At 40.8% G+C, this 114,649-nt stretch overlaps 3 protein-coding genes across 7 annotated transcripts; 2 read left to right on the forward strand and 1 right to left on the reverse strand.

Annotated features, from left to right (window-relative positions):
* Positions 1–5,639: 5,639 nt before the first annotated feature.
* On the forward strand, positions 5,640–14,862 carry si:dkey-3h3.3 (uncharacterized protein LOC100144568 homolog). The gene is made up of 4 exons (XM_041936214.1): positions 5,640–5,722; positions 7,961–8,941; positions 12,143–12,360; positions 12,799–14,862. Exons 1-4 carry the CDS (start codon positions 5,717–5,719, stop codon positions 12,866–12,868), a joined length of 1,275 nt encoding a protein of 424 aa, XP_041792148.1. The 5' UTR covers positions 5,640–5,716; the 3' UTR covers positions 12,869–14,862.
* A 21-nt stretch (positions 14,863–14,883) lies between these two features.
* On the reverse strand, positions 14,884–38,627 carry golph3a (golgi phosphoprotein 3a). 3 transcript variants are annotated; one of them, XR_006006833.1, is made up of 6 exons: positions 38,214–38,627; positions 28,026–28,157; positions 26,553–26,667; positions 19,179–19,661; positions 18,408–18,518; positions 14,888–16,341 (listed from the first exon to the last, which is right to left on the reverse strand). XR_006006833.1 is itself a non-coding variant. In XM_041936215.1 (4 exons), the coding sequence occupies exons 1-4, from the start codon at positions 38,421–38,423 to the stop codon at positions 19,237–19,239; spliced, it is 882 nt and encodes a 293-aa protein (XP_041792149.1). In that variant the 5' UTR covers positions 38,424–38,627; the 3' UTR covers positions 18,741–19,236. The 3 variants fall into 3 exon arrangements, 1 of the variants encoding a protein (XP_041792149.1); XR_006006832.1 differs by having other exon boundaries at positions 14,884–18,518; XM_041936215.1 differs by lacking the exons at positions 14,888–16,341; positions 18,408–18,518 and having other exon boundaries at positions 18,741–19,661.
* Positions 38,628–46,277: 7,650 nt separating this feature from the next.
* On the forward strand, positions 46,278–104,076 carry pdzd2 (PDZ domain containing 2). Of its 3 annotated transcripts, none has more exons than XM_041937960.1 (26): positions 46,278–46,373; positions 61,275–61,503; positions 62,041–62,513; positions 66,082–66,571; positions 75,939–76,084; positions 76,713–76,845; positions 80,278–80,427; positions 81,077–81,176; positions 82,117–82,265; positions 84,280–84,399; positions 85,718–85,832; positions 85,976–86,049; positions 86,369–86,591; positions 86,940–87,057; positions 87,279–87,411; positions 87,778–87,859; positions 88,102–88,205; positions 88,689–88,854; positions 89,259–90,142; positions 90,314–90,458; positions 92,764–95,389; positions 96,242–96,359; positions 96,497–96,598; positions 98,481–98,751; positions 99,486–99,620; positions 102,273–104,076. In XM_041937960.1, the coding sequence occupies exons 2-26, from the start codon at positions 61,384–61,386 to the stop codon at positions 102,437–102,439; spliced, it is 7,344 nt and encodes a 2,447-aa protein (XP_041793894.1). In that variant the 5' UTR covers positions 46,278–46,373; positions 61,275–61,383; the 3' UTR covers positions 102,440–104,076. The 3 variants fall into 3 exon arrangements, with proteins under 3 accessions (XP_041793894.1, XP_041793896.1, XP_041793897.1); XM_041937962.1 differs by having other exon boundaries at positions 89,262–90,142; XM_041937963.1 differs by having other exon boundaries at positions 88,692–88,854.
* Positions 104,077–114,649: the final 10,573 nt, after the last annotated feature.

Genomic DNA, 114,649 nt, shown 5'->3' on the forward strand with positions numbered 1-114,649 from the left:
CAGGCAGAAAGCCTCACCTGACCCTCTGTTTTAAATCACCCAGGGCATTCAGAGGATGTCTCTGTCCCAGTCAGGGATCCATTGCCCCTCGTCCCCTTCTTCATCACATCCAGGGACCCAGCCTCCACAACAATCCCCATTCAAGGAGTCAATTAAAGCTGCCACACTGAATGTCAGTCAGATTGGTGAACTACGTATTAAACAACAATACCCCCAGCCATCATCACTCAGGTGTCTATCACACACATGCCACTTCTTTAAACATACCAGCAGTCTTCAGCAGCTGGTGGCCTGGTCAAACACATCATAGCAATCACAGACCATCTGGTCCTTGTCTCAGTAATCTTAAATTTGTCAATGTCAAATCCTTTTTTGTTAATGATCTGATAAGTGAAAATAATTTGCATTTTATGTTTTTAGTTGAGACCTGGATAAACAGCACTACTGGTGTGGCAACACAAGAAACACTCCAAATCACTCAGTCAGACAAGACAGGAGAGGAGGAGGAGTCAGTGTGTAATGACATTTGACCTTGGTGAACTTACATCATTTGACTATCTTGCTCTTGAGCTCAGGGCAGAATTATCAGTACTCATCATTACACTGTATTGGCCACCAAAATAATCCTCGCTGTTTATGCAGGAATTGTTAAAGGTAATTGCACTTCATATCACTGGATATGACAGATTCATCTTAAACGCTCCAAAGCTGTGGAGCTTATGAATTTACTGGACAACTTTGAACTTACACAACATGTAAATAAAGCCCCCAAGTTCCCATTGTGATTATAGTTGTACTATTGATTATAGTGGGAATCTTGAGCACCTCCGCTCTTTGCACTTATATCAAGAGGAATAAGGAGATGCAGCACCAAGTGCTACAAACGTTGCACCAGACAGTCACCTCTTTTTGCAAACAGGTAAAACACACCACTGTTCATGCTATAGCAAAGGTTGGGGGCATTGGCAAAAAAGTATTAGACATTTCGCTTGTTACAGTAGTTCAGATAATAAAGAAAGTGACACTCCTGAAAGAAGGAGTTACAGAGCAAATTTCTAACATAAACCCTAACAGTACACTGACGAGCATACTTGACTGTATATATACTTGACAAGTATGGGGACCTCTGAGACCTGAGTTTATAATAGACAAGAGAAACAAAATCACTATGGACCCCACCTCCCTCAGATAACATTGGAGCTAAATATTGCAGAGATGCTATGTATTCCACTGAAGCCAGTGGAATGAAAGGACCTGAAAATGAATTTTGGCAGAAATGGGGTGAGCCCAATTGCTGGTGGGGCATAGTAGTAACAGTTTGCTTAGGAGATGATATGAGATTCTCTCTTCCATAAATGTAACAATTTTCTTAGCTATTCGAGACATAATGTTTAGTGGTTGGACAAGTACTCTGGCTGCTTGAGTCAGGGTAAGTCCTATAGATTATAATGAAATTCCTACACCTGTCTGATGGAAGGTGGGCCCGCTCTTTTGCAAACTGCTCCATTTCTTTCAAATAAGGATGACATCTTCCAAATTCAGTTTTAATTTTTCTCCACAGACCTGGACTGGACAAGACCCGGACTCATTGCAGGCCACTTTAAAAAAGTCCAGTGTTTCCTTTTGAGGTATTTCATGGCTGCTTTTTGATGTGTGTTTTGGGACATTGTCCTGCTGGAGAACCCCTCGACTTGGACACAACTATGTGACACCGGCTGGAGAGTGTTGCTCAGCAGTGAGGTCCTCCTGGGTCTCTTATCATAGAACCTCCTTTCATTCAGTTGCTGATGGATGGTGAGTTGTACTTCGATACTTTGTGTCTGAAGGTCATCTTAAATCTGTTGTGCAGTTGCACACAGTGGACACAGGAACATCAAGGTCTCTGGAGATAGACTTGTAGCCATGAGACTGAGACAGCTCTTTTTTTCTTTTCTTTTCTCCATGCTAAGTTAGTACATGTAGTGACACAAAACAGCAGATTGAGTATTTGCTTCATTTAAACTGGTTGAATGAGTGATTATCATATTGCAGGCACCTGTGACTGACCACAGGCGAGTTTTAAGGTCACCTGCATGAAATCCAATTATTCCTTGCAACTTTTTTGTTTTGTTCCTCTGCAAACCAAATAAATACATGTGTGGATTTTCATTTGACAGTTAACTGGAAGAAATGGTGTGTTATTTGAAAAACAGGAAGGGTGTCAATATTTTTTTTGCCATGGCTGTATGTAATAGACTATAGATATGTATATGGTAAAAACAAAAATTAATATCTTTAGGTCATACAGAAAATTACAAAATGCACCACCTATACGTAAGTTCAAGTACACACCAAACAATATGCTCAAACAAATTACTTTTACTGCGACGTGCAGCTGCCTCTGCCTCAGTGATCGACCTTACCCTGAGTATGGCCTGAATCAACACTCGATCCCTGTCAAATAAGACATTCCTGCTGAAGGATTTCTTCTCCTCTCATGGTTTGGATTTTATGTTTTTAACAGAGACCTGGCTGCCTCCTGGTGAGTCCATGCAGTTCTCCGAGCTTCTTCCTCCCGACTGTACTTATTTTAGCTCTCCTCGAACTACAGGCAGAGGTGGAGGCCTTGCCTGTGTTTTTTAATCCAGCTTTAACTGTCGACAGATTTCCCCTGTCTCTTACTCCAGCTTTGAACTGCAGCTCTTTGAGCTGAACTCCTCTCCTCCTTTGCTGTGTGCAGTAGTGTACTGTCCACCAAAATACAGCACAGATTTTATTCATGACTTTGAAAACTTTTCATCTGGAACTGTGGTTGATTTCGACCATTTTCTTATTGTTGGTGATTTGAATATCCATGTGTGTTGTGAAGAAGAATTGTCTTATGTGTTTTATTTGTTTTATGTCATGTCCTTTTATCATGTACAGCACTTTGGTCAACTGTGGTTGTTTTGAAATGTGCTTTAGAAATAAATTTTGATTTGATTTGATTTGATTTGATACTAAAGTTGTGTCAATGTGGGGTTGCCCCATGGAGATTCATCGAGGTTCATCTGAACCATACTGGCAAAGTCCTAATTAACCAAAACATTGTAGCAGAAAATTACATTGTCAAGCACCATTCTGAATGCTGAGTGTTTAATACCTTATTGTCTCTTGTGTCCAATTGTCTTTGAACACCTACCTGCGCAATAGCGAGGGTAACATAATGGTACACCATTATTGGACAGATGAAATTGTAATGTTAAAACACGTAATGATGGTGGACAGTGGCAAACTGATAGAAATTAGTAGTTGTTAATTCGAAAGTTATCTAACCCTATAACATTAGTGTCTAGTGTCAAATTTAAGTTACCAACTTTGTTATCCAATATTATAGTGTGATGGTATGTTGGTATGTTTCTAGTTTGTGTGCTGTTATAGAAGTAGTTTGTATGAGATCACATTGTCAACACAAAACAGCTGGTGTAATTCACTGCTCCTCATCCTCCAACTTATCCCACCTTTCAGAAGGATGTGGCAAACACTATTTTCCACCTACCAAGGATTAGGCTCTTTCAGATGGTGCGACTTTATAATGTTAGTAGCACATAAAGTCAATCCCGACCTAGAAATTACGATCACACTAGGCTAGTTTGAACTTGTGCATAGCTGGTGCAACCCACTACTACTTCCAGTGAATACAGACAACACAAACCTCTCTGTGTTTGCTCATAGGCTTTAAATTCCAGCAGACCCAAAGTTTTTACTGAATACATCTGCTTTATGATATTCCACTCTTCACCTCAACTCAATTAAACAGAGCAAAGCAAAATTAGTCACAATAACGTATTAAATAAGTGCACATACCATTACTGACAAACATTTGCAAACTAGTGTAAAACTATGAGGCCCAGTGCAGTGTAACAGGTTGGTGTGGGAGATAAAGGAGGATAAGGTGAGCCACACACAAGTGAAGTGGTTTGTGGTAGAAATGCAGAAATATGCAACAAAGCAGAGTGAGATCCATTCATCCAGCTGTTCTGTATTCACACAGGAAAGGGACTGCTAATTTGGACATATTGCACATATTCTGGTATTGTTATTATCATCTCATGCGTTATAATTATACTTCTTATACTATTATATTATTGTACTATTCACAACTTCACAACTTATTCACGATTTTATTTATTATTTTTATTTTATAATTTTTCTATATACTGTACTACTCTTTATACTACATATACAATTTTATCGCACTCAATCTAATATGTTTTTATTAGATGACTGCAATAACGATATACTCCAGGCACACATTATTGTATATACAGGTTATTAATAATATGCTTTACTGTTGTGCAGTACCATGTATTGTTGTGTTACTACATCTCACTTTATATAAAATTGCACTTACATTCCATACTTGTTATACTGTGCTATTGTTTTACAATTTTTACCATGTCATGTAAATAGGAATTATTATCCACCATGTTAGGAATTCAGTTCAAGTAAGCCTGTGGTTGTTACACATGCCTCTCTTGAGCATCTAACAGCAATTATAGCCTATCGAGATTCTAAGGAACTGGAGACAAAACTTTTTCTTCTTCTTCTGCATTATTGAAATTGGATCACATACTATCATCTTACCATACTGTGGATTGACAAATCACAGTTTAAAAGTATTCAGTCTAGCCACTGAGTATACTTGAGAGAGGCCAAAGAAAAACAGGTTCCCAAATTATTTAGAGCCCAGTTTCATCATTGAGGTTTAGTAATGATCTGGTGTCATGTACGCCTTGCTGGACTGGAAAGCAAACTCAAAATTTATAGGTATTTGGGGGAAAAATTTGTATTCTCCCTTGGCATGCAACATTGTGGGGACATCGACTAAATTGAAGTTTTAATAATTGAATTCTTCTTTTGGTGCCACAACTTTTTCAAATGTAAATAATACATCAGTGTTAAAATACCGACTATCCAAAGGAAAGATGAAAAACATCAATATAACAGATGGTTCTAAACTTTTGAACGGTGATGTACATAATAATAAATATTGCAAATCAAATCGCCACACTGCCATCTGGGGTTAATATATCCTTTGGTGTTCATTCCCTCAAGTCTGCAGAGTAGTGTAGGCCCACATGAATTACTGTGTGCATAAAAATAAATAAATGTATTAAAAATACAAAGAAAGGCAAGGGGAGAAAAGGGAGGATGGAAAATTGGTGCCTACTATATGATGTGCATGTCAACAAAACATAGCATGTCTATTGCTTTAACTGAATTAATTCAGCAATATAATCATTGTACTTGCAACACTTTGTTGTTCTTCAGTACTCATTTTTAGGTGTTATTGTCACATTATGTCATGTCTCAGGGAAACTGTAATTTGTACTAACGTACAAATGCCACACGATGGCAGTAGTTACCATATCACAACCTTTTATCAAAAATAAATAAAGTGGAGTAAAGAACATGTTTCTCTCTGAAATATAGGAGTATAAATTATCACAAAATGGTAAAGCAGAGGTAGGGTACATCTGTACAGAAGACAGAGGAGCGTTTGTGGTAAAGCTTCCAGCTGAATTCTTCACTCGTGTTGTTTTATGTTATTTAGTGGGTCGCCGACAGGGGTCGCTAAAAGGCAAGTTATAAACACTGAAGACACCGTGAAACTGAAATCGAAACTACGAAGACGTCCTCCCTGTGTTCAGAGAAACAACAAAGTGTTGCTACAGTTTTCGAAGAGCCCTGCAGTATGGAGGTAGGTTCAACGTATTTGGGCTACATTTAAAACAGCAAAAGCAGACTATAATAATGAGACACGAGAGCAGGGATAGATATTATAGTGGTCGGTGTAGGCTGGGTGTGACCCAGCTGATAGTTAATAACTGTTGGTATTCTGACGGGGAGAAATGTGTTAAATTGGACAGAGAATCATGAAGACTTGCAGAGAAAGTGTGCATCAAAGGACAAAGCACAAAGGACGCTAAACCGTAATGAAACACCTGCTGGGACAGAGGCAGAGCATAAAGCCAAACGATGTGACGCTTATTTTCCAGTTTCCATGTTAGACCAGTGCAGTGATGTAAGCATGTAATTAATCTGACCAACTGTTTGCAATCTTAAACAAGTTTGCTTACAATGAGGCAGTGTGGGGGGCAGAATAATTGGAGCTCATCGAGGTTTATAGCAGGAGGGCACCAAGTTAAAGGCAAGTGGCAATGTAGTGTTGTATAATGAAAGTGAAACCAGTCGGTGGCATGAGCCCCACCAGAGAATTTTAGGAAAGAAAAATATCACAAAAATAGTGCATTACTCATCACTTTACCATTAACCTGACTAAAAACACAAGGAGAAATGACTTGGTGTAAATCACAAAGAAATACCCGTTTTTTTTGTTTTAGTCAAAACTCACAGAAGGTCACTAGTACTAGTGACTTACTAGTTCAATGGTGAAATCAGTTTTCTTGTGTGACAGAGGACATCAGTAGAGTAGGTGGTCTTCAGTGTGACCCCGGCACATTCTTTCACACACTGCTAATAGAACGTGGCCATTAGCGTCGCAGAGCACTCCCCCCTCATGCCCCTGTAATACATGGAAATCTTATTTGGACTTATGTGTGTTGCTTCATTGTATGCCTTGTTTTGTTTGCTCACTGCATTCTAGCACATAGTGAGCCTACATGAGAGAGGTTCATTGATACTTGTAAGGTTGTTTATGCTTACTATTTTTGTGTTTCCCACTGTTAAAGTCCGCCTCCAGTGAAAATTAAAATTTTAACTTTGTTAATGTCTCCATATAGTGCTTTTTTTATATGCCACATGACATATGACTTACGTTGAAGTTTATATGGAATCCCACGTGGTTTTCCATCTAGTATGAGCCAACATCGTGATCAGCTGGTTTGTTCGTCTTGTGTTTTATCCATTGACTGTATCCAAACAAATTTGCTGCAATGCTGTGACAAAAAGGACATTTTATATGGCTTAGGGGCACTGACAAAGAAAGTTATGGTAAACATTAGTGAAAACAGTTGCAGCTAAACTGCTGATGAGGTTTGTTCATGTGATGGGCAGAGTCGAAGCTACAGGCAAGTGGCGGAGGGGTGGGTGGACATGGACGCAGGGACTGCTTAGATGTGCACATACCACATCCAGACAGAGGTATAGAGTTACATCTATGCCAATGGAAGGCACGAACAGAACTTTTTAATGGAAAAAAAAAATCTAAATGCATTTTGTAATTTTGATTAACAAATATGAGGTTTTAGGTGTTTAATCAGTAACTGGAGGGGGAAGTAAAGTTTTATACGGTTTGTAAGGGACCCCACAATTTATTTGTGAATCAAATTTATTTACAATTCAGTTAAGCTCTGCTAACAGTCAATTTTGAATTGTATTCTAATTTCTTTATGTTTATATTCCAAATTTAATGTTGTAATCTGTTTTTCTAAACTGCAATACTAATAATTGAGTATGTTTGAATGCACTGCATGGCTTCCGCCATCAGATGGTGTCTTTTAGTAGCCTTCGTCTCGCAAGTTTTGAAGCTGAAGTTGTAGAAGAATAATTCCTTTTCAGTGGTTATTCATTGCAGTTTGTGGACGTATGATAATAGTTTTTCAGTAGCAGAGAAAATGTGCTGGGGAACTACAGAGAATGAATGTAAGCTCTTTTTTGTTGTAAAGTATAAACAGTATAATTTTATCATACACTATATGTGTCAAATGGAGAAAAAAAATCCTCTCCAAAACGTAAACAAAAGGTTGGGCTTCATTTATGGAGATTACCAGGGTTTGCACCTCTGATTGGGCTATTTGTTGTCTGTCAACATCATTGGTTGGAGGCCGCTTTCAATAGTTTCAATAGTGCAACATTTTCAGTCCTATTATAATACCCCAGTGTACCAAGTATCACATGGCTGCCTCATAAAACATCATATTGTATTGAGATGTAGCTATGCAGCTAACAACTAAATTCATGTCATTTCTTGTTCCAGTTTATCACAGACGTCACCATCATCATCGATGAAGCTGATTACAAAGACCCAGTAAGATTCATGAAGTTTCTTCAGTCTCACAGTCGTGAGAAAACAGGTTCCTGCTACAAAGTGAGAGGAACCTATGAGGAACTGGAGGAACTTTCAATCAAACTGTCAACAGTGCGGCATCGCTCCAGTTCTGCCGCAGGAGATCAGGTCTGTCACGAAGATGATCAGGCGTCAAGTCGTGTCAAATCTGTGGATGTATCTTGCATTGTTATGGCCTACATTGAGCAAAAGTGTGCAAATGAACTGAACAAAATTGGAGGTAACACTTTTGTCATTGAAACAAAGCCTGATCTCAGAACAGTATACAGTAAACCGAGTAGCACAGTACAAGTGACTTTCAGACCACACCGTGTCTCCATATATCCCGTTCATGTTGACTTTGTCAGAAAGCGATTCATCACATTCTACCAGAGAACTGCCTCTGACCTGCAGGTCACATCTGTCCCTGTGAGTCCACATGACCACAAAGAACTGCAAAACAGATTTCCACAACTCCTTTTTAAACCCAGCCACAACAAACATGAAGTAACAGTGACTGGCCCTTTTGTGCACATTGCTAAATTGGAAGAGTTCCTTTTAAAAAATATGCAAAGCTCAAGCAAGAGTCCCGTAAACAAAGGTCCAGCAGACACCCCAAGCAGCGGAACTATGGGTCCTGAAGATGAATCATGTCCAATCTGTATGGAACCAATAGTAACAGCAGAGAAAGAGACTCTACAGTGCAAGCATGCTTTCTGCAGAAACTGTCTGAAAAAAGCTTTTTCCTACAAGCCTGTATGCCCAACATGTGGAGAGTTATACGGCATCTTGACAGGGACACAACCTGATGGAGGCAAAATGAATGTCACCAAAAGCTCCTCGTCTTTGCCTGGATATGAGAAATATGGAACAATAATCATCCATTATTACATTCCAAGCGGCATCCAAAAGGTAAGAATACAGATACAACACTGAGCAATTTAAATTTTTCTTTCAACCTTGGAAAACAGTATTTGACAAAATAATCTCAACTCAGGGTTGACTCACCAACTTTTCCTGGAGCTGTCAACTGTATCTCACAGTTTATCTGCAAATTGAATCTCTTTAGTTCTCATCACTGAAAAAGGGAACCTTGCTTACATGATAACGGGAAACATCAAGGATCTACTGGGACCACCAGAAACATCCCAGTGAGACTCTTACATGGCTGGACTGTGTTGGGAACTGGCAGGAGCAAGTTTTGTTACAAACAAATATGAGAGATAATGATTGCTATTGATAAGAAAATTGTTAAGAGGAAATAATAATTATGGAGCATCACACTGAGATCAGGGACTAAGAGCCATGGATACAGTGTCAAAAAGCAAGGTTTATTTGAAATGTCAATATTTGAGCACTATTTTCCATTTATGGTTGATATCACCAGAAAGAATCAAAAACATTTTGTGTGAAGATTATTTTGTCAAAACAGTGAACAATGCTAGCTTTGGAGTTCAACGTGTTACTTTAGTCTCTACGCACTGAACCTTCAAACAGCAAGATAGAACTTTTTTAACCTCCCTCTTGTGTGTTTTGACTTCATATATAGTTTGGTTTATGTTGAAACTCACAGATACACAGTGTGGAGCCAGTGTTTCACAACCCTTTTTTTTCTGTCTTCCAGACAAGCTAAAACATGGTAAAGGGGGTCTTCTGTCCATATTCTATGCTGTATTCTAAGTAGGTACTGGACTGGTATCTTTATTAATCCCCAGATGGGGAAATTTTATTTAAAAAAACACTTTACATTGTAGAAACAATCTCAAAGTGCTACAATTTGGAACTAAAACCATAAAAACAAGTAAAAACACAACAGCCAAAAGACATTGACATTTCAAAGATTAAAATGTCTCCTAAAAAGAAAGGTTATCAGTCCCTTTTTAAAACTTTCAACAGTCTGTGGAGCCCTCAGGTTGTCAAGGAGGGCGTTCCACAGACGTGGAGCGGCAGAACAGAATGCCCTGTCCCCAATTGTGTGGATCTTGGTCCTTGGGGGGAGGAGTCGGTAGGTGTTGGAGGAGCGAAGGGATCGTACCACCATGTTTTACAGAAGATGTGGTGTGCTTTGGATCATGAGCTGTTAGCCACACTTTCTTCTTCCCATCATTCTGGTACAGGTTGACCTTACTCTCATCTGTCCAAGGAATGCTGTTTCAGAACTGGACTGGCTTCTTCAGGTGCTTCAATTCCGGCCTTTCTATTTTTGAGGCTGATTAATGGTTTGCACATTGTGGTGAATCCTTTGTATTTACTCTCAAGAAGTCTTCCCTTTATGGTCTACTTAGATACTGATACACATAGTTCCTGGAGAGTGTCCTTCACTTGAATGGACGTTGTGAAGGGGTTTTTCTTCACCATGGAAATGATTCTGTTTGAGTTATTTGTGTATGTTTATATAGTATTTAAGGAAAAAAGAATGTAATATTGCACAGTTTTTGCATGTACGAAGTAAAAGGATTTTTTACAGTAGTGCAAAGAAAAACAGTATGTGTGCTACATTATATGCCTGAGTTGAATAACCTGACAGCTGTTGAAATGAAGGACCTGCGGTAGCGTTCCTTCTTACACAGTGGATGCAGCAGTCTGTTGCTGAAGGAGCTGCTGAGGGCCCCCTCCCCCCTACAGAGGGCAGTCCAGGTCAGCTCTCAAGACTAGTTGGTTCACTCTTTTTCTGTCTCTTTCAGAGCTTCCACAGCCCCAGCAGACCACTGCATAGAAAATTGCAGATGCCACCACAGCGGCATAAAATGTTCTTAATAGTGTCCTGCACACTCTGAAGGACCTCAGTTTTCTCAGCTAATGAGACAATTTTGGCCCTTCTTGCACAGGACATCTGGGCTGTTGGTCCAGTCCAGTTTATGGTTGAGGTGAACACCTGGGCATCTATACTCGCCTACAATCTCAATGTCGGATTCCTGAATGTTCACCGGTGTAGTTTGTGGTACCTTCCTGTGGAAGTGTATCACCATCTCCGTTGTTGGTGCTGTTTATATGCAGGTGTAGTGTATGAAAAAATAAGGCTGGACATATATGAGGGGGCCAGACCACTGAAAGCCTTATAGGTAAGAAGGACGATGATTTTGAAGTCAGTGCCTGGTGTGAACCAGTGCTGAGACATCAGTACTGTTGTTGTATGACTCAACTTCTTAGATCATGCAAGGACTCTGGCAGTTGCTGTCTTAGGTCAGCCAGAGAAAAGTGTATACAGTAGTCTGCTCTCAATGTTAACAACACATATAGTAGGATTGTCTGATTTTGATAAAATTGGGCATATTTGGGCTATTTTATGAAGGTGGAAGAAGGTTGTTTATGTTATATTCCTGATGTGGAGCTAAAATGTGAGCGTGTGATCAAATACAAATCCCAGATTCGTAACTGTATGGGTCTAAGAAATTGTGTAGCCATCAAGGTTAATGGAAAAATCTGTAAAAAGCAATGTGAATGTAGATGGACCAACTAACAACATTTTGGTCTTGAGTGCATTCAAAATATTTTTCTCACATCCATTGATGACTTCTAACAAGCATCTCTAATTTAACCAGCTGGGAGGGATCATTGACTGTTACAAGAAAATACACTGTGTGTCATCAGCGTAGTAATAATACTATATGTTGTCTTTTTTAAGATGTGAACCAGGACCAGCAAGCACAAAACAAGAGTGGCCCAGGTATTGATACCTGTGGAAGACATGTTTTATGCTACGTGTTGTGTTCTATTACTAAGGTATGAGTGGAACCTCAGAAAGCCTGTTGAGACCAGTGTGATTCTCAAGCCGTTGTAGGAGGATGTCATGATCCACAGTTTCAAAGGCAGCACCTAAATCTAGTAAGAGCAAGAAAGATGAAAAATTATTCCATTGCAATTAATATGTCATTAGCTACTGTACTGCAGTTTCAGTGTGTTTGGGTCTGAAACTGAACTGAAACTTGTCCAGACAGTTATTGCTGGATAGATGGGCAATGACTTGGCCGGCAACCAGCTTTTATAACATTTTGGGCGTGCAGGGTTTAATTGATGTCATGTCCTCTCTAATGTTTCTAAGAGCTGTGGACCCACAGGCACTTGCATATGGGCACATCATTAACCAGTGAATCCTTTACTTTGTGTCTTCAGGAGGAGCATCCTAACCCCGGTCAGCCATATGAAGGTGTATCCCGTACAGCCTATCTCCCTGACTTCTCAGAGGGCAGAAGGATCCTGAAACTGCTGAGGCGAGCCTTCGATCAGAGACTCATCTTCACTGTTGGCCAGTCCACCACCAGTGGCAGGAACAATACGGTCACATGGAATGATATTCACCACAAAACCTCAACACATGGAGGACCAACTCAGTAAGGACTATTGTTTGGCAATATTCCATTTTATTGATGTGCGTTACATATCAATAAATGTACCTAATTATTTCCACATTTAAGGCTGTAGTGATGATTGTGTTCAAGCCAGTGACATAAACCATTATGCCACTTACCAAGTAAGTCACTGAGCAGGATGTACGTGTGAGCCCAAAGCAGCACCTGTGAATAGGACAGAATCAGGCACAGACGATCAGTTTGACATATTAATATCCTACTGCTTCATTCATTCCTTTTATTCACATCTGTATTTATCCGAAGAGAAGGTTATTTATGTGACCTAAATGTAATCACCAGTACAGAAGTGTGATATCACAGGACCTGCACTACAAGGCCGATGCATACTGTAACTATGGACTTTCACTGTGACCATGAAACTGTCTATATGAAGTAAACTGCATTTCTGTGTGTTTACAGCCATGGATACCCAGATCCTGATTACCTCAGTCGAATTCGAGATGAACTGACAGTCAAAGGAATTGAATGAGTTATTTAAGGTTTGTCAACACACAAATATAGAGCATCATACAAACATTCACAGTTTAAAATGCACACATACAAGTAAACTTAAGGTGTTGTGGAACAGAGGACTACAATCCAGGAGGGATAATTAATGTCATTTTAATGTAATTTGATATTTCATAAATAATGATACCATCCCACATTTGTAAACCATGCCTTCAACTGTCTTTTTTTGGTTCAATGTCAATTAGTCTGTAGTGTTTTTTTTTAACATGTTTGAAATGACCTTGTTTTAAATCACTAAATATGAAAAAAATTAGAAAACGAAATGTTAATTTTCATTGGTCTGGTGAATGTTCTTAGACTTCATGATGTGTTTTCAATCTGATCGATCTTAATATTTGGAATTTCTATTTACATTAGCCTGTGTATCCTATGTTTTCATTGCATTTATTCTGTCAGAGCACAGGTAGCACTGCTAGAATTATTTGTTGTTTGGTTAGGAAGATTTTATTACCACAAAGCCTAGTGTAGGCATTCAGTGCATGTTGAAGCAAGACTTCAACGTGCACTGAATGCCTTGACAAGAGGGCAGCAGGTAAGGATGCAGGCCTTATCTGAATCCAGCTTAGCTTGACTGACTTTCTCCAGTCATTCAACTTGTCTCGCTCTGCCATGTGGTTGGTTCTTTTCTGTGCAATAACCTTGAGGAAGATCATATAAGACCCGCCTTCTAGAAGCATGGCAACCAATCAAAAATGACAGCCTGTGACCATGACAATTCCCAAATGTTGTTTTTTTTTTTTTATGTCATTGAAGACATTTGACAGAAAAAAATGTTGTCAGAAGTTATTGAGATCTGTCTGTATATGGCTTCTTTCAGCCTAGCTCTTCTCAGTCCAAAACATGGACAACATTGTTGTCCTCAGAGTGAGCGATTGTGGTCCTTTACATGTACAGTAGGTAGACAGCTAAGTGTTGGCTAAAGGAGTAAGGACTTGTTTGTTGCATGATTTATGTCTTCATTGTGTTCCTGGTTGGACTGCATTTGCAACATCATTGCTACATCACTGCACTCATTTAATTTAAATTGGAGGGACTGTCACTCTTAACATGAACTATGGCTGGGGAGAAACTCTGGGACTCTGGCGGAGAGTGCAGCAATTGCAGTATGACACCATTTCACCCACAGTTGCCACATTTTCACCAAAGTGTACTGCAAAACTTCGAAATGAATAACTTTCCACATATCAAAAATTGCTTGGCTGGCAAGATTGAAACCTTTATTGTGTCAAACAATTAGTTTAATGCTTGTTGGGATGGGGGGTTCTGACTAATTTAATTTGTTTGTGCCCTGTTTGGATTGCATGTCAGAAAATCCACCTTTCCTTTGCTTTTGTCAAATTAATCTTAGATAGACGATATACATGTATGATGTGCAAAACATTCAACCCCCATGGACGTCACTCTCAATCTGTGTAACAGTGAATCACAGCAGATGAAATAATTGTTGAAATTGTTGAAAATGATTAACAGAAAATACTTTACCTCGTCATCGATCTACATCCATTACGAATTAAAAATACAAAATATTTGGCTGGCATTGGCATAACTAAGTAGTGGAAACTTGGGCAGAAATTACAGCCTTCAGCCTGTTTGGATTTCTATTAGCTTTGCACATCTGGGTACCTTCACCATTCGTCTTTGTAAAACAGCTCAAACTTTACCCCAAGCTGCTTGGTGGAAGAATTACCAGAAGTTAACAAATAGCAACTACAGTTTGGCCACAGGGCGATACTGTGATTATAACAAATAAACTATGGTCAAGGTGAAAGCTGAGACCTGTTGCATAGAACAAGCTGGGATCCTAAGTGTGACAGACATCACATTGGTTTCATCTGTCTGCTGGTTACACCTCCATGTGAAATTCAGTGTCATGACTCCTAATATGGGTGGTTCATTGACATGAAAGGATCAGCTCACCCAATTAATAAAATCATAATTCTCTCTTCCCTCTGATGGTATGTTCATGCGTATAGCCTTGATTATATTTTTCCAGCTTTTGATATTTGAAAAATTACATTTAATGTCTTTCCACTAAATGAGTCCCTTTTACTATGGATAATCCACAGACTCCACACACTTAACTTTTCATTTGTAGTTATATTTATAGAAACATAAGGAAAATCGGTGATATCTAATAAATTGTCTGCATGGCTAGATACCACTAGGGGAAGGAAATGCTAATGTTAATCTTAAATTTTTCTTTTGCAATTATTCACACAGCCAGCCAAGTCTAGGCAGATTCACTGCTGCAGCATTTTTATTTCTACATTTTTAAAACAATTGACCTTACTGTACTTCTTGACATTTTTGAGTGAACATGTATCAGAAGATTTTGGAATGTGTAGTTTTACTTTGTTAGAATTTTTTAGTCTCCTGTGAAGTTATTTAAACCAGCTGTTTGACCAAATGACTTGTTACACCATAGCAAACATGAATTCCATTTGACTTAATGTGTCATCACTTATCTTGTTTTATATTTGTAATTAAACTAATTAAACGGTTAATTTGTACAGATTTGTTTCCAGAATGTTTCTTACATTCACTGAAATTCAGTGGGTTAACACAAAAGCAGAATTAGAAACCATGATAAGTGTGGAGTGACAGAAAAAACACAAGACATGGCAGGGTGAGTGTGGTTTCTCACAGGGTCCAATTACTGTCAGAGTATAGCCTGATTTGTTCTCCCAAATGAAATCTCTGTCTCTCTCTCTCTCTCTCACACACACACACACACACACAGAGAGAGAGAGAGAGAGAGAGAGAGAGAGAAAACTCAAAATCAGTAAATTAGCATGTGCTAAATCTGAGTCCTTACATGGGACGAGGAGGTTGTGTCCACAAGCTTCAAATTCAAAACATTAAACTCAGTTGTATGATTAGGCACTTACAAGATCTTGGTTTATTTTCCATGGTCAAAGAAAGCACACAGACTAGAGGTCCCTTTATTTAGATAACATATATAATCTGTCATATTCACTCTGTACACTCAATTTGAGGTGACTTTGTGATGAATAAACCCTTTGGTCACCTCCTCTCTTCTCCCACCATCACAGACGAACCACTCTCAGCCCTTTGCTACATACTACACCAGAAGGAGGCTATCTGTAACAAAGCAATGTCTTTCACAAGATCCATGAGGTTGAATAGGAAATGTGTTGAAACAAAGAACAGTTAAGCAAGTTTAACACAACTTAAGACCAGAAGGGATGGACTGTTGGGCAGCACTATGGATCAGTGGCTAGTGCTGTCACAAGAAAATCCTCAGTTTGAATCCAGCACGAAGCTTGGGCCTTTTTCTTTGAAGTTTCCATTTTTCCCAAGCGCCTGCGAGGGTGTTGTCACACAGTCCAAAGATATGCAGGCCAGGTGACATGAACTGCCTGCAGGTGTGGTGGTCTGGTTGTCTGTCTCTGTGTCAGCCCTGTGATACAACTGTCGACATGTAGGAGGATGAGTAGTTGTGTTAAAACAGAACACAGTTAAACATATGCAAAAATGAAATTAAGGGCAAGGTATGGCTCATAATGAAAAGGCTTTGTTGAATGTTTTAGAGCAAAATGTCTATTATTTTGAAAAACTGCAACTGAACCATGACAGATTTTGGAAAGCTAACAAGGCAATAGTGATTAAATGTCCTTTGAATTTGTGCCTGATACAAACAGTTTAGGTATATACATTAACACCTGGAATGTTACCCCATCTTTTGATTTTTCTTTAATTAGGCTTTGGTGAGCATGTTAGATAATCATATCTAATCATAATAATAATGTTTTGTACACACAATGGATTTATTTTGAGAGCACTCACTCACCAGAAACTACAAAGTAAGGCTGTCTGCACATTAAAGCATCGCTGACAGTTTAGGAAATGCACTTGTTGCACGCTCACATGCTAAAGTCAATATATACATTTGAGATCTGTGCATCCTATACAGTGATAGGTCTGGAATATGATTTGCCTACCTTAGCACAAAGACAGGAAGCAGGGGGAAGTGCGAGCCTAGGCCCACACAAAGTGAAAAATGCACTTTCCAACAACTCTGAAGCAAGCACATATTAGTTTATATTGTGAGCAAGATGGTCAACCAGCTGACTCAACGATTGGGTTTTTTGATACTGTGAGGACAGGACTTTTGAAATACTGTCTGGTATCACTGCACGGCTGGGTGTTGGTCAAGAAATAGTTCCAGTGTTCTCTAAAAATGTATCTTGTTTTCTGTATGTTCACATAAAGAATGTATCATATCAAATATAATAAGATAAATGGAGCTATGGCAGCAGTTTCTGTCAGATCCAGTCTTTTAAATCAATTTAACACATCTTGGACCTTTCACTATACTGGAGAAGACTTGGAATTACATTCATCTTCACATAAGCATATTTCCACTAAATGCTAGTGAATAACTTGAAAGTGTTGTATTGTTACTAAATCAAGTCCTGGTGGCATACACAAACTGAAAAGCTGAGGATAAGATCATCACTGTAATTGCATTTAGCCTATATTAAGCCCTGTGTTACTACATTTGAGAGTATATTTGAACTCAGTACTAAGTGAAAACTATGTCTATTTGAATTTTGCTAACAAAGGTAGCTGGCATTGATTGGATCTGCATTCCTGAGTTTTTCCCACCACTAAAGTGTTATAGTTGGTTCCTCAATAGCCACTCATGCAAAGAGCTGTTTTACTCTAGTCAGTATCATTTGGCGCAAGTGGAATAATTACACATTTATAGAGCCATCTGTGTTGCCAAGGACATATAAGCAAAAATTGAAAACCATGACATTAGACCCACATCAAGATATGTTTGTTAGCATTCAGATATTACAGATGGAAATGCTGAATGCCACCTGGTTTATATTAGACATGCACACATTTTGACAGTGCATCTAGATAACAAACAGTGTAATCTCAGTCCTTCACCAAAATTAATTTTTCATTACATTAAAAAACTACTAACCAAAGGATATCGAGCACAATATGCCCTGTATTCACTTATGTCAGAAAGGCTCATTAATATTTAGTGTATTTATTTTCCCTTGCATCATCATACCTTGGTATATTAGCCCCATCAATTCTTAAGAATTTGTATTATTCTATTCTAACACAATGCCCTACGCAAGTCTGTCATCATGTTTTGGCTTTTCATTAAAAAAAAATATTCCAAAATATTCAATGGGGCTGACTTTGAAGTTACTGATAAGGAAAGTCATACAAGTCAGCGCTCTACCTTGGACTGTTTATAGCTCCATGCATGCCTAGGCTTGTTGTCCTGTTGACAAACGAATGCTCTCCCACACAACTTTAGGCCAGAAAGAGCAGAATGTCAGGGAGAATGGTGGTTCAGAGGGTAGTGCTGTTGCCTCACAGCAAGAAAATTCTGTGTTAGAATCCAGAAGGCAGCTGGGGCCTTTCTGCAGGGAGTCTGGATTTTCTCCAAGTGCCTGCAAGGCATTTCTCACTCATTCCAAAGACATGCAGGTCAGGAAACTTTGAATTACCTGTATGTGTGAATGGTTGTCCGTCTCTATGAGTCACCCTGTGATATACTGGCGACATGTGCAGTGTGTACCTCCCTCACTGGCCACTGAGAGCCGGAACAGTCTCCAGACCTGTGTCCCAGCACAGGATGAGCAGGTATAATAGATGAATCAGGTTGGTTGAGAGACATCAACTTTGGGAATTAGTTTGTAATGTTGACAGCATTCGGTGCTAGGTAGTGGACTCTGCTCTATTTCTGATCTTACATTACTTAACTTTCAGTACCATACCAATACCATGACAAGTACATCATGTCCATACACTTCAATCAAACATTTGTCAGAAGATAGCCATTTTAAGTCTTGGCAGGATCATCAGCTAACCTTTTATTCCATATAGCATTGCTGCCCTGTACATGGGTATTGTGTTCTCAGGTGTGTCAGGATGGTGAGCTGTGCCATACATACTGTACCCCTAAGATACAGTTTTAAGATATACCCAATAGAAAAGAAAGAGGATAGAAATTGACATCTTGATTTCCCCCTCACACACATCATCACCAAGCACTTCATTCAAGGTTCCATGAAAGTTGCTATTTTAGCAAAATTGAACACACAAATGACACATGAGGGTAATCAGGGCCATGAAAAATCAACGAGGACACTTAGCTGGAAAGAAAAGAAAATGCGGGTCGAGATGAGAAAAAAGGGCAGCCCATTCCGAAAGGCCAGGCAGGGCTAAACTGTAATTCGGTCAAGTCACCATGCTGAGGTCAGTACTCTGATTCCTACCTCAACATACAATGCCACTTGAATGTCACAACTGCTTTCTGTCCACTTTGTGGTTGCCTCATTTGGTGAAGGCAGCCACCACAGCCCATAACAGCTCGTTGGTGTTAGCCTTCGTGCTCTCCCCCTCAGGCTCCAGTTCCAGCAGCTGCCGCACTCTCTTCATGGCCAGGTCGTATTGGTCATCTAGCAGTGGGGCAAAGGCATTTTCCAGAACATCAGAGGAATGGGCTAAAAAGATGAGTGCAAGCAGCCGCTTGTCCATTCGATGAGGGTCATTCACCCACTTGTCCAGTACGGCCTCCTGGACCTTTTTGATGAGGCGCTGCTTGATGTTGTTGTTTGTCAGAGGATGTGTGGTCATATCAAAAAGCAGAAAGTTCTGCTTCTCGGTAGTGAGGACGCCCTTTTCCACCAAGTTCTTAGCCAGCCGTTCACGGACATTCCGCAGTTGATAGTGAAGCTTCAGGGGATTCCATGTCTCTCCTAAAGACGAGCCAATAAAACAAAAGACAATTAATAAAGACACAAAAACATATACTTGCTGTGACAAATACAATGGAAAGAACAGAGTCGGTACCGGTATCTCAGTCTCTGCACATACTACAGCGGCTGGTCTGGACTAACATGTTGTACCATATGGAGAGTATTCATTGGTGTCACTTTTTCATGTATCCCCCATGTCATATTTATATAATCCCCATGATCTAAGAGTTTCCTGGCATGTTAAAGATAAGAACTGAACAAGAATTTCAATGTGCTTTTGTCCTAAAGCAGAAATAGCTAACCATTGACTACTCAGCTGGCATTCTGGCATTTTCTCTCCCTTTCCACCTCTGTCTCTGTATGTCTCATTCACAATTTTTATTTAAACAATACAATAAACTATACAATAAACTACATAAAACAATGACTCTATTGTTTTGAAATTGCATGTCAAACAGAGCTGCTGTCTTAATATTTTACCAGACTATTTGACTATACAAACGCTCGAGCAGTGAAAAAGCTGACATGCTATAAAACTGAAGTCAAGTAGAAGGTTCCAGGGGCAGTCTCCACTTGAAGAAAGTTTTAGCGATTTTAATATGCAAATGAAGCCTTCTGGAGCATTTTAGGATCACGGTATATGTGTTATTCCAAATCACGCAACAGGTATACACCACAGTATAGTCATCTTTCTGTAAATTCAATTAATTACGAAATGGTTGAAAATATTCATACCGTACCATAATTGACAACATTTGATTATTTTCTTCTTTTATCTGGAACTTAATACAAATACAATACAATACAAACAAAAATAACTGCCTCACATGAGACAACACTGAAGTTTAAAATCAAAAGACTCATAACTGTAAAACTAACTTTCTTTCAAACAGGGGCTTTAAGGTTCCAATGAGACAGCAGAGATGCATAATCACCACCAACTGTTGCTCCCAAGAGAACGTGGTAAGCAGTCCTGCTGCCTAAATCATATAACCTCTCAATTGAAAAAATAAAATAAAATAATATATATATATACATTTAAATATACTCAAAATACTCTATTAAGATGACTGCTGTCAAATACTTTTCTAGTATATTTTCAGTAAGTGTGTTAAAACACAAAGTATATATTTTTTTATTGCTGTTTTATTACACTTAATTTAAAACTGAAATATAGTGTACTTTTAATAAATACACTACTGTGAGATATATTTGTGACATTTCATCTAAATATTTAAAGTGCACTTTTTTTTCTTTTAAAATTAACTTATACAGATCAAAGTAGATTAATTTTATATTACTTTTATGCTGCCATCACATACTCAAAGTATATTTTTAGTTGCTAATCTGTATATATCTATTTGCCATTCAGTGTAGCATATACAGCATGTACACACCAGGCATACTTAATTTACTTCACACTTCTGTCACACCAACAGACAAAGTAAGTAAGTGTCACATTTTTAAAGTTGCTTTATTATCATCTTACGATCAAACATCTAGAATGCTGTATCATGCTGTCAATCACAGGAAAAAAAGAGACCAACATTTTTCAAGGATCAGACAATAAGAGGTGCCGAATATTTCAAGGATAGACAGACAATAATGTGTATTGAATGCATAATACATCTGAGGACATATATGTACAGTACATCCTGTTCATCCATGCATTAAGGTATTAGCATTAGATTTACTGTACACTCAAAGAACAACTTAATTACATTCAAAATATATTTCAGTTGTACTTTAAATCGAAGAATAGAGTGAGCGTATGCATAAGTATACTAAAAATATTTCCATTTTAGCACAGTCAAGTATACTTCATACAACTTAAGTACAAGTTACATTCTATTTAAGTGTAATAAGTACAAAATTAGTTGTTTAAATTGAGCACACTGTAATTACACTATTTAATAGTCTGGATGCAAGTACACCTTGGTATGATCAGTATGCTAATATTTATTATATTGTAGTGTATTTTTTTTAGGACTTGCAAGGTATTATCATTATGCAGAATGAATTATTGGATTAAATTACTGATGCATTAATGTGCTCATTGCGTTAAAGTTGTAGTTGACAAAAGTGGAGCTCATTTTAATTTATAATTTATTTAATTTATAATTTATATAATATAATTTATATATATATTTTATCTATGACTTTACATACTGCTGGGTAGCTTTGAATTCCCACTGGGGACCATAAAGCCTCATTGATACAATAATATCAGAGTTTATTTACTGATTATTTTGTGTTGTTAATCCAAATCCAAAGTATCCAAAGGACTGTCACATAAACAGAGTGGAGTGAAACTCTTTGCAATCTCACACTTTGTAGCTTCTATTTCATTATCATTAAAAAATGATGAAGCAAAAAAAAAAAGAAAAAAAAGGCGGCTTATATTGACCTATTTCCTCATTAAATGCAGATGCTAATGTTTTAGCAAAGGTTTTTGCTCGCCGCTTTGCTTGCATGGAACCTGCCACGTGCCCTTCCCCATATAATTTCAAAGGACCAAATTGGGTTAACTGGGGGCCAGCAGTCCTTTTACAATGTTCGTAAACTCCATTATATGATTTATTCTACATCCTTTTTAAATTCCCTTGAAGTAGTTGTCTATTTAGACCCCAAAAAAGGTGTTTGATAGGGTAGAGTGGAATGATCTATTCTTTACGTGAGAACATTTTTTTTTTTTTTTTTCAAATTAAGGCCATGAATTCGTTATTTATATGCTGTGCCCCAGGCATGTGTTTCTACAAATGACTTTTGTTCCAAGATTTTCCTTCGCTCATGGGACACGTCAAGGGTGCACTTTGTCACCCCTACTTTTCGCGCTCTCAACTGTGCTGCTATCAATAGATTTGAAGTCTTCAGAGTCATTCATGGGAATCAGGCATTGGGGAGTAGAGAATAGAGTATCTATTGCGCAGATAACCTGCTATTGTATGTTACAGATCCTGTAGTGTCTGTGTCATTAACATAAATATTCAGTTCTTTCTCAGGGCAGAAATTAAAATCTTTTAATTTTTTTCAAGGTATTTTTAATTAGTTTTTTGACAAAATACAATATGAAAAAACAGTTTGATACATTTTAACAAAATCCCATCCCTCAAGTAACCCTTGCCTATAGCACCATTACAAATTTACAGTGTGATGTATCAAAACATATGTTCAATGTTAAGTATGATAAACAAGTTAAAAACACACAAAGAACACAAATGAGTGAGGATGGGGGGGTTGAGGGCAAAGCCTCTTGTAGCATAACAAATTTACTCTATGGTTAGATGATGCATAGGATCTCTAATCCATAGACTGAAAGTTGGAGGAAATCTTTCTTTCCATTGAAGCAGAATAAGTCTCCAGGAGCCAGGAGCATAGCAAAGGCTATCATGTTTTAGCTGTACTGGTTGAGATGGAGATCCCCTGGTACCGTGCCAAATATACTATTATGGCAAGATGTTCTATGGATATTTTTTGCATGTCATCTGTTAATTTTGGACAGGGCCAAAACATATATGTGATATGGTGGCTGGTGTTGTTCCACAGCGATCACATGTGGGGTCGATACTTGGTGTAAATTTAGCCTGGCTTTAGACCAATGCACAATGTACAAAACTTAAACTGTATTACTTTATGTTTTAAACAAATTGAGGATGAGTGTATCTTATCTAATGCCAGATAAGATACACTCACATCAAAAAGTTCGATATCTAATTCCTCCTGCCATTGTCTTTTTAAATGTGTCAGGGGTTCTAAATTGTAAGAGTTGAGTAGCAAGGAATTTACTATCTACATTCAATGCAAATGGGTCGAAATGAGCCGCATTCTAGGGGAGCTTTATCTTTTTTAGGAATTAATGATATGACCGCTTGTCTCAATGTTTCAGATAGTGAGCCAGAGATAAATGATTCCTCATAGACTGAGAGTAGGATAGGAGCAAGTGGCAATTTTTTAAAGAACTCACACGGATACCTCTCCCGTCCAGGGGATTTCCCGTTTTGCGCCCCGCCACCCTGCGGAGGAAACTCATTTCAGCCACTTGTATCCGAGATCTCATTCTTTCGGTCATGACCCAAAGTTCATGACCATAGGTGAGGGGTAGGAACGTAGATTAACTGGTAAATCAAGAGCTTTGCCTTTCGGCTCAGCTCCTTCTTCACCACGACGGACCGGTACAACGACCGTATTACTGCTGCCGCCGCACCAATCCGCCTGTCAATCTCACGCTCCATCTTCCCTCACTCGTGAACAAGACCCCAAGATATTTGAACTCCTCCACTTGAGGCAGGAGCTCTCCTCCAACCCAAAGGGGGCAAGCCACCCTTTTCCGGTCGAGAACCATGGCCTCGGACTTGGAGGTGCTGATTCTCATCCCAGCCGCTTCGCACTTGGCTGCAAACTGCCCCGACACATGCTGGAGGTCCTGGTTCGAAGAAGCCAACAGGACAACATAATTCGCAAAAAGCCGAGATAAGTCCTGTGGTCCCCAAACCAGACTCCCTCTGGCCCTTGGCTGCGCCTAGAAATTCTGTCCATAAAAATAATGAACAGAACCGGTGACAAAGGGCAGCCCTGCCAGAGTCCAACATGCACTGGGTACAAGTCTGACTTACTGCCAGCAATGCGAACCAAGCTCCTGCTCCGGTCATACAGAGACCGGACGGCCCGTCATGGGTGATGGGTCAGACTAAGAGCGGTTTCACAGCCCCTATGAAAGAAAAGACAACAAGGACCATTACGTCGCCCAGACTGGCGTTACCGGGGCCCCACCCTGGAGTCAGGCCTGGGGTTGGGGCTCACAGGCGAGCGCATGGTGTCCAGGTCTTCACCCACGGGGCCCAGCCGGGCATGGCCCAAAGGAGCAACGTAGGCCCGCCCTCCAGTAGGCCTATCACCTGCAGGAGGGATCAGAAGGGGCCGATGCTGTGGGATTTGGGCAGCAGTCGTGGGCGGGGGCCCCGACGGCCCAATCCCTGGACTCGGAATCTGGCAATGGGGACATGGAATGTCACCTCGCTGGGGGGGAAGGAGCCCGAGGTAGTGCGGGAGGTTGAGCGGTACCGGCTAGAGATAGTCGGCAACCCAACTCCTCCATAATGCCAATATTGCGTCACTAGCTGGCGACACAAGAGCGACACTTAGTGAAATAAAATATATTTTATCATGCACCCATCATGTCTTTTTCAAAGAAAGGTTGGTGAGGAGCAATGACAATTTCAGGAAAAATGGGAGATGCAGTCCTTCTTTGTTGAGCACAGGGGCATCCCGACATGTCTTACTTGAGAAAGTTGTGGTGCACAAGGAGCATTCATGTTCAGGACACATCATTAAAACTGTTAACCAAAAACAACAAACGCTGATTGTCACGAATTTGCATCATACCGCTTTAATCCACATTGCAGCCAAATCACGCATGCATTCCTCTAATACCAGTTTGTGCATATTCAACACACACCTAGGAACCTTTTGTAAGCACTGGTTTCTCGTCGGACCGGTCAAAGTGAAAACTATCGTTGTGTTGTTGTTACAATTAAATGGTTGTAAGCCAATTTTGTGGCTGTTTTGATGAAATAAATGAATTCTGAATGGCTTTTATGATGCATTTATGAATTTAAAAAAATGTATTTTTATTTCATTTAAGCATTAACGCCTGTTGTGGCTAATTTGCATCATACCTAAATTTATATCTATTGTATGTGCTACAGAAAAACTGACAAACCCCTCTTAATTTAGGAGCAATTTGAAAGCAAAAACACAAAGAATTAATTTTTTAATATAATTCTAAATAAATTCAGGCATCAAGGGGTTAATAATGACGTTTGAGGATTTTTTTTGTGTTTTTTTTTGTGGAATCCCCTATGCAGCCCAGCCTCACCCAGACAGGTAAATTGATTTTGAGACCCCTGCTCAAAGGGGTCTGTAACTTTGATGCCCATCTCGTTGTTTACTGCAACTACAGACAGATCTGCATTCTTTTGACGTTAGCTGGTGAGAGGAGTAATGTATTGAGACGCCATGGGTGGTAACTAGAGTGTGTAGTTGGTATGCATAGGGTCATCAATAATGGAGCTTGATCTGGTATTACTATTGCCTGATATTCACATTCTCTAATTAGTGGAAGTAATCTGCTATTTAGAAAAAAAACAATCTATGCGTGAATATGTTACCCATTTATCCCAGCTCGAACAGATTCTGGTGCTTTAGGGATCTCTTTGTTGATGGTCTTTTCTGTAATTTTAACAATCTAAAAAACAAGTTTGAGTTAGAGAACTTACACCGTTTTTTTTTTTTTTTTTCAGATTACGATTAATTACGTAACAGCACAAGCAAAATCAGCATTTGGGTTATTTTCATTTGACGACTGTAGTAATGTATGCTAAGGCTGACATCTAAGTCGACCACACTGTTGTGACTTTTTTTGTTTGTTTTGTTTTTTCTTTCCAAAGCAGAGATCGGAAGGGTGGGGATGGGAGAGTTAAAATGGAAAGCTGAATCACTGTAAAACTGTTTCTATTGTGTATGTAATTGAACCGTCTATTTCAAGCACCAACCTACCAACATACACTAACCCACTTGATTTTAATTAACACTGGTTGGAGAACTAATGAGTGGAATCAGCTGGTTTAGTGCTTTTCTTGTTAATGCATTCAATACTTTTTTAACTTTCTTTTTTTATTTGTTGGAATGAAACGATTTCTTTAGTAGCTTTATTGCGTTAATATAAATGTCAAGATTCAGGAGTCAAGATTCAAGAGCTATGCTCAGTGACAATAAAGACGACCTGTCTGGTCTAAATTTCATGTTTGCACGAAAATACAGTATGTTTAATGAAAAAAATGTTGACATGTTGACTAGCGTGGGGCTGTGGGCCCATGAAGCAGCTGAACTCACCACTGAGAAGTTCAATCCAGCTCTGTACAGTCTCCGGTGGTTGGGTGTCTTTGATGTGTTTTAGAGCCTCATCCAAGAGCACATCACCTGTTGGAGCATCTGACTTACAAATCACCTGTGAATTTCATTTAGAATGGCAGCCAGTTACAAGGTGCAGTTACCAGAGGACAGTCACTAAAATAGATGCAAAATTACCCTTTTTTTCATAATTCATCAATGGCTGAGTTCATCAAACTCACATTGTTAACCCGTGTTCACTATCAAATTAGACAGTGAAACTGTTGACAGCTAATTTGGCTATTGTGTGCTTTGCAGTTCACTCACTCAATTAAGAGTGTAACTAAAAATAAGTTTCGTTATTGATAAATTTGTCATTTACTTTTCCAACCAAATTTCCAAAACCCCCAGATATTCAGTTTACAATGACATAAAACAGAGCAAAGCAGCAAATCCTCATATTGCAGAAGTGGGAAAAATGTGAATGTGGGCCTTTTTTGCTTGATTCAAATAGAAAACCTGTTGATCAGTTAATTTTGATGGTATAACCTGGCAACCATTAATGAGTTACCAACCAGTTAATTTTGCGCTGAGGAGCATACTGGATTGCATCTCCCTTTCAGTTATGTCCTGGGAGAGTTCAATATCTCAGACAAAAGGGCGAAATTGCAGTCAAATACTATCTTTATTTACAGGGCCTACTTTGTCATGTTTTTTGGGGTGTACATCAGGTGTCCCCAACCTTTTTATCACTGCAGACCAGTCAACACTTGACAATTTTACCACGGCCCAGGAAGGGAGGGGGTGTAAATATAAAAATAAATGTAAATCTACTGTGTACTAGTATGCAACTTTATTAGCAGCTTCCTCGTAACACTGTGCCAACAACATTGTCTTTTAATCCAGGGTGCTTGGTCTCCAAGTTGCGAAGCTGTTTTGAAGGCTTCATCGCCTCATTAGAGAGCCGGTCGCTGCATATTATGCAGAGCAGATTCGGTGTATGGGAATCACCTGTTGCGACAAATCAGCGAGAGCAGCGAGAGGTTGGGCATCAGAGAAACACTGGGGGGAAACAGCACGGAGAGCCGGAATATTATCATATCTAGCTCAGGAATTATTTTCAACAGAGATTATGAAAGGTGACGATGTATTTGTACATAACAGTAATAATCAGGTCGTGGAAACCCTGCTCCTAGTCAGCATTTATGAAGTGACAGGCATTTGTGATGTAGCTTTTGTTTGTCAGAGCTGTCCAGCAGTCAGAGCTAGCTTGTCTGCCCAGGCTATCTTTACTTTTAGTCACAGTAGCTCTCGACTGCATAATGTACTCAGGGTCGAGGAACTAAACTAACTCTTTGAATCCCTTGTCCTCTTTCACACCAATTGGCAGGATTTGTGTCTAGACTAGATGATGGCCTCAGACTGGAGTGCATCAAACTATGTGTGTGTCTATAGACTGACTAACATGTGTCTTACCTTTCTGGCCAGCAGACCTTTCCTCCTCATGCCACAAGCCTCCAGCTGAAGGCGTCCTCGCAGGGCCAGTTCAATCAGCATGCACCCTCGCAGGCCTGATGAAATGCAGTCATTCCAGAACGAGGTGTAGCCCTACATAATAGAAACACATATCAGAATCCTAGTTTTTCAAAAAGTTAACATGCAATGACAGTCCAGTATATATTTATATGTGGGCGCACTGTGTCCTAATTGACTATCAGGAGTACCAGGAGAATATCTGATGGTCAAACTGACTGGCCCAGCAACAGGTTAAACAAAAACACTTACTGGTTAAGTCCAATATTAACCTTTTGGTCTATTGGCCAATGGCTGGTAAAAAAAAAAAAAAAAAAGTATTGGCCAAACTACTTTTCAACAGGCCATATAACTACATAAGATACAATGTCAAATAAACACAAACCACAAAACAAGCTTTTTGGTTTATTACCTGCGGCAAACACTGCAGCTGAATATACCGACGTGCCTGTCATAAAGAAGCCAATTTCCTCTTGTCTCTGTGTACCTTCTCTGTAAATTTTCTTTTTACCATACACCATGCTCCTCATTTTTCCTTTCAGGCTGATCTACTCTGGCAATGTGCCGCTTCATTCTTGCAGACTTTCTTCGTGGTTCTCTGCTTTGTGGTAGCTGGCCTGATTATCAGTAGCTTACTAGATAAAGCAAATGTAACAATAGTGATGGTAGACAGCGAGGAACATTCAAGGAACTGCACTACAATTATTTATGGTCATGCGTTGCATGCTGCCACCAGAGATTGCAGAGCTGATGCAAAACAAAATGTGGTCAATTGTCAGTTGTAGTGATGAGGGTTTAGTGTAGTAGTGACTAGCACCCTCAGATGAAATTATGGTAACGCGTTTTGGAATCAGAAATGTCAGTGGCCCAAACACTACAGCTGGCATTATTTTCTGACATCCCTTTTTGTATATGTGTGTGTGTGTTTTCCTTTAGTCATCTGACCATGGACTGAATATAAATGAAGAGAGACTACTGCAAGTAAGTTGTCACTCATCGCAATTAGTAACTGGCTGACAAGTGGCACCGCTTTTCTTGTTTTAGTGTTTTCTTGTGTTTTTTCCATCACTAGTCTCGGTCAGTCGTGCAAGAGGAAGGGTGGGGGGCATAGCGATGCTTGTGAACAACAGATGGTGTCACGCAGGACACATCAGTATTAAGGAGCAGCACTGCACAAGAGACATAGTTCTGCTAGCTGTTAGCATTCGACCACAGTTCTCGCATGTCATCGCGCTAACGGTAGGTGTATATCCCCCCTTGGCCAGTGCTGCAGCAGCAGCATGCAAGCTCCCACACACTGTAGTCTCACAGCTGCAGACATCGCACCCCCAGGCCCTCCTCGTCATTGAGATTCCAATCATGCTGTCATGCCCTGTCTTCAACTCTACCCACTAAGGATGCTTACATCTCTTCATCCCTCCATGGCACTGAGGGGCTGTTTTGACACAACCCACTGGGAAGTGTTGTGCAGTCCACACAGGAAGGACATTGACAGTCTGACAACATGTATCACAGACTACATTAACTTCTGTGTGGACAACACTGTGCCTACCAGGAAGATGCTGTGTTTCTCAAAGAACCACTGAACTGAAAACCACATTGAATGAGAAGAAGAGGGTTTTTAAATCTGGGAACAAAACTGAGTTGAAGCGGGTGCAGAAGGAGCTGAAAAGGTAGGTTAAGAGAGGCAAGGAGAGCCACAGGAGGAAGCTGGAGGGCTGCAGGGGAACAACGCCAGAGAGGTTTGGAGGGACCTGAAAACCATCTCAGGCCACAGTAGTGACAGCGGTAAGGGACAAGAATCTAAAGACCGGGAATTGGTAAATGACCTGAACCTGTTTGAACCAGTTTGACTCCGGGGCTCTGCAGGGTACTGTTCTCTCTCCTTTTCTCTTCTTCCTGTACACATCAGACTTCAGACATAACACGGACAGCTGCCACATCCAGAAGTTCTCCGTTGATAAAGCCACTATTGGACAGGGGAATAAAATGGAATACAGGGAAGTCGTCACCAACTTCGTCGACTGATGTGGACTGATCCACCTGCACATCAGCACCATCAAGACCAAGAAGATGGTGATGGACTTCGCAGGAAAGCACCACAGACTACAACGGTGAACATCCAGGGTTTGGACATTGAGATCGTAGGGGAGTACAGATACCTGGGTGTGCACCTCAACAACAAACTGGATTGGGCCAACAACACATTTGCCCTGTACAGGAAGGGCCAAAGTCTTCTCCATCTGCTGAGAAGACTGAGGTCCTTTGGAGTGTGTGGGCATCTACAATCTTCTACGCAGTGGTCTGCTGGGGCTGTGGAAGCTCTGAAGGGGACAGAAAGAGACTGAACAGACTGGTCAGGAGAGCTGGTTCTGTTCTGGACTGCCCTCTGGACACCATTGAGGACATTGACAACCCCTCGCACCCCGTGCATGACACTGTGGTGACCCTCAGCAGCTATTTCAGCAACAGACTGCTGCACCCACTGTGTAAGAAAGAACGCTACCGCAGGTCCTTCATTCAAACAGCCGTCAGGTTATTCAACTCAGGCATTGTATAATGTAGCACTGTGTCCACACATTGATTTTTCTCTGCATTACTGTATAACATCCATCTGTCTCTTTGCTGTGAGAGATGCCATTATTCGAACGTGGCTTTCTCCATCTGTCAACCTAATCATCCCCCTGTGTAATTGGCTATATGTTTCCCTCCTTCTTGACCACAAGCTAATGTGGACAGTGTGGACAGCATTAGCATACAGAGATAAATGGCAAATTTTTAGTTCTTACCTCTTTCAAGTTTATTTTTCTATGCGATTAAGTGGATTAATAAACCCTTTTGCAGAGGAGTCAGTGTGCACTGTGTGGATATACACTCCCCTCCAAAAGTATTGGAACAGTGAGGCCAATTCCTTTATTTTTGCTGTAGACTGAAAACATTTGGGTTTGACATCAAAAGATGAATATGAGACAAAAGATCAACATTTCAGCTTTTATTTCCAGGTATTTACACCTGGATCTCACGCAAAACTTAGACGATAGCATTATTTGCAACGAAGCACCAAATTTTTAGGTGAGCAAAAGTATTGGACTTAAAATACATTAAAGTGAATATGAAGTCATATTTAGTTGCAAATCCTTTGCTTGCTATAACTGCATCAAGCCTGTGCCCCATTGCCATCACCAAACGTTTGTATTCTTCTTTTGTGATGCTTTTCCAGGCTTTCACTGCAGCCTCTTTCAGCTGTTTGTTTTGGGGAGTTCTCCCTTCAGTCTCCTCTTAAGCAGGTAAAATGCATGCTCTATAGGGTTTAAGTCTGGAGACTGACTTGGCCAGTCTAAAACCTTCTACTTCTTGCTGCACCATGAAGGATCTCCCAATCAGTTTGGTTGCATCTTTCTTTAAACTGGCAGACAAAATGTTGATGAGTTCATTTTGCTGCTGCCATCATGTGTTGCATCATCAATGAAGATTAATGAGCCCGTCCCAGAAGAAGCTGTGCATGCCCAAGCCATGACATTACCTCTGAGCTTGTATGTTTGGGATCATGAGCAGATTCTTTATTTCTCCAAACTTTAGCCTTTCCATCCCTTTGGTAAAGGTTAATCTTTTTCATTCTTCTTCATTCTTCATCAGTCCATAAAACTTTTACCCAGAATTTTTGAGGCTTGTCTCTCTACCTTTTGTGGTTTGCATCTTCTGGTGTAACCTCTGTACTTTTGTTCATGAAGTCTTCTACGAACAGCAGACTGTGATACCTTCAGTCCTGCCCTCTGGAAGTTGTTGCGGATGTCAGCAACAATTGTTATAGGATCTTTCTTAACAGCTCTCACAATGTTTGTCGTCAACTGCTGCTGTTTTCCTTAGTCTACCCGTTTGACTTAGTACACCAGTGGTTTCTTTCTTCTTCAGGACATTCCAAATGGTTGTCCTGGCTATGGCCAGTGCAGTGGCTCTGACTGATTTTCCATCTTCTCTCAGCTTCACAATTGCTTGTTTTTCACCCACAGACAGCTCTGGGTGGGTAATCCAAGATGGCGGCGCGTGCACACGCAGCGGCTTCTCTCTCTCTCATTGTGACAGAGTTTTTGTGTTTTTCGTCGTGCGAGTCACAGTGTCTTTGTTCGTCTTCGTCGCGTCTACCTGTCTACAAGCACACGTACAGATGGTAGTTTTTACTAAATGTCGACAGGACCAGTTTTCACAAGCTAAACCAAGAGGAAGAGGAAGAGCTACGAGACTGCGGTCTGCTCCGGAGGCCTACTACAACACCGTCCCCCAGTCCTGCACCTCGCCCACAGTGGAGGCGACACAAGCGGCGTCAGAGGAAGCAGAAGCGGGGTAAGCGCGGAGGTATCCGAGCCAGGCTAGCAGCTAGCCCACACAAGCCGGCTATCCCCACCATCATGCTGGCCAACGTACGCTCTTTGGACAATAAACTGGACTACCTACGCCTTCTACGGACAACCCAGAAGTCTGCGGGAGAGTGCTGTGTGTATGTTTTCACGGAAACTTGGCTCAACAACAGCGTAACGGACCACGCCATTCAGCTCGAGCGGCTAACCTGCTATCGAGCAGACAGAGCTCTCGCGGAGGGAGGTAAGACACACGGCAGGGGACTCTGTGTTTACATCAACAATGACTGGTGTCGTGACGCTGTTGTGATCTGCAAGCACTGCTCACTACTGGTGGAGTTTATGGTCATAAAATGCCGACCCTTTTACCTCCCGAGGGAGTTTACAGCCATACTGCTTGTGGCTGTTTACATCCCTCCGAGCTCCAATGAAAACAACAGGAGCGAGGCATTGAATGAACTGTACCAACACGTCAGTGAGCAGCAGACTGCCCACCCAGATGCCTTCCTCATCCTGGCTGGGGATTTCAACCATGCAGACCCAAAGAGGATGTTTCCGAAGCTATACAAACACATAGACTTTCCAACACGTGGACATAACACACTGGACCAGGTTTACACCACCCAGAGAGGAGCTTTCCCCTCCCCCACCTCGGCACCTCTGACCACATCACTGTTATGCTAATGCCAGCATACAGACCACTGGTTAAAGTCACCAAACCAGTTCTGAAAGAGGTGCAAGTGTGGCCTGAAGGGTCTTTGGAGGAACTTCAGGACTGTTTTAACACCACAAACTGTGACGTGTTTAAACAGGGTGCCACCTACAACAACACCACCGGCCTCCAGGAGTACACAGACGTCGTCACTGCTTACATCACCAAATGCATCGATGATGTAACAGTAACAAAGACCATCACTGTCCGGGCCAATCAAAAGCCATGCCTGACAGGAGAGGTCCACAGGCTGCTGAAGGCCCGTAACACAGCCTTTAGAGAAGAATACGAGGAGGGCCTGGGGACAGCCAGAGCCAACCTGTCACGCGGCATCAGAGAGGCCAAGAAGGTGTACTCCAGGAGGATAGCTCATCGCTTCAGCGACAGCAGGGATACGCAGAGCCTGTGGCGAGGGATACAGACCATCACAGACTGCAAACCCCCACCGCAGACTTGTGACAGCTCCACCTCCCTGCTAAATGAGCTAAATGACTTCTCTGCTCGCTTCGAAGCACACAACAGCACACCTGCACAAAAATCCCCATCCCCTCCCGGCGAACAGGTGCTGTCGCTGTCCCCTGACAGTGTGAGGAGGACACTCAGCAGGATCAACGCTCGCAAAGCTTCTGGTCCTGACAACATTCCTGGTCGCGTGCTGAGGGACTGTGCCGGAGAGCTCACTGATGTCTTCACAGACATCTTCAACATCTCGCTGAGCCAAGCTGTTGTCCCCACATGCTTCAAAACCACCACCATCATCCCTGTCCCGAAGAAGTCGTCGCCCTCCTGTTTCAACGACTACCGTCCGGTAGCACTCACCCCCATCCTCATGAAGTGCTTCGAACGGCTAGTGTTGAAACACATCAAGACTGTCCTCCCACCCTCCCTGGACCCCTTCCAGTTTGCTTATCGGCCCAACCGCTCGACCGATGACGCCATCTCCACTGCCCTCCACTCAGCCCTCACACATCTGGACAAAAAAGACTCTTACGTCAGAATGCTGTTCATAGACTTCAGCTCAGCATTCAACACAATCATCCCACAACAGCTCATCACAAAACTGGACCAGCTGGGATTAAACACCTCTCTGTGCAACTTGCTGCTGGACTTCCTGACTGGGAGACCTCAGGCAGTTCGGGTCGGCAGGAACACATCCAGCACCACCACACTGAACACGGGGGCCCCCCAAGGATGTGTGCTGAGCCCCCTCCTCTTCACTCTGCTGACCCACGACTGCACACCGTCCCACAGCTCCAACCTCCTCGTCAAGTTCGCCGATGACACAACTGTGGTGGGTCTAATCAGCAACGACGACGAGGCGGACTACAGGAGCGAGGTGAGCCGCCTGGCCTCGTGGTGTGAACACAACAATCTCTCTCTGAATGTGGAGAAGACGAAGGAGATTGTTGTGGACTTCAGGAGAAGACGCCCCCAGTATGCCCCCCTTACCATCAATGGTGCTACGGTGGAGAGGGTAAGCAGCACCAAATTCCTGGGTGTGCACGTCACTGAGGACTTCTCCTGGACCACCAACACCACATCGCTGGCCAAGAAAGCGAACCAGCGCCTCTACTTCCTCCGCAATCTGAGGAAAGCTAGAGCCCCGACCCCCTTCATGCACACCTTCTACAGAGGCACCATCGAGAGCATCCTGACCAGCAGCATCACCGTGTGGTATGGCGCCTGCTCCACGTCCTGCAGGAAGAGCCTCCAGCGCATCGTGAGAGCAGCTGAGAAGATCATCGGTGCTTCTCTCCCCTCCCTCCACGACCTCTACACCTCCCGCCTCACTCGCAAAGCCCTCTGCATTGCAAGAGACCCCACCCACCCGTCACACAGCCTCTTCAGCCTGCTGCCATCAGGGAGGAGACTGCAGAGTCTGCGGGCCAAGACCAGCAGACTGCGGGACAGCTTCGTCCACCAGGCTGTCAGGATGCTGAACTCTCTCCCTGCCCTCCCCCTCCTCCACACAAACACTCAACCTGGACTATAACCCCCCCCCCCCCCCCCCCACCAACACCACCACCACCACCACACACACACACACCCTGGACTCTAAAATGCCCCCCACCACACACACACACACACTGGACTCTGAAATGCCCCCACCACACACACACACACACACGTATACACCCTGGACTCTACAGGAAAACAACACATAGTCACTTTATTCACCACCAGTTGTTAAGCTAATTCTTTTTGCACTACCGTTTACATTTGCACTATTACATTCTCAATGTTTCATTGTTTAGATTGTACAGTTTTTACTTACTTAGTTTGTACAGTTTTTATTTAGATTGTACAGTTTTTATTTATCTCTCTTTTTTTAATATATGTCCTGTCACAAAGGGTTGAAGAGTAACGTAATTTCGATTCTCTGTTTGTCCTGTACATACTGCAGAATTGACAATAAAGCTGACTTTGACTTTGACTCTCTGGTTTTCATGTCGTTACACCTCTAACTATAAATGCAGTCTGCACAGGCAAAACCCAAATCTGAAACTGAGTGTAGACATTCAGCGCTATTTATTGTTTGAATAACAGGACACACCAGGGCAACAAAAAACACATGGCAGTCACATGTTCCACTCCGTACTTTTGCTCACATGAAAAATGGGTTCAAACAAAAGGTGCTATCTTCTAAGTTTTGCACCAGATGTAAATACCTGGAAATAAAAGCTGAAATGTTGATCTTTTGTCTCATATTCATCTTTTGATGTCAAACCCAAATGTTTTCAGTCTACAGCAAAAATAAAGGAATTGGCCTCACTGTTCCAATACTTTTGGAGGGGAGTGTATATCAACATAGTGCAGACTGACTCCTCTGCAAAAGGGTTTATTAATCCACTTAATCGCATACAAAAATAAACTTGGAAGAGGTGAGAACTAAAAATGTATAGCAAAAGAAATAAGGGTCGACCTAAGATTTACAAGTTTTGGATTCTGCCAATTCAAAACCAGATACAATAATCCAAAACAAATACAATGGAAACCTGCTGAAAATGACAAAAAAACATGCTGTTGAATGCCAAAACAAAGAGATTAACAGCAAACATGGTGCAAATAAAGAAACGATACAAAGTCTGAAACACCCAAACCGCAAAACAAATGCAACATTGCATATCCACTCAACAACGAAAGTGCGAAATGTGAAAAAGATGACGTACCTACAAACAATCTCTTGTCTGGTCTCTCTCTCTGGTCAAAAATGAAGCTGTCCCACTTCGCACCCCCTAAGACACCCAGAAAACTTCCGTTGTGTGCTGGATATGTTGTGTTTTTCTGTTGCATTTGTTTTCTGACTTTGTGTGTTTTCGGCTTTGCATTGTTTCTGTATTTGCAGCGTGTTTGTTGTAATGGATTTGTGTTTTATGAATTTATGTGGAGTATCCCTTTTATTTTGGTAATGCTTCGATATAATACTGTCACGATTAAAAAAAAAAAACCTATGGTAAGAATTTTAGGTCATACCACCCAGCCCTACTCTAGGCATTACTGCTACTGGACATCTTATTTTGTTTCAGCTGAAATGAGGCCATATTTGTTGCTTTCAGATGTAGGATGATCCCAGAGAGGTGCCAATAACGGTTCTCTTGATTTATAGCAAAAAGTCTCCCCTATGGGTGCTGAAGTGACGGCTCTGGGGAACGTTATGCTAGAGGTCATTTAAAGACAGCTTTTTGCTGCTTAATGTCAGTCTGTTTAAACCCAGTTTACAATTATTATGCAACTTAATTGGACCAATTTGATAATCTGCATAAAGATGCTTGCAAGGAAGTATGGCTTTGTATTTACCTGTTGCATTTTAAGTTTTGAAAATAAAATCAAGAATCCGTCGACATAAACTGTTTTGAAGTTTTTGTCGCATTAGGTCAATCGACACTACAGTTTTAAAACAAAGGTGAAACATTCCATCAGAATCTCAAGATTAATTAATGCTCCTTTGCCAGTGATTGCATAATTTTGATGAGCTGCGATTGAAAGCAACATGGACATGGAATGTGGGAAAACACAACAGCACTGCTGTGTGGCCTTAAATGAAGAGAAAAAGACAATTGAATCATTAATCACGATCATCTGTAAGTCTTAATCTTAAACTAACATTTCATGATTGTGACAGCCCAACCCCCTATTCGTGATTAGTAGTAAATTTGTCGTAGATATGTTTTGAGGATTTGTCTTCAAGATGTAGTTTCTGATTTGTTTTTGTTTTTTTTTTGTTTTTTTGTTTTGCTTTTTTACAGTTTTCAAAAGGTTAAGGCCCAGGCACCAGTTGAAACTTCCAGATGCACATACAACTTAGAATCACTCGTCACCGTGGTTAGACACAGATGAAATCCAGTCAAGTTACAATGCAATAGAGCTTCAATAAATAAATGGGTGTAACAATGATTTTTGAATCTTATATTTGACTTAACTTAGATTAGTTTTTAAAAAAATTATTTATTTGGCATTTACTAGTGTATTTATTTTAATCAGCATCAACAAATCCTAATTTCCTTCTCTGAGATTTCGTGGATCAAATAAACTAAGACAGGAAACATTGCAGTTGGGTGCCAATACTTTTAATTTGGCTGTACCCCTTAATGACAAGGTCAGAATGAACCTCTTCAATAGTTCTACGGTTCGACATGATTCCAAGAAACTTACATTTATACCTACAGATCATTTACCCATTATTGCCATTATTATGGGCCACTGTTAGAAACCGCTTTCTGTGTATCCTGTTGTCGTATCTAGTGTCCCGAGAAGCACAAACGTCACACAATATCTAACGTTAATTCAGTGACCAGTAATTCAGATGGCTTAATGGAAAAGGTCGCATCTGGACATAACCGTGTTTCGCAAAAGAACATTTTCCAGCTTAGCGTGCAGCGACGAGGCCCATCGTTGTTGTTAGCTACCGCTCGTGTTATACCAGATAAGGATGCTAACACTGACTAAAGCTATGTCGCTAGGAAAATATAGCTAACGTTAGCTTGGATAACATCCATCGACTGGTATTAAGGATTAACGTTACCTTATTTTTACAATTACAGACCAGGATTTATGTGCTATTACCTCTCTGTCCTTCAGTCCTAACAACAGTACTTCTTCCATCAAGGTGAGACGTGTTTCTTTGGAGTCTCCGGTATCGTCATCGTTCTGCTTGTCTCCTCGCCGGGGCTCATGTTCCTCTTGGCCGGATGGACGGTCTTTGTCAGCGGCGTTGCGCGAGGCTTCAGTCCGTCTCTGCACTAGGCCCGAACTCCGCAGAGTCAAGGAAGTCATGTTTGCGGGCTAGCTAAACCACGACGAAAACAAAACGCCTCGGACTACACTGCCCGAGATGTTTGACTCTGTTACTTGTTGTCAACCATATAGCAGTTACCACGAGTGTATTGCTAACTAACTACTGTGGCCTGAGTGCCCTTGTCATCTGGAGTACTGTTCCCGTTTCTTCACTTCGTCTGAAGCAATGTAATATCTAATATGGCGCCGTGTGGTTAATGTGGTACCGAAGTTATCCAGCAGGTAGAGGCCGAGATAACCTGAATACCCCAAACAGTATCTAAGTGAATTTAAGTTAGTTTGAATGCCACATCAGCTAATTTCATAAACAAATAACTACACTGACATTATATTTAAGCCATTTTCATCATGTTCACATTTGAGTATTAAACTACTGAATTCCTCTGTAAGCTTGCCTACTCCTGAAATGAGCAATTCATTTAACAAGGAAATTTATCTTAGAATTTAACATAGAACAGTTATTTCCAGAGATCAGCCAAAAACCCCCAAAAGCTTTTGTGGGTTTGAGAATGTTTGCCATTACCATCATTACCCGCCCACATATTTTCAGTTGAATGGGTTTTTTGTTTGTTTGTTTTTGTGCTCCCAGGATTTCAAAATTGCATTTCTAGAAAGTTTAGACTGTATAGCCAGAATTATTTTTTGAATTAATACTATGAATCTTACCACAATGTGTGCAGCCGTAGCCTATGCAAATTTGCCCAGCCCACCCTGCGATATGCTTTGTGCTCTTCTGTCATAGCCTCTGTCCTGTCAGTACCAGTTTACCCAACATTGTATGTTCTATGTCCATGTGTATGTCTGGAGAGTAGTGTTGCCAAGCTGGTTTCTGCCTTCACCCACAAAGCCTATTCATATTATCATGTTACTTTCCTAGAGAGTGTCAAACATAATACCAGTATTTCTAATGTGAATGTACAGTATCAATCACAGCTATTATTACTAACAACAACAACAGCAGTGTGTGTAATGATAACAGCATGTCTGTCTGGCCACGTCCTAGTAAAACTCGGGGCCTCCTGATGTGTAAGCAGTAGTAGCACAAGGCTCTCTCACACCTGGCGAAGGGAAGCAGTCAGTCATTTTCTTTGACTTCTCCAGTGCTTAACGCCATTCAACCCTGCCTTCTAAGGGAAAAACTGATGCAACTGCACCCTGACTACCTTGCTGGCTGGACACAGTATGTCAGTAAATGGCAGTGCCATTCCTCTGCACTCTCTACACCTCAGACTTCCATTTCAAATCTCATCTATGTCATGATGATTTCTCTGTTGTTGGATGCATCAGCAAAGACAATGTGAAGGAGGCGTACATAGGACTGATAGAGAGCATTGTCACATGGTGTAACAACAGTCACCTGAAGCTCAACATCAGCAAGACCAAAGGACTGCTGGTAAACTACCAAAAGAACAGGATGCCCTGGACTTCATTTGTCATCCAGCATTTCAAGCTCAACTCATAGGTGCCAAAAATACCAAAAACATGCACCTCAAAATCCAGTTGACAGAATGTCACTTTAGGTGTGCATGTTCTGGTGGCAAGTAATAACCAAATAATAACCTTGAGTGCCATATTGATTGGTGCAATTAGGTGTGGCCTATCACATATTTACACAGAACTCTTTATTATACTTTATTTTCTACACACTGCCATTTGCTGTAGATATTCTTTTTTGTGCAATACTTTTCATTACTACTGTTTACTATTCTATTATTATGCATATTATTTTTTTACTGCTTGCTATTATGATATTTTATTATGTATAGCTCTATATATATCTCAAGCTGCTTATGAGCGATGTTGATTAAACTAACTGGAGACATCCTGTGCCACCTCTTAAATATTCCCATCAAGTTTTGTTAAAAATCCGATGACAGGGGGACAATTGGCAGATATGTTGTAGACTTTCTGATGATGAAATAACTGTGTGATTCCTTAAACATGTCAACCATGCCTCACATTTCTTGGGTAAGGACTTGCACATTTTTGCCCAGTTTCATGCACAAACACAATCGGGATCTGCCCCTTATAATAATAAATAATAATAATAATCATCCAGCAAGGAATGGTCCTGCACCTTTGGGGCTTAAACCATAATTACAGAATCATGAAATATTCTGGTGGACACGATTGTAGCTGAGGGTATATTACCCTCACATATATTATTGTCATGACCCGTGCCTTGCACGCCAGTTTTTGTTAAGTGTTCTCTTGTTGATTTTGCCTCATTCAGTTTGAAAGTGTTCATTGTAGTGTCTTCTTTGTTCATGTTTGTTTCTCTGTTCAAGTCTGTGTTATCCATATTGTCCTCATAGTCATGCCATGTTTTATGTTAGAGTTATGTATTGTCTTATTTCTCTACCCTTGCCCTGTCTTGGTATTTTTGTTAAGTTTCCCATTGTGTCTTGTCTTTGCCTGGTTTTGGTTACGTCCTGTTTTATTTTGAAGGTTCATGTTATGTGTATTTGGTTTACTTTACTTCCTGTGTTTTCCCTCCTGTGTGATTGTCTGATGTGTTTCACCTGTGTGTCATTAGTGTTCCTCCCTAGTGTATTTAAGTCTGTGTCTTCCCTTTGTCCTTGTCGGGTCGTCGTCAGCGTTACCTTACCTTGTCCCCTTGCCACAGTTATTGCCCTTGCTTTAGCACCCATAGTAAGTGTTTGTCGTGTGATTCCTTGTCATGTCCGCATCGTGTTCCATGTAAGTTTGGTTCTAGTTTTGTCATTGTCTCTTGTTGTTCTTATAGTCTGAGTATGCATGTTTCTTTAGTGTTGTCTGTGTAACCTTGCTGTCTACGTTCTCACAGTCATAGTTCAAGCCATAGTCCCTTAGTAAGTGTCATGTTTCATGTAAGTGTTTCTTGTTGCGTTTCCTTTGTTCATGTCCGTGCTTCTGTTCAGGTCTGAGTTGTTCCTTGTATCATCTTTGTCTTATTGTCCACCGTTCTAATAAGTTTTTTGCCTTGTTCTTGTCTTGATTTATGTAGGGTCCCTGTCTTTAGTGTTGTCTGCGTTTCTCTCATTAGTTTATGTTCCATGCCCTGTTCCTTCCATAGTGTTATTTGTTTGTAACGTTATAATTTGGTTTCGGTTTTCTTGTCATAGTTATAGCGTAGCCGATTTATTCTCCTTGTTTAAGAGCGATTTTCTGTTTGATCTCTTTTGTTATTTAGATTCCTATTCCTCCGTTTCATAGCCCTTTGAGTTTTCCTCCTTCAGGAGCGTTTTTGGTTTGCTAGTTTTGTAACCGTAGTGTTGTCGTTGTGCCATGTTTCATGTATGTGTGTCTCTTGCATTGTCTTAGTCCTGCCCTGTTTTATGTTAACATCAGTTGCTAGTCTCGTCAGTGTCCTAAGTTGTCTTGTTCCAAGTTAGTTCTTGTGTTTTCCCAGAGATTTGGGTTTTGTTGAATTAGCTTTGTGTTAATAAATTTATTTAATTTGAATCCAGCGTATTCCTTGGTTTGTCTGTGTTCTTGTCCTGATTGAGTTTTCCCTTTTATTGTATTGTCCATAGTCTTGCCTTGTGTGTTAGTGAGTTTCTTATGTTGCCTTAGTCTTGTCCCCAGCTCCATTGTGTCTTGTGTACATGTGTGTTCGTTCCCGGTGTTGCGTGTTAGTCTATGTTCCCGGTTGTGTCTGCATCTGGGTTCAACCCATAGTTTCCTTCATAGTTCCCCTCATAGTTTCCCTAAGTCCCCACTCCCTGACAATTATACTTTGTCAAGTACAACACTAGTTGTGGGTACTGTGTATTGCTATTGCCTGTAATTTAGAATTAGAATTTGATTTTGTTCTTGTATTGTTTCTTTTATTCCATTCTTATTTTTACTTTGCACACTTTCATTTTGTGAAGATTTTAACAAGTGAATAACAATGAATGCTAGCAACTGCTCAATTTAAGCCAAGTAAGATGTTTGGTCAACAGTACTAAATAAACAAGGCAACCAATTGCATTCAACAAACCATTCTATTATGATATATCCAGGGCAAGAGTAGGTAAGTTTTTTTTTTTCTTGAATAGGCATTCTTCAAAGAAACTCATTTGACCTGCCGCAGGGAGAGAAAGGAAATGCAATGCAAGTGTTCAAAATAGCTATTCTTTCACCGTAACAGTAGGAAGAACAGGACATCTGTGGCCCACTGCAACAATTATACATAAGTTCTCCACGATAAACTACATTAAAACTAGTTAGTTTGATACTATATCTGTATGTATGGTTCCACCACAGAGATGTAAGATTCATCTTGACAAAAATATTGTCAGTTTGACTTCCTGTGGCCAATCAGTGAAAAGCACCATTCTTAAAGCAGTGTTTACCGTATTGTCTGTCATGCCCAGTCATCTTTGAACACTTAGCAATAGTGGTGGCTAATGGCTAAAAATAACCAATGTTAAACATACCAAAAAAAACGTAAACCAGAACAAAGCATTATTAGGCGATAACTATACAACCTTAAGCTACACCTAGTGCAAAATAGCAGACAATCTGACAGACTGCCAATTTTAGACAACCACAAGTTATTAGAAAAATTATAAACCCACATTTAAATGCTCACATTTGGTACTTGGTTGCAGATTGTTTGAATTTGATGACCAAATAAATACCCTCATACTAAAGCTGAACTCCTGCCCTTTAGACTCCTAATCATTGTTTCATTTCAAATCCAATGTGCTGAAGGACCAGAACCAAGAAAACCAAAAAAATGTGTCATTGTGCAAATATATATTGACCTGTATATATCCCAAACCAGCCTTATACCTGTAGGCTCACCCCACCCTTAAAGCTCTCCTTCCAGTTATAAAGACATTGTGTAATTGGCATGTGTTCCTCACTGTGATGGCTGCACCTGCTGCTACACAGCTTGCATAAATGTTGTTGACCCTCCTACACCATTCATCCATCCATCTTCTTCCGCTTATCCGGGGCAGGGTCGCGGGGCAGCAGGAAGGTGTCCAGGAGGCATCCGAAATAGATGTCCGAGCCACCTCAGCTGGCTCCTCTCGATGTGGAGGAGCAGCGGCTCTACTCTGAGCTCCCCCGGCTTTGCCTTTTCGGCTCAGCTCCCTCCTACACTTACCTTGGTTTTCTTTACATTTAATGATTCATTTCGTTGACCTTTTGACCTCATGACATCCACATGGCACTTGCAGACAGCAAACACAAATGATGACACCTAGCTTTTGTTTTCATACTTCACATACATATTTATTTAGCATAAGTTGACAGCGCATTAGTTTCTAATTGTGGCACACACATTTAGATATATTCTGTATAGTCACATTGCAGTTTGTCTGTTTAGTTTGCCTCAAGTTGCAATGGTTTGTCCTTTGAGTTATGAGTGTTGAGGGTCTGGCTGCTGCTGGAGGTACATCTGGTCAGACCTGAGAAAAAGATACAAATACACTGAGCAGAGCTGCTAAATACAGGAAGTAGCCAATTGGACAGTACCAACTGCCTGCAGCATTAGGGGGGATTTAGAATGTTTGGGTTAGGATTTTGTTTATCTCTTCAAATTACAGGAGCGTTTTTGGTGATTTTGTTTAGGTTAATTATTGGAATATTCCTACTGACAGACTAGATGTCCCGTTTTGTTTTATTTGTGGTCTAGTTGGTTATGTTTGTTTTTGTTTTTGTTATCCCTTTTGTCTCACAAATGGTCTGATCAGCCAGTATATACATTTGGAGGCAGGTTGTTAGGTCAGTTCAGTTGGATTCAGTTTAAGTTATAAAGGCATGAGTTAAGTTTAGTACATCACCACTGTTATCTCTGACCTCAGTAAGAAGCATATAATTGAATGTACATAATTTCAACTGTCAACAAAATTGAACATTATAAACTTCAATAAAAGTAGAATTCATGATGGAGCTGTTATACACACTTTTCTAAAAGATAAAAAATTGTGTTGTTTGAACTAATATAAAATTAAATGTAATCAAAAAAAAAAAAGATTGTATGCTGAGATGTCGGGCCAACAGGCACACTGTGATGTTCTCTTTAGGCTGCACTCAACAAAATCATTATGTACACAGATAACTGTTACATTAGTTTAATCAGAGCTCCAATACCTCCACGGTTAAGTTGGGCTACTTACCAAGAGATATTCTAGTTTCATGTGCATACATTTCTTAACACACAAGGGAATGATGGGTGAGAGGAAGATCTCACACTGAAAAATTCCAACTTTCTTAGGGAAGACTTTGAATGTTTAAAGTGTCACCAAGAAGTAGTCTATATGTGCTTCTTTCTGAGCAAGTTGGAATCACCAGTATTATGTATTTATTTTTTGTCTGTGACATTTTCGCAAGTCTAAAAGCCATGTTTTTTGGGAAATAAAATAACAACTTCCACTATTATTAGTCACAGGAAGCCAGAAACATGAGGAGTTGTGTTGTGCAGCTCAACTTCATTACTGTATTCTACACACACACACACACACACACACACACACACACACATACACTGTGTAAATGCCTTTGTAGCTCAAATCAATCGTATGTCCCATGTACACTGTTTACATATTTGCCAAAATGTTTAAGAGAGCTTGTCTGGATTGTTGTTGGTGGGATATGGTATTTATATACATAAGCACTTATACAGTTGCCAGTATATGTGGTATAACGAACTAAAACTAATACAGTGTAACAGTCCTGCAATAAACCCTCCATTCATGATGGCTATAATGCTCAATTTTTGTTGAGGTTTTGATTGAACTCTATTTATTTTGTATGCAACAGACAGCTCTTCTGACAATTGCATGTCTTGTTGCTTTTTAGATTTTTTGAGGACTATTCAAGATTCAAGATTTCTTTATTGTCATTGAGCATGACATGTCAAAGAATAGATAAGTGTTCAGAACTGAAACAAATCATAAGATAAGATAAGATAAGATAAGATAAGACTTTATTAATCTCACAATGAAGAAATTAACTTTTACAGAAACTCTACAGAACACACAAGGGGTGGGGGGGGGGGGGTGCAAACAGCAAATGAAGGTGCAAATAAAAATAATATAGAATAATAACTAAAGATGAACTCTGTATGTGAACAACTCCAATTAATTTGAGGTAAATGTAGGCCAACTGACATCTGGTTATATAGTAGCGTTAGTTAGTGAAGAGTTACTAACGCTCGGTAACTACGATTATTATCTAAATAGCTGTAAAAATTACTAAAGCTGGCTAAATAAAATACAACTATTGACTCAGCTCATGAGAGGTCAGCTATTGCATTAAAATGCCCCAGTAACGTCAGTAATTTTATCAATAGCTTTGGACTGACAATGAATCGGGGTCAGGGATGGAACTGCTGGGTGTCAGGAACTATGGGTTGCCCCAAGACACGCGTTACTTCCGCATTCTACAAGCCCATCACAAGTGTATGAGGGGGAACTTTGAGAGGGGGGGCTTTACTCTGGTCCAGCAGCCACATCGCTTTTCATGGGGGCCTGGCTGTGCAGCAGCATACAGTTTGGGAGGAAGTGGTGCCTTGGAGGCGGAGTTCAGGGCAAACAGCCCCCGCCAATCTGTGGACATTTTGACTCCGCCCTCGTCCTGCAGCCGACGGCACAGTGGCTGAATGAAAGCTCATCAACTCCTTAAATCATGTAATCCATACCCGGGGAGAAAAATAAACGCAGTCCGTTAGTGACTCAAATTCAAGAACACTTGTTTTGCTTCTTCTATGGTTTTCCTGCAGTGGATATCTGTTGAATGGAGTTTCGAAGTCCGATGCCACTTTTTTCAAGATGAGCGTAAATGCAGCTTTGCGCTACTTTATTATTGCACGGATTTAATCCATACAGCGTTTTTATGAATTGTGAATGTGGACTAGCTAACGTCAGATATAGTTCATTAAAAACATGGGATATTCTACCATTTTGAACTGGAATTGGAAGCTTTCGGACTACATGATCATGTAACCCAAAGGTAAGTACAGCGCACTATGCATTATATTTTAATGGCCTGTCTGAGACTTTGTGATACCGTCTGAACATTATGGGAAAAGGGATAACAACTAGTGCAGCTCACTGTTTTCCTATCAGAATGTGAGAAAACATGGTAACGTTAGGATACAGTGTAATTGTAGTAACGACGTAGAAGAAACGAGTTTAGACCCAAAACACAAAAGTCTGGTTGGATCCAGCTAACTTTGGAGCCGCTGGTCTTTTCCTAACCAGACATTTGAATGTGTCTGGACTCGGTTTTGTCATTCTCTAAAACACTTTGAGCGAAAAGCAGCCCCGCTGATTCCTCTTGCTTCATTTAAAATGCCAGCTATCAAACGAACCCATCACCGTGATCGTAATATTTCAAGAGAAACTGCTTTGTATGAATTAATTCACTTAAATACGACTCCATTAACAGGAGATAAAACGAGGCATTACACTATCACCGTGTTTGAATTTTTTTTTATAAATGAAACTGAATAATCGTCAACCAATTTGACAGACGTTTAAGAAGAGAAAGGACATCAGACAAAAAATGGATTTTTTTTCTCCCTCCTCTGTGGTGACTGTATGGTGATATTTCTGTCACACTGTTGTCCACCTGATTATCTTCTGTCAGTGTCCTCATTCAAATGAGATGAATTGCTTCTACACTGGTACAGCTTTTGCATTCCAGCTGAAGAAATATCTGATCTCTGCTGTCATGCTCTTTTGGCTACACCTTCGAAATGACTTAAATATGAAATATTGTGATAGCTTTTGCCTCTCGAGGCTATCTTCCAGGCTGCACTGCTTATTCCCACCTACAGGAGCCAGACATATGTAATTTATAGTTGAGCAGAAGTTCTGCATAAACAGCACAGCGTTAAGCATACTGTATACAGATCAATCATTTAAACATTCATAAATGTGTTACTCAAGTCTTTGCATGCCACGCACTGTATAGCCTACGTAAAGCATCTCAAAGGATTGAGTGAATTATGGCCTTCAATAGGAAATAGTTTTGCTGATCTGACCCTGTTGAATAAATGACAAATTGGACAATGGTAAATGTTGAAGGGTCAGGACATTCAAATGACAAAAAACACATTTTGTTACTTAGATCTAGCAGTATCTATTTGTTTCGCAGGCTTGGATCTGCCATCACAAGGGATTGGTATATGTTCATTAAAAAATTCAGTTTATTGGAATTGAAAATACAATCTATCATAGAAATAATATCATAATATTATGCTAATGGTATAATTTCAGGCCTTACCAACAGTAAGTGTTGTCATTTATTAGAATATTTTTGGTGAAATAATTTTCACTTTCCACCACTATAAGTAATTATCTTTTCCTTTTATGTGCAGTCCACACAGAAAGTGTTTTCAATGATCAAATGTATCAGTCCACACTGACTCTGAGACATGCATGTAATGCATGTTACTACAGGAACCCCTCATTTTCACGTCTAAGTTTTCCATCCTATTTTTATTTCTCTGCTGCACTTAGTTAAGCCTAATTTCCACAGACTGCTGTTAAACTTACACAAATCTCCTGTTTATATGGTGTATTTTTATCAATCTCGCATTCGTCTCTACTGATTCTTCAAGCGCCTCAGTGTTCCTTTAGCCTGGCAGTTTCACAATTGGCAGATTAAAATCAATGAATCAATAAATAAACATAAGATTTTGTCCTGTAAAGTTCTGAGTCGGCCTCGAAAAAACAGTTTGGCTGGCTGGCCAGTTTAGCTCTGGTCTGGTCTCCACCAACTCCTGAGAAAACTCTCTTCTGAGCTGTTAAATGCTTCACTATGTCCACCAGCTGGTCTTGAACTGTGTCAAACAAGGTTGATGAGAGCAGAGGTTTCAGACCACTAAAACAAAACCATGAAGCAAAACGATCTGAAAAGTTCTGTGGGGCTCATAGTTTGTAATTCTCTTTTAGTTGATCACAGTGAGTGACTGTTTTGAGTCGTAGTCTTTTCATTCAATATTGATGCAGATATATTTGAGATTCAAGTAAATTGTGCATGGGGCTAAGGCAACTTCAGAATGATCAGAAAAAACACAATAATATTAAGTACTGTATTAAGTGAGAAGATAGCTTGTTCTCACTTTAGTATGTTTTGGTGTAGATCAGCACAAGTCTTACTGCACTGAATGGGTTACTGTTTTCAGGCTTTGGTTGGTCTACCCTCAGGGTTTATGTGTGTGTATGTGTTTGTGTGTGTGTGTGTATGTGTGTGTGTGTGTGTGTGTGTGTGTTTGTGCGTGAGAGAGAGAGAGAGAAATGGAAAGGGTGGGAGGAGTGTCAGATATTAAGACATCAACTTCAAGTTGGGTTCTGCTGAAAACCTTGGGCTATCAGGACCAGTCTGGGCCTGGATTACTTGGCCTGTGTTCAGTGTGGGTTTAAAGGATAGATGTTTGTCTTAAAACAGTAATCAAGTGGCTATATGAACACTGAAACCGGTTTTGCTTGCTGTAATCTTCCCCCCAGTTCTTATTGGCCATTAGTTAGACAAATCTGGTAAGTATCTTAGTTATAATCTTTGTAGAATGAAATCTACTTTATGTCTTACTTCCCCTCCCCTGCAGCTCAGCAATGAAGCACTGTCAGATTTCATATTGTGACTAAAACAGTCATCAGTTTTTTAAGATGAATGGACACTGATGAAGCAGTGTATTGGTTTCAGATAAACTTTGGGAAGTATTTTTGCAGAGAAGGAGGACACACAGCACAATGTTGTGAGTACATCTGTTAATTATATTTTAAACCCAAGCCAAACCAAGCCTTAATCCTCATACAGCCCTTTGAAGGTCTGTCTGAACGTGAGGACCAGCCAAAATGTCCTCATTTTCCAAAAATGTTCACACTCCCAGACACTCACACACACACAGTATGGCAACATGGGCTGTTTGTGGCACACTACAAAAATGTGGTCACATTTGAATGAATACAATGAGGTGAGAATTCACGACCCCAGTTCAAGACAGAATCTGCTCCCTCCGCACATCGCTCACATAAACTGCTGACAGCAGCTCGCCACGGCCTGAACAATAAATATCTCTAATCCCTGGCATGTTCCATTGCCCCTGTCCAGCCTCAGAGCCCTGAATCAGTTTCACCTCCAAACAAACAAAACCCCTATTACAAGCCATGTCCTGTTGTACACGATTTATGATAATGATAAAAATATGTAAAAGAGAAGACCTTCATCCTGACAGAAACTCTCCTGGGTTAACCGTGATAGACTAACTTCACTTTGTTTCTGACCTGCAGCACTGCTTGTGCTTCTCTTCGTCCTCCACCTTACCTCTCCCAACAGTTTACAATTTGTAGTGCTTTGTTATAATTCCCTGACACTGAGATTTGATTGATCAGTCACTGTCACTGTGATCAGGCAGATCCTGATGCATCTCATTTTGTGGCCAGTGTGGCTATGAGATGATGTAATAATGTATATGGCCTTTTCTTTGTGAAGTTGGACTTTTTCCCTCTGAGGTTTAAAGTTACAGTTATATTTCTTACTTTACAAACTTTTAATTTATCCTGATGATTGTGGTGGTGCTCTTTAGTTCGAGAGGCAGAGAAAAATAATTTTTGAGGCAGACAATTTGAAGGTAGCAGTACCTTCATCCACATCCGTTTCCTGGTTATTAGCCGGACAGACTGACCTCTGGATGTTACAGAAGTGCTCCCGTACTGAACTTTTATGCTAAAAGTACAATTAACTGTATGTTGGAAAATAACACAAAATAGCTCAGGAATTACATCAGAAAAGCCTCTGAGTCAGTTATTCATGGCAATAATTTACTGCTGGGAATGATATACTTCCAGCGGTTGTTATAAAAAGGAGATCATCCTGTTATGGTGGATTTAAAATGGTTCAAAACAAGTTAGTCAATGACAAATCAGTGTCACCAGCTGATTGCAGTGTCCAGACTACAGTGGACCACATTGGTATCGTTTCGTTCTTGATCCTGTAACAAAGTAACATTTCAGATGTACTGAAATGCGGCTTTTTCTAATCTTTGGCCATATGCCGTCAAGAAGATGAGCAGGGTAGAGGGGGAGGGGTGCGATGAGACATGTAGGTCAGCCTGAAACATGGAATGGGGGTGGGACGTGGGGGGTGGGGGGTGAATCCTTGTTGTCAAAATGCAAGGTAAAGAAATTTGTTCACCCAGCGGTAAAGCACCGTCTGACTGTGCACATGTCAGGAATCATTATGAACCATTGAAGTCCATGGATAAGTGTCTAATACGACAGGCCTGGAATTAAGTCATTTTTAGGGCAAGGCCACTTTGGACAAATACAAATTTATTGGGGAATCGTGGCCAAAATGTAGGAAACATAATGGTGCAATAACAATAAGTGATACTAACAGTATATATTATAAAGCATACAGAGAAATAATATACAATCAACAATTCCGAGTCAGAGTATTGAAAGACAGTATTGAGCTTAAACTCTAATCTGAATGTTTGTCTTTCCCACAAAATGCTCTCTGACTTACAATATTTAACAAAACTAAAATGGTGTATTTAATTCTGTTTATATTCCAAACATGAAACCATCACCCTTTAACCACTGTGACAATCTCTGAATGAGTGCTAAAAACATTTTAAGTTAAAATGACTTATTTAAAGTCTGTCTTAATTACCCATACACCTTTATCCTTATGTTCACCTCTTTGAAAAAAACACACAGTCCACACATCTTCAATACTTGTACACTGTACCAATATATCTGCCCTTGAGAACAACAGAAGTGCATGTAATAATGTTAGTACAGCAGTAAGTTAATAGTCTTGCAGCCAAAACACACAAACATGAAACTCTTCAAAGCTACGCTTGAATGCAGCCCACTGCTCCTGTGTGTCTCACTGCATGGTGCATGTGTGTGTTGAATGAAATATCCGTATTTTAATGTTCGACAGACACTCTTATGCCATGCTAAAACCACTTCTCGTCTACTGTGCACCTTTTTCCTTTTTTTCTTTCTTGTGCTGACTCCTTCAAAATGAAAGCCTCCAAATTAAATATCGAAAAAAAAAAACTATAACACATTTTTGTAACATTTGGGACCCTAGCTGATAATTAGCCAGATAATTAGCCAGATCAACCACTGTCAGTAATCAATACCAACACCCATTAATAGACTGTAAACCATTAATCAAACCAATATCTGACAGCAGTCAATGAACGTCTGACAGCCTCATCATACTTAAGCAGTTACCTAGTGCTTAGTGATAGTAGTGATAGTGATATACAGACACCATTTGAACTCAGTGGAAGCTCCCAGTGCTCTCCTGAAAAAATATTATGCCAAACTCTATTTAAGAAATTTGACATATTAACCATTCCTTATGTGTCTGCAAAAACACATTAGTCAAGAAACCCAAGATAAAATGAATCATATGTCAGCAGTGTTGTGCCAGTTCAAGAAAGGACATGCAAAACTGGCATGTGATAGAAGAGGCATTACAGCCACAAAACGGGGCATCCATTACACTACCTGCTTTTGCTAGACTCAGATCCCATTTAGTTCCTCTGCCCCTGGTAATCTACCATCAGACATTGGTTGATAATGGTTCAGCTTCATCTACAATTAAATGTATACTGCAGCCATTTCATCCTGCCATAAAGGCTCTGAATAGAGGTCGGTTTTCACACATCGTTTAAAGGACGACTGAAACCTGTTGTTTGCTCTCAAGCAAAACAATGGGATTTAACCCTGGTGCTGTGTGCTCTGAGGGTCACCCTTTCAAGCCGTTAGCCAAGTCTCTCTCAAGATATTTTCCATTAAAACAGCAATACTCCTAGGCCTATAGTCAGCTAGGAAAGTGAGTGATCTGGGAGGCAGCTCTTAGAGGGCTACATCATGATGTAGTTATTAGGAGAGATGTTAGAGTGATAGGGCTGCCACGCTTCAGGCACCCTGGACAGTTCGGGGTTCAGTGCCTTGCTCAAGGGACAATGGCACCCCAGCTGTGCCCAGAAGGTGAACTGTCACCTCTGCAGCTACCACTCCACACAGTGCTGGACTTAACTCTTAATTCTGTTACACACAGTGAGCCATAGATTATGTGCAGATGGGGGAGGCCTCTATTTAGAGGGATTTAGGTCATTACTGGAAATGTCATGTTAATGCTGTTGTTTAACCGATGTGTGTCAACAGTTGAACTAATTCTGTTTCACTAGCTGCGTTTCCATTGCCCCTAGAAATGCGCAAATCCTAAATATCGCAATAAAAAAACGGTAATGGAAACACCTATATTTCGAAAATCCTCTCAAATATCACAAAAACATTTTTACGCTCTCATGAGGTGGTTTTACAGAAGTGTCGATATTAAAGTGTTTCGCAAAAGTATTTACACGGCACCGAGGTCAGCGGACTCCCCGTTTCGAGCCGTCCGCATGCAGTCAGATATAACGTCTTGTCAATTTTGTAGTGTATTTTGTATTGAATTATAATTGTTTAATTATTGTTTTCTGGATCTCAATAAGTAGCAGACAAAAACACTACAGCTGTTCCAGCTGTCATGCTGGCTGACCTGTTAAAGACAATCTGACAGCTGTGATCTCGTCCTGTGTCACTTTGCAAAATCTAATCATTCCGTTTTCATTAATAGTGAGATGAACTTTAAAGACACACGTGCGCACAGTTGTACAGCACGGTGTTTGCGATTGTGATGAGTTTGTGCATCTCAGCTGTGTGGGAGACACGCATGCACGCCATTAACTTTAATATTTACACATAATTGCTGATAGAAAATATGTTCAAAGTACACTTCAATTAATTCACAGTCCTGTATTCTGCTGCTGCTCCGCCGGCGCGAGCTGACGCTGTCAGAGCGAGCTGACGCTGTCAGAGCGAGCCTCGCGTAATAACAAAGTGATAAATAATAGGCCATTAAAATCAGTGATCACTCTAAGTTAACAGATCATTTCTTTATTTCATCTTTAGCATTTGTGCATTCAAGTATGCGCAATCCTACAAGGCCAGGAGCATGCATATGCTTTTTAATTAAAAGTACCTATTTGTGTGTGTTACGTTTTACCGACGCGCAGCACGCACACACATCTTGCAGGACGTCCGAGAATTTACGAGAATTTCAACTGGTTCGCAAAACACTGTTCAATGGAAACACCTACAAGTAGCATTTGAACTTTGCCGAAATTTCAGAAATATCGCTTTTATTTTGCGAACAGCTGTAATGGAAACACAGCCTGTGTCTCTCTTTCTCTGTCTGCAGATTATTATTTAATGTCTTCATGAAAAGGAGTCATTTACATATGTTCGCTGTCATTTGAAACATGTCATATCTTCAAGTTCAGATGCCATTTCAGGCCAGAGAATGTACAAAAAATTTTGGTAACAGCCACACAACACAACATTTAATGAAAAAAATTCAAAATTCACATGGAATCAGTGTTAGGTTCAAGTGTTACAAAGTATGTTGCATATGTTGCAGAAATATATTACTTTTAGCAGTGAAAAGGTAATTTAACGTGTTACTAGTAGGATTTTGGTAAAATCACATTTAATACATCAAGTAACACATTAACACCTGAAAGTAAGAGCACTAATGGTTAAAACCATAACCTAGCAAAAAAAGGACAATTACCAGCATATCAACCACCATTTTCTGAACAGACACGTTTCAAACAGAAAGTAACATTTACATTTTGGAACATGAAAAAGCAAATTTAGCACACTACTCAGTCCAGCACAGCATGATTGGAAATGTGGGCCATCGCTAAAGCTCCAGCTTTCAGCAAACTTTTTGATCAAACACCTGTACTACAACTACACACAAGCCAAAAGAAAATGTTTTGCATGTCCCAGTTCATAAAATGTCAAATTCAGTAGGCCAAAATTTATTTTTCTGGCTGTTTTAATCCACAATGATTTGGGCATCAGAAAATAAGTCACATCGACTGAGCCGCAGAGACAGTTTCACACCTTTTCTTTTCACTTAAAATTTCACGCAATGGTCCTGTGACAGATGTTTGAGTAAGAGGGTAGAAGTTCACCCCTCTGTCAGAGGGGCTTTCAGCTCACACCTCCGGGAGAGCTTTGACCAGATCCAGAGGTTGGAGACATTGAGTCCGAATGGACCATGTTCTGTAGGGCTGCCTTGGCTGTAACGCCTCTGCAACATCGCGTGGCAGTTGGGGACAGTGCGCCTGGACTGGCAGACCGGGATGGTTGTCCCTCTATTTAAGAAGGGGGGGTGTGCTCAAACTACAGGGGGATCACACTCCTCAGCCTCCCTGGTAAAGTTTATTCCAGGGTACTGGAGAGGAGAATTCGGCCGATAGTCAAACCTCGGATTCAGGGTTCGTGGGAGTTTGCCCAACCAGTCCACATGTGTTTTGTGGACTTGGAGAAGGCATTCGACCGTGTCCCTCGTGGCAGTCTGTGTGCTTCGGGAGTATGGAGTCCGGGGCCCTTTACTATGGGCCGTCCGGTCTCTGTATGACCGGAGCAGGAACTTGGTTCGCATTGCCGGCAGTAAGTCAGACTTGTTCCCAGTGCATGTTGGACTCCGGCAGGGCTGCCCTTTGTCACTGGTTCTGTTCATTATTTTTATGGGCAGAATTTCTAGGCGCAGCCAAGGGCCGGAGGGAGTCTGGTTTGGGGATCACAGGATCTCATCTCTGCTTTTTGCGGATGATGTTGTCCTGTTGGCTTCTTCGAACCAGGACCTCCAGCATGTGTTGGGGCGGCTTGCAGCCCAGTGTGAAGCAGCTGGGATAAGAATCAGCACCTCCAAGTCCGAGGCCATGGTTCTCGACTGGAAAAGGGTGGCTTCCCCCTTTGGGTTGGAGGAGAGCTCCTGCCTCAAGTGGAGGAGTTTAAATATCAAGGGTCTTGTTCACGAGTGAGGCAAGGATGGAATGTGAGATTGACAGGCGGATCGGTGTGGCGGCTGCAGTAATGCGGTCGTTGTACCGGTCCGACGTGGTAAAGAAGGAGCTGAGCCGAAAGGCAAAGCTCTTGATTTACTAGCTAATCCATGTTCCTACCCTCACCTATGGTAATGAATTTCGAGATCTCGGATACAAGCGGCTGCAATGAGTTTCCTCCGCAGGGTGGTGGGGCGCTCCCTTAGAGATAGGGTGAGGAGCTCTGTCACTCGGAGGAGCTCAGAGTAGAGCCGCTGCTCCTCCACATCGAGAGGAGCCAGCTGAGGTGGCTCAGGCATCTTTATTGGATGCCTCCTGGATGCCTTCCTAGGAGGGTGTTTCGGTCATGCCCCACCGGGAAGAGGCCCCGGGGAAGACTCAGGACACGCTGGAGGGACTATGTCGCCATGTCGGACTCACAGTTTTATATCCTTACATACCATGGTTGGTTGGTGTGGTTGTCCGTGATCCGTGCTGTGAGGTGGTGGCCCTCCCCTGTACACTCCACCCTTTCCCTCAGAAGTGTAGGCTGTATGGTGTAGAAGGCAGCAGAGAAATCAAAAACCATTATTCTCACAGTGCTGTGCAGCCTTTTCCATGTGAAGGTTGATCTGGTCCACTGATGGGCTCATCAGGGGATGGACATGGACAAGGACATTGATAAGGACAAGGCTGCTCCAAGGTCTTTGTCAGGTATGATTTAGGTACGACTGGCCTGCTACATCTGTGGCAATGGGACCATGTAGGATGTGCTCCAGGCTCAGCTTAAACACATGTTGAACTATCTGGTCTACACAGGACTTGATAAGCCTTGAGCTGATACTGACCCACAGCCTTTCTCACCTTAATTCTTCAGTGTTCTTTCCTCGCTTTGTTTGTAGAGAGGGACATACAGTACGACTGTAAACAGAATGTTATGGTAAGGGTAGGTGAAGGTTGGGGCAGGGTTTTAAGGCTAGACTCTACTGATATTGTTCTGCTCCAAATGATCCTTTATCCTCACTCCTGTAACTGTTTTTCAAACCCTGTTCTAGTCCTGGTGGGTACAGCATCCTCTACACAGATATTAGTAAATTGACTGTATTTATATAGCGCTTTTCTAGTTTGACAACCCCTCAAAGCACAATACAAGCCAGCATTCACCCATTCACACAATGGTAGCTAGGCCACCTGCTCATTACAAGCATTGACACACTCACACCGATGTACAGCATTGGGAGCAATTTGGAGTTCTGTATCTTGCCCAAGGGTACTTTGACATCTTGGCTGGCAAGGCCAGGGATTGAACCACTGACCTTGGGCGGCTGCTCTACCTGAGTCACAGTCACCCCAATAATTGGTTATACATTGTGTTACACTGTCAGTGTCCTCCTTGTGAGCATCACAAAGTGCTTCCCACACAGTTTTATCAAAACAAGTTCTTCAAAGCCTCCTCAGCCTCATTAGACCATCTTTTCACTGTGCAAGTGACAGCTGACTGCCTGTGTTGAGAGGTTTGTACACAGGCAATAGATGTACCAGGTTGTGATCAGATCTTCCCAGGGGAGGGAGAGGTGATAAATTACATGCCTTCTTGGTGTTGACATGAAACAAAAAATAAATTTGCCTGGAAAATTCCTATAGATTGAGAGAGGTGCATAGAAATACTTTAATAAAAACAGATTTAGTGCAAGAAATAACTGTATTGTGGGTGTGTGACCTACAGTGTAGCTGACTTTATGCGCTTCTGCCAAAGCCTATCACAAATGTATGCATGAAGTAGCCTCCATGCAGGTGGACAATCTCTTACAGAAAGATAGAAATAACTTTATGTAGCTTATTACATTTGCTGATTTTCCAAGAACTATACGGATGTGGTGAAAAAGCTCTGCAAGTAGTATAGGTGCTGGAATAAGCCACTGCCACTTTAATTGATCATTACAAGTTTTGTGCATCAACTTAGTCATGACTCAAGACTGTACAAACTGAATTTCGTATGAATCCATGTAGCCAATTTTGAAATATTATGAGACCTTTTGCAGTTGTTGCCCCTCCTACTGGACACTACTGACACAAGTTTCATGTTTATGGGAGAGACTTTTGTTAAGATGTGCAACACTTCCTGTTTTGACTGTAACCTACAGGATGTTGTGGTTTTATAACTTTATAATAATATAATATAATATACATTCAAAATTTAGAATTTCTTTGCATCATCAGTCCATAGATTCTGTGTACAAAGTCTAGTTCAAATCGGACTCAGAGCCAAGGAGGAGTTGAAAAAAAACAGAATTTGCTTATTTTGCAATTTGTGCAAAAAAATATTGGTGACCTATACCGTGACTGTGACCGTTACCTGATTCAGGTAAATTCCTGTGTGCATGCCACGCCAAAAAGCAGCACTTAACCCCTTTGCCTGGTTTGTTGTTCAGTCTGTGGCTCTTGTGTTGGAGGCTACTGTCTGGCTCACTGTGACTGTCTGCTCTGCCTATGATTAGATGCTGAATGTGTTAGGCAAGCTTTTATTTTCTGTATAAAAATAAGGTCTCCATCTATATAGACTGATACCTGAAAGGTCAAATTCCTTGTATGTGCACACATTCCTGTCCAATAAAGCCCATTCTGATTCTGTTTCTTATTATTCTTATTCAGATAAAGCTGGTTTCATCACTTCAGTTCAGCCCATGTCTATAGGAGCTAAACTTGACTTAAGCATGCATGGTCAGACTTTCCTCTCAGAAAAATTAGTATGAGTCATTCTTTAAAGCAGCTGAAAATGACAAGTCAAAGGGTCTAAGGTCAGTATCAGTTCCATCACAGATTGCTGCTGCAGGGGGGTACAAGCAAAATACTTCTTAAGATTTTTGAGTATAAATGACTTACGAATCATCAATATTCACTTGTTTGTAAATATTGCTTTATATTTATGGTTGATTTTGTGATGTATACTTTCTACATTTTTCACCTTCTATTGTTTTCACCAGTTTTACTAGTAGCAGTTTTTGCTGGTTTTCTTGTATGGCGTTGGTTTACAGTAATTTTATACTGATTGTATATTAACATGTTCTTCTGGCTTTTATTGGAATTTATTTGGCCAGCTCAGTCTGTTTGTCCCTTCCCAGAGATTCTCTGAATAAATGAAAGGCGAAGAGTTTGCCAGTCTGTGCAAAGTTGAATACTCTGGTTTTCTGAATACACCCACATCAGGATTTCCACCCTCAATACAGCTGTAACAAACATCACAGAGATTTATTATTATTAACCAAACTAGCTAATTGCTTAATAGTAGTTCTCTGTCCCTTTTGTTTAGTAAAAGCTTCATGTGTGTGTCTACTACAAGAGATCCTCAGCTCATGCAGTCAAGATGCTTTGGAAAGTTTGACAGTGAGACGGCAGTGTTGATCAGTGGTTGTTATGTCACAGGGCTATTCCAGTTATTTTGCTTTTCACTTCTACAGAGGTTAGGGACTTTTTGAAGTAAAGCCTGAAGAACATACAGTTCATACAATACTAACCATGATGAATGGTAAGTATTGCATATTGTCCACAACCTGCAGTGAAACACAAACATAGTGTATTATTTTGTCTTTCGGTTCATATTTCTAACCCTCGCCTCCTCTACGTCCTTGTAAACCTCGACCTCCTGTTCCAGCCCATGGTTCAGCTCTGGCCAGAACTGGGCAGGCCCTGTTTGCCTTCAGTTGGAGTGTACAGGAATAGTAGAGGCAGATGGTACCACAAAGCCCAACATTTTATTTGAAGCCGAAGCTCTGCATAGTCATTACAGTGTGGTCTCTTGGTAGCCTGCATTTTTGTCTGCCACAGATGTGGCTGTACTTAGCTCTCTGTCAGTAGTTAAGCTTGTAGATGAATGGTGAACTAGATTCCTCCTCCTTTACGTAGGAGCTCTTCATTGTGAATGCAGCCCCTGAAGACCAAGCTAGTTCATGTGTCAGTAGATGATTTTATCATTACGATCGATACAATAACCACCTGGGGTTAACTTTCTCTATAGTTGTAACCGAATGAATTTCTCCACTGTGACATTAATAAAGTATAAAGTGTAAGTCTAAGTCTATAGTGCCATATATAAAATGCACTACTTTGAAATGTGGTCTAGGTTTCTAAATGTATTTTTTTTTATTTCTCACATTAAGTTAAACCAAGTTTCATTCAATTGAAATTGACTGTTTTCCAATGTACAGACAGAAGTATTTGGTGACAATCTGAGAACAAGATAGTTCCGTTTAGGATTTTTACATTTGTTTCTGGTTACATTACTTTAAAATTTAACCTGAACGATCGCTGTGACATCATATTGCTCATCACAGCCGCACATCTACCTGTACTGTCATTAAAAATGTGTGGCTCCAGGTGACACTCTGGCCAGCTTTAAAATGGTGTGCAACTATTGCCTCGGTTCCCCAGACACCAGGGTAGGATTGGTAGGAATGGACCATCCTGAGCAGGTGGTTAACAGAGACACAACTGTGTGGACAGTTTTCAGTGTGTCTGTCTCAAACCGCAGAATGATTAATTAAAACAAGTCTGACGTGCGCGTAAGCACAGAAGGTTCTGTGGTTACCTGGAAGTAGTCAGATGGCATGCTGTTGTCTTGATTGTGTCTGGAGACAAAACAGTGCATATTACAATCATTCCCTGTATAACAATAACATTCAGTTATACAAGTTTCCTAGAAATTATGTTTATTTACAACTAATTAACAACAGCAGATACATTTTGAAGGAAATGCAATGCTGACAGAATCATGGTGTGTATATACATAATGAAAAATGTTGTTGATTAATGTACCTGCCAAGTTGTAAACATGTTGATACTGATGTTTTTATTTGTTTTCCACCAATTGAGGCTGTCTTTCAGTGCAGTATCCACTTGTAGTGACTACAGTATGATTCAACTTTTTTATTGTTATTGAACCCTGGATTCAGGTGTCACATTCCTGAACTTTGTACATCCAACATCCAGCCCAACCAACTCCAGTGCAGTACATAAAATGTAGATTCACTCAAACATTGACTGTGAACATAATCCAGGCAGTGACTGTGTTTGTCAGCACAACATAATTATGAATGCAGATTTGTTGTGAACATATCTCCCTTTCCTGGAAGCCTGGTTTCTGGATGTCCCTGTCTGTAACAGCAACTGTTTCTCTACTGAAAAAATACGGCTAAAAGTCATGGCTTAGCTAATTGCTAATTGTTTGCTAAGATCTGCTTTCTAAATGATTTATAAGTTTGAACTGAAAAGATATCAAGAAGCGACAGTGTATAAAACAAACCTCCCCAGTACTAATGTAAGGATCGTGTTCAAATTTCATTCGTAAAAGATATATCAAGGTTGGATTAACACTAATCGACGATGGCTCTAATGTTGTTGTCATACAGAGAGGAAACAATGGATCTAGAGCAAGTAAAGTATCAGTGGAAACTGGAAATTAGTGAGTGACATACCTCCATAGTGTTTGGATCACTCAAGACAAGCCCTGCATTGACGTTGTTGTTTATTATTTCAAGTATATGAGGATGTTATAGAGTCTAGAGATTTAAAAAGGATTTTGAGATGAACACCAGAGATATATCCAGAGAATTAACTAAAATTTTTAGATAATTAAAATGTTAGAGATCAAGCAGCAAGATGTCTCTCTGCCTTGTGTTCACTCCCTTGTCTCTATACACCTGATATCTGTTAGCTATTGCATTAAATTCAAAGTTAAAGCCAACCTTGCTGAGATCCTGTGTATAACTTAAAAGGCTTTGAATATAATGTAGGTAGACATTGTAGCAGTCAGGCTCAGGAGGGACTGACAAGGTGACAAAAATTACAAACAAAAGCAATATTGATTTTTGAATTTTTATTATATATTCTTTCATTCATTCATTAGGTAACAACCTGATGCAGACATGCAGTATTCTCCACTCAGTTCATCTAGACGTCTCTGAGTAGAATTTGTCCCCTTTCTCTCAACCCCCCTCTTTCAGAGATGGATTTGGGGATGTGGGCCCACACTGGTTCATGTGCCTGTATTGACTCTTGGAGGGATCAGAGTGGCTGTTGGTGAGTGACCCCCAATACGCCCAGGATGCCAGGATGCCCATCACTCAGGACAACGCCCTCAGCATCCTTCCACTACTGGAGGACTGGCATGGGGCTCAGACCACAAGAGCACAGCTGGATGACAACCTGAATCAGGACAGTTCTGGCTCCAAGGTACTTCACCCCCCACCCCCCATTTCTATTTTAATATGAAGTAGCAGTGTATTGCTGCTATGATAACAAAAGATTCAAAATTGCCTTTATTGTCATTGAGCATATCAACAAAATTTACATTGCAACCCCCGTGTAGATAATAAGGAAGAAATTCCTAACCACACACTGTAGCTAATGGATATGCTCCTATGATGTGTGAGAAACAACACTGTCACTGGCATGTGATATAATAAAAAATACACCATTACACTTGTTCAACACATGTAACTCCTGATGTAAACAGCCGCATTGATTACAATATAAACATAGCATCTGCTCTGTCAGATGGGTGCCAGACAGAGACTGTGACTAAAATGTGCTCCATGTACACACCCTGCATACAGCACTCTAAATATAAATGTTGTGAAATGAAGAAATAATCTGGTAAAATTTAAGCATAAAGGGAAACCATGTAATGTTTCAAAATATTAAAACAAACATGTTTTTCATCAAATGTAATCCGGCATCATTCACTGATTCTCCCTCTTCTCCTTGCAGCATGTGGACTCCTACCAGAATGGGGAAGGGGATAGTGTGTGCAGTAGTAGCAGTGTCAGTAGTGTTAATTTGGAGGACATGTCCCTGTGTGTAGCTGCCATTCAGAAGTTGGTGGAGTACATTAAGTTTAACTTCATGGAGGGTGACACAGCTCCATCAGCCAGCCTGTCGTCCTGCAGGGAGGGGTTAGATGTTGAGGTTCATGCTGTTTCCCTCAGTAAAGACAAGGCAGATACTGCTGAGTTTGGCCTCAGCTTTGGGAACATTCCTATTTTTGGGGACCCTGACAGAAGAAAGAAGGGGGGTCCAAGGAGGAGAAGGGACCAGAGCCCCATTATGGACGTGGGATGCATCTGGGTGACAGAGGTGAGGAAGGGGAGCCCAGCAGCCCACTGTGGGAGGATCAAGCTGAGAGACGAACTGCTTTCACTGAACGGGCAGCTGATGGTGGGAGTAGATGTTAGTGGAGCCAGGTAAGACTGGTTTAAGGTTCAGTATTTTATTTTAAAGCTTTTAAAACAAGACAGATTGAAGATTAAGTATTGGCATGAATATATGTATAAAAAAATAAATTAATTGAAAATAAAAGTCATCATAAAAGCATAGACAATAAAAAGGCTGCCACGAAGTATTGAGTGCTGTAAAACAGATCTCAAACAATGACCAACCTCCTACTCCTCTAGACACGTCTAGATAAGCAAGAAATGGTTTCCAGACGGCAGAGAATTTTTAGAGAATCAGTTCTCAGGAACCTGACTCTTTCCACCTGAATGACTGAGCACATGTCAGCCATCCATCTTTGTAAAGAAGGGGGGCTGGGTGATTTCCAGTCCCTCAAAATGAGCCTTTTGGCAACAATCATACCGAGTGTCAAAGGCTGTTGCATGGCTGCAGGAACGCACAAAGCAGGTTGTGAGCAGCCAGGGATAGCAAGTCCAGCGTCTGGTTGAACAGACCTTTTGTAAACATTGGAATAACAATCAAATGTTTTGCACCAGAATCCAGTGAGTAATAGGCAGAACTAGAAAGCATGAGACAGTGTGCCCTCTATCACTTGACATCTATCACACAATGATGAAGTGGAAGGGTAAATCTTATGTAGCCTAGAGAAATGAAGGCGTAGGACAACTTTAAACTGAGTCAGCTGGTGTCTGCTAATAACTGAACAGCATCGTATAGCAAACAATGTATTGCAAAAATCTTCAGAAATGTCTATGCCCAGTTCACCTCTCCAAGCTTCTTTGATTGTCACAGTTGACACTAAAGTATGATGACCAAACAAAGATACTGACACGGAGACAAGATGCCTGGAGTCAGGGGGGATTATTTAGAATGTTAATAAAAATTTGTGCTGCTCCAGAATGGTGTCAAAATTATGAAATTTTGATTGGACGCAATGCTTCACTTGTAAGTAACAAACTTCTCTCTCAATTGACTGAATGAAGTAAACCATCCATCTATATATAAGGCCATGGAAATTAGACCCTTCCCCCTCCAGGCATGAAAAGTATTGTCTGACCACGGTGGTGCAGAAGCGTGGTTGAAACAAACTGCCACATATGCAGAGGTCTCTGGTAGATTTAGAACACTTGTGACTTTGTTTAGAATTCTGAGATAGTTTTTCAGTACAAAACTATGACTTTTTATAGCCCCAAGCGTTCCAGCTTGGAGAAAAGCATGGCTGGCAAGGAGTTTGTAGCAGAGGCTGCTTCCATACACAACCACAAGGGGGCCCCAGAGGCAACATCACCTAGAGTACCCTGCTGCCCATATTTAGAACCCTGATATTTTGTAATGGTAATATTAAAAACAGGTAGGCCCAATCCCCCTTTGGAGTTGGGCTTTTTGAAATCCTGTGGTTTTTATAGTTCCAGATATACAACAAAGTAATGGAGTCGAACTCTCTAAAGAAGGCTGATGTGAGAGAAATTAAAGATTTGAACAAAGTTAAATAAGCCTTGGGAGGGAGACCATTTTAATTGAATTAATATGGCCCTGGATAGGAGTAGGAATGTCCAACTCTCTATGCTTTGTTTAAGTTTTAAGATGAAAAAAAGTTTATTTGCATATTAGTTTCCAGTGTTATAGTGATATTTCCGGGCCAAGGTAGCCCAGGTGATCTTTGACCAGTTAATTGTATATTTAGATAATCTGCCAAAACAGGTGATTAAATCTAGGAGAGGGGGAACAGATTTTTAGGACGTCTGACAAAGGGCTCTAACACAATGGCAAAGATGGCAGGTGAAAGGCGACAACCCAGCTGAAACTCCTTACGTTTCTTTAATATGGGACAGATAGTAACCTCATTAGGCAATGCTTTATTGCTCTTAGAACAAGAGCTCATTCTGAGGAAGAATAGGTCGAGGACGTCATGAAGTGCATTAGAAAACTCACAACCAAATCCATCAGCCCCAGCAGACTTACCAGAGAGTTGAAAAAGTCATTTAAATGAGATTAAATGGCGCTTCATTTAGAAGTGTAGAATTTCCTGTGAAACTCCTTAAACCTTAAATCATTTAATTCTGTCTGTCAAAGTTCACAGGTTTATTCAAACGTAACCCAGTAACCTCTTTGCTGAGTGTGAAACCAATGGCTATGAATTTATCTAGAGATACGCTCAAACAAGATGTGGCAAGTACTTCATACAAATAAAGAAAACTCAAATAACAAAAAAACACTCCGAAAGGAGGATGAGAAAAGAATAACAAGGGCATCTAGAAGTAAGTCAGAGATCTTCCTAAAGTAGAATGGATCCTCCGTGTTGGGGCCGTAAATATTGAGGAAGGTTATATACCTGCCACAAGTATCTGTAGTCATTGAGGTGAGTTGGAAGGAATATTTTTCCTAAAGAGAATAGCCAAACCTTGGAATTAAATGGTGAGTGGCAAAGCTGTGATATCCAACTACACCTCAGTTCAATTACATTAATGTGGGTTTCCTGCGGACACATCATATCTGCAGATAGAGATTTTAAATGTCTAAAAACTTTTTCTCTCTTCACAATGTGACCAACACTCCTGACATTCCATGAGACTAGTATAACATCGCTGCCACCTATCTTAATGTTATCATGAGACCTTTGCATGAACAAACACAAAGGCAGTTCAATTCATCTCAAACAGACTAAACAGTAAAAGGTGACTGTCAGCCTTTTGAAATAATCACCAAATTCTGTGTTGAACCTTTTTAGCCAACTTGTTTCCAACACATCAACATATATTTTACACTTATTTTTGTAATGTATGATATAATAGATGTAATTTATAAAAAAATACACACTCATTTTTGATAAAAAAAAAACAGAAATTCTGATTATTTTGACTATGGTTATGATCTGAGGCACATAAATTGATGTATTATCACAGACTGGCATATGTCAAAGTTTAGTCAGGACACTGTTTTGAAATAATGTAAATTTTTTTAATGGCAGCAAATAGTCACACCCGTTGTCCTCCCGGGTCAAAATTGACCTGGTGTGGTTTGACTGTTTATGAAGCATGAAGTATAAATGTGTGTGTGTGCGTGTGTGTGTGTGTGTGTGTGTGTCTGTGTGTGCGTGCGTGCGTGTGTGTTTATTGTACTGGAAAGCACAATAGTATGATCCATTATACCACTTATTGTGGCCGGGTCAAATTTGACCGGGAAGACCACAGATGCTATAAATTTTAATAAAACACACATAATTCAAAGAATATAGTCATAATTAAATTTACTTGCAAAGAACATAGCATGGAACTATCCATGTCATTTTCAAGCAATTATATGAGAGAAAACCATAGTTATGATATGCAAACACTTGAAAATGGGTCAAAATTGACCCGAAGACAACAGGAGGGTTAAAAAAAACAAACAAAAAAAAAACGTGCAAAACCTAGTACTACTACCTATGTTTAGTAAGTGATTGCATGTCGAGATTACCTCCATCAATAGAGGTGGAAATATGAGGAACTATTGGCCCGTCGATGTAAGGGCTGTAGTTTCCCTTATGATATTTGAGCCTGTATTGAATGACAGCATTATCCTGTCAATGCTTTTTTCTAGTTACCTGGCTGACCAGTGCTGGAGTGGAGGCTGTATCTACCTGATCATGCTGCGGAGAGTCAAGAGAAAGGCTCCTCTCCCTCCCTGTGGCAGTGTTAATGCTCCAGTCAGCAGTGACAGCTGTGAAGATCAGCAGCAGGAAAGAGCTGCCTCTGAGCCCTCTGACATACGTACACGCAAATTTGGTGTCATATCACGTTCCTCCTTTATTCGAGACAACAGAGACAGTACTAGCTCAGAACTCCGGAGCTGTTACAACAGCGACAACTCTTCTGTTCCCCTTGATGCACAAGCTAGTCTTCCAGGTGATGACTCAGGTTCCATCCTCTCCACCGATACACCCTCAGAGGAAAGCTCACACACCTTTCCTCAGGTGGGAACTGTTCTGCAGCGTCTACATAGCGGAGCCTCTTCCACACTGCCTACAAGGTGTCACAGTCAGCTGTTAGAATACAAAATCGATTCTTTCAGCAGTGAACCTTCAAGCCAGGTAAGACACACTGCTGATATACATGGCTACTTTAATGCACAATTACACTAGGACAAGTGAGGGATCATGTTACTCGCTATCTCTCACACTGCAGAATCACAATTTTTATAAAGTTGAACAGTAAAATGCATTCAGTTAAGATACAGCTTCAAGAAAAAGAGGTACTGTAAGTTGAAAATCAGTTTATTTATACATCAAACGTATGCTTACTCTTTGGTCAACACCTGGCATGTCAGAACTAAGGACAGCATCAGAATGGGAGAGAGAGACAGAGGGCGAGAGGGTAAGTGAGAGAGTGGGGGCACAGGACAGCAGTATGAACCTGAACATCATTTGTAAATCATGCAATGTATGCAACATTCTTTAATCAGCTTTTTATTACCACGTTTAATAACAAAAGTGGATCGAAAAATTGGAATGGTCTATATCAGTGAAAATTGAGAATCACTGATTAAAATAATAACAAAATAACCACTACATGCAGTGACTGCCTCTGCCTCTGACAGCCTATCAGCACAATTAAAATAGAGAGTAATAATAAAATAGAGTCTGCAGTCAAGCATGCGTTCACTTGTAATGACTAATTATATGCCAAATGAGGTGTTTGGAAATAGTAAAAGCATAGTATATAGTAGAATACAAAGTAAAATTCAATAATTCCAGTAACAATGCAGAATTCCAAATATGAGACTTATGTCCATCACTTTGATTTTAAGCCTTCCCCACATGCCTGCTCTGGCAATGCTACAGTAGGCCTATCTGAAGTTAGTAACTCGATATAAATATTACTAGGACATAGTTGATATGAGTGGTTGTCCACTTATCAGTAGGTCGGTGGTTCAATCCCTGGCCTCAGCAGTCTACATGTTGAGGTATCATTGGGCAAAATACTGAACCCCAAATTGCCCCAGCGGGTGGCCCGGCCATCGTATTCATGTGTTTGTGTTTCATGTTTTACATTTTAAAACACAGAATTGTGACTAAATGCTAATTAAAATATAAATGGATAATTAAATAATAAGTCATTAAAATAAAAAATATTTTTAGTGGTGGAGTGGAGAGGATGAATTGACGAGTCTCACTGCCTGAAGAAAGAAGTTGCTCTGTAGTCTAGTGGTACTATTGTGCCTCTTGGCAGATGGCAGCAGGGTGAACAGGCTGTGGTGGGGGTGAGTCTCTGCACAGGAATGTCACCTCGCCAATATTACTGATGCTTGCTCCAATGTTGTGTGGGCTGTTTTAATTACCTGCTTCAGCCCTCCTGTCCTGGGCCATCAGCATTCGATCGCAATTTGTGATGTTTCTAGGATGTTTTCTACTGCTCCTCTCTGAAAGGCAACAAGAACTTGGCATGGGGATTTTTTATTCTCCTTGCTGTTTCCTTGAGAACATTTATGTTTGGGCTGTCTTTACCAGGGTAGAGGTGTGTCATGTCCATAACATTGATACAGACAGGGTGGTTGTGTCTTTCCTCCTTTTTTCTAAAATCAACAGTGAGCTCCTTGGTTTGGTGATTTTGAGCAAAAGGTTGTTCATACACCACCATGCAAGAGTGTTGATTTCCTCCCGATATGAAATCTCATCTTTGTTTAAGATACCACTGCTGGTGGTAGTGTCATCCACAATCTTTGCAGCAGGGCTCTCTCCATGTCTGGGATTGCAGCCATGGATCTACAGTGCAAACTGGAAGGCGCTGAGATAAGAGTCCTGAGGTTCTTCGCTGCAGCGCATCGGAGCCGAGGAGGTGGAACCGCCACAGAGTCATAAAATGTTTTCATGTGTCCTACATACTCCAAAGGACCTCAGTCTTTTGCCAGATCGAGATGACTTTGGCCCTTCCTTCCTTCCAGGGCATCAGTGTTAGTGGACCAATGCAGTTTATTCAATTCAATTCAATTTTACATTACTTTACATTGAGAGCAGGTACAGACCAAACTCTTTATCTACAGAGACCCAACAATTCCCTCACGAGCAAGCACTTGGTGACAGTGGCAAGGAAAAACTTCCTTTTAGGAGGCATAAACCTCGAGTAGAACCAGGATGTGGGTGGGCGGCCATCTGCTTCAACCGGCTTGGTTAGAGAGAGTGAGAACGAGATACAGAGATATAGAGAGAGGTTCTGGGTTGGACAGAAATCACACTTTTGACAGCTGTAATAGATTTATAGGTATACAAAGTGAACATGGTATAGTATATGCCTGTGTGATAAATTTATGTATGTGATGTTTTAACATATTAATAGCAGATAATATATGAACATAGTAGGGACTAATGATCTAATAATAATGGTAGCATTGCAAATAACATTAAAAGTTGCAGTGGATGTAGGTGTGGTAGGTGGTGGTGTAGGTGGCAGGTGTAATCAGTAGTCCAGGTGTAGCCGCTCTCCCTTCGGACCTGCGAGACAAGAAAGCACAAAGACTCCGGGGAAGAAGCCAAGTCAGTAACATGCCTTGGTAGGACAGGAATGCATACAGATGGAGAGGGAGAGAAGGACAGAGGTTTGGGTGTCATTGGAAGTCCCTCAGCAGCCTAATCCTATGGCAGCATAGCTAGGGGCTGGTCCAAGGCAAGCCTGAGCCAGCCCTAAGTGTAAGCATTATCAAAAAGGAAAGTTTTGAGCCTGCTCTTAAATGTAGAGAGGGTGTCTGCCTCCCAGACAATAGCTGGAAGATGGTTCCACAGGAGAGGAGCTTGATAACTAAAGGCTCTGGCTTCCCATTCTGGTTTTAGAGACTTTAGGAGCCACCAGTAAGCCTGCATTCTGGGTTCACTATTCTACTGGGGTAATATGGGTACTATGAGCTCTTTAAGATAAGATGGTGCCTGACTATTTAATGCTTTGTAGGTAAGGAGAAGGATTTTAAACTCTATTCTGGATTTTACAGGCAGCCATTGCAGATCGGCTAATATCGGAGAAATATGATCTCTTTTCCTTGTTTTTCTTCGAACATGTGCCGCAGCATTCTGGATTAGTTGGAGAGTATTTAGCAACAAATTGGGACAGCCTGATAAGGTAAGTGGGTAAGGAAGTGTAATAATCCAGCCTGGAAGTAACAAATGCGTGGACTAGTTTTTCTGCATTTTAACCGCTAGTAGTTCTCGGTTGACCATCATATTTTCGTTCTGCTGGAGATAACCTACGTGATAAGTAAGCGCAGGGGTGAATCTTGTTGTCATCTGTGTTATGTTGGGAAAGTACTGCTCCCACTCCCTCATTTGATGTATCCACCTCTACCACAAACTGCTGTGGATCTGGCATGGTGAGCACGGGTACAGTAGTGAAAGCCGTCTTCAGACGCTGGAAGTCAGTGTCTGCCCCTGGAGACCACTGAAATACTGCTTTAGATGATGTGAGAGTATGGAGGGGAGCAGCAACGGTACTGAAATTTCTGATGAATTTTCGATAAAAATGAGCAAAACCCATGAATTGCTGCAGTTTCTTTTGCTTTGAGGGAACCGGCCAATCAGCCAATGCACCCACCTTCTCTGGATCCATCTGGATCTGTTTTTTGGTGATCACATACCCCAGAAAGAGACTCTCTTTGCATGGAATTCACACTTCTCTGCTTTGATGTAGAGTTGATGTTCTAATAAGCAGGTCAATACCTGGCGGATGTGGTGCTGGTGTGATTTCAAATCTGGAGAGAAGATCAGGATGTCATCTAAAGAACAAAAACAAAACCATTGATGTATTCCCTTAGTATGTCATTTATGTACCCTTGAAAGACTGCTGGGGAGTTAGTCCGTCCGAATGGCATCACCAGGTATTCATAGTTTCTGCTGGGTGTATTGAAACCCGTTTTCCATTCATCCCCCTGTCGTGTGTGGATCAGATGGTAAGCTTTGTGGAGGTCTAATTTGGTGAACCAACAAGCCTGCTGCAAAAGTTTGAAAACAGAGTTTATTAGTGGCAATGGGTAACGATTTTTTACGGTGATTTCATTCAGTGGGCTGTAGTCAATACAGGGTCGGAGCGACTCGTCTTATTCTTCACAAAAAAGAATCCCGCTCCAGCGGGAGAAGAAGAAGGGCGGATAATGCCATCTTGAAGAGAAGCCTGGATGTATTCATCCATAGACTTACATTCCGGACCAGAGAGGGAGTAGAGCCTGCCTATGGGAATGGGCGTTCCCGGAAGCAGCTCGATTGCGCAATCAGAGGATCTGTGTGGGGGCAGAGATGTAGCTTTGTCTTTTCTGAATACCTCCTTCAGATCCCAGTTAAACCGTGGAACCTTGGCCTGGTCTGGATACCGATCCCTCTCCTCTTCTGATGGCAAGGTGGAGTTAGGTATCTGGCTTTCGTACTATAAAGAGATTCAGATTGATTTGTTTGTTTGTTATACAATCCCCAGAATTTTCCCTGTCCCCCAGTCCATTTGTGGATTGTTATTCTGGAGCCAGGGATAACCCAGAATGAGGGAGTGTTGCACTGATTCGGCTTATAGTTTCTTGGTGATTGGCATCTATGGTCATTTCACAGGGTTCAGTTGAGTGAGTCGCTTGGAATATGAATTGTCCATTTAAGGCGCTAGCGTTGATAGGGTGAGTGAGTTTTTTAACTTCTAACTGATTTTCCCGAGCTATATGCCAGTTCATGAAGCTCTCCTCAGCACCAGAGTCTATCAGTGCCTCTAATTCCAACAGTCTGTTATTTAATCGTAAAATTACCTTTGTTAAAGTGCAAGGAGGTTTCAGCTGTGCTGTGTTCCGGCTCACCACCTACCTCCTTTTGGCGGTGAGCGTTCCCTTTTACCTGGCAGCTTGCTAGTTGAGGTCCCTGCTCCCTGCAGTAATAGCAAGCTCGTTGACTTACTCGTCGCAGTCTCTCCTTCGGGTTCAGCTTGGCTCAACCAATCTGCATAGGCTCTTCGGTACCAGAAGGGGGCGATGTCGGAGCGGGCAGGTGAAGGGGTTGCTGCAGGGAAATTTGAAGTCCCTGGAATCCCCCGAGAATTTTTTGGGAGGAGTGAGGTGTGGAACTCCTAGAGCCGGGTTGGCGATGGGAGGAATGGTGGCAGCTGGCTTGATCGGAGGCTCTGCGGCAGGAAATTCTCCAGGTGATTGTTCATGCGGAGGAGTTGTTCCATTAGTAGACTGATCTGAGTCATCACGGTGTGCTGGAGATCATGTTGTCGGTCCGCAAGGTCTTTCATAAAGTTCGACCATTTATAAATCAAAAAAGATGCTGAAAAACTGATTAATGCCAATTTCAACATGAGTCGGTTACTGCAACACACTATTTACTGACCTTCCGAAGAAAACCACAAAGAGACTTCAGCTCATTCAAAACTCAAGTCAGCTATTAACCAGAAACAAGAGGAGAGAGCACATGTTTCCAGTTTTAGCTGCTCTGCATTGGTTTCCTGTAAGATTTTGGATTGATTTCAAGCTTGCATACAAAGCCCTTAATCTGTTAGACCAAGATACATTGCTAAATACCATGTTCACTATTTGCCTTTAAGAACACTGCGACCATCTGCTGGTTTTTAGGAGGTTACCAGCAACAGCCGAAATCAGAGATGCAGCCTTTTCAGTTATGTTCCAAAACTCTGGAACACACTACCCATAGATAATAGGGAAGCCAGCTCACTAAATATTTTAAGATAAAGCAAAAAACATATCCTTCACCTTTCACAAACTATGCATTTCCTGATACAGGCCTGAAACTTTTGTGCTTGGCAGAGAAACATAACTTAGAATTTGTTCCTTATAGTCCCCATTAACATTGACAGCCAGAGATTACCCCAAGACAGCTGTGTAGAGACATGGACCTTCATCACCATGATGCCTGAATTAGTTTTAGTCATGCCATGTCAGTCTGTTAGGACTTGGAATGCAGCCATCCTATCAATGTAATAGATGATGAATATCACATTAATAAGCCCAAAAAATGTTTCTGTAGGAAACCAAATTACCTCTGGTGAAAAAAAACATTACCAAAGTGATAAACAGACATACAGTTGTAATATCATAAAAATAGGAAACACCTGCAATAACTGAAGAAATAAGAACGATATGAAGGTTTTCACATTTTGGCTCCCGGGTGCAGGTCCAGCAGCCAGACATTCAGCAGTTCAATTTGTGTACAGATGCTTGAGAGGATAAATGGGATCACCACCAATAGTAGTTTAACATGTGGGTCAGAGGATGGAGACAGACAGCTGGTGTATTGTCCCAGCACATCAGAGGATTGTAAATGAAGAATAATGTCCGTAGCCCGCATGTTTGTGCCCTAGATGGAGATGACCTCTTTTATTTAAATCCCTCTAGGCCCATAAGTTGCTAAAATGACCGACAAAGCCACGAGCAGTGGCAGCACTAAACAAACATGAAACATCAAACAAGACTAAGGGCCCTATTTTAATCACACAAACACAACGACCAACACAACATGTCTGACTGCAGGCTATGTTACTAAGTAAGGAGAATGGGAATTGTCTGAGAATGGTGTTGCAGTCAGTAGGTTTTCTATGTCGGATAAATGTAGATCTCCATTGTCATCTTTAAAGATCTTCAAATCAGTAAAATTGATTAAAAAAATATTATTAAATCAGTCTAAGTTAAGCTTCAAATTGCTATTAGTGTTATTAAAATATGAATGGAACTGTAGAAGTTCTGTCACTGATTCAGACCATAATTAAATATCTTCTATGTACCGGCCCCACCATATAATGATCAACTAGACGTTTCAGTTTTCATCCAAACACTGTCACCGGTTGTGAAAAGTGACAGGAGGTAAAGAAATATTCGAAAGAAATACACACAAGTAGTAACATGATCAGCAACATGACCTGAAATTCAGAAGTCACATGACTACTGAAACGTCATTGAAGTACGGCTGGCTGTGGCTCAGGAGGTAGAGGGGTTATCCACCTATCAGTGGTTCGATCCCTGGCCTCGGTGGTCTACATGTCAAAGTATCCTTGGGCAAGATACTGAAACCCCCCCCCAAAGGAAAGCTGAGAACAGAGAGATTATCAACACAGTGTGAACACTGTCTGATGCCACCTCAGTTCTGAGGGATGCTCCTCATGATCAGTCCTTTATCCTAGCAGGGAGCACTAGACCTGGTTCATGCCCAATTATGGTCATTCTTCAGGCAATAAGAATATGCGTGACCAATTGATTGGCTCTCCACACCTGCTCATCCGTGTTCCCCAGCTCATGTCCCAAGCATCTTCAGGTTGCCATCAACATAATCCTCTAACAGGAGACAGTCTACCCCGCAATGTTTGGATGACAGCACAGCTTATCACCTGTGCCCTTGGTCGCCTTAGCAACGGGGCTTCTCTCCCTACTCAAAGGGCGCCAGTCTCCCCAAACAACCCAACAGCTGCATTGTACTCCAGCAGAGCAAAACAGATCTCTCCCTTCACCTGGAACATGAGCTGACCTGAAGACGACCCCTTGACCTCACCATGACCCTGAGGCCCTCACCAGGAGACAGCCAAGCAACAGAAAATTCCATCACACTTTCCAAATATTCGCAAGTTCATGCCAGTGCGCCTCCTATCTCTGCTGAAGTGGAGCAAGCTGATTCTTCCGTAAAGCACTAAGGAAAAGATGGTGTATCAAACCCTCGCCTCTGTTTAGTGAGGGCAGGCCCACTTTGACAAAGATGGCCTCCTTGACACTTCTTTCAAAGGCCAGGATGGCCTCTGTGGTGTACTTGTGTACCACACTACTACTGCCCCTCCTTTATCAGCTCTTTTGATTCTGATGTCTTCATTGGTTGCCAGCCATTTTAACACCTCTGTTCCCTCTCTTGAGAAATGATTATCTCTTTTTATCTTAGACGTAAAGAGTTGGTCCACTTAATATATCACTTTTTGTAGAAAGTATTCAGAATGTGATTGAATATGTTTGACATGACTTGGGCTTAAATGGGCTTAAATGGTGTTCTTGTTGTATCCTGCATAGGAGTGAGAATTTGCTTGGCTGGGGTTGGTATAGTACCAAACTTTCAGCAGGAGGTTGTGATAGAACTTACAAAAATCTACCTTTGTTTTTTATTAGTGGAGGCAAATGTGAGAACTTTAGATGGAACAGAGACATGGCTGCTTGCAAGTGAAATGCCAGAGATGTTTATCACTTTTTCAGCTTTTGCTCCTTGTGAACAGACCATGACTTGATGGCCTGACATGACATGACTGTCCGTGGTTCTCTGTGGCAGCTTTAGGCTGTGCCCGACAGATAGTATCCACAGTGAGGTGAAGATGTTCTGGGCTGTCCATCAGAAATTTGGTAGACTCTGTTATGCCTTTTTTCTTTGGAGGGGCCTATTGGTTGAGTGTACACACAAGGTGAAATACTTTGTGAGTGCTCGCTTATTAAGTCAAATTTTTGACTGCCATTGTATTAACGGAATAGGAGAATTTTGAGACCTTTAATGCTTCTATTTTTAGTTTTATATAATGTTAATTTTTATGACCAAGTGGGTTTATCTTATTTTACATCAAATTTCTATCTGTGTTTTCTCTTTGTCCTATGTCTTTTTTATGTGAAGCACTTGGTGCATGTGATTTGCATATTATTAACTCTTTTTCAAAGGTGAGATGTTCTTTGAATCTTGTAGAATACTCCTCTATGACTATTGTGGTTCATGTATGTGCATATACTAGTGCCATACTAGTTGTTCTGTTGTAACTGAAATGTATGAAATGATGAGGTAAATACTGGTTTCTGGCTTAATTGATACATATATTCCATACTTCCAGATCATGAGTTAACGGGTAGCTTAACAAACTGTTTCGTGGCTTAGTCTTTGTTAATCATGTCGCAGTCTCTCTCTCTCTCAACATGGACCAGGTGCATAAAACTCTATCTACTGTGTAGATTTATGTCTAAAACTAAAGTCAGAAATGTGCATATACATTACTTACATCAGCGCCTCTTGTAGACAAGTCTTTAGAGTAGTCACACCTGCATTAGTTTAATAATGAAAAGATCAATCCATGTTAACTCATGTTCAGATTTGCTCATATTGGGTTATATCCTGCTATGATACCTTTATAACAGATCCTTGTCTATATTTAAGGCCTTATGACTTTCAGCATTAGACATCATAATGCTTAAAAATATCTTGTGTTGCACTATAATACCTAATGAATGTATTAATCATGTATTACAGATAGGGACTGTACTGCTGAAAGCCTCTTGAATGCTTTCTAATAACACAGTAAAGTAAAAAAAAATATCATTGTTTGCTGACAGTCTGTTGGTTCTCATATCATTTATTCTAAACTCATGTGGTTGCATGCTTGATTTGTTTTTTTTTCAGCTTCTTGATCATGTGATTATTATAGTATATTATTGAATCTCAACCCTGTGTAATATATTGTGTTTGTTGTGCTCTTTTGTAGCTCAGGGAGGGCAACCACATCTGGAAGATGCATATGGTGAAGGGTCAGGAGGGCCTGGGCATACAGATAACAGGGGGTCGTGGCTCCAAAAGATGTCCCCATGGCATCATTATAGCACATGTAGAGGAGGGAGGTGCCATTCACAGGTACAGTTAGTCCTAAGAAAGTCAGGAAAAATGTGCTTGCTTTGATACTATGTTTTGGTAGTTGTACAGTAGTTCATATTCCATTATCTCTGTCTGAACTCCCCAGTGAATTTAAAATACTGTCAAAGTTTACAGTATATGAGGACATCGCTATAGTACAATAATAATCTGCTTTTGGTTGATTTATTAATTGTTTAAAAATTTGACAGAACAGGCTGTTCACATAGTTGACTTGCAGTATACTGACTCACATTCCTTATATACTGTGCTGTGTGTAGCACAAATACAGAAAATAGGGCTCACAATTGCTATTTCATTCTTTTCATGTTCTTGATTATTTTTTCTTCATCATGAAGCTTATATTTTCAGTCCTGTTTGTTAATGCTAATATTTTTAGTACTTAAGCCACAACATTTATTAAACAAATTTGACAGACGTATCCCACAATTGTCTCTCGTCTAATTGAATTCTAGTCCAGATCCAGATGCAGGTTAAAATCTTCAAGAAATTTCCTATTTTGGAATCTTGAAAAACTGAAGAAGTACAGCCTTGGTGTGCAGCTGAGAGAGCTGCGTCTGTGCATGTACATGTGTAAAGTTAAATGTTTGTGTTTAAATGTGGGTTTCAGGGATGGTCGTCTTCATGCCGGTGATGAGTTGCTGATGATTAATGGTCAGTCTCTGGTGGGTCTCAGCCATAAGGAGGCTGCTGCTATCCTCCGCTCCACTACTGGTCTAGTCCAGCTGGTGGTGGCCAGCAGGGTAAGTGCAAACAGACACAAATTTATTTTCAGATTGAATCTTGCAAATAACCATCAGGGGGATTTCATCAGTATTTAACATCAGGGAACACCCAAAACAGGGTCCGTAGTGAGCTCCACCTGCTGCAGTTTGCCTACAGGCACAACATCGGAGTAGAGGACCCCATCATCTACTGCTGCTACTGGCACCCACCCACCTGGAGACCGCTGCCTGCGCTGTGAGGGTCATTTTTTTTTACTTCTCCAGCACTTTCAACACCATCAGACCAGCACTGCTGAGGGGGAAGCTGGAGCATGTGGGAGTGGATAGACATCTGTCTGCCTGGACCATCGACTACCTCACTCACCGTCCACAGTACGTGCAAATGCGCAGCTGTGAGTCAGAGGTGGTAGTCTGCAGCACAGGAGCACCCCAGGGCACCGTCCTCTCACCTTTCCTCTTCCCCATCTACACCTCGGACTTCACCTATAACACGGACAGCTGCCATCTTCAGAAGTTCTCTGATGACTCCGCCGTCGGTCATTATGGACTTTGTGGACTGGTGTGAGCACAACCACCTGTGCTTGAACACCAGTAAAACAAAGGAGATAGTGGTTGACTTCAGAAGGAGGACACTACCACACTTACCAGTGAACATCCAGGGGGAGGACATTGAGACAGTGGACAGTTTCAAGTACCTGGGTGTTCACCTCAACAATAAACTGGACTGGTCCCACAACACTGACGCCCTGTACAAGAAGGGCCAAAGTCGCCTCCACCTCCTGAGGAGACTGAGGTCCTTTGGAGTGTGCAGACTTTTTATGACTCTGTGGTAGCCTCTACGATCTTTAATGCTGTTGTCTGCTGGGCCCCGGGAAGCACACAGGAAAGAGACAGGAAGAGACTAAACAAGCTGGTCAGGAGGGCCTGGGCCGCCCACTGGACTCTGTGGAGGAAGTGGGTGAGAGGAGGCTGTTGGCCAATCTCACAGCCATCATGGACAACAGCTCTCACCCACTGCACCTGTCAGGCCGGGACTCAGATCAGGATTCAGACGCAGAGTTCAGTTCACACAGTTCTTTATTGAAAACTCTCAAGTACCAATTCGTTGAGTGTTAAACAAACTGGCTATGAAAATTATTCTAGGCAAAAGACTATATTAGTAATTATATCTATAATAAGAAAACAACAAAGAAACAAAAAATCGCTCACTAGGAGGAAAAACACAAAACTATGAAAACTAAGAAATAAAAGATGCTCCCGAAGGAGGAAAACACAAAAGGCTAGGAAATGGATTAGCGAAACTAGATAAGAAATACTACAAACTCAAAATGCACTCCTAACTAAATGGAGGAACTAGACTCAAGGAAACAAAATAATCCAACAGAAATACTCTCTATACTGAGGAAAAGAAATCGGCTAGGAAATATTCTAGGAAAACAAATCAGAAAACTAAATTATCAAAATTACAAATCAAAACACTCACAAAGAGGAAACAAGGGCTTACGGACAAAACTGTGGCTGTGGCAAGGACAAGGGAGAAGACAGGCTCGGGTGAATCGCCAACGGACAAAGACACACTGGCACAAGACAAGGGAGACGCAGACTATTTAACGCATGGAGGGTAATCAGGAACAGGTGGATACAACAGGTGATCGGGTCGGACACACGGGACACATGACGAAGGGCAAGTGCTCTGAAATGAGAGGAGAATTAGACCTTCAAAATAAAACAGGAAATGACAAGACAACAACCCCATGACAAGACAAACCTCACAACGGTGTGACAGCACCGGACTGTAGAGGAGCTGAGCAGCTCTTTCAGTGGCCAACTGAGGCACCCTCAGTGCAGGAAGGAGTGCTACCGCGGGTGACAGCTCTTACACTAGTTTTTGTGAGGACTTGTGTGTGCCAAATAAAACCTTCTGCACATACGACAACAAGGCAGCTTCGCCAGGTTACGGAGGAGGCCTGTGTAACCAAAGGAGAAAGACACTGACAACAAAAAACTGAAGGACAGCATTTCAGCTAACAACCCTACATCAGTGTGGAGAAAACTACAGGACATTACCAACTAGAGGAGACCATCTCCCAACACAGCTGAATACATTCTACCGCGAGTTTGAATGGCCCACATCAACACCCATCACCCACCCTGGCTAGGACATCAAACAACCATTCACTACCCCTGCACCACTCTCACGCCTCCCCACAGACCCCCCCACCAGGATCTGTGAACAGGATGTGTGTCATCTCTTCAAGACACAGAAGATCGAGAAGGCATCAAGCCTCGACACCGTGTCCCCCTCCAGTCTGAAAGTTTGTGCTGACCAACTGATACCTGTCTTCGCACAGATTTTCACTAAATCGCTAGAGCTCAGTTGTCCCTCATGCTTCAAATTCTCCATAATAACACTGGTGTTGACTCAGCTGAAAGGCATCACAGGCTCCCTCGTAGACCCCATGCAATTTGCCTACTGGGCAAACAGGTCGCTCATCCAGCAGCCGAACCATCAGCACTGGAGGCCCCAGAGATGTGAGCTCTTCCCATGCTCTTCCCCCTCTACATCAATAATTGCATCGCAGGAGACCCATCTGTTAAACTCCTCATCACCCCTCATCCAAGACGATGACAAGTCTGCATACAGACAGGAAGTCACATAGCTGGTCCTCTGGTGCAGTCAGAACCAGCTGGATCTGAACACGATCAAAACTGTGGACTTAAGGTGAACTTCTGACATCACAAAGGCACAACAAAAGATGTAATTCCTGCGTCAACCCAGGAAGTTCAACCTGCCTCAACAGTTGCTGATCTACACAGGAATAATTCAACCTATTCTATGCACATCCATCATCGTCTGCTGAGAAAATCATTGGTGCCTACCTGCCCTTGTTTATTGTCTCATTATTATTACTACGTAACTATTCAGTGTTTCGTTTTGTTTTGTTTTTTTTCGTTGTTGAGTTGTATGTCTTTTTTCCTATGCAAGTACATTGAGTGCAATGTTTAAACCAGAGTCAGATCCGTTGTATGTGCACCCATGCTTGGCCAGTAAAGTCGACTCTGATTCTGATTCTGAAAGAAATGATACTGTCAAAAAAAAAAAAAAATTCCATGTGAAATAAAAATATATTAAAGAATTTAGAAAGATTATCCTGGCAAAACCTTTTTTTCTCCTGTTCTTGACTCGTAAACACAGTACAGAAAACAGTTTAGATCAGACTTAGAAAATAGATCATTAGAATTTTTTTTCACTTGTCTCTCAAGGTTTCAGTAGAAGCCACTGAGTTAACACATGGAAAAGAACCATAAAAAGGAAAAAAAGGTCTAACATTGACTGGATCATCACACATCACATCACATTCTTCCCTTTCAGAATTACATATCAAACATACTAAAAACACATCTCATACACACACACATGCAATCATGATGTTCTTCCCATTCCTACAGGAGGAGTCAGAAGTGGGTTTCGAGCGCTTCCCATCGACCAGTCTGCCAGACCTAGTCAGCACCTGCAATTCCTTGTCCTACCTATCTCAGTCTGCTCCCCCTCGCTCACCCCAGACCTCCAACTGCAGCACCAGTCTTCATCCCTACCTGGTACACACAGATAATTTGTACAACATGTCCATGCGTCTTTTGTGTGTGTGTGTGTGTATATGAGGAGTGAGTCTTTGTAGCACTTTAATTAGTCTGCTGCTATCTATAACAGCAGCCTGGCTCACAAAGCAGAGTCACTGGCCAACTCTAGGGTAGTTTGTTGAGTTGAGCAAAGGCTGTGGTGTCAGTAGGCCAGGTAATATTTTCAGATCCTCCTGGATGTAAAGTATAATCCCTCCATTGTGTTCTGGGTCTGTCCTGGTCTCTACTCCCATTTGAACACATCCAGATTACCTCCAGATGGAAGCATCAGGATGCATCCTGATCACATGCCTGGACCACCTCAACTGAGTCCTTTTAGTACCACAGAGCAGCAACATCTGTTCATCTGGCAATAGTACAGGGCTCATACACCAAGGTCTATACAGTATATTTGGTTTGTACATATAGACACAGTCCTTTAAAAAATTGGAGCATAGCATGAAATAAGTCCTGTACGAATGGAAGTTGAATGCTAATCAAATCAAATTAAAGGTGGTGAGGATGAATGAAATAAATACTGCCTTGTGTTTTAACTGTTGAAGTACCAAATATTGGACAGTTAAAGAAGAGAGAAATTGAAAATGTCTGTGTGTTTTTGTCATTACAGTTGACTAACGTGGAGAAACTAGACCAACAATGTCAGGGAGAGGTACCCAAAGGATCCTGCTGCAGCCCCACACCCATGAAGCTCTGCAGTCGATCCCAGGGTTGGTACTTTGCAAAAACTAGGTTGTTTAATAACACCACAATGCAACTGTCTCTAAACTGGTTGTTTTTGTACAGTCTGATGGCAGCAGGTACAAAGGGATGCCTGAAGCGTTCCATTTTTCCCCCTGGGTGGGATGATCTGAAACCTGAATGAGCTGCCCATCTGCTATACCTCATGGTAGAGGGGTTGAGAGGGGTTTTCTAGGATGGTTTTGATCTTGCTCTTCATCCATCTCTCTGTCGCTACCTCCGGACTTTCCAGCTCCAGTCAGACCACAGCCCTGACCTTCCATACCAGCTTGCTGAGTCTGCTGGTTGCTCCATCCAACAATGTACTGGCCACTACAGACTGGTAGCAGGTCTTCAGGAGACTTGTGTTGCACACACTGAAGTGTCTCTTCAAAAAGAGCAATGTGCTTTGTCCTGCAGAAGGTGTTATGTTACCAGTCCAGTGTTTTGTTGATTTGGATGTAGCAATGGCATGGACGGGTTGAGGGTTGTGGTACAAACACCATTCAGTGTCATGTAGATGTCGGGTAGGGGATAACTGGGGATGAGGGGGTGAGGCTGTCCTTTATGGGTTTACTGAGAGAAAGGGAAGTAGCCATGTGATTGGTATTGGTGGCTTCCATTAAGGGGAGGAGAGCAGACTCCATCGAAGAGGTGCGAATGAGGGCAGAGATAATGGTTGCTTATATGATAGAATCAATCAATTAGAGGTGATACAGTGTGCATAGTGCAAGTGCTTTTAGCTCACAAAGTTTGGTATTTTTCAGACTCAGAACCTTGGAATTTTGTACGTAGTGCAACATGCATTAAATTTTAAAGTTTATGCCTTTACTATGTGTTATTTGAAGTGCTTTAGAGAGAATTGGACAATGAAAAACTGAAATCATTGCTTTTTTTCAGAGGAATTAAATTATTATTTTTCTGGCTCAGGGGGGAGCAGTCGTCTTGAATCCGTGGGTGAGGATGATGAGCTGTTTGTGGAGAATGGTGTGAGCAGCAGTGAAGAGGTGGAGAAGCCTACAGCTGGCCGACGCAAACACTCCTTACCTCAACAACTAGACACTGCTGGAGTGAGACAGGTCAGTGAACGCCTCACCTCATTCTTAATGGAGCTGAAGGTATAAAGATGTATGTAAAGAGCATACATCCTATGCCTGCCCCTTTTAAATTAATACTTCAAAGAACTATGGCTGCACATTAGGTAAACTCAGGAAAAAAAGGTCCTTTTGAACATTCCTGTTTGTTTTTCCATCACATCTGAGGAGTCGTGATGTTACTGGCATCTGTGGCTCAGGAGGTAGAGTGGCTTGTCCATTAATCAGATCATGGTCAGATCAGATTTATATGTCCAGATGTCACCAACCTATCTGCATGTGTTGCTGCAGTACCAGCATAGGTGTGAGTAACTATGGACTCTGGCAACACGGCTTTCTAATGCGGAAGCATGACAAATGGAGATCCGTCATCTCACCCTACAGACACTTGCGCTGTCAAGCAAAGGTGCAGAAGGCTGTTGTTCTCTGTGCTGTCCTCCATAACACTGTCATAGTAGCAGCATGGATAATGCTCAGAACATCTAATGCACTTCTGTCACTCTGGATTTGACGTTGTTGTTGTGTTGCAAGTGATGCAGAAATCACTTTGAAATCCAATTTGAAGAGGCAGGGGCATCCAGAGTGAGATCCATTTGTGCAATTCCAATTGGAATCGCAACTCAAAACTAAAACAAATGTGTCTTGGATCTGATTTGTGGTTTTGTACTGTGCAGACTTTATAAAATCTGGATGCAATCTGGATATTCCAAAAAACAAATTTGGACTCGCAGTCTGAATAAGGCCATAGAACTCACCTGGACTAACTGACTACGAATATTATTCATTAGAATATTTTTTAGATGGAAATCAATGGTATGTTATGAATAATGACATAAAGAGACAAAATGAAAAAGAGGCAGAATTGCATGATTGTACAGCAGCATTAAAGGGAGTAATATTTGATTAACTAATGTTTCACATAAATACATTGCTTATAGAGATATTGCTTGTTGTATTGTTCTTGAATGCTTCACAATCAGCTTGATTTAATAGTAGATTTGCTTTTGAATGAATGCTAAAATCACAGATTTTCATCTATCATGAAATCCTGTGGTTGGATGGTTTCTTTTCAGAACACATTAAGTCTCCTAGGAGGCGGCCCCTAAATGTTCCTTTTCAAGTGGTCTCAGTCCCATTTAGTCCACATCAGAATTTAATTGACACTGCATGAAAAGAGGAGAATTTGAAGAAATCGTAGACTTGAAAACTTGCAGACTACCTCTGTTTAGTCAACATTCACAGAGATTTCTAGGAATTCACAGTTCAAGCTAACTATCTATGCTAGTAACTGTGCTAAACAGGTGCTAGAACAGGCAGAAACCCAGCAGAGATCAAAAGAAGGTAGGCAAAGCAATGAATCAAAGTCCAGGAATCAGGAAGGGGTTCAGACTGGCACGATCAGGAAAACAGGAAAAAATGACAGCTGGACTATTTAGCAAAATGCAAAAGACAATCCAGCAAAAAACTATTGGAAGTGGGATAATATAAATACTACTGAAGTAATCAGAGGGAATGGGAGCAGGTGGGAAGTGGGTGGAGCAGGTTAGGTGATAAAATTGGTGAGAATGGTATTAAGAGAATGAATAACAGGAAAAACAGGTCCAACCTGGTCCAGTACATGAACTTAAACTGGTGCACTTACAATAGGCTTGGTAGATATGTTGCTTTTTCCTTTCCTTTTCCCTTTGTTATACAATAACGTCTGTGTGGCATATTTTACAAAAGACATGACTTTGACTGACGTTGCTCTTCATTACACATACGTAAGTCTTTGGTGAGATACTTGCACACTTGCACAAAGTATGGGACAAACCCAGGAAAAACAGGAGGGTTGACAGGTCTGGCTCATTCATTCACTCTGCCATAACCACAGCAACACAAGGGGGGAAGACAGAAAACACACAAACACGTGCATGCATACACTCTCACACGTGTTACAACATTAATTTGTCTTTTCTTTTTTCTTTTTCTTTTTTTTTTATATTCATCTCCCTTTTAGGAATATCAGACAATTAAGAAATCAGCCCGCTCCCTGAGCACCATTCAAGTGGAGTCTCCATGGCGACTGGCGCAGCCATCCATTATCTCCAGTATAGTGCTGATGAAAGGCCAGGGCAAGGTGAGTGCCCTTCTTTGACATGTGTGCATTAATAAAGAGAGTGCACTCTGAATATGTGTACGTAAGCACACTATTAAAGATGCATATGTGTTTGTTGGAACAGCAACAATCTGGTTTTGATGTATCCTAACATAATTCACTAACTTTTATTTCAATTATGTGTTTGCTTTTTAGAAATACTGTATATTGGTGAAAAGCTTTCCTTACAAACTTAACAATGTGTCAGCTCATTATACTATTGCCACAACAAGGGTCATATTATCATGCCTTTAATTAGTGTACCATGTACAGAACTGTTGGTAATATACCTTTTTAAGGTTTCTTTGTGGCACTTTTGCCTTTCTTAGAGAGTGAACAGCATAGATGTTGACAGAAGACATGGGAGGAGAGCGAGGGAAAAGACATACAATAAAGGTTCTCTGCCAGAATAGAACCAGTCAAATTGTGCTTATGTGGTATGTGCCTTAACTATTTAGCTTTGAGGACACACAGTTCTATGCTTTTTTGAAACTGGCATGACAACATCATACCTCAAAAGTATGATATGGAACTAAGTCAATAAATGTTAAATTCCTGAACCAATCACTAGGATCCTGTTTAAGACTCCTAGACCAGTCATCCTGAGTTTTCACCTAGATTATCTAACCGTTTTTCTGATAGCTTTTTCTTGGTTCTAGAAATTTTGAAAATATTCTTTATTGCATCCATGGCATTGAAAATCAATGCTGTACCTGCAGTGGTATTCTCTTTTAAGTCATATTGCATGCAGGGTCCCAGTTAGTGCTGGATAATATGGTTGAAATTATTATTATGATCTTATATAGATGTTTTGATATTGGTGTCTATTATGATATGAAAAATATACAAAATCGAGTACAATTTTTTCAGCATTACATAACATCGCAGCCTTCATATTGTATACATAGAACAAAAACTTTTGAACACATTGCAAGTCCAGCTGCTGAGCAGCACGCTTGTGTCTAATATATTGAAAAGGCTTGGAGTAGGTCAAATTTTTATTTTCAAGTCATGTAGCATTATTGAGATGCGAGTCCTGTGAGTTCAAATTACTACACTGCAGTGACATCACAGTGCTGCTGATCTATAAGAGATGAGATATGGAGGCATTAGAAAGGCAGCATTCAATTTCAGTTTATAGGGCAGGACCACTACGATTTTGTTGTTCCCTCCTTTCTTTGTTACCACTATCCACCATCAAACAAAAATAATATTTTTCAAAAAACAAACACTGATTTAACACTGGCTGTTGTGCTTTTGCTTGTCCTATCTGACATTCATTCAGATCTAACTTTTATAGGGCTTAGGATTCAGTATTGTTGGTGGGCAGGACTCAGCACGTGGACAGATGGGGATTTTTGTCAAAACCATTTTCGCTCAAGGAGCTGCAGCTGCTGATGGACGACTAAAAGAGGGTACGTATTCCTTTTCATTCTGCTTCACTGAATTAAGAATGTTTATAAGAGTAAAGATGTATAACATGACTGAAACAATGAACAGTGAATTTACGCTTGTACTAAACGACCATCTTAGTCTAATTGTACGCTTCCCTGTGTAGGAGATGAGATTTTGGAAGTGAATGGAGAGTCTCTCCAAGGACTCACACACCAGCAGGCCATCCAGACCTTCAAGGTGAAATGCATGTTCACAATGGTTCTAGCAAAGAGTGTTGTTAAAACACACATGAAAAGCTGGAGTAATTCTGCTATATAAAATAGAAATTGAAACAGTTTTCTGAATGTTTGTGACATTTTTTTCCATTAAACAAACAAATGTCTTTGGCTAACTTATCACAGTGTCTTTTTATGCTCGAAGTGTCCACAGGAAAAATTAATTTGTATTGAATTTCTTTTGAATTTGTCTGATGCTGAACTAGGCATGATGTAAAAGCTGGTACTATTTTCATCTCTACTTCATTAACATTGAAACGTAATTTCTTTTCTTCTAACAGCAACTGAAAAAAGGTGTGGTGACACTGACAATTCGGACTCGTCTCCGCAGTCCCAGCCTGACACCCTGTCCAACCCCTACCCTCCTCAGCCGCTCCAGCTCACCTAATTCCAACACTAGTGGGGGAACACCTGTCCCTTCAGGGTTTGAAGAGGTCGATGGCCGCAGGGGCCCTGGTCCTGGACCAAAAGACTGCATCATCATGGAGGTCACACTCAATAAAGGTTAGCTGACTTGATGGCTTGACTGTTTAGAGGTGTCCTGCTGGTGTCTTTTCCTGACACCAAAAAAAAAAGAGAGTACATTTGTGTCCTGTACTCTATTTAAAACAGTATTGGAGAGAGCAGTAACAAACATGCAGTGTTTGTTATGATACAAGAATTTTATCATACACACACTTTGTTTGTGTATATATCTGGTATCTAGTATATCCTTATCGTCTTTTTGTGGCTGTAATAATCTCTCCTCATGAATTAGATATTTGTGGCAGCTGTCTTGGGCAATTTTTGCAGTGATCGATAACTTGCTTTTTGAGAATGTTACTTTTCTCATAGTGAATGCTGATTTTTTAGAACCTGGTGTTGGACTGGGAATTGGAGTCTGTTGTCTGACCCTGGAGAATTCTATTACTGGCATCTACATCCATAGTCTGGCACTGGGTTCTGTGTCCAAGATGGATGGCAGGCTCAGGTAAAAACTTCAGGGTAATCTTTGAATTGCCAACCGATAGACAAAAGTGAAGTTAATATGTACTTGCACTGATGCAAAAATACCAAATAAGCAGCATAATTATATTTAAGCTCATTGATTCTAATTTATTGGTCATATCATGTTGACATATGAGAGTATATGTGTGCATTTATGTTGAGGTATGTACGACGAGAGGTCATGTGCTGTGCTTCTCTGTCCAGTCGAGGAGATCAGATACTGGAGGTGGACTCAGTCAGTCTTCGTCATGCTGCTCTCAGTGAGGCCTATGCCATCCTCAGTGAATGTGGCCCTGGACCAGTCAGTCTCATTATAAGCAGGCACCCTAACCCCAAGGTAAGAGGATGTCTATCTCTATTTATTTAGATTGATCTATTGTCTGTTAGAATAGTCAGCATCTATCTAGTACTGTGTAAGAGCCCAATAATGTGTAGAACAGCCTGAACCATGGGTCTCTATTCAAAAACACACCAGGAAGTGTCCCACAAGGTACAAAGAGCAAGTCAAATAAGTTCATGGCCTTGTTGTTTTAACTGAAAAACAGATCCTTTCTCAAGTGACAGTTTTCTGTCAGACTGCAGCAGGGTTTTTTTTCATTAAATGTTTTCATATAATGCCTTCATTACAGTTGTATTCATTTCTAGCAGTTGGCAGAGTAGTGTGCCTGTCATGTAAAACTGCATTATCATTGTCTTTTCTCAGGTGTCAGAACAGGAGATGGATCACATTATTGCTCGATCCACACACAAGGACAAAATGAGCAAAAACAGAGGTCACTCCCAAGGTCTGATATCTTTACCTACATTTACATTTGAACTTCCTCATCTTTTATTTACTCCTGCACTTTCACACAATAATTTTACAGATTAACTTTGAAATTTTACAGATGTCCATGTTACAAGACAAGCACCATAGTTCAATCAAGTGTTAAAGCAACGCTGTGGCTCAAATGCCCAAGTAAAAGGTGTTTTGTGATCTGGGTATCTGATCTCATTTGGGTTTAATTGCCACGGTTGTAATCTGTAGGTCTGTCCTGTAAAGGCCCCTACCCAACAATGAAGGACAGGCAAGGGGATGGCTCCCCTGCTCTCAGCTGGACCATGAAGAGATTCCTTGAGCCTGCCAGTAGAGTAAGAATTCTTTCAAGTATTATTACTTAGTCCGTAAAGACACATGGGAAGGTTCTGTTTCATTAGTCTTAACTTGTACATTAGTATTAAATACTAAAAGCTTGCAACTTTATGTTGTGATATGTGTAGTTAGCCTGTTTTTAAATTTAAATAAAATGTTTCTCACACTTTGCGTATCCTTTAGGTTGAAGGACTTCCTTCATAACCAATTATTAACATTTTTTTTAAATTTAACTTCTGCATTTTTTTAACATCCATTTTAAAATCCATTGGACAGCAATGTTCTTCTTACCTGCCTTGCAATGTTGTGATTCTTGTTGTCTCACCACCAAAAGTTGATCAGTGACAAAGAGTAAAACCAAGGGCCATTATGATAGACATGAATTATGACCATATTTCCTGCTTAGCTGGATATTTTAAATTCAGCAATTAACATTCATTGGCTGTTTTGTGTGTTCATAATCCATTCTCACAAATCTCTAGCAGGGTTCCCTAAGCTCAGAGACAGAGCTATCTCAGTACTTCTCCCAGGACGTGTCTAGCCGCTCGCCCCTGTCGGAATCCGTGCTGAAGGACTCAAACAGTGATGAGGCCCTCCACCAGCCGAGCTGCGGGACCTCCATGGGTGACAACTCATCGCAGCCACATGGTAAAATTCCACTCATTTAAAGACCATGGGCAGGGATTAAACCTAGCTGTAGAGTATAGTGACTTTGAAACCAGATTAACTGAAATGGCATTCTTGGATATGGATTTAGCCAGTCTGGAAAAGGACGGTTTTTAGGCATAACCCCATGTGGTTTTTTCCATGTCATGTGATGGAATTTGTTGCATGGTGGCCATGGCTCATTGCAGCTGTCACATTTTGAGAATACAGTCATTTCTGACAATGACAGAATTATGAGGCAGACTTGGCTTTTACATAACCTGTCCGTGGATGTATGCGGAATATTGTTTTAGAGTGACGACCAATGAATTCATTTTGTTAACATTTTAAATGTTTTCACCATGTTTCCTTTTTGAATTAACCACTAACCTGCATCTTATTCTCAGCAGTCTGCCCCTCTCTAACAGAAAAGGGGAGTGGCCCTGTCTACAACGCATCACAAGATAAGACCCCTGTCCTTCTTGATCACCATGTGGATGCAGTTCGTCAGCCCATTGATGTCTCAAGCCCCACCTCCATGCGGAGCCCACTTCATCATCCAATGACATGCTTTGAGGAAGAGCTCAGTGATGATGAGTGCTCCAACAGCACTGGAAACCCTGGGCTCCTCCACAGACCAAGGAAATCTGACTCTATTAACTCAAAAACTGATTCACTGTTAGATGGATGTGGTGAAGATGGGGGGGATTTTCAGAGGTGTGGAAGCAATGATGTGACAACACCACACTATGGTGGTTTCTCACAGTGTGAGGAAGTTATGACAAGTAAGTCTGAGTCATCTGGCTCTGAGTCACCCTTCATGCCTATCCGCAGCCTCTTTGACCACAAAGTAAGGGTGGGTTCTGGGTCCAATAATTTGACCATCAATAATGTGAATTATACAAATAAAGATGATGGACAGTTGGAGTCAAAGCACTCACCCAAGCTTGAGCATAAAGCAGTGACGCGGGTCAAAAGTATGATGAGTATTGAAGCACCAAATCTGGCCCAGCAGCAAAAGTCCAAAGTTGATGAGTCCTCTCCAGGCTTGGCCCTGTCACAGTCCCAATTCCATGACACACAGTGTGAAAGAAACCCCAGGACTGCTGGTGAGTCGATACCCCATCAGCACTGTAAGAGGGGAGACAGTGAACTTGTAGGTGTTTGCACCATTGACACTGTGACCCTGTGGAGAAGTGAGGATGAGTCATTTGGGCTTGACCTGGAGATAATGTCATCTCCTCTGAAAGTTATCATCACTGGATTAAAGCCTGGAGGTGCAGCGGAGAGGGTATGTCTGACTGATCAATATCACTGACTGGATGCTTCAGACCTTATGCCAATAATTGAAACTATAAAAAACAACATTTAGCATTTAGTACTACTTGTATTTTAAGGATTGGTAATGCTGTTGCTCACTGAAAAGCTAATTTTAATCTCTTTCGTTTAATCGTGCCTCCAGGAATCTACAGGCAAGCTATGTCCTGGTGATGAGATTGTAAAAATTGAGGAAAAACTGGTGTGCTCCTCTAGCTACCAGGAAATCTGGGAGCTCATGCTCAACCTCCCTTTGACGCTGTCCTTGGAAGTTAAGCGACCAATTTCAGGTAAGATTTTGATTTAGAATCACTTTACTCCGGAGTTATAGCTCATCCAGCACCAGTGTGGATGCTACTGCTGTGCATTTACCTTAGGACTCCACATGTGATATTTTAATTAGAACTGAGATGTGGTCCTTTGTGTAGTCAGTTTAGTGCTTTCCAACTAGTGTTGCCTAAGGGTCCGGGCTAGGCCTTGGACATTGAGACAGCCTCCTCATTGCTTACACTGATTTTAATGATACCACTGCACTGGTGTAGCAGGGGTCCAGATTTAAACCAAAAACACAGAGATGTCAGTCTGACTTAAAGCTATTATATTCTTTGAAATTCCCGACATCCCAATCGCAATCATCGGGAAGTAGCACCCTGGAATAACCAAGTTGGCTAATGGCATAAGGATCTACATCTGCAACAACTTGCTGGCTTTTTCTCTCAGCTTTCGTAGCATAGCATGTCATAGCTGGTCAAGGAAAATGTATAACCAGTTGTCAGTGTTTATTGGTAATGAGTCACACATATTGCAATGCCTTTCATAAAATGGCATATTACATGTTGTAGTTGCTTTTTCTTACCATATGGAGCGCTGACTCGTCTTGATTTTGTTTTAGTTTAGCATCAACAGGTCAGCTTTCCTCCTCAGCTTACACAGGAAAGCAGAAGCCATGTTTCCATCAACATATTTGAATGTGCATCTTGAAGTGTTGCATGAGAAAAGGTTGAAGGAAATGACAAAATTTGTTTTTTGGCTTTTATGAAAATGAGTTAATGTGTGTAATGGGAGATGGAAACACCTTTTCCCAGTAAATTCTGACATTGCGAGCATTTAACTCTCGTGACCTATCAGCTGTTCCACTCTGAGAGAAGAAGAACTTCTGTTGAGCAGTCTTTAGCAGAAGATATCTACTCAGTATGCCTTTCAATAGAGCCCCATGTCTTTCCCTTTTATGCCCACAAAGATGTAGGGTCCAGCCTCCCTCACTCACCCCAAAGCAACCTGCAAGCATCTGCCTTTCTATCCATGGTGACTATCTTACTCAGTATATTTTAGGTTTAGTCACCAGTACTAGATTTACCTTGTAGTTTAACTCCCTGTATGTATTGTATGTTTCAGTTTAATAATTAAAATGTATATTGTATTAGAGTAGTATGCTTTTGCAAAGCATAGACATTGCTGTGGATTGCTGTTTCTTGGTCACCCAAAGAGAGGAGTTTTATTCCCATGTCACTATTTCAGGATCTTCAGATGGAGGTGTTTTTCTTAGCTTTCAACTTCTACCCATCAAATACAAAATTTGGGATTGCTGGTGAAAGGTGGTATTTAATTGAATACGGATCCAATTACATATTTATATGGCAAAAGAAAAATAATAATATGTCACTCCACTGACTGTTCCACATTGAAGACCTGTTACTCCTGTGAACTTGTTAATTTTAAATCTTTGTGTCTCCCCATCTTAATTTGTACAAGAGACAGCAATAAAAGAACAACTCAGGTGACATCTTGGAGCAACCACAGCAATGTTTCTGGTTAAGCCTTGTAATATAACATCTGAACAAATATGTGTACCTACATTTTCTAAACTAATGGCTTAATCTCACATATCTGATGCAACATATAGTTTGCAGCTATTGTGTTCTACAATATACCTGCATGTAAGGGTTCATTACATGCCATTCAATTTTATGATCTGATAGTTAATTGACATGTCAGTTATATTTAGTCCTAGCTTTGGAAACATCACATTGGTAGGGAAACAATACCTGTAATGCCAAAACTTGCATTTAAATTGCAGTATTTCTACCTGTTATTTGAATTGTGCAGTTTGTCATTGCTCTGGGGTAAGAATATTTATTTGTTTAGAATTGAAAGATTGCAGTCAGCCCTCTTTCTGATCCTTCTGTCGCTTCAGTCAAGGAGATTTTAAGTGTACAAGTATACAAAATAACTATAGAGTTCTATAGAACTACTATATTTGGAGATTCTTAATGTGATGCAATTGCATGCAGGTTGTAGAATATTTTAGGTAGTAAAAGGATTTTTCAGTGGTATGTGTCAGTGCTATGGTCTCCATGGGCCTTCTAAATGTGGATTCGACTGACCAGATCGGTACTGCATGAGTGACACACCATGACCCTGGACATTCCTCTTGTATTATTCTGTTCTATGGCATGGCATGTATATACCCTAACTTCACTGTGCTGCAAGATAAAATTGTATTTTTAGTTTTTATGTCAAGTAATTAGCTTAGCGATTATCTGTTTGTCTTATTCAGTCCTAACTAAACTGTTTACTTTTCATTTTTGGTCCCAGCTGTAGATCGACTGTCTATTTTGACAGTTTCCACCAGACTGAGCCCAGCCAAATCTGTTCAGGAGACATCTGATGGACAAGTGAAAAATACTAATTCAGGGAATTCCAGCCATTCAACCCAAACAGAGAATGACTTTCAAATACCCATCACCAATATAGATGACATTTTATCAGGAGAGAGCCTCTGCAGTGATACAGTGACACACAACAAAACGCTGTACAAAACATCCTCAGTTGAGCCCATATCCTGCAGTTCAAGCCAACATACAGTAACCCTTTTTAAAAAAGGTAGCATTCAGGTACCAATACAGTCCAATCCCCTGGACTGTTCCATCTCGGATCAAGGTACCATCCTCCCTGTGAAGACAGCACATGTAATCCAACAAAAGGAGAACAGCTCTGCTGTTTTCAATGGATCAAGTCCGGAAAGTTCTGATGCCCGTTCTACATGTATGTACACCTTAGGAGATGACAGTGATTCAAATAGCGACTCCACCACTGACAACAGTGTAATGGCCAATAAGATGGCTGGCAGTGGTAGTCTTCATGAGCCCTCCTCAGATGAGGAGGAAGTGGAGTTTTGTTCCTGTGATGCCAGGCAACATGATGCTGGTGGACATACTCATTTAAGACAGTCACCAAATGGGTCTTCACATTTTCAGCATGCCAATAGTCAAAATTTAAACCTGGATCAGACGTTTGATGTGTTGAAGGTCTTCTGTGATGTCACACAGTCAAACAAAGAAAACTCTGTTACAACACCCCAATTCTCACAGCTTTCTCGGTTATTAGGGACCTCTGCAGAGCAACCGTGCCAGTCTTCCAGCTGTACACTACCTGTGTTTCCTATACAGTCCCACATTAATAGTGCCATTGGATCCTGTGACAAAGTTAAAGCATGTGTGGCATCCAATCCTAGAAGACTAAGCATTTATAGCAGCCCCTCTCCACCAGATACCCACAGTGCCACTCGGGGTCCGATTGCAAATTTGCATGCAGATGCCTCACTGACCTCAGATTTATCAAAGCATTTGAATACACAAATATCTCATTCATCAGTGGAATCAATGATAAACAAAGAAAAAGTGTTCGATTGCAGAACTCATCCCCATGCTAGCTCCTTGCTTAACGAGATGTCTGGCCTTAAACTCCTTGATAATTCAGACTGTCCTGTGTGGAGTAATAATTTCAAACTTCAGGTTGAAACTCAAAGCAAAACAATCACTAGTGCTCCTAAACTGAAGGGCCTAAGTATTAAGAGTAAGAATAAACCACAGAGGGAACCTCCTCAAACACCTACCAAGAGTGATGGTCCAGTTGCTTCAAATATCAATGCTTCCTTGAACCAGTCAACAAAATTACCACCAACAGCAACCATACCATGCTTTTTAAAGACCAGTAACGAGTATGATATGAACAGACCTCTTGCCTTGCCCAAAGTAAGTGACAGAAAGCAAGTTACAGCTGAGCATGAGCCTTCCGGTGGCACATTACAAACAGTACAACTGGACAAGGAGAAGGACATGCCTTTATGCTCCACAACAGCCAAGTCACAGGGTCGATCACACCCACCCGAAACACAGAGAACATTTATAGAAGTTCAAATGTCTTGCTTATCTGGTTCATCATCACCAGTTATGGTGGAGAATGAAACATTTCATTCAAAAGCCTATACACCAACTCAAAGAGGCACAGAAGCAAGATTAACCCCAATGCTTTCTCCTGCCAGCTCTACAGGAGAAAAAACAAATGGCATGGTAAGTAACACAGTATTTAGTTCACTGTGTTCTACCAAAGAAACTCATTCAACCACAAGTAATGGCTTGAAACCCAGTATTGCGGAGAAAAGAGAGGCCCTTAAGTCCAGCAAGTCCAGACTGTACATAAAGACAATGGAAAGGGGAAGCTTCTCCACAGATGCAGCCTTGTCTGCAAACTACAATCCCTTCTCTGTCCAGCATAAGATAAAGTCATTTGAAAACCTGGCTCACTTTGAGAAGCCTGTGGCTAAAAGCAGTGACATTCAGTCTTATGCTCTGGCATATAGAGCCTCACTTAACCAAAGAATTGCTGGCTATATGGGCTTGGTTAATTCTATTGACTGCCAGGCATGGCAAAGGAGTTTTAGTTCTTATGTAGACAATCTAATCCCGACCACACCCTGCCCACCTCTTCTTGGTAAATCTCCATCTAGCATTGCACTGATAAACCTTGAGCCTCCACATTCAAGCAGTAACACAACCCCCCCGACTGAGGACAATCCAGAGGCTGAAGTTCAAACAGCCTCAGATGGGATTACACCACAAAGCTCTCAGGTACAGCGGAGGAAACACAGCAAACTTGCCAACAACAAGTTGTGTCAGTTCAGGGCTCTCAGTATGCCTGAATTGGAAAAACTATGCACAAAGGATGTTACCAGAGGACATGATGCAGCTGTAGATAAAGCAACGCATGACATCCATCCCTCTAGATTTAAGAAAGCCAAAGACACTGAGAGCTTTCCACCTTTTGCAACCCTGACAAAAGTGGATTTGAACAGAACGAGCCAAGGCAATCTTCAATCTACTGAAGTGACTCCTCAAGGAAGCCTAGAGACCCATGGACAACAGTCTGGGTGGTCCATCAGGTAGGGAGTTCAATTAAAACCTTATAATTTTTAATCTGAGAATTACTTCAGATAATAATAATAATCTTTTGGTTTTACAAGACATATCATGAGAACATGAGAAAAAAGTCATCATGAGAGTGAAGGCATGAAATTTTCAGAAAAAATCCTTATTTTTTTAGGACTGAAAAGGACTAAAAAAGACCCTTTTGCCCAAAGTGACTTACAAATGAGGTACAATATAAGCCACTGTAGTTAAAGTTATATCTCACCATTTACTCTGCCATTATAGTGATGAACAAGCTATGAAGGAATTACTCATCTACTTGCACAAACTTGCACTTTATAGCCAATTTGCTTTTAACTCATTTATGTTTAGATAAATGTGTATGTATTTTATTTTTCTTTAAACATTATGTCTATATTTCTGCTACATGTACATTTTTGTTCGATGTGTACCTGTGTGAGCCACAAATTCTCAGTTTTCAGTTCAAAATCAGTTCTCATTTTGGCACACAAATTGACAGAATGACCTTTCTTAGTACTGTACCTGTAAATCACTTGTTCAGCCAAACGCAAAACAGTTTGGTTATTAAATATGAGCGATTTCTGACTTTTGTTTTTCTCTTCACCCTTCCTCCCATTTTTTAGAAGGTAGAGGTCAGTTGGAAAACAATGAGATCATGCACTTCCATGCACCAGTCGGAGTTTAAAAACATGAGAACTTAGTCCATTTCAGTCCAGTCCTGATTTACTTAGTTTTAAATGTTACACTCTGAGAATCATTTTTCATTGTAAGGGTAGTCTTGTTTGAAATGGTAATCATGGGAAAAATGCAGTAAATGTCTTTAATGTAACTCACTTTGTCTACAGTTTAAAGGAGCTGGCTACGTCTCCAGAGAGTCAGTGTAAACTACAAACACTGCTGTCGTCCCCGACCTTTAAATCATATGCGCTGACCCTACTTCAGGAAGCCAGGGCCATGTCAGAGGTAATACTGCTGCCATACTGCTGATACATACATATGCAAGACCTATTTCATGTGTAATTTAGTAGCTAACATATTCCATAGACTATATTGTTTCAGTCCTACTTTTTGTCTGAATTTTTCACATTCACTCCCAACAGGTTAACAATGATACACATCTTGTTGTCCTATGTAAAGAAGACGGCTCAGGACTTGGTTTTAGTATTGCTGGTGGAGTAGACCTTGAACAGAAGGCAATAACTGTAAGTACAGAGTGTAGAGGCTCAATAACTCACTGTTCAAATACAGTGCTGTACATTGTTCAGAGTTGAATGATGATGTGTGTTGCCAGCTGTGTTTAATTTTCTTGATACTACCACTGGGGGGTAATGAAATTGAAAATTGAAAAAAATATGAAATCCTACACGGACAGTAGGGCCTTAATTCATTACTCACAGCGTTTTCTTAGAAAATGTTGTACAGCAGATAAATCAAATTGTCACAATAGGTATTTAAGAAATTTTCATTTGAACTATATCTACAGTTTACTATGACTGCTTTTAAGCACTTTCCGCTAACATCATTAAAATGTAAATGCTGTTTGGGCTTATATGTCACTTTGGTTGTAAAAAGAACTTAAAACTAACTACTACTATGTCCAATGACTACTTCAAGTTTTCAAAGCTTCAGGTTTTGTTGCAGTAGTCCAACTCCATCAGTGAGTTATTACATCTTAAACATAGAGTGTGTGTGAAAACAGTCTGAAAGTTATATAAAAGTCAAACTTAACAGGTGACATGTGATGAACACTCCTTCCACTACTTTGCATCTTAGAAATTGAATGAATTACAGGGAATCATACGACTGGCCAATTTCAAACAGATATGATGCTGTCCATTTCAAATTATTTATAATATGATGTTCCCTTACTTTGTACAAAATACACTGGGCTCCACACTGGGCATGACTGCCATGTGTTATGGCCGCAACACAGCCAGCGGAGCTGATCACAGCCATTTTAGACAATGCTTGTGGTTCCACCAGGTGCGCTGTGGTGCTTTTCAATGGCATCCCAGAAGTACCTCAGGCAGGAAGACAGACATAGTAACAGCATTGTGAATCATGAAAATTTTCAAAATAAAACACCCTGATATACTGTCCACTCTGGATCATAGTACAAGATACAAGAAGAAAAAGAAACAATTTAACTCTATAATCTACTTACCCATAGTAGACACACAAATATGTGCAATATGGGAAATGACTAAATCAGCAAAATCTGAGCAAGTCAACAAAACTAAATATCTAGGAAGCCAGGCCTAACACAGCTGCAGCCAGCATTTCCCAGATGAATGAAATCTCCTCAGTAAAGTGTCTTTGCACTCTGCCTTGCATTTCTTGGTCAGGTCCTTCATAAAAGCAAGTTGAATTAAATCGGCTTTCCAGGGTTGTGGCATGCTTCTTTGGTGCTCAGTGAACACATTTTCAAAGTAGAAAAAGAATTCTCATCACCTTTTACTGTAAACTTCAAATCCGGTGATGCATGAGCCCTTAGCTGTCGACAAGCAAAACAGTGTGCAGCATTAAGCCAGGGTCTGTTCTGAGGTAGCTGCTGGTGGCAACAATGACAACCCATTACTGACCTCTACAGTTCTGCTCGGGGTAGCCAATTCCTGTAGTGTGGCTGCACCTGCCTAGTGACCTAGTCATTAGGTCAGCTTTTCTGCCTGGTAAACCACTTTCTCATGTCCTTTTTTACAGAGAAATACAATTGCTAATACTTCAATCAAGCTAGTCAGACTCTGGCTGAAGTGAAGCATCATACTGACTGAAAAGAAAATAGCAACACTTTCAAGAGGTTGTTACACACAATTCAAAACCAGTCTATTGGCTCGCCAGCAGAGGGTGTACTTAGACCATATTTGGATAGAGCACATATATCTCCAATGAAAACAGTAATAATAACAATAATCGAAACCATATATACACACCCAATGTTAAGGTATTGAAACAGGATGACCAATCCGGCCACTTCCCTAAGGTATAAAAGAGAATGTAAACACAAGGCTGGCCATGTTTTAACAGTTCTTGCCAATATCTCTGGACGGTGGGTGTTAAGAGTGTAACATGTACCTTTGTGTCCAGGTTCATCGAGTCTTCACCAAAGGTGCAGCTAGCCTTGAGGGCACAATCCAGAGAGGTGACAGCATTTTATCCATAAATGGCACAAGTCTGGAGGGTAAAACCCATGGAGAGGCTGTCTCATGCCTTCGTCAAGCCAGGCTGTTCAATCAAGCCTTGGTAGTTATTCAGAGAGACAAGGACAGTGAACTGAGTGTCTCAGACAGACATGATTCAGCCAGCCAGCCAAAGAGGATGTGTTCAGTGGGGAAGAAGTCTTTGGATGCTGGAGCAGGTAAGACCTATACATCTATGACAATATAGACAAACCTGCCAGTCTTCATGAGTGAAGCAGTTGTACCCCCACAGAAACAGAACTTCCTCCATGGTTTCCATGTTACGTTTAATCTTATTAACCTTTACCTTACCTGTCTTTCTTTGTCTTTGTTTAACCTTTACATTAACCTTTTCAGTTCGCTGCCTGAAATCAATCAGTGTTTTTTTTTACGATGATGGTATTATATTTCAGTATTACAGTATTACCTCTTTTCGCTTTAGCAGTCTATCAATATAGGGGATCATATCTTGAGGAAGAAAACAATTCTTAAAAAAATGGATGTGTTGATTAGCTCCAAATAGGAATGAAAATTAGGTGTGGGCCTACATTTGTTTTTCAAGGAGTTGGTGTTATAGCAGGGAAAGTAGTAGTTATGTATCACAGTAATGACAGTATTGCAAAATCCATGTCATGGCAGAATGTGACACCGGTGACGTTGATGAAACGGTTATACCACCCACCCCTACTTCTCACCTATGAAACTAATCTCCAAACACTCTGATCTACTTGTCCTATCAGTCAACTGTTCCAGCTGCTGTAGTCCATGCCACTGTTTCAGATACAAGCATTAAATAGACTGCCCATTATAAACAGTTCTTATTGTTGCAGCATTAGTAGTACGCAAAAACTTCTCATAAACTGCTGATGTTAATCTTTCACCTCTGTAATTGTGGGTGTTGAATATTTTTCAGGGATGGATGTGGCTCCATATGGTGCTGAAGCAGTGGAGCTTCATAAATCCTCTTCTGGCCTCGGCTTCAGTCTGGAGGGGGGAATGTCTTCAAGCCAGGGAGACAGGCCTCTCATTGTTAAACGCATCTTAAAAGGTGACCTTTTTTCTGTACGTCTCTCAAAATCTGTATGTTAAGGCTTTATATTAATTTGAAACCTAATTCAATATCCAGTGTGTCGGTTTTAGTGGCATCTATTGGCATCAATATTGAATAATAATGTTTTAATTTGTGTATAATCACCTGAAACAAAGACTTGTGTTTTCGTTAGCTGAGAATGAGCCCATCATTCCTACATAGAGTTAGAGAAGGTCTCAACAGCTTTTATTAGGCAAAAAGAAACAAAGTATATTATAAAAGTATAGCAGTCAATGTACCAAAGTGCATGTCTATCAAGTACATTTACATCAGCAGCAAAAGACACACAAGGCACGCAGCAGGGAGGCTAACCCGAACCCTAACCTGAACCGCAGTGAACTGGATTAATTTATGTTTAAGAACATAGCTTCGAGGACAGCTGCCATGTCTCAATCTTATTAACTTTATTTATTTCTTGTTTTATTTTATTTGTTTGTTTTTTTTGTTGTTGATTTTTCACATCATTTGCACCACTCAGCCAACCCGATCATACAATATGATAGAGAACAACTTTTGCATATCACGTTATTTCACACCATGATTAGTGAATAATAAATGATATGGTGGTGTGAAATGATGTGATCATCACACAAATGTCAAAATTTACAGGTTCTAAATTTGGAGTTGATATCGATCCATCCTTGAGCTTCAGTTTCAAAGCGAATCCTGCTATGTTCTGGCCCTCAAAGCGGTCCGGAGTAAAAAATGATTACTGGACACAATACAGCCTAAGAGTTTCCAGTTGTGGGGACATATCCATCAATTAATCCACTGGCTCTTCACTTCAACCATCCTTTCCTTCAGTAAATTGTCACTTTTAAAGTGTAATCCAGGCAGGAATTTTTCCTCTGATTCTTCAATAAGGATTGCCTATTTAGAGGGATCTCCTCAGCCCAGTTAAGAATGGCTGCTAATGCCTCTGAGTCAGTAAGTTGAACTTTAGAATCATTACCTGCCACACGAACCTCTATTTGAGTCTTTAACCAAAATAAATCTCCCAGATGTGAAATAAAGTTTTAGATTTCTGCGGTAATCTCTGGTTTATCAACTCAGAAAAGACTGTGTCTGCTACATTGACAGATGTTTTTTCAGTAGCTGCATTCACAAACTCTCCCTACTTGTTCTTGGGCTGCTGCTTTGCTTTGATAACCAACACACGAAAGTATGGAGGCTCATGAGGGACTAAATAAAAGTTATATTGTAAACCTGAAAATGAAAATATTATTCCATAATAGCATTATAATTGTTAGATTATGTATGTTATTTGAGTGAAAATGAAAATGAAAATTCAATAATCCAATTTGCCTTTTTTTTTTTTTTTTTTTTTTGCAAAAGCAGCTGTATAGCTGTAGCATTTGAATTACATATACTTTATTCTCAGACTTGCCAAATTACTTGCTTTGTGCCGCTGCTGCTAGGCATATCTTTGATATGAATTAATTTAAATAATTTTTCAGACTAATGAAGAACAAGTACAGCAACAAAACCCACAACTGTGAACTTTGTATATATTAATGTTTAGGTTTTACTATTGGCTCTAACATGTCTGAAATCCAGCCAAATGGTAACAAACACACTAATAAATCATAAAATTACTGTCTTCATCCTACTCTGAGTCTTTGATGCTTGTCTGACTTTCTCAGGGACCTGTAGCATAATGACTTCACACATTACACATGCGTCTTGGTCTTTCTTGGGTAAGATGAAAATTGTTTTGTTGATTGCATTTCCATCTAGCAAAAGCCTTCGAAGAAGCAGTTTATAGACATCAAGGTAGGCTGTTAGGCTAAGTTATAGACTTAATAATTCCTTAATGGGCTTCCATAAGAGAGGCCTCACCTGAACCGCAGTGAACTGGATTAATTTATGTCTAAAAACATAGCTTCGAGAAGAGCTGCCATGTCTCAATGTTATCAACTTTATTTATTTCTTGTTTTATTTTGTTTGTTTTTTTGTTGTTTCATTTGCACCACTCAGCCAACCCTATCATACAATATGATAGAGAACAAATTTTGCATATCACGTCATTTCACACCATGATTAGTGAATAATAATTGATATCCATGGTTTGAATTATCTGGTGCTGCACGAGCATTGCTTTTATTATGGATAGGGATTTTAACAACAACAACCTGAGGAAAGTCACGCCATAATATCACCAACACATCAGTTGCACAGTTTTTACACTCCTTCTGGGAAGAAAATAAGGTCCTCCCTCGCCCCCACTTTGGCAAATCAGATCACATCTCAGTTGTACTTTTGCCTGCGTCTAGACAGAAACTTAAGCAAAACACATCTGTGACGTGCAATATTTAGCAGTCGTTTGACCAATCAGACACTACACTACTACTCTCCATTATTTTAGCACAGAGTGGTATGTAATCTGGACAACAACATTGACACATACACAAACACAGTCATTGGCTACATCAGCAAATGCATCAGGGACATTCTACCAAGGACTACTGTTCCAGTATTTTCCAATCAAGAGCCCTGGGATGTCTGTCTAGGCACAGACTAATGCATACAACTAAACTGCATTGTGATTTCAGTAAATTAGAGTGTGTAACTTTAAGTAAGGCTGCAATTTGCTGTACTCCTCTACAACAGGAGGTGCTGCAGAATTGTCTGGCCTTATTGAAGTTGGCGATGAGGTCCTGTCTGTCAACGGCTGTTCTCTGGAGGGCCTCATGCACCATGATGCCTGGAACATCATCAAATCCACCAACAAAGGCCCCATCCGCCTCCTCATCCGCAAGCCCAGTACCTTACTGTAATGAACAATTCAATAGAAACTTTCTGATAAGGGCCAGTGTGAAACAGCCCTCCAAAACAGGGTATGGAGAAGCAGCAGAAATGAAAACAAGCATTTTCTTACATTTTTTTTCATAGACCTTATTTGAAATTTGTGTTTTGTCTTGTTATATGTCTTTGTACTTATAAATAGGTCAAATTGGGTGGACGACAAAGTATTGTAATGTACGATGCTGAATTGAATGATTTAATTCAGATGGGAAGTGCAGTTTTTTCCAATAGATTTACTTTGGAACAGTAAAGAATCCAATGAGATTGTCACTTGTTCCTTTTTAAAAAAAAATAAAGTCAGTATGTCAAATGATCTATGACTGGTCGTGGTGAGCATTCATAATAATTTGTGAGATGACAACCGTTAATAACCACAAATTTGCAAAAACGTAGTTCTATGAAGTGTTAGGCTCAACATTTGTGTACTCTAAGCTTCAGAAATATAACTGTTCTACAAACTGTTCTAAGACCTCACCAACATTTCAAACAGTTTATTCTATATTTGTCTTCTCTGGTGTTACCACATATTCACAATTTCTTTATTGGCACACTCAGTTTCTAGTTACTGTCCTAGGGCCCAAGTCGGGTCTGGTAGGGTCCTGTTGTATTGCTTTAGATCTCTGGTCTATCTGATAATATTGCATTTCTAATACCTGAATAGATCCAAGCAGACTCTCTATCAGCTTAGTCAAACACATTTTGGATCAGGGCTGATATCTATTAAGTAGCTCAGGGAAAACGTTTGGTCTAAAATGTGCTAAAATTCGAAGAATGGCATTACTTTGCTCTCATTCTTATGAATGGAATTATAATCAATCATAAAAATATATATTATATAATATACACTATATTATTACAATTGACAATTACAATTACCAAGTTTCATTTGTAGGTCAGCTCCTGTGTTTTGACTTCAGGAAAAAAATAACCCTCATTTCACACTCTGGATTCACTAGCATCATCACCAAAAAAAAGCACCCATGGACTTACTTGTAAACTTACTTGCAGCATCATTAGGCAAAGCTTCGTAGTCCTACTTTTTATATTAAATATGTAAGAATAATTTGTTTAATTTGTTTCATGGTTATCATACTATGCAGATTGCATTCACATCCTGGGCTCCAGAGGCTTAAGATCAGACTTTTAATATGCAGGATTTGTAGGTTACTGTGTCTATACAAACATTGTTTGGCACTGTGTCCACCATTTCCAAAGCTTCCTTTTGGATGTGTGTGAGACCTGCTTGCAACCTTGTTATAAAGACCAGACCTCACTTGTGCGACTGGGGCTGCACACCAACTTCCCAATGGTTGCAGTCCAGAAACATCACAAACACAGCAAAGTACGAAGAAAATATGAGAAATACAGGGAGATGGTTGGGTCTGTGCAGATAAATACACCACCCACACTCCTTATGGGTCATAAGTGATGATTGAGAGAAATTACTTTTGTATGAGTCTAGTCCATTCATTGTTTATGGTGTCATGGTTTTGGGTGTCACTTTTGTTATTTCCTGTTTTATATTGACAAACTTTCCCTCATGTATTATCTTTTGCTTTACTTCCTGTGTTTTCCCGCCTTTGTGACTAATGATAGTTGTTTTGGGGATTTGGGGTTTTTTTGGCTGTTTTTGAAAAATAAATCATTTGAACTGCACCAATTCCACATTACTGGTCTGCATTTGGGTCCTTGCCCCCGTATTCCTTGTTTCCTCATATGCACAAGCATGACAATGCAAACTGGCGAGCCATGGACCCAGCAGACACTTAATATGATGAACTATATGAGCTATGTTTTGATCAACTCTGCATCAAGGATATTTGGAGGAAGGCTTTTTGTAGCCAATTCAAAGAGGCAGCTCTGGCTAATTTACTCCATACCTGTGTGGTTCTCAGACTGCCTTAATGCCCCAGGTTCACAGCTACAAACTCAAGCCTCAGCCCCAGGTACCCTGTCTGCAGCATTGAGCCTGCTGAGAAGCAAAAAGCCAGCTGGCATCCAGTCTGTTGCCTTCTGCAAGCTAGCTCCCAGCTGGGACTAAGGTCAATTACATTTGGGTTTGTGAGCCCAGTCCTGTCCTGGAGCCAACGTCATGCATTTCACCTCACCGTTGCCCAGTACTATGGAGGTCTCACTGTCGAGTGCCTAGGAGGTACCACTGCGCAGATGGGTCGGCCAACGGCACGTCAGTTCCTGGTTTCCATTCTGTGGTGCAGCTGACAAGAGCTCCTTGTCCCTAGTCGGCAGTTCGAGGGACATCTGCTCCTAGATCGCCATCGGCGACTTGGCTGACAAGTGTTTCTGGTTCCCTGTCCGCGATTCACAGGCAGACACCTCAGGCAGAACCAGGCTCTGGGTGGGCAGCCATCTGCTTCGACAGGTTGGGTGAAAGAGAGAGGGACAGAGAAAAAGAGAGAGGGAGGCAGGGAGAGAGAGAGGGGGGTCGGGCGATGGACAGAAATGCAATCACAGTAGCATTAAGAGCTCTAATTGATTTGTAACTGTATGAAGTACTTATGGCATAGTATATACATATGTGATATATTTATGTATGTGATGTATTTACATATTAATAGTGGGCTGTATACAAACATAATAGTACATTATTGATCAAATAATAATGGTAGTATAGCTAATAGTAATAGAAGTTGCAGTGGATGTCAGGGCAGGAGGTGTATAATCCAGGTTCAACCACTCTCCATGCGGACCTGCAAGACGAGAAAGTACAAAGACTCCGGGGAAGAAGCCAAGTCAGTAACATGCCTTGGTAGGACAGGAATGCATATAGATGGAGAGGGAGAGAAGAACAGAGTTTTGTGTGTCATTGGAAGTCCCCTGACAGTCTAATCCTATGGTAGCATAGCTAAGGGCTGGTCCAAGGCAAGCCTGAGCCAGCCCTAAATGCAAGCTTTATCAAAATGGAAAGTTTTAAGCCTGCTCTTAAATGTAGAGAGGGTGTCTGCCTCCCGGACAATGACTGGAAGATGGTTCCACAAGAGAGGAGCTTGATAACTAAAGGTTCTGGCTCCCATTCTGGTTTTAGAGACTTTAGGAGCCACCAGGAATCCTGCATTCTGGGATCAGAGTGTGGGGTAATAGGGTACTATGAGCTCTTTAAGATTAAGACTTACCATTTAAAGCCTTACCATTTAAGGCTTTGTAGGTAAGGAGAAGGAGTTTAAATTCTGGATTTTACAGGGAGCCAGTGCAGAATGGCTAATAACGGAGAAATATTATTTGTGTAATTTGTGTATGATAAATTACACATCAGTGCTAAAGCACTCTGAATATGGACCCACGGCTACATTAAACAATGCTGGAGTTGAACACTCAACTGATGTTGGTACGAAGGACCTGCAATCAGCATCTGCAATCTTCTATGCAGTGGCCTGCTGGGGCTGTGGAAGCTCGGAGACGGACAGAAAGAGACTGAAAAGACTGGTCAGGAGAGCTAGTTCTGTCCTGGTCTGCCCTCTGGACACCATTGAGAACATAGGCAAGAAGACATCAATCATTGACAACCCTTCTCACCCCCTGCATGACACAGTGGGGGCCCCCAGCAGCTCCTTCAGCAACAGACTGCTCCATCCACTCTGTCAGAAGGAACGCCACCGCAGTTCCTTCATACCAACAGCCCTCAGGTTCAACTGCACTGTAGCACTGTGTTAATATACATACTGTTTTTTCTTTGCACTACTGTAAAACCAGATCCAGACGTGCCACCCCCGAGTCCTGCTGCTGATCAGTGGGGACTTCAATCAATCAATCTCTCCGCCCCTCTCTCCCAACATTCACACAGTATGTTAAGTTTCATACGAGGGACAATACAAAACTGGACCTGCTGTATGTGAATGTGAAAGACGCTTACACCTCCGCCCCCCTCCCCCACCTTGGGCAGTCTGATCACAACCTTGTTTATCTGCTCCACCAATACACACCCAGGGTACGAAAGGAACCTGCACAAAAGAGGACTGTGAAAGTGTGGACTGAGGAGGCTAATGAGAGACTCAGGGACTGTTTCCAGACCACAGACTGGAGCATGCTCTGCAGCTGTTATGGAGAGGACATTGACAGCCTCACGCACTGCATCACGGACTACATAAACTTCTCTGTCGACAGCACTGTGCCAACTCGGAGGGTACAGTGCTTTTCCAACAACCACCCCTGGGTCACCTCTGAGCTCAAAGCCCTCCTAAACCAGAAGAAAAGGGCTTTTAACTCAGGGGACAGAGAGGAGCAGAAGAGAGTCCAGCGCGAGCCCCTGTGGAGGATAAGGCGGGCAAAGAAGGATTATGGGAAGAAGCTGGAGGAGAAGCTGGCCCAGAACAACGCGGGACGTGTGGAGAGGACTGAAGAACATCTCTGGATTTGGACAGAGTGCCAGAGGGACAGCTGATGGAGACCAGCGCTGGGTGGATGAATTAAGCTGCTAATTCAACAGATTTGATTCTCCCCTGACCCCCCTGCCCTCCTTCCTGCTCCCCCCTCTTCACATGTCTCCAGCCCAGCGGGCACTTCCCCCCTCCCCAGACCACCTTCACCTGACCCCTGCTCCCCCACACTGTTCCCTACACCCGCCCCCCTCCACCTCCCTCTCCATCACATCGGACCAGGTGAGGAGAGAGCTGACGCGACTGAAGCAGAGGAAATCTGCAGGACCAGCCCCAGGCTGCTGAGGACCTGTGCAGACCAGGTCCTCTGTCACCTCTTTAACCTGAGCCTCAGCCTGGAGAAGGTCCCTGTCCTGTGGAAGACCTCCTGTTTGATCCTGGTTCCTAAAACAACACATGCCAAGGAACCGGCCCACTACAGACCTGTCACCCTGACCTCCCACCTCATGAAGACCATGGAGAGGCTCCTCCTCAGCCACCTCCACTCCACTGCTGAGCTCCACCCTGGACCTGCAATTTGCCTACAGGCCCAACATCAGGGTAGAGGACGCCGTCATCTAGTACGTGCGAATGTGCAGCTGTGAGTCAGTGGTGGTCTGCAGCACGGGAACACCCCAGGGCACCGTCCTCTCACCTTTCCTCTTCATCATCTACACCTCAGACTTCACCTACAACACAGACAGTTGCCATCCTCAGAAGTTCTCTGATGACTCTGCCATAGTGGGCTGTGTGTCAGAGGGGAACCCTCCCCACCTTGTACGAGAGGGGCCAGAGTTGCCTCCACCTCCTGAGGAGACTGAGGTCCTTCTGTGTGTGCAGACCCCTGATCAGGACTTTTTATGACTCTGTGGTAGCCTCTGCTATCCTCTATGCTGTCATCTGATGGGCCCCGGGCAGCACAGAGCGGGACAGGAAGAGACTAAACAAGCTGGTCAGGAGGGCCAGCTCTGTCCTAGGCTGCCCACTGGACTCTGTGGAGGAGGTGGGTGAGAGGAGGCTGTTGGCCAAGCTCACAGCCATCATGAACAACAGCTCTCATCCACTGCACCGGACTGTAGAGGAGCTGAGCAGCTCTTTCAGTGCCGCAGGTCATTTATTCCCACTGCTGTCAGACTGTACTGTGTTCTGAAGAGCTTTTGTAAAAGTAAATTTCTCCTATGTCAGATGAATAAAGTCTATCCATCTATCTAAAACTTCATTCCGCGAAAATCATTCTACCTCATACATGCTATAACCTGTGCAAAATTACATTCTTTTTTCCTTCAATACTACACTATGCATATATTTTTTTTCACTGTGACACATATGCATATATTTATATTTATCTAATATTTTCTAATATTGTACTTAATTTATCCTTAACCATGTGCAATTTTTGTTTCAATCCCTGTGCATTTTTTTTTAATTATTTCTCAAGTACTTTCCATTGGCAATATTTTTTCTATAGTCCTTTGTATAAAATGTACATATAGACTGTCAACTTCACATTTGGTATTTAGTATTTCTTTGTTTTTTTTTTTTTGTTGTTTTTTTCCATTGCCTTTGCTGTTTGCTATTTTTGTTAATGCTGCCTGTAACACCCCAGCTTGGGACTCATAAAGTTGATCTTATCTTATCTCTTATCTTATCTTCTACAACCAAGCCCAGTTCCCCTTGACACACCCCTCCTTGGACAACCACGACCTGCATGACTAAGAATCCTCACAGACAGACTGTATAATCATAATGGGATTCATCAATTTTAGGTGCAGGGGTTTGTGATACAAAAGACCCTTTCAAACAAGTGTGCAGGTGATATATTAAATATAAAAGTAAATGGTCAGAAGATATTATACACCAAAGCTTTCTATATTCCACTTCTTGAAACTGATTTATTTGCGTAAATGTGTTTTTTTTCTTTTACTGCATACAAAAACATAGGGCTCCCTGGATGTTAGTTCAGGTTAAGGATTTTATCTTAATGATTGCTTTGCGATGAAATTGCTTTAGGAAGGGATCCTTTCACAGCCAATAGGAACAGGAGTTGTGTAATCAATGTAACGTACATATGGGCACATGAGTGTTGTTTTAAGACAGACTTGAGTAATGAGTAATGAGAGTAATGAACCTATCCTTGCTCTTAACCGTACTATGGTTAAGATAGCATGGTAGATAGTGCCTATGCTAGAGACTCTCCAACCTGTTTTTTTTTTTTTCTGAAATGCAATGGACTGCCATTACAGCAGTTCAGTCCACAGAGACATATGAGATCATGACAGGTTCAGGGAAGTAGATCTGCAAATGAAAAAGCTGTGCAGCCCCTCACCATTCAAGCTCATGACACCAAGACCTGCAGGAGTCTTTTTAAGCAGGTTAACAGCTTATTTTCTGATGTTTAATGAATTTTATAAAGTAATCTGATATACTCAGTGATTTCATCATACGATTTATAACTAACGCTAGTAACACTAATGTTCTACCTCTGTCTCTTTGTGTCTCTTTCAGCCTAGAAAATGAATAATGGGAAATTTATGAAAACCTCACTCTTTTGGTGTCCTTAATTTTCCCATAGGAGGCTTCTAACTATATTTTTTATTATTTATTGATAATAAATAAGAAGTAGTCAAAATGGTTACAATGAATGGCAAAGTATAAGAAATGACCACAAGATGTCAGTATTAGCACACATACAGGTGGGAAACCACTAACTTGAAACTATCAAGTGCAGTCGGTGTGTTGCTGTTCCTGCACTTGTACTATGGCTCCCACACTGTTCAGTCTAAATAAGGAGAGGATTATTTATCTGCCTTCTTCTGTCTTTGAATGGTTCATGTTTACACATCTTTACCTTCACATTGCAACCTTTCACTACATAAAATAGACTTGCACAGTGTCACTTTTTCTCATAATTTACTGAGAAAGGTTTTTCTTTTTTATCAGGTCATGACAGACATTGATAAGAACTAATGACATAGACAGTAAAAGTCACTGCTTAGACATGTCTGGATTGCATGATTTACAATGTGTCGTGCGTGTAACAGTTAAAAAGACAATTGACCCAAACTGAGGCCATAAGTTTTTAAACTAAATAACAAGAAATTTGCTTCAAACATGCAAATATCACATTTCTACAGTTTAAAGATCCACGCTGACCACTTTCACAGTATTGGATAAGGACTGTGAAGGCGGATGTGTGACAGCCTGTGTTTGTGGTCCATGAAACAGGACCTCAGTGTAAACCTGCTCTGACAGCTGGGTCCATATACTGACTTAATGAATATTTTAATATTTCTAAACTAAACAAATTGGCTAAGAATTTATGACTAGAAAAAATTGCAATTTTTTAGCTGTGTTAAAATCATTCACGTTTCCTGTCAATGTGAGGAGAACCCTATGACTGGCAAGTGTCATTTTTTCAGGAAGTGCAACAGTCTTGTTTTAAATGTTGGTGACTATGCAGTTCAGTAAATAACAGCTACTGTATATTGTCAAGATTAATGAATTCAGGCAATAGAGGGAGGACTCAAATGCTATCTCTCTCTGTCTCTCTCTCTCTCTATCACACACACACACACACACACACACACACACACACACACACACACACACACACACACACACACACGGTCAGAAACAGGTCTACAAGTTGGCAACAGGAAAGACAATTCAAACAGTCAGGCTCATCAAAGAGCACACAACTGGGGACCAGCTCATGAAGAGGCAACAGGTGAAACACAGAAATAGATACAGGATGCAAAGAGCAACATACAAAGTCAATTTGGCCAGGAGCAGGTGGAGATGGGCTGGTATAAATGCAATGGGTGGTAATTGAATGAGGAACAGGTGAGCAGGTGGGAAGGTCTGAGGTTGCTGGTGGATAGATGGAGAATGGGAATTCTGGAGGGTTCATATGAAATGTGCGGGCCTGGGAATTCAGAAGAGGCTGCAAAACAGGACTGAGGCAGCCTTTGTGACATAAGTATTCATTCAGCAAATGTTGAAGATAAACTGTTAAAGCAAAAATTGAAAAACCTCTGTGATTAAGTGGATCTAATTTTTTTAAAGATTACTTTTTTGGACCATTTTACCTATTACTATTGTTACCATACATAAGTAGAGAACGGAGAGAGACAGGAAACGCTGGAGGAGAGGACGGAGTGTGATATCAAAGGTCCCGTCTCATTCACAATGAATGGTACAGGTTTTAAGAACTGCTCAGAAACGGAACTATTACATCACTTCCTGGCTCTTTCTTTCACACTCGGATATCTCATCATCAATTTAGCACTCAGCACCTCCCAAATTTTGAGATTGTCCCTTTTAAAAACAAGGACAATTTCATATATACATACAATTCAGGAAGTTATGAGGAAACTTAATAATTCATTATGTTTTGTATTGCAAACTGTATTTGCAAAACATTATTTCTATATAAAAGGACAAGTATTGTTATTTCATAATTGACCAAATTAATCAATTAGTCTACAAAGAATGAAAAATAAATACAATGAGGATCACAAGTAATCTGTCGTGCAATTATTTCTGACTGAAAAATGATGTGACCGACAGTCAAAACTACTGAAGGCACTGAATTAACAATGAAAAGAAGGAGCAAAATGTCACATTTTAGATGCTGCAACAAGCAAGTCTAAGATATTTTTATTTGATAATGACACAAAATTTTAATCTGTTATAAACATCAATGTAGTTAATTTTCCAAGATAATTAGTTAAATGGCAGTTTCTTTCAGCTCAATAATTAATTCAAATTCGATTCTTAAAGCACAATGCAAAGTAAATGATGTCCTTAAACATACTACAGGGCTAAGAGTATGAGTAGAAAGAGTAGTGTGGACATTCCAGACGTCTGTCATCGCTGAACATGTGATTCCAAAACCATGAGTAGTCCTCTGTTGCTTTTAATAATCTGCACCCTTCTGGTTTAATTCAACCACACCAGTTCATCCCAAAGGTGGGGATGAGATAAGATAAGATGAGATAAGATAAAAAAGATAAGACTTTATTGATCCCCAGCTGGGGAATTTCAGGTGTTACAGGCAGCAGGCAATAGCAGTAGGAAAATAACAACGAAATAGAGAACAAAAAGAACTACAAGAAAATATTGCCATAAAAAATATACTGCCAAAAATTATGCTGTTAGGGCATTCTTTAAGGAGCCAGCTGTAATTTGTGTATATATGTATGTGTGTGTGTATATGTACTGTAAACATTAGTTACCAGTAAACCAAGGCATTCTGCACAGTGCTCGAAAACCTTCAAACAGAGCACTGCCTTCAAGTATAGTGCAGCAGGATGTTGTCTCATGTCCTGGAAAATTCTCCAGCAATGATCATTCTGAATTACCACAGAAACTAAATCCACAGCTAAAAGATGTCATTACATGACAAGGTGTTGTGTTTAAGGTGTTTAAGTATTTAATCTTAATGACCATAATTGCAGAATATGCCCAAGTTGTGCGCATTGGTGTTATTTAGACATTTCAGACAAAGATAGCACAGAATTATGCTTCAGATTCAGTATAATACTTCACCTTTTCATGTAATGATTTAATGATTTTAAATGTAATGAGAGCTGTGGAAAACACTGGCATGTACGTCAGCAAATTCCACTCCACTTGCCAGCAAACAAAATGTGTCTTCTGAGAGACTTGGTAGGTGAGTCATTAGTGACGCATGTTAATGAGCCACGATAAGTGCAAGGCTCCAATTTGTGTAGATGATGTGAGCTGAGGTTTATGTTATTTTTTTCATTCTGGAATTGCAAGAAGTCAGTAACCCTGTAAGATTGTACCTCTGTGCTGTATAGAATCACTGTTGTGTTTTGTGTTCTCCATAAAACTTCCCATAAAGCAAGAACAAGTACTGTTGGTACAAGACATATAAATAGACCAGTGGTAGAATGTAACTAATTACATTTGCAGAACAGTTCTGACACAGTCTTCATGCATTTTATCATGTCATGCTGCCTTATGCTTTCACTCCACTACATTTTAGATGGAAATGTTGTACGTTTTACTTTAATACATTTATTTAACAGCTGTAGTGATCTAGCTAAGACACACACACAGACAGACTATAAAATGAAATGCATTGTTCTATTTTCAACGAGCTTACAACAAATTAGCTCCCCTTTACAAGAACACTTCTTCTATACTTTTGCTTAAAGCTGCCTTAATTGATTTGGCCACTTGGGAGCAGCATAACAAGGTGTTATGGCAAATGTGAGCAAACACTTGACAATTTACACATCCAGCAGACACAGAGCGACACGTCATTCATTTAGTGTCATGCTTGTATCCATCTGATGAATGCAAGTCCAATAATCACTCTACTTTTAGCTCTGGTTTGGTGTCCACCAACTCCTGAGGGAATTGTCTGTCTTTTTAGCTGCTAAATGCTCCACTATGTTCATCACATAGTCTAACTGTGTCAGCGATTTGGTGCTGAGCTGGTAGTGTACAGTGGTTTATCAGAGCATTTTTTACTAGAAACTGCCTGTTGCTGCTTCTGGAAACAAGGTTGATGAGAGAGAAGAAAACTACAACAATGAGTTCTAGGAGGCTAAAGATCTCTGTAGAGCTGAGAAGAACTGCAGATAATTCTCTGTGGATCTGTCACTAGGGACCCCTTTCACATTACACAGTCAATGCCTATTTAAAAGAAAAACTATAGAACACCACCACAATAGTTTTTTGTGGAAACAAAATGTAACAGTGGTTATATTAAATGCCTTGTATGCAGCTTTTTCTGCCAAGGAGGTAATTTTTCAGCTCCTGTAATTCACATACTGTAAATTTTGCAAACTTCATCTTCAGACAAAGCACTAAAAACCCCAAACGGGACAAAGGTTGACGTATTCTCCAAAAATACTGCTGCCATCATCTGTGCGTGTATGTGTGTGTGTTCTCTTGAGGTCCTACAGTGACGTTGCCCTCTGACTCTGAAGTTTCTACTCTCTGGCCATTCGTCTCTCACACAGTGGTAAAATAAGGGAAACCTGCACTGATCAGTTGTTCACATGGATAAAAATAGCAGCATATATCTACATGCAATCCCAGCTCAACTTTCAATCTGACCTGAACCATCTCTTTACAGTGTCCTGCAGATAAGATAAGATAAGATAAGATAAGATAAGATAAGATAAGATAAGATAAGATAAGACAGTAGTGGAAATTTGGTTGTTACAGGCAGTAGGCAATAGCAGTAGGAAAAAAATACCAACACAATAGAGAAATGCAAAATACAAAATAAAAGCTGTCTTTATATATGTACATTTTATACAAAGGCCTATATGAAATAAAAAAATATGTAAAAATAGATGTATATTTCCACAATGAACTATAAGAAATATTGCCATAAAAATATACTGACAAAAATTCTATAGAATTCACAGTTTTTACACAAATTCCACATGGATAGAGACTGCACATGGTGGGTACAGATAAAGTCAGTACAGCATTTACACTATTGCACAGTAATTAATATATATGTGGAATACGCAGTATAATACCAGTATGTATGCATAGGTTACTTAATGAGAGTGACTAAAGTTATATTGCACAAGGTAATTCACGTATGATAAATCACACATCAGTGCAAAAACAGTCTGAATATGGGCCCAGTGAATTTTCATGAATTCAAACTTCATTTTCTTATACATTTTCATGTATTAGACATTCTATGTATGTACATTTAATTTACAATTACCTTTCTGTATAGCAGTTTCATAGCGGCAGAGAAACCTCCACCATTCCGATTCCTGACTGCGGCCCTGGTAGATGCACATCATGTTT

This window comes from Chelmon rostratus, chromosome 5 (genome assembly GCF_017976325.1).
Source record: "Chelmon rostratus isolate fCheRos1 chromosome 5, fCheRos1.pri, whole genome shotgun sequence".
Taxonomy (NCBI): Eukaryota; Metazoa; Chordata; class Actinopteri; order Chaetodontiformes; family Chaetodontidae; genus Chelmon; species Chelmon rostratus.

Excerpts from the sequence above, each read along its gene's own strand:
- pdzd2 (XM_041937960.1), top strand. The coding sequence starts at position 61,384 with ATGCCCATCACTCAGGACAACGCCCTCAGCATCCTTCCACTACTGGAG. Across the intron at positions 86,592-86,939 it reads GGAGGTCACACTCAATAAAG|AACCTGGTGTTGGACTGGGA; the intron begins GTTAGCTGACTT and ends CTGATTTTTTAG. Across the intron at positions 90,143-90,313 it reads CTGGAGGTGCAGCGGAGAGG|GAATCTACAGGCAAGCTATG; the intron begins GTATGTCTGACT and ends TCGTGCCTCCAG.
- si:dkey-3h3.3 (XM_041936214.1), top strand. Across the intron at positions 8,942-12,142 it reads TTCCAAGCGGCATCCAAAAG|GAGGAGCATCCTAACCCCGG; the intron begins GTAAGAATACAG and ends TTGTGTCTTCAG. Across the intron at positions 12,361-12,798 it reads ACACATGGAGGACCAACTCA|CCATGGATACCCAGATCCTG; the intron begins GTAAGGACTATT and ends GTGTGTTTACAG.
- golph3a (XM_041936215.1), bottom strand. The coding sequence starts at position 38,423 with ATGACTTCCTTGACTCTGCGGAGTTCGGGCCTAGTGCAGAGACGGACT. Across the intron at positions 28,158-38,213 it reads TAGGACTGAAGGACAGAGAG|GGCTACACCTCGTTCTGGAA; the intron begins GTAATAGCACAT and ends TCTATTATGTAG. Across the intron at positions 26,668-28,025 it reads AAGGTCTGCTGGCCAGAAAG|GTGATTTGTAAGTCAGATGC; the intron begins GTAAGACACATG and ends TGAAATTCACAG.